The 144,179-nt window shown below is 37.6% G+C and overlaps 7 protein-coding genes and 1 long non-coding RNA gene across 13 annotated transcripts; 4 read left to right on the forward strand and 4 right to left on the reverse strand.

The window, feature by feature from the left end:
* Positions 1–9,920: 9,920 nt before the first annotated feature.
* On the reverse strand, positions 9,921–15,831 carry LOC121369514 (universal stress protein Sll1388-like). The gene is made up of 4 exons (XM_041494622.1): positions 15,699–15,831; positions 14,672–14,749; positions 12,713–12,819; positions 9,921–10,436 (listed from the first exon to the last, which is right to left on the reverse strand). Exons 1-4 carry the CDS (start codon positions 15,781–15,783, stop codon positions 10,239–10,241), a joined length of 468 nt encoding a protein of 155 aa, XP_041350556.1. The 5' UTR covers positions 15,784–15,831; the 3' UTR covers positions 9,921–10,238.
* A 5,492-nt stretch (positions 15,832–21,323) lies between these two features.
* On the reverse strand, positions 21,324–32,827 carry LOC121367641 (universal stress protein Slr1101-like). The gene is made up of 4 exons (XM_041491932.1): positions 32,423–32,827; positions 29,892–29,975; positions 28,803–28,912; positions 21,324–24,668 (listed from the first exon to the last, which is right to left on the reverse strand). The coding sequence occupies exons 1-4, from the start codon at positions 32,496–32,498 to the stop codon at positions 24,477–24,479; spliced, it is 462 nt and encodes a 153-aa protein (XP_041347866.1). The 5' UTR covers positions 32,499–32,827; the 3' UTR covers positions 21,324–24,476.
* Positions 32,828–35,334: 2,507 nt separating this feature from the next.
* LOC121367642 (F-box only protein 7-like) lies at positions 35,335–51,527 on the forward strand. 2 transcript variants are annotated; one of them, XM_041491934.1, is made up of 10 exons: positions 35,335–36,233; positions 40,857–41,484; positions 42,205–42,355; positions 45,531–45,611; positions 45,875–45,964; positions 46,478–46,530; positions 47,274–47,397; positions 48,577–48,614; positions 48,848–49,022; positions 50,440–51,527. In XM_041491934.1, exons 2-10 carry the CDS (start codon positions 41,005–41,007, stop codon positions 50,628–50,630), a joined length of 1,383 nt encoding a protein of 460 aa, XP_041347868.1. In that variant the 5' UTR covers positions 35,335–36,233; positions 40,857–41,004; the 3' UTR covers positions 50,631–51,527. The 2 variants fall into 2 exon arrangements, with proteins under 2 accessions (XP_041347868.1, XP_041347867.1); XM_041491933.1 differs by lacking the exon at positions 35,335–36,233 and adding an exon at positions 38,622–38,817.
* A 903-nt stretch (positions 51,528–52,430) lies between these two features.
* On the reverse strand, positions 52,431–72,031 carry LOC121367643 (NEDD8-activating enzyme E1 catalytic subunit-like). Its single transcript, XM_041491935.1, has 16 exons — positions 71,985–72,031; positions 69,129–69,226; positions 67,332–67,412; positions 66,496–66,578; positions 65,643–65,723; positions 65,142–65,185; positions 64,149–64,213; positions 63,327–63,482; positions 61,376–61,478; positions 60,512–60,625; positions 59,189–59,242; positions 58,843–58,879; positions 58,135–58,216; positions 57,296–57,396; positions 54,956–55,074; positions 52,431–54,059 (listed from the first exon to the last, which is right to left on the reverse strand). Exons 1-16 carry the CDS (start codon positions 71,989–71,991, stop codon positions 53,956–53,958), a joined length of 1,329 nt encoding a protein of 442 aa, XP_041347869.1. The 5' UTR covers positions 71,992–72,031; the 3' UTR covers positions 52,431–53,955.
* Positions 72,032–75,078: 3,047 nt separating this feature from the next.
* On the forward strand, positions 75,079–90,858 carry LOC121367644 (PRA1 family protein 3-like). The gene is made up of 3 exons (XM_041491936.1): positions 75,079–75,291; positions 82,209–82,426; positions 90,217–90,858. Exons 1-3 carry the CDS (start codon positions 75,098–75,100, stop codon positions 90,354–90,356), a joined length of 552 nt encoding a protein of 183 aa, XP_041347870.1. The 5' UTR covers positions 75,079–75,097; the 3' UTR covers positions 90,357–90,858.
* A 4,086-nt stretch (positions 90,859–94,944) lies between these two features.
* On the reverse strand, positions 94,945–138,937 carry LOC121367646 (pre-rRNA-processing protein TSR2 homolog). 5 transcript variants are annotated; one of them, XM_041491937.1, is made up of 12 exons: positions 138,624–138,937; positions 125,205–125,348; positions 120,326–120,600; positions 119,869–119,923; positions 118,857–118,989; positions 110,697–110,867; positions 103,760–103,837; positions 103,196–103,286; positions 102,303–102,394; positions 98,011–98,130; positions 97,048–97,159; positions 94,945–96,347 (listed from the first exon to the last, which is right to left on the reverse strand). In XM_041491937.1, exons 5-12 carry the CDS (start codon positions 118,878–118,880, stop codon positions 96,286–96,288), a joined length of 750 nt encoding a protein of 249 aa, XP_041347871.1. In that variant the 5' UTR covers positions 118,881–118,989; positions 119,869–119,923; positions 120,326–120,600; positions 125,205–125,348; positions 138,624–138,937; the 3' UTR covers positions 94,945–96,285. The 5 variants fall into 5 exon arrangements, with proteins under 5 accessions (XP_041347871.1, XP_041347872.1, XP_041347874.1 ...); XM_041491938.1 differs by having other exon boundaries at positions 119,869–120,600; XM_041491940.1 differs by lacking the exon at positions 103,760–103,837 and having other exon boundaries at positions 138,624–138,933.
* Positions 99,059–100,830, forward strand: LOC121367648. The gene is made up of 3 exons (XR_005957405.1): positions 99,059–99,870; positions 99,911–100,282; positions 100,323–100,830. It is a non-coding gene; the product is annotated as an uncharacterized LOC121367648 (long non-coding RNA).
* LOC121367647 lies at positions 127,961–137,748 on the forward strand. Its single transcript, XM_041491943.1, has 4 exons — positions 127,961–128,725; positions 132,616–132,834; positions 134,183–134,290; positions 136,769–137,748. Exons 1-4 carry the CDS (start codon positions 128,659–128,661, stop codon positions 136,924–136,926), a joined length of 552 nt encoding a protein of 183 aa, XP_041347877.1. The 5' UTR covers positions 127,961–128,658; the 3' UTR covers positions 136,927–137,748.
* Positions 138,938–144,179: the final 5,242 nt, after the last annotated feature.

Below are 144,179 nucleotides of genomic sequence, written 5' to 3' on the forward strand. Positions count from 1 at the left end.
CCAGAGAGGAAAAAACGCCGAGGAAAACCCAGACCTGTAAAATAAATATCAGTGTCATGGGAAAAATAAAATAAATCTGGGGAAATTTCAGATGAGGCAGGCGCCTCTTCTGCCTCATGCTGGCTACGCCATTGATTTAAACATTGACTCGAAATATATATAGACAAGAAATGGTATAATTGAAGGTGTTGACATAAAAAGGACACGGAGAATATAAATGCCTGTGTTTAGAACTGTATTAATAGAGACTATTTAACTATTGATTCTCGTCTTTTAAACATTTTGAATAAATATTTCCCTAATTTACATAATTCTTTTACATTGTTAGTTGTTAGTATTTCTGTCAATTTAAACATAGATGGGTGGATTCTGTAATATTTCTTGATATATAAAACTCTATAGTCGCTAAAAAAGGACAACATAATATAGCATGAAACTCGTCCTCAATTTCACCTAAGTTACACAAGTCACACACTATTTTAGATCTACTTATGTTATGATAGCGACCAACTTCAACAGCTAAGCTATGTGATGATAATCTTATCTTTGTGGTGTATTTTTTGTATAAACTTGGGATACGTTTCATCAGATAATTTGGTAAAATAAGCTCTTTTATTAAATATTTATACAAATATGAACATTTGATAGACGTATCTAGAAGCCCACTAAGATCTTGCTTACACTGGTCCATAATTCTCTGTTTTATTAATGGAAGATAAAAATTACCATTTAATGCTTCTTGATTGCACCAGAGTTCATAAAAACCTAATGAACACAGTATTAGCCTTGTTTATCTTGCCCAGTTGTTAACTATATCACATTTTTATCAAAGTTCCACATATGCAGAGTGCAATATAGAATTTTTTGTATTCAATAGTTTAAACCAGTATTTTATCAGAGTATTTACGCATATATAAAATAGGATATCTACCCAATTCAGTATATAACATAATAGTAGTAGTGGAACTTTTAACATTTAGAATATTTTTACAAAATTCTAAATGTAAATTTTCTATGCTATTTGCCGTGTAAAATCCCCAAATCTCAGAACAATAATACAATATATTTCCTATGTATGTATCAAATAGAGACAAAGAAGACCTATGGTTTAACATTAACTTATTTTTATTTCTCTTCAATTCATATATGACTTTTCGTCCCTGTTATTAAATTGATCGCATGCATAAATTTACCATTATAATTAAAGCCTAATCCGAGGTAAGTAAACTGGCCTACAATCTCGAATAACAAATCATTGTAATACTAATTTTCATACTCATACCGGCACCCACCCTTTCTGAAAACCTCTATGTTCGTGTTTTTAACATTAAGATGCAAACTCCATTTTGTATTATACTGGTATAAAGTATTTAACATTTTCTGCAGACCTTCAGCAGTTTTAGAAAAAAAATCACCATATCATCAGCATATAGTAATAAAAATAGGTTTAGTTCCTTCCGCTCGTAATCCGGGCACGCGTTATCAATGAATGCATTTTCTAGATCATTTACATAAAAAGAATACAAAATGGGTGACAAAATTTCCCCCTGCATTAAACCAATATCATTAATAAAGAAATGAGAACGAACTCCCCCAGAGGTTTATTCTATTAACAAGAAGGAAATGTTTTATTTAATGACTCGCTCATCACATTTTATTTACGGTTATATGACGTCGGGCATATGGTTAAGGACCACACAGATATTGAGGGAGGAAACCCGCTGTCGCCACTTCATGGGCTACTCTTTTTGATTAGCAGCAAGGGATCTTTTATATGCACCATCCCACACAGGATAGCACATACCACGGCCTTTGATATACCAGTCGTGGTGCACTGGTTGGAGCGAGAAATAGCCCAGTGGGTCCACCGACGGGGATCGATCTCAGACCGACCGCGCATCAAACGGACGCTTTACCACTGGGCTACGTCCCGCCCACTCTATGAGTCAAATGCTCTCCTTTTTTTTGTAGCTTTTTTTTTTATAATCAATAAAGCAGTAATAAAGTCTAGCTTTCTCCGCAATGTTTTTTGTGATAATGGAAGATAAACTAAAAATTGCGTCTGAAGTGCCCAAACCACTACAAAATCCAAACTGGGCGTCACTGATTTTGTCAAATCCTTCCGACCAGTCTAATAGTGGGTTTTTTTAAGGATAAAATTAAATAATTTTCCGAGAGCACTAAGCAAACTGATATCCTGGTAATTATTGGAATCGGAGGTATTCAGGGCTCGCGCTGTCGGTAGCCAAATTAGCCATTGGCTAATTTAAAAAAAAAAATGGCAAATAAAATTTGCAAGTGGCTAAAATTTTGGCTAAGCCATTTTCTGTCTTCTGATGTGAACAAACGGTTACATAACCTATCCGACACCTCAAACATAATAATACGACCCAATATTCAACTAGCGTAATAGCGATCTCCGACCGGTAACGAGAAACTGTGTCATGCAGAATACAGCGTAGGCCTTATAATGTTTGCTTATTTTAATAATCACGGTTATTAATTTTAACGGCATGCATTCAACATGTATGACAGCAAAGTCTGGAAGATCTGTAACTTGTTATTTTTACTTTGTAAAATCTTTAAACCAAAGTAATAAAAACAGACCGACAATGCGTGTCAATTTGAATACACATGCCAGTTCAGGGCCAAAAGACATGTAGGCCATCTCAAGGGCCGAGTTCAGTCAGACCGAGCGAAAACAAAACGTTCGTTAAGACTAGTTTGTGCGCTTCAAGTTAAACCAAATGGACACGACGAACACCAATCAAATAGTTCGCGAACGTTATAACGTTCGTTGGCTGAACTGAGGACAGCTCTCAGTGCGAATATACGTCACGCTTCAGAGTCAGCTGACACCCGCGTGTCAAGACATCGTTGCGGACATTAAACAGTACGATTATGTAAAAGTAAATCTTGATGTAAATTTGTAGAAAAACAATAGCTATTCGCATCAGTGAATACCTAACTGCAGTTTTTGTTTATTCCTTTGTCTTTGTTAATTTCGTACCCATGGTCGAAAGCACGCATGCAGATCGCGATCGCGATCGCGGGAAATGAACATGCAGTATTTAAATTATACAAATTGCAGTTAAAGGTACACTGAATAAAATTTGTTTATAATTATCATAGTTTTTGATAATTTTAGATATAAATTTGTAAGACTGTGAGGTGACATTTAATAAGTTAGCTGGATTTTTAAAAGATCGTAAATTTTATTAAAGGATTTTTTATCTTTTTATTTATTTATTATTATTATTTTTTTAATAAATGGAGTATACTGTGAAGTCGGCATTCTTAGCCGAGGTATTTTGTAAGCAGAAATCACAACAAGCATTTAACACGACGCTGAAATCAACAGCAACAACATGGCACAAATTATGAAATTGTTTGGAGTGGGGAATTGATGGGTCACTTAAAAAAAAAAAAGGAAAAGAAAAAAAAAGCTATTCAAACTAACATAAAGATTGCTATTTAAAGAAATGATGAGCTCTATAAAAAAAAGCAAAAAAAAAAAAAAAGAAGCTCTCAAATGTTTATTTGGGAAAACAGGAAGAAAGAAAAAACAACACCATCCATAAACATCCACCCACCCCCATATTTCTGTATGTTTGTTAATTTAATGCCATAGGCCTTAGAAGTGGGGGTGGGTGTATGGGGTACTGGCTTCAAACTCTGAAGATATTGCATAACCCCATCCCAACCCCACCCCCGCTGAAAAATCGAAGTAATATATTAACTGCCCCTACCCTCATTGAGGTTTTGTTATTCCTATTTATTCCAGTTTGTACACAATTAGCTGAACAAAATATATTTTCATATTCATATATAAATACTCTATACAGTACTGCGTAAAACAAATTTGGCTAAAGCATTTTCAATATGGCTAATAAAAATTCCATTTGGCTAATGTTTTGGCTACAGGTATTTTTGATCCAGGGTGACCATGTATGGGGACGGGACGTAGGCCGGTGCTTACAGCGCTCGTCTGATGCGAGGTCAGGCAAGGATCGATATATGTCAGTCAGGGTTCGTACGGAGTCTGGAAAACTTTGACATGGGGTCCAACCTAAACCGTATGACACGTGCTTGAACTTCGTATACCACTACCAAAATGGTGATAAAGCTCGCTTCGATACACGACGGTGAGTACATTTTGTCTTACAGCTGCATGCTGAATGTCTTTCTGATTAAAATAATATTGCGATTCGGATCTAGAATGAATACTCTATCCATCTGTTTACGTAATTCTTTATTTTGTTCAACCCCAAAAAAGCTATTGAAGAAAAACCTCGTTGTTTCGACGGTCAAAACAAACATCATCAAAATATTTGGTGTTATTTTAATGAAACAAAGTTATATTTATATACTTTGAAAGTGTCATGATGAAAGCTTGTACACCCTGGGAGCTAAATTATGCAAATATGTTTTGGAAAGTCATTTTATAATTGTTCATCCAAGACATTTCTTATAGTTTAGGCACATCTTCGTCTGCTCCCCCTGGATATTTATATTTTAATTTGTACCCCTAAAATATCGTGATTATATTTTTCAACTTAAGGTGTGTGTTTTTTTCAGTAATGGGGAGATATAAAAAGAGGCCAGTTAAGTTAAGCCTTTACCATTAACGAAAGAGGAAATTTGTTTCCCGTCTTGACACCTAGAAGATCCAGTTCTGGCAAAAGGCTGTGTAATCGTTGTACCTCAGACTTTACAAATTGCACAAATAATGTTTCCTCAATCCATTTAAGAAAGCATCTTCCATATCAACACCTATAGATGTAAATCCTACATCCAACAAGGAATTGCCAACACCACCACAGCAGAGTTCATCACAGAAGAAAGGAGAAAAAAGCGATTTAGGAACACGTTGTCATTCGCATCTCAGAGCGTAAACGACAGTGATGATAATCATACATTTCAAGTGTTAGATGAACCGTTCCTTGACGCAGACATGTATACTGATGATATAACAGAAACAATGTCACTCTTCAGAAGCAGTGTTCAAAATGGCTTTTTTTCCACAAAATCCAAAACAAAACATTTCCTATGTATTATTTAAAGATACGCTAAAATGGCACTGTCACGGTAATTCATCCTGCATGAGGTATTCTGACGCCAACAAGGACTTGTTTTGGACAGGAACGTTTTTTCGGAGGTCAGTTTATCAGATTCATGAGAGGGTTTTCTCACCGGGATATATCCTGGACCACCTCAAGGAGTTCAACCTGCCTTCATTATGACTTGGAATTAAAGACAAATGTTCATGTGTTCAGATGTTACATGCAGTTAAATTGTACACATAAACTAAGTTTCAACTATTCAAATGCGTTCTTATTTCTAAAAAAAACCCTAAAAAAAACCCCACCCAAGTATTGTTCGAGACCTGTGAATGCTTATATATAATTGGTTTATGATTTGATTACATGTACATTTATATTCAAAGGCAGCCTGAATAGTCCATTTATCCTGAAACTGCTCGTGTTACACCACTGACACTACGTGATACCACTGGCAGCAGTAATGAAATATTTAGGTTATCACACTCCAGACGACAAACATCTCAGAGGCTTTAGATTGGATAAAAACGAATTGTAATGCAGTATTTTTAATGTGACGTCACAATTGTAATTCCTAATTTTTCTCTGTTCAGCTTGAAAAAATTAAAAACAAAATTTAGTAGAATGGCAACAGAAATGTAATGCAAATCCCTTTCTCAATTCGTGAAGGTTGACCATCTTACTGATGTCACTCACGTTAGTTAATTTTCAAAACGTCACCTAAGACTAAAACACATGTCTTAACTAACAAGAGTGAAATAAATACAATAATGAACCGTCACTCGTTGTGGAACTTTCATGTACACAATACAGCTTACGTCATATTGTCATTAAATTTTGTCTAAACACTTCAGAAAACCCCCAGCTGTAGGTCAAGGGTCAGTCAAGGTCACAGTAACCTATTCGAGATACACGACATGCATCCATATACTAGGATTGGTGTTTTAGGTGTCCAGTGGGGGGCTAACAACAAAGTAATACTACATTGCATTATAATGTCGATTTATTAAACAATATATAAAAACTAGATCATTCATTCCAATGAATCTGGAAACGCGGTGTCCTTGGAGACGACTCCTAGTTAACAACACTCGTCCACAGTCAGTGCATTGGTATCCGCCTGGTCTGCCGTGATGGACAACCACATGTCTGCGGACGGCAGACCTTCCAGAGTATAGTTGGCCGCAGTCTTTACAAACTGTTCTGAAAAACAAAATTTGGAACATAGGATTAGGTGTCCTAAATCTGGGGGAGCAGACGAAGATATGTCTAAACTATAAGAAAATTCTTGGATGGATAATTATATGACTTTCCAAAACGTATTTGCTTAATTTAGCTTCCAGGGTATACAAACTTTCATCAAGACACTTTTTAAGTGTATAAATATAACTCGTTTCCTTAAAATAACACCAAAAACTTTCATCATGTTTGTTTTGGCCGTCAAAACAACGAGGGTTTTTTTCACTAGCTTTTTAGTGGTTGAACAAAATCGGGAATGAAGTAAACAAATGGATGGAGTATTCATTCTAGAGTCGTATCGCAATATTATTTTAATCAAAAAGGCATCCAACATGTAGCTGTAAGACAAAATGTACACACCGCCGTGTAGCTAAGCGAGCTTTATCCGCCATTTTGGTAGTGGTATACGAAGTTCAAGCATGTGTCATACGGTTTAGGATGGACCCCTTGTTTGAAAAGTATGGAATTTTGAAAATCCATTTTCCAGACCTGGAAAAAGTATGGAAAAATACCTTTTTTGCGTATTGGTTTGGGGAAAGTATGGAAATTCGTCTCATGTAGAAAATTTCGGTTGCGTAAAACCAGCGGAATCTGACGACGTTTTCCGATCTCGGCACTAACGTGCATTTGGGACTCAGTAGGCTCAATGGCTATTTCTCGTTTCAGCCAGTCCACCACGACTAGTATATCAAAGGCCGTGGTATGTGCTACCATGTCTGTGGGATGGTGTATATTAAATATGTATTGCTATTAATGGAAACGTGTAACGGGTTTCTAAGACAGGTTTGACATTCAACAGCCGATGATTAATAAATCAATGTGCTGTTGTGGTGTCGCCAAGCAAAACAAACCTATTCAATATGTACTTACCTTTATTTGACACCCAGTAGCCGATGTATTTTCCACTCTGGGGTGTCGTTAAACATTAAACGTTCGTTCATTCATTCCATTCAGTCTACTGGTTATTGTGAGCCTTTGTAAATTATACAATGCAAGGGTGGTCCAAGGAGATTTCAAATTAAAGCCCCCCCCCCCCCCCCCCCCCCGTTAGATCAATCTGTTTATAGTTGTCATTGAAGTGCATGTTTCAGGGTGTTAGTCTGTGTCTTTTTCACCTTGGTCCCCTCCCTAAATTATTTACTGGGCCAGCCCTCCCAACTCTTCTTCTCTGATGCTCGTGATATTTTATTGGTATACCCTTAGCCTAACTAAGTGTCCTCTAGCCCTGGCTTGTTTATATTTGAGTATATGGCTAGGTGTACTTGATGTTAAAAACTTTCAGTTATGAAATTTCAGACGACCATGTGTTGTTACATACTGCGTCTGAAATACACCTAGTTTATAAATCTGATACCACATTTAGTTTCGTAATTTTCTACTTCACTCACAATGTCAAACTTGTTTGTTGGGGATTAGTACAAATGCTACAAGGTGAAACCCGACACCCGATTGAAACATAGACAGAGCCTTCGGGTTCGAGTGTTGAGTTAAGTTTTACGACATTTGTAGTAGTCACTGACATGTAGGAAACTGTAGGCCTATTTTAGACATATTTATTCGACGACTCTATGACCTTCGGGAATTTCTCAATTCGGGCAAAAAACAACCTGCCTCCCCCCCCCCCCCCCCCTACACATATGGGAGCCCGTGTGCCTATGGGTTTACTTATTATATGCGTCACACGTTGAACACTGAAGCGTTCAAATATCTTTTGGCAGGCATTTAGAGAATATTTTACGGCAAATCACGAATTGACGTATCGATGACTGAAATTATGTTTTATTAGTTTTTATTAGTAGGATATATCGTTCTTCCACAAAGTAGGATGTATCGTTCTTCCACAAAGTAGGATGTATCGTCCTTCCACAAAGTAGGATCCCCGTCGGTGGGCCCATTTGGCTATTTCTCGTTCTAGTCAGTGCACCACAACTGGTATATCAAAGGCCGTGGTATGTGCTATCCTGTCTGTAGGATGGTGCATATAAAAGATCACTTGCTGCTAATCTAAAAGAGTAGCCCATGAAGTGGCAACAGCGGGTTTCCTCTCTCAATATATGTGTGGTCCTTAACCATATGTCCGACGCCATATATCGTAAATAAAAAATGTGTTGAGTGCGTCATTTCCTGTTTCTACAAAGTAGGATGTATCGTCCTTCCACAAAGTAGAATGCATCGTCCTTCTACATAGTAGGATGCATGGTCCTTCCAAAAAGTAGGATGTATCGTCCTTCCATAAAGTAGGATGTATCATCCTTCCACAAAGTAGGATCCATCGTCCTTCTACATAGTAGGATGCATCGTCATTCGATAAAGTAGGAGGTATCGTCCTTCCACAAAGTAGGATATATCATCCTTCCACAAAAGAGTAAGCATCGTCCTTCTATATAGTAGGATGCATCGTCCTTCTATATAGTAGGATGCATCGTCCTTCCAAAACGTAGGATGTATCGTCCTTCTACAAAGTAGAATGCATTGTCCTTCTACATAGTAGGATGCATCGTCCTTCTATAGAGTAGGATGCATCATCCTTCCACAAAGTAGGATGCATCGTCCTTCTACATAATAGGATGCATCGTCATTTCATAAAGTAGGATGTATCGTCATCAAACAAAGTAGGATGCATCGTCATTCCATAAAGTAGTGTGTATCATCCTTCCATAAAGTAGGGTGTATCATCCTTCCATAAAGTAGGGTGTATCATCCTTCCACAAAGTATTATTGTCCCAAAGTAGGATGTATCGTCCTTACACAAAATAGGATTATCGTCCTTCCACAAAGTAGGATGTATCGTCATCCCACAAAGTATGATGTATCGTCCTTCCACAAAGTAGGATGTATCGTCATCCCACAAAGTATGATGTGTCATCATTACACAAAGTAACATCAATAGATTAATTACCTGACTGAATTATAAGAGCAGTTACGACTTTGTCATATATTCCCTTGGACACTGTTCTGAGATGAACGATTTTTATTATGTCCAGACACCTGCTTATCAATTTAAATTTGTGCACAAGGATGGTCTAAAGATGGATCTCGGTCACTTCTTTTGATTGACAGTTCTATAAACAACATTGGCGAGCGTTTTTCTAATTTAATACCAAACTGTTGTGACCGTTCACACCATCAGCACCAGCAGCGGTCTATACTCTTTCAAATCGAATATTTCTGAATGGCTCGCGTTGATCGATCCATTCCTGAATGGTGGCCATGCCCTTACATCTCAACGACAAAATCATTAAATGGTTCAAAACCATTTATCTGCTCAAAGTAGGGTGCAAAGAATATTTTGCTCCCACGATTCGCCCGCCGTCAGATGCTTCTATAGGACAACTGACACTCTCACCTAAATCCACGCTTGACCAACTCATTGTGTGGTTTAAATATTTCTGAGCAATCTATATTTCAAATTTAAAAAAAAAAGAAGAAAACAAACAACAATTCGGAAATGTAAAATGCTATCCTTTACACTTCTGGCATAACTTTTAAATTTGCATTTGGATGTTTTCAGCCAATTCCTTCCATTCCCTCTTATTAACCTCATATTAACATCTCATTCAACTTGCGACCATAAAATAATGTAGTAGCGTGGGTTTTGAAAATAAAACACAAAAGGTCTGCTCAGGATTCGTATTTCGTTTTATTCAGTGATGTCCCACATTAGTGCTTTTTTTCTTCTTCAGTCACATGAACTTCAGAAGTGATCACTTTTGATAGCTTACTGACATGTAAACAATAAATAAACTGGATTTAGATTCTATAATTGTCAAGGGCCGTAACTAAAGGGCATCTAGGGTAAGTGAGGCAGTTTACAACACTTTCGTTAATTTAGGATATTTTAATACTGATATAGAATTTAAATTCAAAATGTCTGATTAGTCGATGTCCTGTTTTAATTAAATTATTAATACGTATTTGTAAGGTCAGTCGGTGGATGTATCAGGAGCTGTGTCGGGTTATAATCACCGGCACGTGAGAGTGGTGAAGCACGTAGTCACTGACGCTACCCAGGAACGTCCGTCTCACAATTCCCAGACCGCGCGACCCAGTCACAATCAGGTCGGCATCCTCCTCTTCGGCCACTCTCACGATTACCTCCCCTGGATTTCCAGACTCGCTCTTCACCTTTCCCCCAATCTGAACATTTAAAAAATAATAATAATTAAAAAAGTAATATACAAAATATCAGTCGAATATATCGAATACACACATTACCTACTGGTGTACACATAACATAACATAACAAATATTAGCCAGTGACGTGTATAGATATCTCACACAGAATTAAAGTTTTGTTTATTAATCATCGGCTTATGTGGTAATCATTAATCATTTGGTAATTTTGACACAGTCTTAGAGAAGAAACCCGCTACATTTCCCCATTAGTAGCAAGGGATATTTTATATGCACCATCCCACACACAGGGTAGCACATACCACGGCCATTGATATATCAGCCGTGGTGCACTGGCTGGTATGAGAAATAACCTACCGACAGGGATCGATCCTAGATCGACCGCGCATCAAGCGAGCGCTTTACCATTGGGCTACGTCCCGCCCTTTAGCGGGTGCGTCTATACTGGAGGCGCACGTCTGCAAAACGCATGCGGCCAAACGCAATGAAATAATCGTATGTGGTGTAAATGCTCAAAACAGCAACCGCAAACGGACCGCAACGCATGCCGCATCCAGTCTATATGACTAAAATCTGTAACACATTACATTTTAGTGACGTACACATACACGCATGTATCGTACTATTCGGTCTAGTGGTGTTCCAATGATCGATTGTAATTGAAAATTGATCGGGTTGGCTCTTACGATGTGGTGAAAGATTATAAAAATCCATAATCGATTATGTGGGAAAATGTTAACTGTAACTGTGCCTCCAGTTTAGATGATAAAACTGATGGAAATATACAGTGGTTTAGGTTTGTTTTCATGTGTACATAAAGAAAAGTTATATTAAATAGTTAATAAACGTACAATTAGCCATTTCAGGTACACAAGTTAATAGGTACATGATTCTTATAATTGAAAGCCTTCTTATGATCATGGAATTCTAACCGACTGTGTAATCGAAAGCTGATTGGTTGGTGCCAACCGATTATAACCGATGATCGATGATGAAATCCCAACCGATTCCCATCACTAATTCGGTCTAGTATAGTACAACAGTTTTCGGTGGTAAAGTGGTTAAGTCATCGGACATAAGGCTGGTAGGTACAGGGTTCGCATCCCGGTATCAACTCCCACCCAGAGCGAGTTTAACTGCCCAGATTGTTGAGGTGTGTGCCCAGGAAAACGTGCTTGAATCTTAATCGGATATAAGCACGAAAATAAATACACATGAAATGAAATGTATAATACTTGACAGCACACACATCATATCAATAATCTCGTGATATACCAGATGCAGATCGGGGGGGGGGGGGGGGGGGGGGGCCTAGGGGCCCGCCCCCCCCTTAATTTTGCAATAGTTATAATTTTATTATATATTAATTTTCATTTTATTACGATCCTCCTCCAAACCTCCCCCAGAGTTCCCTTGACATTCCACCTCATGTAATCGGGGGTGGGGTGGCCTAGGGGCCCGCCCCCCTTAATTTTGCAATAGTTATAATTTTATTATATATTAATTTTCATTTTATTACGATCCTCCTCCAAACCTCCCCCAAAGTTCCCTTGACATTCCACCTCATGTAATTGCGCCCCCCCCCCCCCCCCCCCCCCCCCCCCCCCACCAATGGATTTTTTGGATCAGCCACTGTATACATACAGCATTTTACACACCTAATAAGGCGTATACTTATCTAGCGGTAGGCCGGTGTGTATTTATCACATGTATAATGACGATAGGTCACTCTCGATCGGACACTGCAAGCAAGCGAGGTATCATGTATCACATGCTGTGATCGAAATACTGCTGTTACGACCTGTTTTTTCCGGTCACCACGGGCCGGGAGATTGTTTTGATTGTCGTTCTGCTAATTATTTTACGTTTATATTCATTAGTCTGAGTCAATTATGTTTAGTTCGGCAGATTTTCATTCAGGCCGGTAAAATGTGCAGCTTCCCGGGTCGAACGTCCGGCAGAATTGTCAATCAATGCTTTGTCAACATGTTACATATGACGATACACACGTGATGTAGGGGAATCCATATATCAGGGCCGTACCCTCCCCCACCCCCGGCACTTGCCCCCTGAGATTCTCACCTCTTTTTGTTTTACTCCAGAAAATAGCATACACATCTCAGGGTTAAATTTGTATAGTGTTTCATTTGTTTATAAAAAGTAGTGCCCCCCCCCCCCCCCCCACCTCCCCAGGATTTCGATCAGGGTACGGCCCTGTGTATCACATAGGGCTAGTTCTAAATGTAAGTATTTATTTATTTATTTATTGTATATCTCACCCCGTACTCTTTGAGCTTCTCTGCAAGATGTTCTAGAAACTCTCTGGTTTTCTTCTGTTCCTCCTCAATCTGTTCCGCTACAAGGGTAATATCCACTTCTACAAAACCTGAAACACGACAAGAGTTTTTGACTACATATTTCAATACGACTCCAACTGAATGGGTTTGAATAGCTCATTGTGAACGTGTAAGACAGTATAGAAATTTCTCTTTCTCTAATGACAATCAACCAACCAAGAAAAAGACTGTCCTGAATTTTCTGTAATTGTATTTATTTATGTATTTATTTACCGGCCTCGGTGGCGCAGTTGGTTAAGCTGGTAGGTACTGGGTTCGGATCCCAGTCGAGGCATGGGATTTTTAGTCCAGATACCGACTCCAAAACCCGAGTGAGTGTTCCGCAAGGCTCAATGGGTAGGTGTAAACCACTTGCATCGACCATTGATCCATAACTGGTTCAACAAAGGCATTGATTTGTGCTATCCTGTCTGTGGGAAGCGCAAATAAAAGATCCCTTGCTGCCTATCGTAAAAGTGTAGCCTATGTGACGACTGCGGGTTTCCTCTTAAAAAAAAAAAAAAAAAACAGTGTCAGATTGACCATATGTTTGACGTCCAATAGCCGATGATACGATTAAAAGTCAATGTGCTCTAGTGGCGTCGTTAAATAAAACAAACTTTACTTTACTTTACTTTACTTATTTATTTCGTACCGCTGTAATATGTATTGTACATTGCTCATGTATCATTTTATGTGATCGAAGTTCAAATACAATTTTGTCCTGGTCTGTTCTGTTTAGATGGTTCGGACTAATAAGAACATTTTAATCTACTAAACATGCATATTAAATAACATTTCGTGTTTAGAGTATTTTGTGTCTGTATATTCGTTGTTTTTCAGTCTTAATGAAATAATTTCGATTTCATCTTGAACTTATTAAATTTGTTTACGACATACTGCATTTTATTCCAACTTTTAATTTTATCTACCATGTAATATTTATATTTTTGCACAATTCTTTAATTAAGTTTTGAATTTTAATATTGATGTTAAACATCAATTCATAAATGTAGTTAACTTTGTTCTATACCAAACAGCCGATGTAGATTTTAATAATTGGGTGTCGTTAAACATTCAGTTATTCGTTGGTTCATTCACTCCCTAACGTCTAGCTCATGTTATTTCCTAATCTATACTGACGTCCAAAACAAACATTACAAGGCTTGAAATTGTATTATAGAAAACCAGCAAACGGTATGGTGGGACATAAAAGCATCATGAAGTTCAACATATTTAAGTTGCAACGCACTTCGTGATATATGCAAAGTGTTTGTAAAGTGGTTTCTAAATTGGTTCTTTTCGATTAGCAACAATATTTTCCAAATTATTCAAATTTTATGTATGTACAGTTTCTTTTGGACGTCAGTATAAAAAAAACATTCGTAAGTTCAAAATTACTGGAAGTTAAAAATCTAGTAGTTTAATTGCTATTACAAATATTAGCACTATCAAAAACACAGCGATGTTCCAAGCAGAAAATGTATTTTATATGTAATTTTATTTGTTAAAAATGTTATATTAGTGGGAAACATCTTACAGTGGAAGCGACCTTGGGACCGTCTCTTTGACCTGTATCCTGGACAGACTTCTCAGAAAGTTTGCGTGTTACAGCGTATGCTTATAATAGTAACAGTAAAGCAAAGAGAAGAAGAAAAAACCAACACACACACACACATACACGCGTGCACACACAAAAACCCACAAACAAACAAAAACACAAAAACAAAAACTAAACTAAACAAAAAACAACACACGACCCTAACAAACAAAAAAACAAAAAGAAAGAAAGACAGAAGAAATAAAACAAACAAACAAACAAAAGAAGAAGGATAATAAACAGAAGAAACAAAACCCTAACAACGTGTATTCCGTATACAAGAAGCGATTAATGTTGATTACGTGCATGGACTGCATGGTATTCCGGACAGTATATTAGAACCACGTGGTCGCCATGACGGTAAATATGCTTCATATACCCTGCAATTAAAATAATAACAAACATAATCTTTCATAAATGTCACCTTTTTGGTTCACATATTTACATTCAGAACAAAAACCTAGGTACATAATATTAAAATAGAATTAGTCAGATGTTATTTAACACATGTATTATTAAAAGTTGACAATTTGTCACGTGTTATTGAAATGCATTTTGGTGTGTATTACTACAACAACAAAATCTTATACTATTGCAATTTGTATATGACACTGTATTAATTATTAAGAGGCGCCTGTAGACTGGCGCGCGAAGTTCGACCTCAATCCATCCCACCCCCTGCACACGCACCAGATATATTTTTTAAAAATGTTGAGTAAATTTACTACATATTATAAAATAAATAAATATAGTGTTTGACTGAAATACATTTTATCATTAATTCTTTTATAAACATAATTTACAGTGATCACAGATATTAATTTACAATATGTAACACAGAAATGAAAGGAATATTTTGTTAACAACACATTAATGAATTTCAAGCTACAATTGGTAGGTCTATTATCTACCTTGTGGGTTTTTTTTTGCTTTAGATAATGAGAGATAAAACACATTGCCGCCATATGGGCTATTACTACCATTAAGCAGCATTTTATATGCACTTTCCCATACACAGAACAGCATAAAACATAGACCATGACTAGTTCATCAAGATAAACCTCGAGCAAACTCCATATATATCTTGATGAACTAAGCCCTTGACATACCAGTCATGGGAACAGGTTAGGGTAGGAAAAACAATAACAAAGTAATCAAGATAAACCTTGATACAATGTCAAGGTTCAATTTGATGAACTACGACAACGTCCAACGGGTTTCTATTGACAGTGGTCGATCCTTGGACCCTCCGCACCTAAGGTTAAGATTTTTAACACTCACCTCAATGTGTCACAGAACAATACTGACTGTTACAGATAGAGCACTTACACTTAAAGGCAAAATTAGCATATTCACTGCCGTCCATGGCGACAACAATCTTTCTTCCATCAGTGGCCATCGCGTTGCCCTCCATCTGCTAGAAAGGTTTACAAGGATAGAGGTGTAGGGTAGGTCAGATATATAATAGTAACCAATGTTTAGTATATACTGATTGGAAAAAAAATAAGGGAACATATTATATTTTAAAGCTAAAGTTAGTTTTCTTAAACGACAGCACTAAAACACATTGATATATTAATCATCGGCTATTGGATGTCAGACAGTTGGTAACTCTGACATAGTCTTAGAGAGCAAACCAGCTACGTTTTTCCATCAGTAGCAGGAGATCTTTTATATTCACCATCTTACAGACAGGAAAACACCTATCACGGCCGAGAAAGGGTCCACTGAGGTGATTCGATCCTTCGACGCAAGAACGAACCTCTGCCGAGCGCTCTACCGACTGACCTAGATCCCGTCGCTACACGACATTTTAGACCAGTTTTAATTCATCAGTAATGAAGGTATGTCTGTGTAGAATACAAAGATATAACGTGGCACTAACATATGGGATTGAATGTCAGTAACATAGTCAGCTTCCAGGTCTGGTGCTTATAAAACTTTTAGAGTCTAGACTCGAGACTCTAATACAGTCCGAGACACTAATGTCATGACAACACCATACAAATTGTATGCGTGTGACGTCATTAGAGATTGAGTGTGGACTCTAAAGGTTTTATTCGCACGGGCCCTGACACTATGATAAGGGTTTCGGTTGCTCAGACACTTATATAGGGAAGGGGGTGGGTGTCGAAACCCCTTCCTGCTCCAAGCGATCTTTTTCTTTCTCAACATATTTTCCGGGGGAGTATGGTTCGACCCCAACACCTAAAATCTTCGGTCGCCATAGTCCAGACCCCCTCCGTACAATGTCCAGCATAAACGCCTTTTGCCGTCATAATTTGTTGTTCCTACATATACTTGTGTGTTCCCTCATTTCTTTCATCAGTATATATATCCACCTACGTGATGCAGCGTAATGTGAAATACGGTATCAGACACGTGGCGCGTGACAAGCCGGGGTAAAGGTTAACGACTTCAACATCGCCGTCCTCGTGGTGTAACTGCCACACGTTCAGCGGATACGAGGGCTCTGGAGGTTACACACCACCATTCACATTGGCGTGCATTTCAATAGACTATATTCTAAGGAATATAGGACAATATCGAGAGTGCTACTTGGCCGATATTTTTAGGTAACCAAATGCCAAACATAAAATCAATATAGGCTGACCATACAATATTTCAGTTTCCCGCTCTTAAGGCAGAACGCTGCCTCTTTTTACTGTTATATAAATGGCAGCGTTCCGTCTGGACAGTCGTTCTTATTTAGTCAAATAACATTTATACTGTTATTTTTTCTTTTGATTAAGAATTATTTCCTAAATCGAACTACAGTGGAACCTCGTTAGTCCGGACGGTATGGTTATTAAAAAAAACGTCCGGATTAACGAACTTCCGGATTACTGAAATGTACATGCTGAGTAACCTCCCTTGATTCACAAACAAAATAAAAACGACACATTTGATTTTTAGAACCAAACATTTCTTCAACCAGTTTTGTTCTGTTGATCCGCCTCGTGGTGTGAATAAGCGCTATTTGCATGTCCGTGAGGCCAGTCTACTATTCAGTACTGTACTGCCAGGTGCTTGTCTTAAAATTAGAAAATGCGATTAAATAAAATGAAATACTGTTTAAGACATGTTGCATTGTTGATACTAAATGTTTGATTACTAGCGACAAGTTTTAAATATTATTAGTCGTGTTTTGTCGTACCAGTTAATGTTGTAAATCTAGGCCACGTGGTTGAGTTCATTTCCACGAAGTGGGTACGTTGTTGAGGAATGCATATATTGTTTCTCGGTTATATACATTCATTATTAGTTAGTTTCTACGCATACAGATTATATTTTAAACATATTAAATGGCGAAATTATAATTCATTTCTGCTATATCTACTGATATAATATAAACGTCAACATGATACATCCCTCCGTCCCTAGCACAGAATTACAACTTCCTCAAAACCGGCGTGAAACTGAATGAGCAATGTTCCACTTGTGAAAGAGTCGCAAGCCAGTGTTTTGATAGCAGTAACATATAAAGACGTTTCCTTTGTCTTTATTTTGGGTGACTGGCAATACTCTTGAGTTGGACACCAAAACAATTATGAACAATATTCAGTAATAAATCATACAGGTACGTTAGGAGAGTAGTTACAAAACGAGGTCATGGGGTACCGTAGGGTATGATCAAGAGTTACCTACTTTTAAAAATAAAATATTCTTCTTTTTTTCATAAAATAAAACAGCCAGTCTGGTCATAGATCAAAGAAATTATATTTTAAAAAACAACAAACACTTGTGAACACTTGTGCTCGATCCGATTAACACTAAAATAAACACAGGTGAATAGTTAAATAAACTGCGGTGTGAAACCCCGTGTAGCCATTTTATCTCTCTCGATTCCTTGAGCGTTAATTGGCGGATTACTTTTATGTTCAATCAGCGGCGACCGGTCAAACGAAGCAATTTGCCTTTACTTCTTACATTTGGTTCAGAATTATGACCGTCCGGTTCCGGAAGCTGAATATCTGGATTAATGAATAACTTTACTGAGTGGTCGTTTCGTTTTGCAAAAAAAAAAAAAACGTTCGTAAGGTGAGGATTCCGGACTATTGGATTCCGGACTAACGAGGTTCCACTGTATATTACGCCAAAACACAGAGTAACTACATGGGGAATTGTGACACCCAATAGCCGATGTATGTTTCGTGCTGGGGTGTCGTTAAACATCTATTCTATCTATCTATCTATCTATCTATCTTGATTTCAAAATAAAAGAGATACTACTGTCGTACCATGATATACTGCCAAACCGGCAATTTCTGTACTATTCTCCACAGAACAGTCATTGTGTGTCGACATCTTCTGGAAAGCTCCTCCAACGATTTACTGGTGTGAGATGCTTGTTTTTCCCTTGGACTTTGTACTTTTTCCTTTTTAACTTGCTTTATCCATACTTGTCGTGTTTTCTAGTAGAAGTATAATAGTTCTGTATTGGCTCGAGGTCAGTACTGGTAATCTCTCCTCGTTTTTCTTTTCTGAATGCAATGTTTTGGGTGGTGGTGGATATGAATATGGAAAATAAAAGCCAAATGTACTTGGAGCAGACCTATCAGGTTCTGTTGGCTGACTAGAACTTATCTGACTCTCTGAGACCTTGTTAAAATCGCTGACTAGCGCCTGGCTCAGCTGGCTCCCTGGGAACTTGTTACTTCCACCTGACTAGCGCCTGGCTCAGCTGGCTCCCTGGGAACTTGTTACTACCACCTGACTAGCGCCTGGCTCAGCTGGCTCCCTGGGAACTTGTTACTACCACCTGACTAGCGCCTGGCTCAGCTGGCTTCCTGGGAACTTGTTACTACCACCTGACTAGCGCCTGGCTCAACTGGCTCCCTGAGACCTTGTGAAACCACCTGACTAGTGCCTGGCTCAGCTGGCTCCCTGGGACCTTGTTACTACCACCTGACTAGCGCCTGTCTCAGCTGGCTCCCTGGGACCTTGTTACTACCACCTGACTAGCGCCTGGCTCAACTGGCTCCCTGGGATCTTGTTACTACCACCTGACTAGCGCCTGGCTCAGCTGGCTCCCTGAGACCTTGTGAAACCACCTGACTAGTGCCTGGCTCAGCTGGCTCCCTGGGACCTTGTTACTACCACCTGACTAGCGCCTGGCTCAGCTGGCTCCCTGGGACCTTGGTTATTGCCACCTGACTAGCGCCTGGCTCAGCTGGCTCCCTGGGAGCTTGGTTATTGCCACCTGACTAGCGCCTGGCTCCCTGGGACCTTGGTTATTGCCACCTGACTAGCGCCTGGCTCAGCTGGCTCCCTGGGACCTTGGTTATTGCCACCTGACTAGCGCCTGGCTCAGCTGGCTCCCTGGGAGCTTGGTTATTGCCACCTGACTAGCGCCTGGCTCAGCTGGCTCCCTGGGACCTTGGTTATTGCCACCTGACTAGTGCCTGGCTCAGCTGGCTCCCTGGGACCATGTTACTACCACCTGACTAGCGCCTAGCTCAGCTGGCTCCCTGGGACCTTGGTTATTGCCACCTGACTAGCGCCTGGCTCAGCTGGCTCCCTGGGACCTTGATACTACCACCTGACTAGCGCCTGGCTCAGCTGGTTCACTATATAGTCCTTCCTACACGGAACGCCTTTTTTCAAACACTTACTTTCCTTCTTACGTCAAACCAAACTGAAATTATTTACAAAAACATTTCTGTAGAAGGATGGCACGGATTATAGGACTTGGGTCAACTGACTGACTTGGACCTGGTTTAACTAAATTACTTGGACCTGGTTTAACTACATTTCTTGGATCAGTTTAACTAAATTACTTGGACCTAGTTTAACTAAATTTACTTGGACCTAGTTTAACTAAATTACTTGGACCTGGTTTAACTAAATTACTTGGACCTAGTTTAACTAAATTAGTTTAACTAAATTACTTGGACCTGGTTTAACTAAATCACTTGGACCTGGTTTAACTAAATTACTTGGACATGAGTTAACTAAATTATTTGGACCTAGTTTAACTAAATTACTTGGACCTGGTTTGTCTAAATTACTTGGACCTAGTTTAACTAAATCACTTGGACCTGGTTTAACTAAATCACTTGGACCCGAGTTAACTAAATTATTTGGACCTAGTTTAACTAAATTACTTGGACCTAGTTTAACTAAATTACTTGGACCCGAGTTAACTAAATTATTTGGACCTAGTTTAACTAAATTACTTGGACCTAGTTTAACTAAATTATTTGGACCTAGTTTAACTAAATTACTTGGACCTGGTTTAACTAAATCAGGCGGACCCTTTACCACTGGGCTACGTTCCACCACCTTAATGTATTGAAATGTCACATGGTATCACTTGCATGTGAACATAAATAAAATGGCACCATCCAGACTTAGCAGGACTACAAGATACTATTCTAAAATATTCCAAACAATATTGTGCAGATGCTAAAAGCTTGGGGCTACAATCTCTATTGGAGGGGGGCAAAAGCAAGATTTTAATTTTTAGTTATATAGAGTAGGATTTTTTTTTTTTTTTTTACATGTTTATCCTCGATGACCCCCGGCTCCTCGGTTCATACGTGCCTGAAAAGTCAAACGCGTACGAGACGGGGGGGGGGGGGGGGGGGGGGGGGGGGAGGGAGATATGTGCTAACCTGCTACCTACCAACAAAATTAGTTGTAATCCAAGTAAAAATACCTAGTGATTAGTTTGCACCCGATTATAGATGTTAATTCAGGCAAAAACTAGCCTACCCTCATACAAAAATTGGAGCCCGTACGCCTATGTGAAACGTTATTACGGAAAATAATAATTTAAAAGCACAAATAAAAACATTTAAAAACATAAATACAATAATACCATTAAAACATTTATTTCAGGAACACGTTTCGTGTGGAATCATTGTTTAGCTAGTAAAAAAACAAAAACAAAAAACAAAAAAAACAAACAAAAACAAAACTAAATTTTCAAATAAGTTATAACGAAGACAATTTATTTGAAGTATGTTTAATTTTTTCATTAATAACAAACTTGTTCAACTATGTTTTAACAACATGTCTAGAAGAATAATCTAGAGACATCACTGGAGCAGTTAATGATGTTTATAAATTATGAACAGAATAGGCGAATGGGATGACATCTTGTCGGAAGATGAGGATCAGAATGAATTAAGGCGCCTAATGTCTGCATTAGTCTAATCACATACATAGTAGTGAGCACTTCACCTACCTCCAGAATGGTTATTCTATGTCTAGCATTAACATTAACATTAACATTAACCCTAACCCTAACCCTAACCCTAACCCTAACCCTAATTGAAACTCAGTATTTATGTTACACTGCAGCCTGGATATTTTATGAACCGGAACGTACGGAGTATAATCGCTTATATTTATGCATTAAATTTTATCCTGCAACCACAGTTTGTATCGAAAGAATATGACGGCCGGATACTATACAACGAAGTGATATCCTGCTAGTAGCAAGATACTACTTGACAATCGACCTATCTGACGCGACTCGGTTGCTTTGACTAGAATAATCAAATCAACTGCATGCTCTTTATATCATCAGTTTCAATCGAAATGAAATTTTTGATTATGGTAAATATCCAGTATAAACATTGTATTTATATTGAGGAATTATGAGTCAAAACTATTTTTGAACGCGACAAATATACCATTACAACAACAAAAAATGAAGTCATATTTTTTTTAATGTCATACTTCAAACATTTGCTTATTTAGCTTGGGCATATCGAATGCTAGGAATAAATAGAAAATACAACACGAGTGACTGTTAGGTACACTTTATCTTACAACAGTTGCAAATTGTTTTAAACGTATCTAACATTTGAAAGCAAGTTGGATACGTACTTGAACGGGTTGTAAGATAATGGATGTATGCATATTGCATTGGCAACCTGGTCATCACATAGGAGCAGCCAGTCGTATGTCTTGAAATTGTTATCGCACGTATATGTGTTTTCAAAAATAACGAATGATGTTCTCACTTGAGGTGAATAAGAAAGTTGATTAACTGACTCTCTTTGTCTGCTTCTTATCGAGTTGCAGGATAAACATAATAGCAGGTTGATGACGTGGTTATCGGCTCTTTTTTCCTGTTTAAGACGAATGGAGAATATAGCTCTGCAAGCCTTTCGGAGTTCCCAGTTCTTACCTTCACAGAGTAAAACCGTAAACCTACGTCATCAACTTGTTATTTTCGTATTGGTTCCTGGGCTACAAGCGTGCCAATTTACTGCCAGACATAAAGTCGGGTACACACATTAATATTGTGAAATATACTATCTATGGGGAAGATCAATGCAATTTATAGACCGGATATAATTCGCAAGCGAATGAAATCCATTGTTAATTAATATTCATTGTGCTACTGAGGGATTCCACCTACAATTTACAATTTCTATCATGTGAATGTGAATGCATAAGTAGAAAGTTTGTTATATATACTATGTGCAGGGCTTCTAGATTATGGTAGTTCCACTCCCATGGCTAGTGATATTCAATGTTGGGCTAGTAAATAACTACTTTTGCCATGCCCGACGGCTTGTGAAATGTTTTAATCAAATGTTGCAGTTAAGTCTATTTTGTAAATATGAGTATCCTGCCCCGACCCAAACCCCCAAATATTAGTGTTTTAAGCTCTATCTCCCTGTTTAAACCACATATCTGATTATTACTATTATATAATATATATTTTTTAACTTAAGTGAATTTATAATCGTGGCTAGTAAATTTTAAAAATAACTGATCCCAAGGCTAATGGATTTTATAAAATTTCACGAAGCCCTGACTATGTGTACCTATAATCTTGCATTTATTTATTTTATAAACATAATGTTAATACTCATGCTCGCCATGTTACTAATGTAACCGAATTATGTGTCAATGCGATTTTACCTTATACAAGATGTATACAAACATTATATCTCTGTATATAATAATGTATACATTATGTGCTCAAGGGCCATTAGGCCTAATGCGAATAAAGTTATCATTAACCATGTTATAATTAAAGTGAATCGACTGCTAGTATTCGGCTGCCTTAATCGACGGTGAGCGTACACATAAGTGAAAACATCATCTCCTTATAACACGTGCTAAAACAAAGCTCTATTACAATTACAAATTAATACAGCAGTAACTTTAAAATTGCTAAAACAAAGTGACTAAAATAACACCAAGGACTTTCAGTCTTTGCATAGGCGTCGGAAGATGTCAGCAACGGAGAGGGGAGTATATATTAATTCGTCGTTCAACTGGTAGAGGGTGGGGTGGGGTGGGGGGGGGATGCACAATCGAGTTGAGCAGACCCCTTTCTATCCACCCTTCCCTTGAACTTCCTACGCTTATGCTTTGCCAATACACCCTAGAATACTGTTATACAGTGGCAAGAAATTTAGAACATGACTGAAATGGTGTTATACTGGCAACTAAAATTAATGCCCAGAACAAACAAATTGAAAGGTTCCTTCAAATCATATGGTGTACGTTGATGAGTTCGCCTGGTGGAATGTACGTAAGTCTCTGCTTATACATAATCATTTTGGTAATCAAGTATATCAAGATGTGGGCAGCTTTTAATTCACATTAAATTAAGACCCACAGCACGGTTAACATTAGTAAAAAAGAGACCAGATTACATTAATGAAAATAGCACTGTTTAAACATTCGTAAAAACAAAAGCTATTTTGGCCTACATTAATATAAAAAAGAGCAATGTTTACATTGATAAAAACAGCACTGTGGGCATTCTTAAAAATAGCACAATTAACAAAAAAGCACTCTTTTCATTCACAAAAAAACAGCACTGTTTACAAGCCTCTATTTTTGATCAAGTAGCCGCAATTAAGCCCCTATTTTTGGTCAAGTGATTTTTTATAAACCGGCCTTGGTGGTGTAGTGGTTAAGCCATCGCACATATGGCGCCCAGAGCGAGTTTAACGACTCAATGGATAGGATATAAGCACGACAATAAGTTGAAATGAATGAATGAATCAAGTGATTAATTTTGCGTTTGTATAATAAGGTGAAGAGTTTTTAACAACGCCACCGAACTACATTCTGTTTTAATGTCCCCCTATGAACAGATCCTAGATCCGTTCGGTGAGCTAGTGTCTGTCACTGCCTGCAGACGATGACAGGAATATGAGCATGGTGAAGGACGTAGTCGCTGATGCTGCCTAGGAAGGTGCGCCGCAACTTGCTGAGCCCGCGCGTACCCGTCACAATCAGGTGAGCACTCTCGTCTTGGGCAGCTTTCACGATTACCTCCCCTGGATGTCCCACGATACTTTTCACCTTGCCAGAAATCTGAAGGAAGGAAATGTTTTATTCAACGACGCACTCAACACAAAAATCTGAAATAATAATAATAATAATAATAAAAAAATTCTCAAATTATCGGAAAGGAACGGTAAAGAATGTTTGTTTTAACGGCTAACATTTAGTGACGACACACGTGGCAATACGAATGCCTCGTACGAGTACAGCCGATTGTGGCAAGACAAATATTACGATTTTATCAGTTGCTACACAATCGTACGAGGAACTCGTATAGTGTGGCGTCGCCTTAAGAAGAAGTGAGGCCGAGCGCTCGCGAACTATAAGCGTGTTTCCTGGGGCTTTCGGAGGTCGAATTAAAAAAACAAATTACACATAGGCTACTTCCCTGGGAGCATAAATCGACAACCCTAATTTCTTCTTTCTTCACCATGGCACATTTTTTTAAAGCTATCTTAGCGCTACGATATCGTAAAACCGTCGTAGGGTATGACATCCGTCGTTGTGACGTCATAGCTTACGACGGTTTTATGATATCGTAGCGCTAAGTTAGCTTCGAAAATCTGTAGCGTACGAGACGGGGGTGCGGAAGGGGGGGGGGGGCTGCTCCACCCCCACCCACCCCACCCCAGTGCTGGAGCAAATCTTCAAATTCGGGCAAAAACGACAGAAATATTCGAACAAAATGTGCTAACTTGAGGCCTTTTTACCATGTATTTCCATCATTTTATCCGCAAAATTACTTGCAATCCAGATAAAAATGCCTTGTGATTCGCTTGCAACTCTATATAGCTGTTTGGCTGTATACTAAAATGAAAACTTGTTATCCAGATTCTGGCATTTTCGTTTAATTCGGACAAAAACAAGTCTGCCCCCCCCCCCCCCCCCCCCTTCGCCCCTATAAAAATGGGAGCCGGTCCGCCGATATCTAGACCCCTTCCCCTCATGGGCTTTAACTATTTGACTGGTATCATCTGTTTTTAAGTTCTAACGTATCACATCCATCTAACGTCAAGCACAAGAAAAAAAAAGATGAAAAAAAAAGAAGAAAAAAAAACCCCCACGTCTAGCGAGCGAACACGATCCCTACCCCTCCAAACCATGGTACGCAATACAAACAAACACAAAAATGTGGCCAGTTAAATAACAGACTGGAAATAGGACACCTATGTACATGTTTGCATAGCTAAATACTACGCGATAGAACAAAGTTCAAAATCATTTACTTCATATATGAATCATACAAAATGGCATACATTTGACAACTTAATAAGTACATCAGATATACAATAAGTAAGGATGATAATGATAATGGTATCTATATATAATGTGTGTGTATAGATAATACTACATGAGTGGACGTTAGCTACCATTTATCTTATAACTAGTTGTTCTAAAACGTATCTAACGAGCGAATACATTGTTAAAAATGAGTTGTAAGATACATGGTAACTAACAGACCTGACAAAATATCATTAATAAGTGGAGTATGGTGGTTACGTAGATGGTTGAATAAAGTACATTTAGGGACAAATCAAATATATATATTTTTAAGTAATACTTTGTTAGGTCATGTAATAGGTCAGTGGTCTGTGACAATATGCCTTTAAAGTGTACGTCACAGAGTGATCGAATCCGATAATGCTTTTTTTTCATTCTAAGGCATGGCATTGATGACCCGGCCTGGTGCTTATAAAACTTTTAGAGTCTAGACTCGAGATTCTAACACAGTCTGAGATGTGTACGTCATGGCAACGTCATACAAATTGTATGCGTGTGACGTCATTAGAGATTGAGTCTGGACTTATAAGCACGGTTTCTAGTCATCAACTAGGAGCAGACAGTCGTATGTCTTTAAAATATTATCACACGTATATGTGCTAACAGTATGTGTTACCAAAAGTAATGCATGATGGTCTCATCAACGGGTGTGTAACAAAGTAATATAATAGGCACTATACATGTACATGTATTGTGTTGTATGTGCATAAACACGTAGTTTTTTTAATCATTATATGGGTTAATTCAAGTTGGTGTTGTGGTAGAGGATCTGGTAACTTCTTTTTTCCATTTCTGGGGATATTCCTATAACGTCAAATCTCTATTTCCAGTCTGTGACAACGCAGACGCAGTTTAGAGACAATGTCTAAAATTAGTATTTTTAATTTCTCTTCAATATATTTAAGTATTGGCAGAATTATGCAGCTGTTTTAAAATGTTCGTGTTATATATCTTTCATCAGGGAGTTTGCTTACATAACGTGAGTTTGATTTTGTATGAGATTTAGCGTTAGTTAATAGACATTGGTCAATGTTGTTGCTGAGATCAGGTCCGGTCAGGCCATAAGGCTTAATGTGCACATTCACAGCAAGCTGTTGTGGCGCACGCATGTCATGGGCGCAGGTGTTCACTTACGCCAGCTCCTTCGTTCATGAAAGAAAAGGGTTTACGGTTGGGTGGGAGAAGGGACCGCCCGCGCTTGGTAAGTGCAAGAGATCACCAGCAGCCCGACCAGGGTCGGTGACGTGCGGGGGAATTTGTGATGCTATTGAATTAAACATGGTAGGGCCAAGTGCATCACCTTGTTTTATCCTACATTGGAGGAGAAGTATCCGTAATGTTATTTTCGAATATAACTGCAGTTTCAGTTTTGTCATCGATTGATTTAACGATATTATATCATTAAATTCTCACCACTCCCTAGTACAAGTATTCTTTTGGATTATTATTATGAAAATCCCTGTTTGTTGGGTTTTTGTATTTTCTTCTTTGTGCTCATTAATTTTGACTGCAGTTTATCATTGAATGAGCCTGCTTTTAGTTGCCTAGCAAAGTCCTTGAATTGTGTTTGGAGTCCAGTAGTTATAATTTTATGTATTTATGTCTATGGCTTTACGACACTATAGACGCTGCAGTTAGCATGATGCCATTTAACGAGCTAACAGCTTGGTTAATGTCAGCGATAGATATCCACAGATTTTTGTATATGATATAAATGCGCACGACAGAGTCAGTTGAATAGCAGGTGTTAGAACAAATATATACATGTATACAAACAGTGGATATACGTGTGCACAGCTTAACAACAGCCAAGAGAACAATATATATATATATATATATATATATATATATATATATATATATATATGCATGGCTAAATATCAAGCAGAAGAAAAAAAAATATATATGTGTGTGCACACATATACCTGTAATTCTCCTTGTTATTTAGCCGTACACAGGCAGTAAACATATGCGCGTGTACAGCTAATAACAAAAAGAACACATACACGAGCACAGTTAAATAACATAACATAATACACACTATTAAATAACAAGCAGAACATAATTATATATGATTGTGCAGAGCTAAATAGTACCCAACAGAAAACCCCCACATATGCTTTAGAAGACGACATCCCGATCCACGCCAGTGCACCGCTAAATATGACCGGACAATGGCATACCAATACGTATGCAGAGCCTCATTCCTAGAAGCGATCTTAGCCCTAACATCTCCTTAAGTGCACACCCGTTTTACTTACTTAGGTGATCTTGTGGAACAGGGCCCTGACTGAATAACAGGCCAACAGCCGTTACCCCCACCCCAATATCACACACCCACAATATATATATATATATATATATATATATATATATATATATATATATTACACCCACACACAGACACATAATTATACATGCCTGTGTGTGTGTGTGTCTGTGTGTGTGCGTGTGTGTGTGTGTGTGTGTGTGTGTCTGTCTTTGTGTGTGTGTCTTTGTGCGTGTGTCTGTGTGTATGTGTCTGTGTGTATGTGTGTGCATGTGTGTGTATGTGTGTCTGTCTTTGTGTGTGTGTGTGTGTCTGTGAGTGTGTGCGTGTCTGTGTGTGTGCGTCTGTGTGTGTCTCTGTATGTACGTGTGTGTGTGTGTGTCTGTGTCTGTGTGTGTCTGTGTGGGTGGGTGTCTGTATGTGTGTGTATGTGTGTGACCTTTGTGTGTGCATCTGTCTCTGTGTGTGTGTGTGTGTGTGTGTGTGTGTGTGTCTGTGTGTGCATGTGAGTATATATGTGTGTGTATGTGTGTGTGTGTACGTGCGTGTATGTGTGTGTGCGTCTGTATGTGTATGTGTGTACGGCTAAAGAAAGGGAAGTAGAAGAGACGTACATCGGCATCAGTCAGCATCTGTTTGAGACTCTCCAGCAGGTCATTCTTTTTCTTCTGCTCTTCCTGCATCTTCCCTGCCACCTGCTCGATGTCCTTCCTCTCGTGGCCAACTGGACAAAGGGTAAAAAAGAGAAGCAAAAACACAATCAGTGCTGTACCTAGAGGTAAAATCTAGGGGAGGGGCAAAAGAAAGAATCAGTGCTACAGTAATATAGGGTCTTGTCGGAGCACAACTATATAAGGGCCACAACACTGTTACAATAATATCCTGTCCTGATGCCCCGGAATTGTCCACCGGCGAAGTCAGAGGTTAAGTCCGGGGTGGGCGTGTCTGAACCTACGTTGGACATGGGCACGTTAAAAAGGTTCCGCATTCCGCATTCCTGTCCTGGACGGAGGAACCGGTTGAGGGCGGTACTTGTGTCCAGGACAGGAGTGCGCTACAACAGCTTGCTCTGAATGTGCACGTTAAACAATTTTCCTACCTTACAATAATAATTTCCAAATTAATTAAAAGGGAGAGGGGGCATCATCTCACATCATCCATACGTGGTGGATTCAGGCCTACTGTTTGTCATTCACGTGGGTTGGGTCAGTCTCCGTGCAGTGAAATCATGTGTTTATTAGCAATTTATTTATTTTAATTTATTTTAATGTATATGTATTAATCAAAACATTGTCAGATTTAGAACACGCACACACGCTCGCGTGCACACTCTTTTTTCGTGTTGGAAACTTTAGTCATAACCCATTTATTTACATTAATGGAAGTCACCTGTCTGCAGTTTCTTTCAGTGATTTTGTTTTTTATATATAAAAGCGGGATTTTGAAAAGCCTTCGAAAGCAGCACAAAACACGCCAGGCTATCGCTAATGAGGGGTCAATGTTCCAAAATTTTCTGGGAGAGGACCTTCATACCCCCGTCACAAACTTCGCACATTCAAAGTTCGCCTCGTTGGGCTCCGCCCTGCACACAAGTTCCGTCTGAATCAAAATCGACTGCCTCCCCCCCCCCCCCCCCAAACAATTTGACCTGCTGGTTACGGGCCCCTGAGTAAAGCGGTAAAGTAAATAAAAGGTCAGTTTACCCGAGTGATGCATTAGGGTTTGATATTCCGGACAGTGTACTACCACCACGAAGTCATCAGGCTTGTGCACGTTTTTCTTGTACCCTGCAACAAAACACATCGTAAGCATTATGACACTTGTAATACAATAGTTCAGTTTACACCCTGAAACATAGCACAACATAAACAGTGTGGATATTTGAGCACGACAATGCCAGGACATTGACTGGAAAGTTTAAAGTTTGTTTTTGTTTAACGACGCCATTAGAGCACATTGATTTATTAACCATCGGCTATTGGATTTCAAACATTTGGTAATTTGACATATAGTCTTACAGAGGAAACCCGCTACCTTTTTAATTAGTAGCAAGGGTTTGTTTTTATGTGCACCATCCCACATACAGGATAGCACATACCACAGACTTTGATATACCAGTTGTGGTGCATTGGTTGGAACGAGAAACAGACCAATGGGCCCATCTACGGGGATCTATCCTAGACCGACCGCGCATCAAGCGAGCGCTTTACCACTGGGCTACGTCTCGTCCTCTGACTAGGGCACGATGATGTGGTGACTAGGACACGATGATGTGGTGACCAGGACACGACGATGTGGTGACGAGGACACGACGATGTGTTGACTAGGGCACGATGATGTGGTGACTAGGACACGACGATGTCCAGACTAATGTTTTCATAATATATTATGCGAAGAGCTAAATAAGATTGTTTTGTTTAACGACACCACTAGAGCACATTGATTTAATAATCATCGGTTACTTGATATATCGAACATTTGATAATTGTCACACAGAATCTTCAGAAGAAACTCGTTACATTGTTCATCAACACTAACAGTCAGGACAGGACACTCGACAGCCTTTGGTTTATCAGTCGTGGAGCACTGGTTGAAACCCATAAGCGTACTAGACGGGGGTCAGTGGGTCAACTGCCCCAAAACCTCAGTGCTGGCGCAAATATTCCCATCATTCTACTCACAATAATAGTTGTAATACAGTATACTGATCCATTTAAAAATGCGTAGTGATTCGTTTGGAACCATATACATGTATATATGGTAATTTAGTATTAACACAAACATGAATAAACGTTCCCCACCCCTACAAAAATGAAGTCCGTACGCCTATTAGTCCACGAGACAGAACCCCCAAGCCCCACATGCGAGCGTTATACCAATTAAGTCAGTTGCATTTGCTATAATACAAGGACAAAGTGAATATCGATGGTGGATCTAGGTTTTTCGACAAGGAATTCCAACCGTGCAAAACATCACGTACAGGCGACTGCGATATTGTATTCCACAAACGGCCGGGCCAGTCACATATACACATATATTCATTGTACAGTGGGGCAAAACCAGATGTCAGTGACGACGTGCCCACGACTGGTACACCAAAGGCCGTGGTATGTGCTACCCTGTCTTTGTGATGGTGTATATAAAAGATACATTGCTACCAATGAATAAAGCAAAGGTAGCGGGTTTCCTCTCTAAGAATATATGTCTAAATAACCAAATGTTTGACATCCAATAGCCGATGATTAATCAATCAATGTGCTCAAGTGGTGTCATTAAACTAAACAAACTTTACCCCATGTCCTCCCTCAGAAGTTCGATCTGCCCCTGAATCGGACTACACATTTCTAAATAAGACTCGCATTAAGAGTGACCAATATCGCTTGTGGTATATATCGGGTAATGTAGTGAACTCGATAACGCACAGGAGAAACCCCCCACTCGAGCGGTTGCTCCGTTACACAACACACTTCTCAGAGTATTGATTTTGTGTGGAGATTTTGTTTAAACTCGAATCTCGCTCTCATTCGAGTCTGGGAGTAAAACTAAGCCAGGCGGGTCGAAACGGCATGCGCAAACACCAGCACGTCACGTTAGCACATTGATTCGTAGAAGAAAAAAAAACAAGGCTTCATATATTAACCTCAAAAGATATGAGAAAATCATTTCCTGTTTTTTACGTGCAGACAGGTGTTCTAAAACACCTTATATAAAAGTAACATAAAAAGCTAAGCACATACAGATGTATTATTTAGGCTCAGTTAAGACACAATATGACAAATATAACATGAATTAAATGAGATTAATGATCAAAACTAACTGGTACTATTGTACTAGTTGCATCATCATTGCTGAAGCTCTATGTTTGAAACGACCCCGTGGGAACGTTTAATAATATGATTATGTTACTGTATATTGGAGATATTTAGCGCTGATTAAATGTATTACATATAATATAATATAATATATAGCAGCACACTAGCCCGACCAACAGCTGCTGCAATGCAGATATGGAGTTCACGTTTGCAGAACGAGGGAAGGTTGCTTGATATGTATCTAAACACTATCAAATATATATCTGTTCTATGATACTAACCGAAGGCGTATATATTAATAATAGCTAAGGATCAAAAAGTCCACAACACACTAACTAGGTCACAAACCCCCGAACAATGTATGTATAAAGAAAACCAAACGTGACCTATTTTCTAATGTGCTTCTGATCGCGGTAACTTACAGTCAAAGGCGTAGTTTGAACAATCACTTCCATCCATCGCAATGACGACGACTCGAATCTCTTTCCCCTCAGCCATGTTCCTGAGATGTTCTGTGTCGGGCAGTTGCACTGGGAGTCGGTGTTCCGCTGACCGATATCGAGCGACGCACGCCTATAATCACGTCCGTATTGAACTGATACACAAAGTAAATAGCGCAGACGATTCACGTCCAATATTTTAACAGTGAAATTTACTGCTCTTCGTTTCAACAAAGCGACGTGAAATTGAGACGCACGCGCGCTTCTCTTACTTAGACAGTTATAGACAGTGAAAAACGAACAGCTAGCGGACTGTGTTAAATAAACGATTGTGTCATACTGTTATACAGTATTGAATTACTTTAAAAGCGGTTTATGCCCGCTCGTTATCCACTAGCATTTAGCTGTCTACCGGTAGAGTGGAGACATGAAATGGAGCTATGAGGAAGCGATTTGTAGGAGAAACACCCGCCTCACGTCATATATGTCTTTCTTCTTTTTAAACTTATTTTTGAGCCTATGTTCAATTAAGGTTTAAGCACGATGTCTTGGGCACATGCCTCAGCTATGTGTGCTATCTGTCCAGGACAGTGGGTTTGTCGCTAGTGATTAATAAGAGGAAGGAAATGTTTTATTTAACGACGCACTCAACACATTTTATTTACGGTTATATGGCGTCAGACATATGGTTAAGGACAATGCAGATATTGAGAGAGGAAACCCGCTGTCGCCACTCCATGGGCTACTCTTTTCGATTAGCAGCAAGGGATCTTTTATATGCACCATCCCACAGACAGGATAGTACATACCTCGGCCTCTGTTACACCAGTTGTGGAGCACTGGCTGGGACGAGAAATAGCCAAATGGGTCCACCGACAGAGATCGATCCTAGACCGACCACGCATCATGCGAACGCTTTATCACTGGGCTACGTCCCGCCCAAATTAATAAGAGAGACGTTGGTGACCCACTGAATACTAAAACTCTAATTGGAAGCTGGTACCAGGGTCGAACCCAGTATACCTAACAACAGTGCGTGTTCAGCGGGGGGGGGGGGGGGGGGGGGGGGTGTTTCAGGGATCAAAACCCTGCTCAAGCAAATTTTCTTTTTATCCAATATTTTTCCGTAGAGAATGACTCGATCCCCCCCCCCCCAATAAACTCCCCTGGCCACAGTCTAGACCCCACCCCCACTAACACCCCCATCCAGCTAAAATTGCTACACACGCGTCTGACCAGCCTTCGGTCCGATGGCTTAACCCAGGCTGGTCAAATGTTTTAGCATTGGCGTCTAAGTAAGGAGTCATATCCTAAGTCATGTGAGCAGAAATGTGTGTGTGTGTGGGGGGGGGGGGGGCTAGACTGTCATGAGCGGGGTTTATAGGGGGTCGAGTCATCCTCTCCCAGAAAATATATTGGGAAAAAAGAAAATTAAAAAGAAGAAAAGAAATCAGAAGAAAAATTAGTTTCAGCGCCTATAGAACCAGAATTTCATTTTATTTTTCATCATTTATCAGGTCGATATAGTATGGAGAGATCAGGCTGAACGGGTGCAGAGTGGGAAAAACGGACGCATCAAAAACCGATTATTTGATTATCAAGCAGTTTTTCCATATGGGGGCTGGACGTTGCCCAGTGGTAAAGCGCTCGCCTGATGTGCGGTAGGTCTAGGATCGATCCTCCTCAGTGAACCCATTGGGCTATTTCGCATTCCAGCCAGTGCACCACGACTGGAATATCAAAGGTCGTGGTATGTGCTATCCTGTCCTGGGGATGGTGCATATAAAAGATCCCTTGCTACTAATGGAACAATGTAGCGGGTTTTTTCTCTCTAAGACTATGTCAAATTACCAATATTTGACATCCAGTAGCCGATGATTAATAAATAAATGTGCTCTAGTGGTGTCGTTAAACAAAACAAACTTGTTTCCATATGAGCGGTGCTGTTTTTCGTATCCGCGCCCGCACCGTGTCAAAAACAACGCATATGCCAAATGGCCTTACTAGAATAGTTTGACAGCATCGCCGATGATAGGTGTTTTTGTTTTGTCTCCCTCACCCACACACCCACACCCCCCCATGTGGAGACATACCAGTCGTGGAGCACTGGTTGGGACGGGAAAAAGCCCAATCAGAAAATGGAACCACTGAAATAATTCGATCCTACGACGAAAGCACGACTGTAGGCGAGCTCTCTACTAAGTGAGTTAGATCTCGCCCAATTCAGGCGCGGATCCAGGGGTTTGTGTAGGGGCGACGGGAATTGTAAGAGGTGTTTGAACAGGTATTTGTTCCTTGACGTCGGTGAAAAAGCGTGGGCGCACGCCCCTCCTCCCTTGGATCCGCGATTGCCATAAGCCTACAGGGAAGGAAAGAAATGTTTTATTTAACGACGCACTCAGCACATTTTATTTACGGTTATATGGCGTCGCACATATGGTTAAGGACCACACAGATATTGAGGTAGAAAACCCGCTGTCGCCACTTCGTGGGCTACTCTTTTCGATTAGCAGCAAGGGATCTTTTATATGCACCATCTCACAGACAGGATAGTACATACCACGGCCTTTGTTACACCAGTTGTGGAGCACTGGCTGGAACGAGAAATAGCCCAGTGGGTCCACCGACGGGGATCGATCCTACCATAAGCTTACAAAGACCATTTCATTACCGACTACCAATATGTTTGTGAAACAGTACCCTATTTTGACCGTATTCCCAGGTTTCATTATTGTTATGAAAACAGACCGGCTGTTGAAGCCTGTACTCATCATATGGCAGTTGTCAAAACAATGCATCATAGGGCCTACTATTTTAGTTACAAAACGCAGTCCAAGAAATACAGAAATTAATTCCACATGGATTATTTTTATACCATATATATATATGTTACATTATTGTGTGAAAAACAAAATCCCCACAAGATGAAAACTACGCTTCATTCATTGGTGTATACTTTATAGTATGGAAAACTGGCAGTGACATGCTAATTGCAAAATAGCCACTGTGTGAACTGTGAAATTTCGAAGCATTTTCAGGCGAGCGAACACTGGTGATTACGTTCTGGACTGGTGTTTGCGTCTAACATTAAATGAATGTGATATGATAAAAAAAAAAACCCCAAAAACGATGGTACCAGTCAAATTGTTCGAGCGAGCTTATCCTCATGAACAGTTCTCATGTTTCACAGTTATGATTCAAGAACTCAGTTAGGAATTAAAAAAAGAAAACAGATTGTGTATACGTTCAGTCGCGATATAACTTTGTCTTGGAATTTTGGAACAACGTGGGTATGGGTTGTTTGACCCTCCACCACTTGATGGATCATATTGGAGAGGGTGGTGGACTAATTAATACCCCGGTCATGATTTGTTTATTTCAAAACGTATATTTCAGGTGCTAAGGTGGGATTTCAGACACCAATGAATTAAGCATCTTGTTGATCGCGAAATAACTGGACGTGAAAACATATTTGGTAGCTCAGCGGACTACCGAGTTTAAACATCTGGTAGCCCGAGCGAGAAATCGGTAGCCCAAAAAACCTACCCCGGGTTACCGTTAATGTCGACCCATGGTCCGACTCGCTATTATTCGAGTTCGAGTAGTCTATGTGGCCACGGAAGGTTTCTTCTCTCACTCTTAAACAAGCCAGTGAACGTGGCATGTGAACATATGTAGGCCCCTATAATGTCTCAGAAATTACTTCTCTCGGAAATAGAAGAATGGCACCTATAGAATTTAAGTTCGTACAGTCGGTTAGGTAATGAAGCAAGTGCATTAATTATCAGCTCAGGTGGGTCCTGTATTTCGTATTTTCTTATTTAGTAGTAACCCAACAAGCACACCTGGTAGATTTTGATTGAAGGGGAGGGAAATTAACTCCGTACTGGTTACGCCTCTGGCAGAAGCAGTAGTTATAATTTTATTATATATTAATTTTCATGTTTTTACGATCCCCCTCAAAACCTCCCCCAAAATTCCATTGGCATTCCACCTCATGTCACTGGGGACCCCCTAAATTGATTTTCTGGATCCGCCACTGACTGGTACTGGAAAAACAATAACTGGTGCTCCTGTACAGGAAGTATGCTACTTTCTCAAACTGACACGTTCTTGAATTATTCGATATTAGGGCTTCCAAGAGTTTAAAATATTGGATTCGAGTACTCAAAGGTCAAACTCGACCCGGACCCGAGTACCCGAAACTTACACTAAAAGATGATGAGATTAAGGAATAAAGTAACATAGTATTATGAATCTCAATTCCAGCGCTGAAAATGGATGCCAACTCATGCCATTGCATTGCATTTACAAACCTGTTTTACATTCAGCATTGTAATGGACGGACGGCCAGTTTAAAAAGAGAAACTAGCGCATGATCATATAATTATTGTGTAACTTATATCGTTGATTATCTACTGCTATATTGTCCTACGTTGTCCATTGTATTATAGCTGATGATTGTATTCGACCTTGTACGGATACTCGAGTCCTGTGAACAGACTCAAGTCTTGCTAAACTCGACCCGTGGCCAAGTACTCGAGTACTCATTGAGACCCTACTCGATCTGTTTACAAAATTAGATAACGCAGCGACACTTATAAAACAAATATGAAAAGGAAAAAAGATTAATGTTTATGACACTTAACGTGAATTATTGGTGACGTAATGCATTAAAAGGTAATAATAATATTAATTGTTTTATATTATATATCGCGTGGCCCAAAACAAACAATAACCCTGCTGAATACGAAATTATTTAAAACGTAGGCCCTATAGGGAGGTAACTTTAAGGCCCCGTATACATAGACTGTTCCCTTGTGGTGTGTTCCCTTGTTCCGTGTTCGCGTGTGACCTTGTGACGCGCCACATAGACATTGAACCTTTGTTTTATTTAGTGACCGTTCCCATAGGTTGAACCCAGAGAACCTTGTGCACGGCACGTGTGACCTACTGACCGGGAACACATGGAATGAAAATGCTCATCCTTTTTCATACGCCACAAGAGCGTACAAGACATGTTGGTGTTGATATCATGTGAAGGTGTTCTCAATATGAGTGAAGCTGAATTTATTGAGGAGGTGAGAGGACATGAGCTGCTGTGGGACCATACAAATAAGGATTACCATGACAAACACCAGGAGTTCGGTTCATCCTTTAGTTGTAAACAAAATCATTTTTGCATTAAAAGCTTTTGTGATTTCCTTGATTTCCATTCTGTTCAAAGTTTGTTTCATAAGATAATAACGTGGTAATAAGTAGAATAAATCAGCAGTGCACACACCACAGGGAACATGCTATGATGACGGAGGATACAAGGCCAGGTCACGAGGTCACAACGCCACAAGGTCACAAGTTCACATTGGGGACAGTCTATGGATACGGGGCCTAATATTTCCAGGACAGTAGGACAGTGTGTTCAAGGCTCTACCAGCATGGCCAGTTCTCTGGCACAAGCAGCTGTACTATATTATAAAGATATGGATATTTGCCACCTTCAGTAAACATTTTAGGATCATAAGTGAAATATTGTTAAAATATAGCAACATATTCAAAATTGTAAGAAAACAAAGCGACGCTAGAGGCAGTAAGTGCAATGAGGGTAAAATATCAAAGTTACAGTCCCCAGTTTTGGGGGGGGGGGGGGGCACCCGATATAATGTAGGCTGGGAGTACTTTTAAATTCTCAATAAAGTCAATGTTTAACTAGGACATGTATAATCAGCTAGATATTTAATTATATATTGCTTATGTTCAACATATCTTTGTGACACTTGTCGTTCATAAAACACTGTGCTGTGGTGTCGTTATTTCGTTTTGTTTTGGTTTTAGCTTCAGGTTGATGTGTTCAAGTATGCTGTCCAGGTCACACACACACACACACACACACACACACACACACACACACACACACACACACATACACACACACACACACACACACACATACATACACACACACACACTTCAAATAGCTGCAGCTAAATGGGTTATCTGTCCAGAACAGAGGTTAATGATTTGGGAGATATACGTGGATCCATTTAGACTCACTCTAATTTGGAGCCTGTGCCACTGTGGCTGTACCGGACTGGGAGTTTGGTACACAGTACGTCGCTATCGAGTTTTATGTTGGATCTTAGTATTAAATGGTGGAAAATATGGTACAGAAAAATTTGGCTTTTTGTTCCTTTCGTGGAAGAGCTCTAATAACTTCCGTGTGTTTTGATATTGAAATTATGTAGTGTATTGATCAAGATGAAAATCAAAATTCGACATCAGAATATAACGATAGTTCTGAATTTTGATGATGCAAACTCTTCAGGTTTGACTTTCGGAGACCTTCGCAATAAGATCCGCACAGAAACACCGATTTGTCGGTACGAGTATATATTCGATGAAAATGTAAATTAAAAATGAAACAGAATCGATAGACCTGTTCGAGTGATTACATCGGAAGTCGATGTGATCACGGGCAACTGCCATCATTTATGTGGAGGTTATGCCTCCCCTACCACTAGTTGATATACAACTCCCCCCCCCCCCGCTGACGGCTTCCAATGTCTATCATTGTATCTGGGAATATTTTGTTTGACAGACAGGTACCGAAAAAATTATTGTATGTTTTATGCACTGACTGAGGTTTTCACTCCGAACAACATGTTACAGGGCTCGACCTATAGGATTTGTTACCTACAGCAGTTTTAATATGGGGTTTTTTCCAAAGGCAAAATGCTTAGCAATGGCAATTTTGAGTCCGGTTACAGAAATTTTAAACTAGTAACTTTAACAACAAATTAAAAAACAATCTCTTCAACTGGCAGCAATAATATTTATCCATCGGCAAAAACTGTTTGGTCAATCCCCTGACCAGCAGCAATTCATATCGCAACTATGGAAATTGCTGTCAGTGCTGTTGTTAAGTTTGAGCCCTGTCTTACCAAGCATACAGATATAGCTATACAATACTTAGTACTCGCTGGCCAAAAAGTAAAAGATTCCAATCAAAGTACAAATTATATTATTTCAATAAAGATTTCAATAGTTTAAATTCATTAAAAAAGAAAAAGTATTCCCCTAATGTGGGATAATGTTGTTATTTCTATCTCTTTTACTGATAGGTGATAAATCATAAATGTAGTTTCATTTTGACAAAGACTGTAACTATTTATTATTTAGCACCTATGATTGATAATGATAAACATTTCCACTTCCATTATTTTTATATGCAATGATATCCTTAAAAAAATGAAACATTTCTAAATGTAATCTTTTATTTATAATTATGATTGCAGAATAAACAAATGACACTATCACAGTATGTTAAAAATTATTAGTTGTAACCAATTAAATCTGCAACTGAGGACAAAATATCAGACAACAGTCAGTGGACACAAAAGAAGTAATGAAAGTTCTGATCATATGACACATTTGGTGCAGCTGGAGATTGTCGACACAATAAAATAAATGTTTTCATTGCTCCAATAAAATATAACTTTTATTATGTTTATAATAGAGGCTGTTAAAACTACAGGTTAAATTATGTAATGCTAAGCATTTGAAACCTGGAATAGCTGGCAAGTTTTTACACATTGATATATGGTTTGATTGGCCTGGAGAACCATGTAACAAGAGGTTTGCTTTCTTTGGTGTCAGTTTACACAGATCAAATTCGATCTATTCACAGTATGAAAAAAAGAAGAAGTGCATTTCAGGGTCTGTCCCGTGTCAGGCCCCTGGCCATCCAGAGACAGGAACCGGGACAGACATGCTCGAAACCTTCATGGTATATGAGCATGGCAAAATTATCCGCTCCCCATTTCAGGGTTTGAAATAGCAGCCTGTGAAAAGCAGTCTCCATTTTTTAGACCTACATGTAGTGGGTAAAATAGAAATTCACCTGCTAAAACCAAAACAAAAAATTGCAGGTCAATTTTCAAAAGACAGATGCACAAAATTAAAAAGGGTTGTGGAACATGAAAAGGAAGTAGTGAAACATGAAATATAGTCTTTTAGTACATATCATAGAGTCTCTATTACATTTTTCTCTTTTTTTACAAGTTTTATCAACATAAAACTCGTAAGAAAACAAAAATCAGCCAAGTGGTTTGATCTACGCTTATTCCACAGCTGATTTGGACATGGTGATTGTATAGACTGCGAGTGGCAAATGAAGTCTGATTATACGGAAAACATGCACATTAAAGGCAAAATTATTTGATTGACATTACTGAAGCATAGTAAGGGGTGTGCAATGTCCCTCTGTTTAAATGGACCAGTGATGTAGTGGTGTTTTTTCTTTAGAATCATATGAGACATCTTTTGATTTAATGATCAACTCTGCTGCTATTTTAAAGTATGTTGTTTAAATTTGTTGTGTTCATTTCTTCATTTTCAAACATTTTAATTTGATTTTCAGAGATTTCAAGTTGAGTTTGAACAAAAATGATATTATTTCGGCAGATGACAGCACATGTTTATCAGACTTGGGAATTGTGGCCGGTGATTTACTCTTTGTAATCACACCACAGCAAGATGCTGTCACTCCAACAGGAAATGATGTCAGTATGGTTAGTGTTCAAGGCTCTACCAGCATGGCCAGTTCTCGGGCACAAGCAGCTGAACCAGTTGGAAATACTTCTAGAAACACCACAGATGATGCTATGATTGAAGGTACTTCTAGAAACTCCGCAGTTACTGCTGCATGTATGATAGAAGGTACTTCCAGAGATACAGCAGGTGGTGTGATGGCTGAAGATACTTCTAGGGACACCACAGATGACATGATGGCTGAAGGTACTTCTGAAGAAACAGCAAATTATTTTATGGGTGAACGTCCTGTTGAAGATGACAGTGGTGTGGCAGTGTTTGATGCAGTGGTGAACAAGTGCTTGAGTGAGCCACTTCTGTGCAGTGAGTCGACACGGAATGCTGTACCAGCAGCACTTGACCACCTGTTTGCAAATTCGGGATGTAGAAGCAAGGGCGATGCTTTATGGATTGTTATACATGCAATGATGCTTGAATCTGGCTATCAGCTGGTGCAGGTAATTCGTTCAAAGTTATCTTATATAATAATGTTTTGACGCACAGGATACTGTACATATTAATAACACAATACTGTATTGATTACTGGACACTGTATTGGATACAGTATATTGACTGTATAGGAGCTGTATTGACCATAGGATACTATACTAGCTGAATAGGATTATGTATTGACTGTAATTTATATTGCATTGACTCAAACTACAGGATACTATACTGTACAAAATCTTTGACTATAGGCTATTGTACTGATGCAGTTCTGTACTGTACAGTTTACTGTTTGAACTATTGTCAGTATTGACTGTAGTACAGCATGCTGAATTTACCACATGATACTGTATAGACCATGGGCATTCGAGTCCTGGTCTGTGGTTATAGGTGTATGATTAGTACCAGTCGATGGAACACCTGTGGTATAGACTATACATACATGTAATATAGCATTAACTGATACCCTCTCAATTGATTATTGACCGCAGGATACTACTGTATTAGTTACAGAGTACTGTATCAGAACTTTATACAAAATACCATATTGACTGCAGATAATCATACAAGAGGGTGCACAACCTGTTTTCTCTTTAAAGTTTTGTACTTAAATTAAATTCAATTGCATAGTTTAACCAAAAATATATTCTTGAATATTTTAATTATCCTTGAAACCAGTTGTGGTTGCCTACATTTCAGTGAGTGTTGTGTTTTATCTTGACCATTATTAGGATGTGAGGTGTGATCCATTGGACTACCTTGCATTACCAAAAGATTGGCAGACTCGTGGATTCTACCGGTTCCCGTACACACACTCTCACACTGAACATCTTGTCTGTTCTGTCACTGGGGTACCCATGGGAAGTTCGCTGGTCATTCACGGTAAGTTCTAACTGCATGTTTTGTGTTTTCCCCAGAAATTGGGCATGGCATGGTAGACTAAACACTTTTGTGGTATTTTAACTATTTTCAGGGCACATTTTTTTCTTTTTTAAAGACAAAAAAATAATTGAAAATGAAAATGAATGTAATTAATGTGCTTGCTTTGATAAATGAATGGGAAAATATATAACAAACATATTTTATTAATTAATAATACATTTTCTCAGTGTTTTATAAAGGTAATTTTAGAATGGCGTGATCATGACCAGTAGGGTGTGGGGGTTTGAATATCAGGGGTGGATTATGGGGGGTTTCCCAGTTGCACGGAAACCCCCCTCCAGCTAAAAAACCCAAATCCTACAAGGTAGATCTAAATTGATGTCCACATGTGTGTACCCTCTTGTCTCCTCATTCATGCACAACAATTGAAAAAGAGCCTGCCTACCTACCCCTAACCCCCAATGTTTTGGAAACATGATTGTTTCAAATTATAAACATTTACATATTGTTTCGGAAACCCCCCTTACCTAAAGCATGATCGGCTCCTGAATATGAACCTAGTGGACCCTTTGTCCTACACCACCTTGCCTGGAGAATGAATGCAGCACAACATGGTGGAAATGATGAACATTTTATTTCATAATGGTTTATGTCTATTAGTTGACAAGTAAAAAACCTTTTTTTAAATTCAGTTACAAGTTTCGAATTTGATGTAAGTTTCACATCATAATTTTATGCATAGGCCCGATGATGGGGCACCAGAATACTAATACTTAAGAAAAGCATGAAATACAATTTTTATCATATTCTAGAAATGTAGGGTAGCATGGTTTCAACTATGTCTTCAGCAAACCTGGTTGCTCTGAATTTTATTTCTTTATTTAAAACAAAAAATGTCATCCTGTCATCATCCCCTAAATCCTCGTGATCATCATCAAACAAAAATTAGTAACACAGAGTTGAATTAGTAGAAGTGTTATTACTCAATTTACTGACCGCCATATTGGAAACTGTTCCCATGTATTTTTATCTCCGGAAAGCATTCTCATATTTCCATCTGTGCGAAAGCATTTTTGAATACACGCCTATATGACTAGCTTAATATTGCACTGTAAAAAAAAGTCTAGCCGGTACCGGCTCCAACCCAGAGCGAGTTCTTAAGGGCTCAGTGGGTAGGTGAAAGGCCACTACACCCTCTTCTCTCTCACTAACCACTAACAAACTAACAACTAACCCACTGTCCTGGACAGACAACCCAGATAGCTGAGGTGTGTGCCCAGGACCGCGTGCTTGAACCTTAATTGGATATAAGCACGAAAATAAGTTGAATTAAAATGAAAATATATCTAGTGGGCTGTTATTTTTAACTTATAGGCCTACAGCGTAGATATCTGTAAGACTATTGATTTTATTATGCATCACACGATTACAGTCCACACCATGTTAGACTATATTACAGTGTCTGCACAATTTCCGTTGTGGCACAGTGCACAGCTGGTAACTGGGAAATGTATGAATATATACTGTAATCCTGATACAAATTTGGAAATGATTTGTTCACTTCGTTTCAGCTTTTAAAAAAGATTATTTTGTAAAATAGTTAATATATTTTAACTAGTAACTGTAGATGATTTGTAAAAGTATTGTCAAGGCTTCAAATTAATTTTATTGAATGGGAAGCAGTCTTTGCTTCTCAACTTTTATTTGGAACAGTAGGCATGAATTAGTCTCACAATTAGACTCTTACTAAAGCATGTAATGATGTAGCATAACATATTTTTATCAGCAGTGCAGAAGATTTGAGACAAACGTAGATACATATTCTCTCCTAAAAAAGAGAAATTCCAAACATATTTGGAATACAATGTACTTTAAAAATTAAGAGAAAAAGCAAATTTAAAGTTTTTTGAAAAAATGATATCTAATTAGTATTAAAAAGCAAATTGTGCATTTTGAGAACCATATACTGCCTGCCCCCATTACATTTTGAGCCTTGATTTTAATTGGTAACTGTAGTCTGTAGATGATTTTTTACTTTTAATAAATTTTAATTTTTAATTTTAAGTATATTTTAAGTGGTAACTATAGATGATTTTTAACCATATTTAGATTGATAACTAATATATACTGGAAGAATTATTATGTAAAATTGGATATTTTAGCAAAGGATCTTTTATATGCACCGTCCCACAGACAGGATAGCACATACCATGGCTAGAACAAGAAAGGAATATTTGTTGAAAGGAATATTTGTTGAATGACACCTCAATACATTTTTATACGCTTGTCTATGATGGGTCGTATTATGGTATGACGTCCATACATACGTCCGTCTGTTAACCTTTTCTTGTCTAGACCATATCTTGCATACAGATGCATACAGGACCATCAAACCTCACATGTAGGAACAACTTGGGATGGCGGTGTATCACATACTATTACTAGGTCACTGTGAACTACGTTTCACGGTCTACTGAACTTAACAGTAAATCCTTGTCCGGACCATATCTTGTATACAGATGCATACAGGACCATCAAACCTCACATGTAGGAGCAACTTGGGATGTTGGTGTGTCACATACAATTACTAGGTCACTGTGATACAAACAAATCAAATAATTTATCTATATTCTGAACATCATAGGAAAATCTTGTTTAGCCTTTGAAGAAGTCCAGGACCATTTACATATGCTAATTTCTTGGCAGTTCTGTATTGTTAACATTACATACATAAACTGTTTCTCTGCTAGAACAATAACTTCATTAATCAGACAGCACCTTCTCAGTAGTTGGTCCAAAACAAACTGTTCATCCATCCCATTCCAAATATTTCACATAATTAGAATTGAATCATACCTGTAACATATTCATTAATATCTATGGTTTTCCATCAAACTCCTGACGGGTGTATCATGTACCACACTGGCACTTTTGTTAAACTATGTGTAACCATTTGTTGTCTAATATCCAGTTATTTTGACATTAAATGTTCTTCAGTAGAGAAAGTGAGGATGCTTGCCACATGGGTTACAATAGCCAGATGATTTTGTTAAAATATTTCATGTGATAACTATTACTATACCTTGATTTTTAACAATATTTTAATTTGTAACTGTAGATGGATATGTGATTATAATTGCACAAAATACTTGAACATGTATTTTATTTAATGTAGGACTGGTTGAGGGATCATCCAAGTTCCACACACAGCAACTTCAAGTGAAGACGTCAGAGTTTGTTACAGATGATCTCACTGGTAAATATGTTAAGCCATTCATTCATTTATTCATTCATTCATTCATTTGTTCGTTCAATTATTTATTCATTCAACTATCCATCCATCCTTTCACCCAATTTTTTATTCATTCGTTCATTCATTCATTCATAAATTCATTTATTCATTCATAATTGTGGTTCAGAAATGCCATAATAAAATAAATAGCACACACAAATGTTAAATAAATATTGTTACCGGTGCATTATAAACTGTCAACATTCAGTTTTCTGCTTCTGTTGCAGGTGCCTTACAGTGTTACAAGAACTTGGATAAACTGTCAAGATATGTCAAGGACCGTATTTGTCTCCCTTTAGTAAATGCTGTACGGGCAGGTAGGGCTAGTGTTTTTCAGTTAGTTATTGTCACAAATCTGATTTAATATGACATATACACATGTATGTTTAAACAGTTTAAAACATATTTAAGTATTATATTTTCATTGGTTAAAAGTTATGTAAAAAACCAACAAATAAACTCCTTCCCTTGTAAGTAAACTGTACCCCAGTACAATATTAATAATAGACACTAAGTTGAGTAGTACTAATACAGTAGCAAATGTATGCATCAGTTGGTCTTCTCCAGTGGAATAACAGTGTCTACACAACAAATAAATACATAAATTACTAATGAATTGGCATAATATGGGACATAACTGTTAAACATCCAAAATAAAACTTGCCTGCATGTTTGAATAATCTGTGTTCACCACCAAACTCACTGTACGTTAAGAATGAAAGACCGTGATTACAATTAAGGATGTGGAGATGAGATAGAAGTGTTCAGTACACTTCGCAAATTCCCATGTTTTGTTCAGGTTGTAATGTCATTGTGTTATTTTTATACAGAATTGGGTTTACCAGATTCTGAGGGTTTGCTGGCGTTGACACATGAACTCCAGGTGCGTTTTATTATTATTTAGTCATTTGACAGTATGTTTAACATTGAAAATTAGCAGTTTATCCAATCACCTAAATCGAACTGTATATTGTTATTTGATTATGACTTAATTTTTCAATCATTTAATCATTTATCATGTCATAACAATCGATCAATATCTAACTAGTGTAATATTGACATGACGTGAGTGTGACATAGATCACTCTTGACCCAATTCGTAAAAAAATGAAGTGTAGTAGGTCTCGACTTCTGCGTTGAGGCTTGTTTGCAATTGGTTTGTAATAAATAAAATACCAAACTAGTTTGCCTGTCAGACCATTTTTATGAAACTTGTCAAGAGTGTTGATATCCAACTCGCTTTCGCTCATCAAATACCAAAACTGTTCACTCATTTCATAAAAATGGTATGACAGGCAAGCTCATTTAGTATTCTATATGTAGCATATATGCATGTCGAAATAACCATATGTTAGACACCAAATTATCCAAATTTGAAATGTGCTGAGATGTCATTAAACAAATATACTTTTTCTTCCTTCTTTTTATTATCAGTGATGATTTTTTCAGCGTTTTATATTTCAGCTTCTTTCGTTTAAAATATTTTGTTTTAATTTTTAACAAAGAAGACTGAAGTGATGAAAACCAAACTTTTATTTCACTATGGAAATGTTACCAGCTTTTGAAGGATCATTTCAGGTTTTATGTTTAAATGTGTGTCACATCCTAGTATTACTTACTTCACAGTTGAAGATATTCACTTATCTGGATGCCTGGAGTGCCCTGAAGGTGGACCAGACATGCAAACAGTGCCATTTTGTAGTACGTGACCCGTATATCTGGAGGAGACTTTTCCTTCAAGACTTTGGGCGTAAGTATGACAGATCTCGAAATTAAGAGTTTCTTACCTATGGCAACTTAAAAATGTTTTTGCGATAGCCACTTTCAGCAAAAACTTAAACTGGTAACTTTTTCAACAAGTGAATGTTACTTAAAAAGCAAAAATTATCTTGACGGCAATAATTTTCATCCATGGCAAGAAACTGCCATTGGTAAAGTTCCTGATCTGCGGCGATTCATATCACAGCTACAGAATTGACTTTGTTAAGTTCGAACCTTGTATGACATTCCATGCTTTGGAAAACTTTTAACAATAACCAATGTACATTGTTGTATATCAAGCCTTTCAAAACAGATCAGCTGTTTTGTTTATGCATCGCTCATGCAGGTCTAATTTTGCACTAACCATTTATCATTCATACATTAAATTAAAGACATTTATATGGCTCCGATAGGTTATGCAAAAAGGAAAAGGGGTGCCTGTAACCTATAAATTAAAGACATTTATATGGCTCCGATAGGTTATGCAAAAAGGAAAAGGGGTGCCTGTAACCTATACATTAAAGACATTTATATGGCTCCGATAGGTTATGCAAAAAGGAAAAGGGGTGCCTGTAACCTATACATTAAAGACATTTATATGGCTCCGATAGGTTATGCAAAAAGGAAAAGGGGTGCCTGTAACCTATACATTAAAGACATTTATATGGCTCCGATAGGTTATGCAAAAAGGAAAAGGGGTGCCTGTAACCTATACATTAAAGACATTTATATGGCTCCGATAGGTTATGCAAAAAGGAAAAGGGGTGCCTGTAACCTATACATTATTTAGGGTTGGGACATAGCCCAGTGGTAAGGCGCTTGCTCGATGTGCGGTCAGTGTAGGACTGGGATATTTCTCATTTCAGCCAGAGCACCAAAAAGAGTAACCCATGAAGTGGCAACAGCGGGTTTCTTCTCAATGTCTGTGTGATCCGTAACCATATGTCTGACACCATATAACCATAAATAAAATGTGTTGAGTGCATCGTTAAATAAAACATTCCTTCCTTCCTATAAATTATTTATGCTAACAATGAATTCTCAGAGGCCTATACAAAATACTGAATCTTTTTTTGTAAATTCTCTTTTCGGTAGTTTAGCATAGTTAAAATACCTACTGTTACAAAGGAAATATGACACTGCTTTAATCTCTATTGTTTTATTTCAGGAGCTGACAACCTAAGCTTATCCAGTCCTTGGTATAATGTAAGTTAAAAGATGAATATTACCGATATAAAATCTTATGTAACACATCAAAGTAACTATTGTATAAAAGGGCCATACCTTCCCTGAAATAACAATGTAGGGGAGGGGATAGTATTAAGAAATCAGGGCACAGTAATATCCAGCTAGATAAAATGAGCACTCTTTTTATTTTACAATGGGGTGGGGGTGTTTCTTCATAATGTGAATTGAAATTGTGGTTTTGTTATTTTCAGTTGTACAAAGCAGAGTACAGAAAGAAAATGGAGAAGAAAAAAGCTCTGGCTCAGATGATGTTTGTGACTCCAAATCTTCTGTGGGGACCACATCGGCATCCACCGCCAGAGTTCCCTCCCTTATATCCACATGGGATCATAGGAGGCGACTATGACCTTCACCCCGAGTTTTATGGTAACTAAGTAAAGTTTGTTTTGTTTAACAACACCAATGGAGCACATTGATTAATTAATCATTGGCTGTTGGATGTCAAACATTTAGTAATTCTGACTCGTAGTCATCAGAGGAAACCCGCTACATTTTTCCTAATGAAGCAAGGGACTTTTATATGCACTTTTCCACAGACAAGAAAGCACATACCACGGCCTTTGTCCAGTTGCACGCATGCACCTCAAGCGAGCACTTAACCGACTAAGCTAAATCCAGCCCCTAATTAAGAGTATGATCTTCTGTCTGTGTGTATAGTGTAAAACTAAATTTATTTGTCTTTATTTAAATGGTTATTACTAGGAACACATCTTTGGATTTTTAATAAAAATATGTTTAATAGGCCTGAACTATTTTGGGAGTATATTCAAATTAAATGTTTTTTAGAATTGTTTGTTTGATGAAAATGCTATAATGTAGGTTGACTTTCCTATGATCAGATACACATAAATAGGTTTTATATGACAAGTCACACACCCTCGGATATAGGAATAAATAAAGTGTTTTAAGGAACTATCCGAAGTTTGCTGCCATTGTTAAGAACAGTACAGTTTGTTTTGTTTACCAACACCACTAGAGCACATAGATTTATTAGTCATTGGCTATTGGATGTAAAATTTTGGTTATTTTTAGAGAAAACCCTCTGCATTTTTCCATTTGTAGCAAGGGATCTATTATATGCACCATTCCACAGACAAGATAGTACATACCACGGCCTTTGGCATATCAGTCATGGTACACTGGCTGAAACAAGAAATAGCCCGATGGGGATCGATCCCAGACAAGCGCTTTACCACTCGGCTACGCCCAGACATTTCTGACTAACAGAGCATGTTAACAAATAAACTTCTATATTAAATAAAAAATGAAAATATGGAAAACCAAATTTCTACGCGTGATAGTTTTATACATAATCATATTAATGGAAAGCGGGTCTTTTTAGATTCGTTTTTTTTGTGCGTGTGTTTTTATTCAAACTATCCTGTATTAGCCTTTCATGTTTTTGTAGTCTAATTTGTTCTTCCTTATTTTTGGTAAACATTTCATTTTATTAATAATAATGTTTGCATTAGTAATAAGGATGTTTTTTGGTTGTCTCTCCTTTACAAAGTTAAAAGGAAAGATATGGGTTTTACTTTTCCAGCAGCAGCAATGATGGCAACTTGTGTGTTAAAGTTTAACGTAACAAGTTTCATTGTTGACCATTAGTTTTAGGTAACGATCAGTTTCTCTCAAACCTTAAGTTCTAGGTCAGTGAAATGTGGTTTTCAGTTACACCTACATGTATGGATGTTCCTCAGGTGAGACATTTAATTCCATACAATTCTTCTTTATATTTGTTGTTGTTTTACCTGTTGCTATGACAATTAATTTTCCTCTGCAGGGATTCCAAACCCGTTTCTGATCCATCCTGGCCAGGCAGGACCTGCAATTCCCCGCCCACGCTTCGACCCATTTGGTCCAAGTCCTGACCACCAAGACTTTCCTGGAACTGGGAGGGCGGGCAGACTGCGAGGCACTGGTTTTGGAAGCATCGGTGGTTTCGGACACCATGCTGGACCACGGTTCTTTTAGCAAGGACTGGCTGAATTTATTCACATTGTGGGGTCAAGACTTGGTGGACCACAGTTCTTGTTAATTAGTAAGGTTGAATTTACACACAATGACACTGGCATTAGAAGAAATGGTGGCTACTAATGCATGTCTGCCAGGATTCTTGTTACACAGTCAGATGAAAATTTATTCGCACTGGCCTGGAAGACTAAGTATATACTGACATCCAAAAAACCCTTTACATACATAAATTTGAGTAAGTTGAAAAATATTGTTGCTAATCAAAAAGAACGCATTTAGAAACCTTACAAACATTTCACATGTATCATGAAGTGCATTGGAACGTTTTTGTGTTGAACTTCATGATACTTTCATATCCCACTGTATCGGTTGTTGGTTTTTTGTAATATAGTTTCCAGCCTTGTAAAGTTTCTTTTCAAAGTCAGTATAGCTACAGAAGGTGGTGGACTGCTATTCTTCTAACAAAGACTGGCTGATTTGACTCATACTCTGGACTACAACATACTGATATAACTGAAAAAAACAGAACTTAACAAAAGATTATTTTACATGCATGCAAGTACTGAATGCATACTAAATAGTTCATGTGCTGGTGAGTGAACAGGTCTTTGTTGTAAATTATTTAATGTACCTTGTACATGGTTACTTGCACATGAATAAAGGTGGGAATACCTTTAAATTTGTACATTTCGCCCTTGATAGTTACAGTAAGGAATGTACTCAGTGTTATTAGAAGTCTAGCTACAGATAAGTTGGCTAAATAAATTATTTTTCTTGATTTAGATTTGTATGTTTTTAGTTACTTGTATGTAGTTGGGTAACAGGTCAACTATGTGTTTTGTATGCCTGTTAACCAATCCAGTGCCAAGTAATGTTTGATTAAATGCAACAAAGCAAGTCAAGAGAATCATGTTTTCCCTCTGTTTTGTTTAATGACACCACTAGAGAACATGTATGTCAAACATTTGGTAATTTTAGAAATGCTGTCTTCGATGAAACCCTTTATACTTTGCCATTAGCAGCATGGGATCCCCACAGACAAGACAGCACATGTCATGGCCTTTAATATACTAGTCTTCGGGCACTGTTTGGGACGGGAAAAAACCCAATCAGAGAATGGATTCAATGAGGTGGTTCAATCCTATGATGAAGAACCTCAGGTCTGCCCATCTGATGTATGACTACAGTCAACATTTAGTTCAAGTCATGTTATTTTCTAACTGTGAGGCCTACATAATGGGCTTATATTACTCATATTTACAGAATAGGCTTATATTACTCAGATTTACAGAATAGGCTTATATTACTCAGATTTACAGAATGGGCTTATATTACTCAGATTTACAGAATAGGCTTATATTACTCATATTTACAGAATGGGCTTATATTACTCTGGTTTACATAATAGGTTTATATTACTCTGGTTTACATAATAGGTTTATATTACTCTGGTTTACATAATAGGTTTATATTATTCAGGTTTATATATAAAAAAAAACCTTCAGAATCCTTGAACTGTGAGGAAGAGAATAAATGTAGGAGGGAAGGTTAAATTGTTTTTCTACAGACAGCTGAACTTCTGACCCTATGCTTACAAAACCTTTAAGACTCTACTCAATCTCACATGCATACAGTTTGTATGGCGTTGCCATGACCTTAAAGTCTCAGACTATGTAAAAGTCTTGAGTCTAGACTCTTAGTTTTATAAGCATGGGGTTGGCCTTAAATCAAGGTTCAAATGTTAGCTTTCATAATGCATTTGGTTCTGTAAAACACACAAACAAACACAAACAAACTGTATTGATGGGATTTCTACTTTATCTGAAATGTCAAACATTTTAACTTCCTTCTACCACATACAAGTGTTTCACCTCTGACCAACAATGTTAAAAGTTCACATATAAATATTTGATCATCTATCACAATCTCACAGGAAATATTCCATTGGCACAATTCCATGTTCATGTCTTATGTCGGGAGTTTGAACAAGATAAAATTATTTTTGCACAAGTCCGTCTCTGGAACATTCAATACATTGTTACCACAATCTGATGTATTCATGCATAGGCGTACAGGCTTCCATTTTTTTAGGGGGGTAAGCTGGCTTTTGCCCAAAATTATGTGAAAATGCCCAAATCTGGATAACATTTACTCATATTAGCATTATAACAAGCAACTATTATAGGGCTGTAAATTAATCATCATGCATTTTTACATTGATTAGAACTAATTTTGATTGTAGAATGATAGAAATACATAATAAAAAGGTTTCAAGTTGGCACATTTTGCCTGAATGTCTGTATCATTTGTGCCCGAATTTGAGGTTTTGCTCCAGCACTAGAGAGGCAATTGCTCCGCCCCCGTCTCATACGCTTATGTATTCATGTTGTATCAGACTGATTTTGAACAGCAAATATTCTTTTAGCACAATTTCACATTAATGTAGATTCACAGGGGTCAAATTTTCATTTTAGGTGGGCTCAACTTCAGTTCAGTTTAATAACAGAAATTTAGGGCACCAAGGCAAGTTGGAGGGGCATCAATGCAAACTTTTCCTTCAAAAGAGGGGTAAGAAGGCAGCTTACTTTCTACCAAGTTTTCTCAGAAAAACATAATTTCACCCTTAGCTAATACCTAGGCCTCTAGCCTAAATAGTTTGTTGGATATGGATGACTTATATAATATTACCAAGGATAATTTTACTATTTCTTACATATACAATGTGGGGTGTGCAATCAAGGTAGGGCACCACAACATATTTCTTGCTGTCGACGTCTGATATTCGAGGAACAATGTCAAGTAAAGATGGCAACACAGGGCACAGGGCATTTTTGCCATGATGGTAAAATTCAATCCCTGGCATCAGTGGTAATAGAAAATACAGTTATTGCAATAGGATATATTCTTGTAGAGAAACAGTAAATACATTTTTAGCACTATTTCACATTCAAGCAGCGTGAATCACAACAGAAAATACACTTATAGCAATCTAACATATTCATGTACCATCTGTCGGTTGCAACAGAAAATGCATTCTGCAGCCGTGTGTGCAGGAATTATAGCTGGGGGTGGGGAGGTCTAGACTATGATGACCATAGTTTACTGGGGGGGGAGGGAGAGAGAAAAGGTCACATCATGCTCCTCCAGAAAATATATTTAAAAAAAAAAAAATAGCTCGAGCAGGGAGGGGTTTTGACCCTCAAAACCCTCCCCCTGCACATGCACCTGCACTGTTGACATGCTCGCGTTCCTGTAGGATCAGTGAGGGCACAAAGTGCACTGTTACTGAGAGTCAACACATCACAGAGTTCATGTGTGGCCGGTTTCAGCTGGCCTCCATGCTGGTCCCGATCTGTAGTCGGAAGGTGATGGAGTTGGGCGACGTCGGGTCCGCCACGTAGATCTCCTGTCCATTCAACAGACCAAGTTCTGAAATAAACAAACAAGCTGATATGTTCATTTGTAAAACCACCTACATCCTCTAGGGTGAAAATACCAAATTCGACAATCCCAAGTTCTGAAAGAAACAACCACAAGTGTCTTTTCTATCCCAATCTATTTGATTTACACCCATTCTTTAGCAAAAATATACACCTGGAAATTAATTAGGCATCACCTAGTTTAGACTGTGTGGCTTATACTTCGCAACTAATTGTGAACATTTCGTGGATATAAAACACAGAAATTAATGTGTGTGCAGAGGATACTGAAAAAGATTGACACCAAATAACACTGTTGTTCGATGTAAATATATTTAATGTATTCTAGGGAGAAAGAAATGTTTTGTAATTAAGTATGGAACTGAAATGACACTGATGTGCTTCTCATAAGTAAAGTATTCATGCCATCTCGGTAAATACCAAGTAGATACAGAATTTGTAAAAACTCTCAAAATCTGGTCAGCACAGGTGGTATATATCTTCCAATCATTGTGATTTGGAACCAAGACTACTCAAAATAACACATATCTTCCAAGAAAACTTAAATTAAACAACAGAAGTTGGGTGTCCTTACAAAGTTTGAAGAAAACTCAAATCACAAAAACATACTGTTTGTAGAAAACAGAAATGATAAAACACTGAATACCTCTGAAAAAAACTCAAATTACAACATTGGAAACCTCTGAAAGGTTTGTAGAAACCCCACAAATGATAAAACATTGGATACTTATGAAAGGCTTGTAAGAAAACTCAAATTACAAAATACTGGATACCTCTGAAAGGTTTGTAGACGACTAAAATTAAAATTACATTGGATATCTCTGAAATGTTTGTAGACAACTCAAATTACAACACAGATGTTTGTAAGGAACATAGTTTGGCTACCTTTAAGAGATTTCTTCAGGTTGTGTTTGGTCTTCTCCTCGATCGACTTGACGGTGTGGATGTACAGAGTCTTGTTGTTACCATTCACGCTGGTCGTCACGCCGGGAGACTTCATTTGACTAAAAATATACATTTTGTAAGACTAAGTTACCTCTAATGTTGTACGACAGGCAAACCCAGTGGCAGTGAGTATTGTAATGATAAAAACCAGGATCTAAAGATATTCAAATGTACAATGTAATAAGTCATTCCAATTCAAGCCCATGATGCGACAAGATGTCTCTGACTGTACTCTCGCGTTACCCCAAGGGGGGCTTGCTTGCAAGCTACGGAAGATTGTTGGAGTACCGGGTCACATACACCGAGTCACGGGCCTCCGTGACTTTGGTGTACGGCGACCCAGTCCCTTTGAAGAGGAAGAGGAAATGTGTGCCAGGAGCGGCATGGGGGGAACCAAACCTGGTGGTGAAAACCTGTCGGCACAACCGCCAGTGGCGGTTCCTTCCATTCCCAAAGATCGACAACAAGTCTCTGCACAATATGATCGGAGCGGTCTGCAACCCCGACTACTCGACTGTAGTTCGGACTCTACGTCAGCGTCAACATCTGCTGCCGATCCTCAGCGAGTCTCCAACATCACCGACAAAATAGCCAACCTTACCTAGGACAGGTAACCTCCTTTTTTGGGCTTAGTTGGACTTTAAATTTTTTGGCCATGGTTCAAACTTTTATGTTTATTTTTTTGTAAACAGTCCAACATACTTTACTTTGGCACCCGTTCAATTGCTCAAATCACCGTTAAACATTTTAGGCCGAGCAGTCAAAATTATTTTTGGAGTTAATTTCTTTAGTCCAGACATGACTAGGATGCAGCAGGTTATTCTATTTAGGACTTGGGTCTTACACCGACCACTAAATTTAATATTCCAAATTCCGCCCACCTCAAACTCACCCACACTCCTGGACTTAGTCATTGGCAAAAATCAGAGATTAAGCCAGTGACAGGCGTGCGTGAAGCTTTCGTGGCATATACGCATGTTAAACACTTACCCGACCCGACACGATGTAATAAATTATTATAATTTTTAAAAATATAATAAACTTTTTTGTTCGATTTGCAGTTGCCCCCTGAAAGCCCTCCACCCCTCTTTATCTCATATGCTTAAGTTTGATTTTAAACCATCTAATCCAGAGGTTTTTAATATTTCCAAGTGCATGCAGAATGTTTCGTAAACACTCATTGTGTAGCATGTTTGTAAACACTATGTGTAGGTTTTTAAACACTGGGAAATAAATATTATGTGATGTTTGTAAACATGTATGTCTGAAGACTCATGATGTGGTGTGTTTGTAAACATGTATGTCTGAAGACTCATGATGTGGTGTGTTTGTAAACATGTATGTCTGAAGACTCATGATGTGGTGTGTTTGTAAACGTATATGTCAATACGGTGAACACCTCAAAACTGCACCCTCTGTAAACAGGAATTCCCTCAAATTGGGACATTTTTCAAGGTCCCTTTTTTAAATATCAGTATATAACAAAATACCTCTTAAAACGTTTTGAGGTACTCACTAGGTGGTGGGTGTGTACTTGCTATGTGGTGTGTTAGTACTCACTAGGTGGTGAAAGTGTACTCACTAGGTGGTGGGTGTGTACTCACTAGGTGGTGGGTCGGTACTCATTATGTGGAGTGTTAGTACTCGCTGTGTGGTGTGTTAGTACTCACTGTGTGGTGTTTGTATTCACTATGTGGTGTGTTAGTACTCGCTGTGTGGTGTGTTTGTACTAGCTATGTGGTGTGTTAGTACTCACTATGTGGCGTGTTTGTACTCACTATGTGGAGTGTTAGTACTCGCTGTGTGGTGTGTTAGTACTCACTGTGTGGTGTGTTTGTACTCATTGTGTGGTGTGTTAGTACTCACTGTGTGGTGTTTGTATTCACTATGTGGCGTGTTTGTACTCACTATGTGGTGTGTTAGTACTCGCTGTGTGGTGTGTTTGTACTCACTATGTGGCGTGTTTGTACTCACTATGTGGTGTGTTAGTACTTGCTGTGTGGTGTGTTTGTACTCACTATGTGGTGTGTTAGTACTCGCTGTATGGTGTGTTTGTACTCACTATGTGGCGTGTTTGTACTCAGTATGTGGTGTGTTAGTACTCACTATGTGGCGTGTTTGTACTCACTATGTGGCGTGTTTGTACTCACTATGTGGTGTGTTTGTACTCACTATGTGGTGTGTTTGTACTCACTATGTGGTGTGTTAGTACTCGCTGTGTGGTGTTTGTACTCACTATGTGGTGTGTTAGTACTCGTTGTGTGGTGTGTTAGTACTCACTATGTGGTGTGTTCCACCAGGTAGGTAATTATATCCTGTAGTTTGTCATTCTCCATAAACGTCAGAGTCTGAGGAGCCTGACTGCAGCCCAGACAGTCATCCTGCAAACAAGAACACATTTAGGTCAAACAGGCATTCTTTAATTAGGAGCATTTTTATCTGTCGGGCATAAAAGACAAAAGAACACATAATATATGTATGTCAAGACATCTTTACAAACAAGAAAACAGTGGTAGTTATGTCAGTCTGGCATAACATACACAAGAAAACAACAAGATCGGATCAAACGTGGATTGTTTTCTCATTTTGTGATATTTAACCTGACCTCTACCATACATAAGAAAACAAGATTTATATTAATTAATCCACAAAAGAGCGAAATGTATCATCAGTCAGTCATTACATAAACAGCAAGATTCATGAGTGTTATTCAAATTTAGATTCCTTGAGCTTAACATTAAATGGAAGGAAGGAAATGTTTTATTTAACGATATACTCAACACATTTTATTTATGGCATCGGACATATTGTTAAGGACCATACACATATTGAGAGAGGAAACCCACTGTCGCCACTTCATGAGCTACTCTTTCCGATTAGTAGCAAGGGATCTTTTATATGAACCATCCCACAGACAGAATAGTACACACCATGGCCTTTTTTTATACCAGTTGTGGAGAACTGACTGGAACGAGAAATAGCCCAATGGGCCCACCAATTGGGATGAATCTAATCATGTATCAGGCGAGTGCTGTACCACTGAGCTACGTCCCGTCCCACACATTAAATGGTGTCTTATATTCACATATGAGTGAATAATTTAAGAAGTAAATTCTCACCCTTCTCTGTGCTTCAAACGTATAAGTGTAGACACCTTCAGTGTCGTTAAAGTTCATGTAATTGTTCAGTGGTTGACAGCAGCTGCAAGGCATAATAATTGATGTTATTTAAGATATATGGTGTTACTTAATACAAAAATTGTAATGTATGTCAGCACACAATATTTAATGTTATTTAACACACACATTGTTATGTAATATTGTAAAACATAATATCTGATGTTATATAAATCACAAATTGTAATGCAACACTTATGTAATACAATGTCTATACATTTTAGCATCCCCTACCGAGATATTTTATAACTTTAAGACCACCCCCCTTTAAATTATGTAACATTCTTGTCAACTTCCCTCCCCCAATCTTTCATGGTCAACATGTCATAATTTAGTTTTCCATTTGTGATTCTGATTTGTTTCTTTTGTATTAAAAACAAAAATACTACTTAAGTCTTGAAATATATCCCCTTCCAACTTCCACACTTTGTAATCTCACGATGGCACCTCCCACAGAAAATGACATAATTGTTACATGACCCCATTCACATCGTTAATTTAATAAACTGACCATACTGGTATTATTTGTGATCACTTTCAGGAAGTCCAGCCTACTAACCCTAAAAAGTGATTGCTATCATAATAAACATACTTTTAGTTTTGTTATTTTGATTATGAAATAAATGTGTTGTTATTTTATGTTTTAATTACCTGGTTGCCAGCTTAAACACCTCAGTGGCACAAGCAGCTGTAAGAAAATTAAAATCTAGTCAAAGCATGACAAGTAATTTATTCGTCAACTAACAATTTATTTATTCCTTAAACTATGACTACCATCTATAGTTATTTTAAATACTTAAAACACAAAACGGTAAATTTTGCATCAAAAATGAGAAATAAAATTATTCTAATTGTTTAACAAAGAATGAGAGACAAAATACTTTAGAATATTCGACAGTCTCTCTAGTTATCTTGTTTGTTGATAGTAAGAAACCTGAGTAATAAAATACACGTGATTGTCAATCTTGGAGAGAGATTGTAAAATGTTTCCTCTTACCTGCAATAACAGCATTTGTGGATGCAACAGCAGGAATGATGCGCTTAACCACACCTTCAACACAACAAAATAAAACAAATAGTAAACACAGTTAACTATAATTATACACTTGAAATTAAACAAATAGTAAACACAGTTAACTATAGTTATACACTTGAAATTAAACAAATAGTAAACAGTTAACTATAGTTATACACTTAATAAAATAAACATATAGTAAATACAGTTAAGAATAATTATAACAGTACATTGTATTGCAAACTTAACTATCATATTTTCCTATTTGTTATGCACCAGTTTATAATGCTTTATAAATGCATCCTTCCCTCCCCCCAAATTGAAACATTTGTCCCCCCTTAAAAAAAGCACATTCTAGTCTATGTGTAATGATTTATTGTTACATGATAGTACTTTTTATGATTCAATAATAACTCTAGTGTAATGATACTACTTTGAATGAGTCAATATGTAACTCCAATACTATGATAGTACATGTATCTTGTGTGAGTCGATAATTTATCAGTGCTGTAACAGCACCTTGTGTAATTCGATAATTACTACTAGTACTGTTATCATACCTTGATAATTAACTCCTTGATAATGATATGAATAGATCTTGTGTGTGTGATAATTCCTACCAGTAATTAACAACAGTGCTATAACAGTACCTTGTGTGAGTAAATAACTACTACTAGTACTATTATAGTACCTTGATAATTAACTCCTTGATAATGATATGATAGTATCTTGTGTGTGTGATAATTCCTACCAGTAATTAACAACAGTGCTATAACAGTACATTGTGTGAGTCGATAATTACTACTAGTACTATTATAGTACCTTGATAATTAACTCCTTGATAATGATATGATAGTACCTTGTGTGTGTGATAATTCCTACCAGTAATTAACAACAGTGCTATAACAGTACATTGTGTGAGTCGATAATTACTACTAGTACTATTATAGTACCTTGATAATTAACTCCTTGATAATGATATGATAGTACCTTGTGTGTGTGATAATTACTACCAGTAATTAACAACAGTGCTATAACAGTACCTTGTGTGAGTCGATAATTACTACTAGTACTATTATAGTACCTTGATAATTAACTCCTTGATAATGATATGATAGTATCTTGTGTGTGTGATAATTCCTACCAGTAATTAACAACAGTGCTATAACAGTACCTTGTGTGAGTCGATAATTACTACTAGTACTATTATAGTACCTTGATAATTAACTCCTTGATAATGATATGATAGTACCTTGTGTGTGTGATAATTACTACCAGTAATTAACAACAGTGCTATAACAGTACCTTGTGTGAGTCGATAATTAACTCCAGTAATCTTATATTTATTCGCTCTGATTTGTGACTTCTCTAGGATCCAGGATATATGTTTGGGGTCATCTCCATCTATTGGTGTACCAGCTAAAATAAAACACATAATAAATGAGCTTTTTCTATCAGCTGAAAGTACAACAGAATAAATTGAGGAAATTCAGGTCCCATAAAAATGATCTACTTTAATAAAAAATGATTTACAATTGAATGTATGACTTGGTTACAACAAACAGATGAACAAACATAGTTTTCCTACTTGCTAAATTATCTTTTATATTTCTAGAAGTAGGACATCCATTTTCATTGCTCTACCACATGTACACTTTTATGTGAACATAAGCTATTCATAGATTTTTGCAAGCATACACTGTCAAGTGAGTATGTTTTCAAATATGACTTTAAAAAAGGAGAGATGCATACTGTAAATCATGAAATTAATGCATTTTTTAATCATTAAATCCACCACCAATAATAATGTTGTTTTGTTTCATTGGGGAACCTTTGTGATGTACATGTGTGTGCATGCGTGAGTGTATTGTGTGTGTGCATGCGTGAGTGTATTGTGTGTGTGCATGTGTGAGTGTGTATGTGTGAGTGTGTATGTGTGTGTGTTATTTGTTTATTTTTTTGGTGGTGGTGGTTAAACACTGTATCTGTTAAAAAGCAAGCAATGTTTAGGTCAAAAGAAACTAACCAAGTTGGTAAATAATATTATATGAAAAACATTGAAATGAAGTACATTCTAAAAAAAATTAAAATATGTATAGTTATCCCTATCCCAATCTAATAATAATATTATGATGCATCACGGTAAGATTATGAGTTATCATAACTTACCACCAAATGGATCTTCTTTCGGCCACTGCAGTATCCTAACATACTCAATGCAGTGTTCTGGAAGTCGAGGTGTGTGGGCTATGGTGCACAATGGAAAATTTACCTAAATAAAGACAACACTCACATATATGTATATATATTTATATTAGTCAGAAAACATTCAGAGTTATTAACATTTTGCTGAGCTTACAAACCATATGTTGGGGGGTCAGTTTTAGAGTATGCTTCTAAAACAAACCAAAATGACAAATTTTGTTTACTACATACTTTTAGTGTGTGGCGGGGTAATGTTGACAGTTGTACAAAAAAGTAAGTATTACATTAAGTCCACATCTGGAGTCACACAAACAAATAACTTTCACAGAAAAGTGTCACATTTATATAATATTCTATAAACAAACATTAAGCAAGGTCAGCTCTTTTTTTGTTGTTCTTGTTAGTATTTTTGCAGTACTTGTAACTATTAACTCATATAATACAAAATAGTTACCTGCAGTAATTTCTTGTTACCAGCAGTAATTTCTATAATCAAATCATCTCAACTCAGATCAAGGTTATGACTGGGTAATAACTAACTTGAGGTGGGTACAGATCGAGGTTATGACTGGGTAATAACTAACTTGAGGTGGGTACAGATCGAGGTTATGACTGGGTAATAACTAACTTGAGGTGGGTACAGATCGAGGTTATGACTGGGTAATAACTAACTTGAGGTGGGTACAGATTGAGATTATGACTGGGTAATAACTAACTTCAGGTGGGTACAGATCAAGGTTATGACTTGGTAACTAACTTCAGGTGGGTACAGATCGAGGTTATGACTGGGTAACTAACTTGAGGTGGGTATAGATCGAGGTTATGACTGGGTAACTAACTTGAGGTGGGTATAGATCGAGGTTGTGACTGGGTATCTAACTTGAGGTGGGTATAGATCGAGGTTATGATTTGTTAACTAACTTGAGGTGGGTGTAGATCGAGGTTATGACTGGGTAACTAACAAGGTGGGTGTAGATCGAGGTTATGACTTGGTAACTAACTTGAGGTGGGTATAGATCGAGGTTATGACTTGGTAACTAACTTGAGGTGGGTATAGATCGAGGTTATGACTGGGTAACTAACTTGAGGTGGGTATAGATCGAGGTTATGACTGGGTAACTAACTTGAGGTGGGTATAGATCGAGGTTATGACTGGGTAACTAACTTGAGGTGGGTATAGATTGAGGTTATGACTGGGTAACTAACTTGAGGTGGGTATAGATCAAGGTTATGACTGGGTAACTAACTTGAGGTGGGTACAGATTGAGGTTATGACTGGGTAACTAACTTGAGGTGGGTACAGATCAAGGTTATGTCTGGGTAATAACTAACTTCAGGTGGGTACAGATTGAGATAATGACTTGGTAACTAACTTGAGGTGGGTATAGATCAAGGTTATGACTGGGTAACTAACTTGAGGTGGGTACAGATCAAGGTTATGTCTGGGTAATAACTAACTTCAGGTGGGTACAGATTGAGATAATGACTTGGTAACTAACTTGAGGTGGGTATAGATCAAGGTTATGACTGGGTAACTAACTTGAGGTGGGTACAGATCAAGGTTATGTCTGGGTAATAACTAACTTCAGGTGGGTACAGATTGAGGTAATGACTTGATAACTAACTTGAGGTGGGTATAGATCAAGGTTATGACTGGGTAACTAACTTGAGGTGGGTACAGATCAAGGTTATGACTTGGTAACTAACTTGAGGTGGGTACAGATTGAGATAATGACTTGGTAACTAACTTGAGGTGGGTATAGATCAAGGTTATGACTGGGTAACTAACTTGAGGTGGGTACAGATCATGGTTATGTCTGGGTAATAACTAACTTGAGGTGGGTACAGATCGAGGTTATGGCTTGGTAACTAACTTGAGGTGGGTACAGATCAAGGTTATGACTTGGTAACTAACTTGAGGTGGGTACAGATCGAGAGTGCACTCAACACAAGCTGTCATCCCTGGCAGGATAACTCGAGCATTTCCCTTGAATCCTTCCGTTCCTCCATCCACCATCGGAATGATGCTGCTCTGATCCAGCTCTCCATCTTTGTAATTCAGCATACTTATCTACAAGACAAATACTCAAGTCATGTATCATTATAATTCAGCACTGGTGTAATTCAGCATACTTATCTACAAGACAAATACTCAAGTCATGTATCATTATAATTCAGCACCGAGGTTGGGGTTTTGGTTATCAACCATGCTGATAGTATGCATAAATCTCCAGTGGTTATCAAATACACTGAGATTTATAAAAAATACAATGGCCATTTCACTGAATATTTTTTTTTATAGAAATGTCATATCATTTATTAAGCATGCAGGCAAATGGTAATAACTGTACATGAAAGAAAAGTTTAAAAGTTTGTTTTGTTTAACACCACCACAAGAGCACATTGATTTGTTAACTATTTGGTATTTTTTGACATATAGTCTTAAGAGAGGAAAGCCTGTAAAAAATTCCATAAGTAGGAAGAGATCTTTTATATGCACCATCCCACAGACAGGATAGCACATACCATGGCCTTTGATATACCAGACATGGTAAACTGGATGCAATGGTAAATAGCCCAATGGGCCACCAACAGGGATCGACCCTAGACCGATCGTGCACTTTACCACTGGGCTACATCCCGCCCATACATAAAAGGGAATGTTTTTCAAATCTGAAATTTGTTTTTAATAAAATGTGTTTGAAACACTTGACTCATCAAACTTGACACATCTTACCAGCATTCCATTTATCCATCTTCTCGCTACAATTGAGTCTAAGCCACACACCAGTATATGAAATTCTGAAAAACAATCAGATGTATTAAATAATTATATTAATATTATTATATATAGTTATGAATGTAAAACAAAAAGGGTAATGTCTTCATTGTCTCACACACTCTCTCTCACTCACTCACACTCACACTCACACTCACACACTCACACACACACACACACACACACACACACACTCACTCACTCACTCACTCACTCACTCACTCACTCACTCACTCACTCACTCACTCACTCACTCACTCTCTCTCTCTCTCTCTCTCTCTCTCTCTCTCTCTCTCTCTCTCTCTCTCTCTCCACCCGTATTGATAATCATGAAAATTTCAAAGAATAAACATATAAAGTGAAGAATGAAGAACTATTGTGTGTAGGAAATAAATATTTAATCTCGTTCTCTGTAAACTCCAGAATATCTTGAGGTCAAGAAATTGTCTTATGACGTAATTTTTACAAACAATTATTATGTTATCTTGAATCAATGATATCTCAAATTTCTTGGTTTAGTCCCTTCAACATTGAGACAATGACAACTGACCGTACATTAAGTTATGTTTTAAGAATAATTCAGATGGATAGGAAATAAATAGACGTAATTATATTAATTTAAATCTTAAGAATTTAAGTGGAAAATTGTAAACAATATTAAAAATAAACACAACCACTCCATTCCTTGTACTCCTGTAGTCTCCTCCATTCCTGTCAACACATAAAACCACTGTAACTAATCATATGTAGATATGGCCTGGACTCCGATATTGTAAAACCATTGTAAGCTATGACATTAGTATGGTGTGTGCAGGAGTCATTTTATGTTATGAGGATCTCTTCAATTCACAAAATGTAACAGGGAAATAAACAGATAGTGGTAGAGCAAGATTTACAAGACTAAATATGGGGGGGGGGGGGGGGGGGGTGTGTATAACCATGCCAACTCACGTCTATAGAATGATTCATCATAGTCTTGAATCTTAGCAAAATGTCTGCCCAGCATTAAGGAATATAATTGTAAACTCCACATTATTTACCAAAACCAGAAAATATAAAAGCTGTGAGAATAAAGCAAGTTAAAAAAAGCAACCTCACCCAGTTTGGCCTAACCTTTTCTAGACTAATTTATTTTCTAGTATTCTGTTGATGATAGCCCAAGTAAAATACTTTTTCAATTGTTAGATTTTATAAAAGACACAAACATACATGCTTTATTACTACACAAATCACTGCAAAATATCTGGTCAAAATTGCTAGTTTTGTGGGTGTTTTTTGCAGGAATTGCAATTGGTGATCTCTATCAAGGGCAATAATGATGTAAACAAATCAACCTTAATTAGACATAACCGGGCAAATAATATATAATGAATGAATGAATGAATTTTTAACAACACCCCAGCACTAAATTACAACAAATGAAAGAGGTCCTGATTATATCTTGAAGGATACGCTACAACGTTACATCCTGGTACTCTTGTGTTGACAAAATCTGCCGCAACCTGTGCCTTGGTCTTACCAACATCTTTTGATCTGGAATGAACAGATCAATGGATCAAGACAGACATACAACACAAACTTATTGAACAATCAGTTAATTCCAAAACAGCATGAAAGGAAATGTATACTCAACAACAAAAGTTTAGCAAACAATAGATTTGCCATGGTTGAATAAACTTTAAAGAAAACCAGGTCCTCCTGTTGTGTTAAGGCAAAGGTTGATGAGTTTATGTTGTTTGTAAATGGTCAACATTTCAGATATTAATACTAATGAATAAAAATAGGTTAATTTATAAATGTTATGCCATTTCTTTTAACATTAGCTAAATTTTCTTTGTTGAGTATATATTTAATGACATCTTATTCTTAGCACATTGGAGGAAACGTCTATTGTTTTGTGTTTTTCGGAATACTTCCTGCAACAGCTGATTGGTCAGGTTACGAGGTCAGGTTAATGCTGAAAAGAAATCTGAACTATGGCTATTTAGTATCTGCATTTAGCTATTTCGATACTTGGTCTAGAGACACAAACACCCACCCACAAACAGAGACAGGGACAGATAGCACACTGCCGTCACATAAGCTTCTATCGAAAAGCAGCAGGGGATCCTTTAAATGCAGGACAGCCTTTGGTGTACCAGTTATGTGGTACTGGTTATGACAGGCAAAAAAGCACATCAACCTGCTTTATTTGTCTATAACTACTTGTATCTAAATATAGCATGTCATGTGGTCTATTTACAAATGACATTGTCACCTGTGTTTGAAAAAAAAGGGAGAAATATTTGACTGTGTCTCAATTTACCTGAAAAGGAACTGTCTGTTCAGATTGGAGACGTCAATGGTATCCATGTCAACGATGTCAATATTTCGGAAACCAATCAGAGCCTGTATTTTAAACATGTTATAATCAACAGTTATCAACAACTAGAAAAACCAGCCAGAGCCTGCAAAAACCCCTCTAAAAACAGTTACTGATTGTTTTGTCCACCTGTTGTTTGCTAACCCATTTTTTATTAATGCATTAATCTTGGATCATCAGTTACAAGGTAATAACCAGGGGCCTAATTCACAAAGGTCTCCTAGCCTCTGCTAGACAACAAAGTATCCTCTTTGCAAGTCTTTTAGCATTGCACTGTGAGATGGCAAAGTTACGAGAGTTTAGTGAATTAGGTCTCAGGTTACACAACATGAAATGGATTACGGGAACGTCTTGCATGTGATAGCCCATTTCATAGGTATGTTAATCAAGTGTTCTGTTTTCAGAGGACTGTGCCAAATTAAAGTTGGTGTTGTACGACAGGCAACAACTAGAAATGTGGCTTTATCATAACCTTTTCCGCGCTGAATTAGTTGTGGTGATTAGTATTATATTTGTAGCCATAGTGATTACAGAAAGATATGAATCAGCTGTCACGGTGGTTAATGATAGATGTGTATCATAATAATAATTAGTCACAGATATGCATTGGGTTCCATGGTGATTACTGATAGATACATATATGCATTAGTTATCGTCATATTGATTAATGGTAGATATGTATCATAATGGTGATATGTACAATGGTTGCCATTGTGATGATTTATAGGTATGCATTGGTTGCCATAGTGATTAGCGATATATTATTGTGGTCAACTTGCCAAGTCCTTAAGCAGCTCACAACCCAGTCCTCCAGCACCGATGACTAAAATCTTGCACACATCCTGAAGAAACATCAATGTCTGGAGAAAAAAAATTCTAAATGATTATGGTACTTATTTATCAAAAAAATGTTTGTTTTTTTAAATTACTTGTGTAAATTATAACATCTGGAGGATAATTTGTATTTCAAAATTAGGATGTAAAAATATGAAGTCCAGCACAGGACTATATAAAGTTAAAATTTATTTTGTTCAATGACATCATCAGAGCATACTGATTTATTAGATTTCACTGGCTATTAGATGTTCAACATTTGGTTATTTGACAAGTACATGACACACACACAGACAATCTACAACATCTTCCATTAGGATGTTAAAGGATCATTTATATACTTTCTCTCGCAGACAGGAAATAAGAATAGTGCCCAGGTGGTAGCCCACGTGCAGGTTACCATAAATTATGTGTATGGCAATCTACAGGTTCAGTGCTCAGTAATCATGCGGCTGCCTCAATCGTCTAGTACCTTCTTGCCCTAAACAATGACCATCCACGCCATCATACCCCAGGCCTGCGAGAGCAATAGTTTCATTCATGCATCACTCGCATAAGTATAGTTTCGCGTGACCAATTTTTCATTCCCGCATTGAATTTATGACACCATTTACATGGTCATGTCGGATTAAGTAAAAACAAAAAGGGTTACCTAAAAAAAAAAATTATCAGAGGCCTGTAGCCTTAAATTAAACAAGCCATTTTCAGTAATTAATTCTAACATGACCTTTGTAAAACACCCAGTAAATGCACAGCTATGCATTCTGATTTTACAACACATTCAAGAAGCATTCAGTTACCATTATTATTCCTTCACAATCACACCGAGTCACTGACACTTTTTTACTCATTCATATCATTATTCTTGCTGTACTAATATTTGCGAGAATAATTCGTATTAAAGCAGCATACAGTTAATAAAAATTTACATGGTGGTGTTTTTGTTTAAACATTTTTATGGAGAATGAAGTACTGTTCTTGAATCATGATAACCTTCTGGTAATCTGAATGACAATTCTTGATGTATTTAGATGCCTGCATCACATATACCAGTCATGGGGCATTGTTTGGGACGGGAAAAAAACAAACAATAAGAGATTGGGTCCACTGAGGTGGATTGATCATATGATGCAAACACCTCAGTCAAGGGCTCCACCGACTAAGCTAAATCCCACCCCTCAGGATATATTTAGAGAATACTCTACGAGGCAATACCGTTTATCTTGCACGAGTATCTTGGTGAGGGAAGGACATCATTTCACGAGTGCAAGATAAACGGTACTGAGTATTCTATTTATTACCCATTTTCAATATTTATGATTTTATTGAAGATTTTCTAAAAATACTGTTGTTGAAAATAAGTTTGCAAGTTGAGAACAAGAAGCAGTGTTGCATCATAGCTGTGACGTACGTATTACTGATGACATAAATTAGATGTTGACATGACTTTCACCATGGAAAGTATTCTTACACACCATTAACCGCCTATAGTGAAGCACTGTGTGTGATGTCCAAAATGTATCTAGGGGAAGATTATTTTTTTCCTTCCCTAGGGAAAGATCACTTTTCTTTTTCCACTTCTCTCTGCCCATATTGGTAATAAATATACTCAAGACCTGGTTCAAAATCAGGATATAGAGTTTACCTCTGTACATGGTTCACAATCAGGATATACAAAGTCTACATCAAGTCCTGGTTAAAAATCTGGGTTTGCAACTAAAAAGTCTAGATGTGTACTCTACCTCAGGACTTGGTTCAAAATCCGGATGAGCAAATGGTCCACCTCGCTCAAGCAACTTCTTGATGTGATTCCATCTTCCAGGCCAGTCGGAATCCATATCTGTTGCAAGTTAAGAGATAAAGTTGTTAAATATAATAATTATTATTTTACATCAAAATGTACTGTGAGACTCCTCAAAACCAGACCGTCTGTAAACTAGAATTCCCTCAAACACAGATGTTTTTCACAGTCCCTTTTTAACTATCAATACAGGTAATAACCTCTCTAAATCAGATATCTGTTAAAACCACTTTTTATTTCATCCAGTGATGTCCAGTTTAGGGGATTTCACTATGCCACATCTGAGAAAATTAATTATCTGTGAATTCAGTAACTTGTGTGGTATGATCAGAAAGCTATTTATGTCTAGTTTCCAAACTGTTTAGTTCTTAGATACACCTAGCCATTCTTAAGTTACACCCATATGATTTGACATTTCTATAGGAGATTATTCAGTGAAATACACGTTGCATTATTAATGCCTCTCAGTATATTTCAGGACATTTAAGTTTCAAAATTTTCAGGGAGCGTATACTCTTGGGTTACTTTAGAAATTCCAGTGTTTTGCGCTCTCGATATTAGCCTGACACACAGACTCAGTCAGAGACTGCTTAGATCCTGTTACAAATTTTCCTGCACGGGTGTCTACTCAATGTTCTTTAACATTCAGTCAATTAAATGTTAACTGCATGTACATTTAATATATCAATTTAATTGGGAAACAAATGCGAAAATTTGCAGATGCCCCCCACCCCCCTGTCTCATATGCTTATGAGTTATAGTTTTCTAACATGCACAACCTATCCGAAGTCTGTGAATGGCCTCGTGGTCCTGGCCAAGCTTTGAAATGGTGGACGACGCTTGTTGCAGACCATGGAATTACAAAAATTCCAAGTGTACAAAAGGGATAACGTGGCAGTTTGTGTTCGGAAATTTCTGCGGACAACTGAATTGTACATTTTAGTCGTCCGGACAAATTTTTACTCCTCTGGGGCAAGCAGACAATTACTTTTGGCCAGCCCTGTGCATGCATGATTATCTCATCCGTTATTTAGCTTGTGACTCTGTTGTATTTAATTCAATAATGCTGTAAAATGCATCTGAAAGGTCCTATTTTTTTTTACAAACCATCCCAAACTCTCCCCTCATCGCATGAAATACAACTGTGTCCAGTGTATTGGCACACTTGATATTTTAATCAAGTATGCTTAGGAAGTTATCAAGTCATCAAATCCGAAATCGTTTTGGATACAAGGGGGTCACTATATTTATGCACCATTTTAAAATGTTTTACTACAGACATAAAACAACTTGTAGTGTATTTCAGATTATGCACTGCTTCATTTGTGAGGGACACATTTTATTAAGTATTTCACAGTGTTCACATAGAAAATGATCCTTGAATGGTTAGGTGTGCCGATACACCGGACAGCACTGTATAACCGTGTCCGGTGTATCAGCGCACTTGATATTTTGCTGAAGTATGCTTAGGAAGTTGTCATGTTGTCGGTATTTTTAACGAATTAAAGTTCAATTTCTTTTTCAATGGTTAATCAAGTATCAACATATTTATTGTTAAGGATGCAATTAATTTTTTTTTAGAATTATCAATAATTATATCATAATTTCAAAATAAATCATTCAACTGTTTTCGTCTATATAAATGCGAAGTAGGTCAGCCTTACTGATATTAAGAATGTTAAAACCAGTCTGAAAACACCTTTCCCGCATTTTTTAAATTATAGTAAACAGTATAAATGTAAAAAAAATTGTTCGGTTATTTTTATTTAAACTGAAAAGGAAAACACAGACAAATGCAAACAAAACGAAAATTTTACACCTTAATTGACAGTCATTCCAGTTCACAATTGTCACATTGTTGTAAAAAATAAAAGCGAAATAAGATCCATGTGTGTGCACAATCTACCCGAGAAAAATAAAATCCATGTAGGCATCTTAGCCATGCATGACAATGAACATGTATGCATCTGCAGTACTGTGCCACTCAAGAAAACATTTCCGAAACTGATCATGAGATGGGTCATGTGTGCTTGTTAATTTTCATAGTAATATTTTTAACAAGACAAAATAAAAAAGTACTAAAATAAGTTTGGGACAATAGTGTAGCGTTTATGGGCTAAAAATTAGGTCATGGGCGGTCTATAAATAGCGGGGTCAACGATCCACATCTACTGCGCCAAATCACTGGACATGCAAATGGTTTTGGATACAAGGGGGTGCCTATATTTATGCACCATTTTAAAATGTTTATTTACTACAGACATAAAACAATTTGTAGTGTATTTCAGATTATGCACTGCTTCATTGGTGAGAGACACATTTTATTAAGTATTTCACAGTGTTCACATAGAAAATGGTCCTTGAATGCTTAGGTGCGCCGATACACCGGACATCATTGTACTATTTTCAGAGACAAAGTCAGAAATGACCGTCATATTTTTTTCTTTGCAGGACATATTTTCTTCGGCCTACAATTAAAATAAAAGTAATAATAATAATAATAATAACAATAATAATAATAATAATAATAAATAATAATAATAATGCCATATTTTGCTTCCTATTTCGAGCCCTATAATTATTAAACTGATCATCAGCTGCTCATTGAAATTCAAGAATGTCAAAACCTCCAAGCTTGACCGTCAGACCGGTGTTATATTTTGATCGTTTCAATATCTCCCAAGCAATACTGTGTTACTTTGCGATGTTGTGATGATAGAAATTGCCATCACTTTTATGATTTATCACATTAATATAAATGTGATTAAGAATTAAAACAAAGTGATAAATGTTTTACCGTTCATGGATCAGAATAAAGACTACTTTCGTTTGCTAGTTTTTCAGGATGTGATACGCATGTATGAAACGACTTTTAAGCATATGACAGTGTGTACGGTGGATTTGAAGTACCAACCGTTTATGCTCCAAGCTAGTTCGCCCTCGGTTATTTGCCTCAGTTTGTACTACATACATTATAGTTCGCTAATGGGAACCAATTGCGCTCACGCGCGCGCGCGTGTGCGTGTGTGTTTGTGTTATTTGACGTATTTTTCTCACATTTAATTAAAATATATGAATGCATAAAATAAATAAAAGTTATGCACTGCTCTTACTAAATATAGCTGATATTAACATAAAAAAAAAAAAATAGATATCTACAAATCTTGTAAATATTTCTTAAATATGTTATACATTTAATAAATATTTACGCATACCAGTAATATCAATTAAATGAACTACTATTCTTCCTCATCTAATGAAAGACATCCAATGGATTCCAGCCCACGGTAGGATCTCAGGAAATGGGTATGGGTAACTATATTTACGTGCCCCTATCCACGAGGGTTCAGGCACGCCCACCCCGGATTCGGCCTCTGACATCGCCAGTTGTCGATTCCGGGGCGGGAGGGGGGTGGGGGGGGATGGGTAATTATAAAAATGCATGGGGTAATTTTTAACTATGTGGTATGACCACTTACAACCTTAAATATTTATATCATTTATACTTAGGGGTCTAGCATATTTATATATTATCATTATCATATTTATATTGGCACCGTAAATAAAAGCCTTATATCTTTCTATTATTTTACTATATAATTAGTAGGTGCACTTACTTAAAATTTCGATCGGGCAGATCTAAACAGTTATATAATATAATTAATTAATTACTAATAATATTTATATATATATATATATTTTATTTTATTAGTTAGGCCCTGGAGGATGAAGGATTCGTAAAGCGGGGAGCACCGCGCCACCGGCAGTCAGGCGATCCAACAGGCGGGAGGCCCACTATGGTAAGTCCGGATTTCCATGGGGGGGCGTTCCGGGGGGGGAGGCCTCCTACCAGGCTTCCCTATCGGCCAAAACCGCCAACGCCCTACCGCACCCAAATATGCACCCTACCACGGCGTCCCCCCCCCCATCCCGCCCCCCCCCCAGGTTATCCATGTAACACAGGTGGACCAGTATTTAGGATGGTATGAATGATGTGAAGATGATAGATGATAAGCCCGCAAGCCGCCGTCTGGAGTGGTGGTGAAACGTATAATTCTTTGGTGTTAGTTGACTGGTGGACCGATTCAGTTATATGGTGAGGTGTCCTCGCCGCTCTCCCCAAGCATTCGTGAGCACTACACCCAGTCGGGTGCGTCACCTAAACGGATGACAAAGTCATTGTTATATAATCCTCGGTGTCACCCAGGGGACCACTAATCTCAGGAAATGAAGAAGCATGGAAATGGGAACCCTTTTAAAGTGCCCATATCCCAAAAAATAGGTTGAGACACGCCCATTCCGGATTTGACCTCTGATATCGCCAGTGGGCAATTCCAGGACGGGAGGGGATAAGGAAGCAGACAGGCTAGCCAAGCTAGGAGATAATTGTACACAAATGCAATAATTAGCTTCTCCGAAAAGAAAACTGATCAGGTCAGCCAATAAGGGCTAGGACTGTCAGGGCTGATTATTACCTTCTCAGCCGAGTGGATCCAATAACTCTGTTAAGACTCCGCCACAACAGCTAAACACCGGTTCGGTGGCGCAGTGGTTAAGCCATATCGGACTGGTAGGTACAAGGTTTGCAATCCGGTACCAGCTCAAACTCAGAGCGAGTTCGATCTTAGGGGCTCAGTGGGTAGATGTAAGGCCACTACATCCTCTTCTCTCTCACTAACCACTAATCAACAACTAACCCACTGTCTTGGACAGATAGCTGAACCTTAATTGGATATAAGCACGAAAATAAGTTGAAATGAATAGCTAGACTACCAGTAAATGCTCACTTGTTCAAAAAGTTCAAACTAGATGCCATGGACTCGAAAACCAAACCTACAGCAATCTGAGAGAAGCTACGGGGAACCAATTAAGTGCGCGTGCGTGCGTGTGTTAGTTATTTTAACGCATTTCTCTTTCACATTTAGCTAAAATATAATATGAATTTATACAATAAATAAAATGTATGTACTTCACTTACTAAATATACATGTACACACACACACACACACACACACACACACACACACACACACACACACACACACACACACACACACACACATTATTAAGTTAACTACTATTTATTAAGTATCTCCCACAAATAATGTCACATTTCTAAGCTATAAGTAGTAGGTCGTTTAACGATACGCATTAAATCCAGGTTCGAGCATTTTCCTCCAACATATTTAAATAAACAGTCCAAACAATATCAGTTTGGAACATCAACCTCAACTATTTGTCAGTTTGCCTACATTTTCGAAAATATGTATTTTTAAAATTTTATATAGTATTTAAATAATAAATTATCGCACAATATTTTTTGTATTTCTAACCCTAATATGTTTTGTTTATTAGTTACTTATAATGACCGACTTCAAGCCCAAATTTGAATTAATTTTTTTTTCAAAAGTGTAGCTTTGACTCACCTTTCCTGCACCTTTCAGGATGTAATATATTTATTAGTATATTTATTATTCAGGTCTGTCCAGTATTGCACATTTCAACCATAACCTGACAAATTGTGCCATTATACCACACAGTGTTATTTCAACACTGATATGGTGTGGGGCGGGATTAAAATATGTATGACTGTACAGATATGGGACCAAATGTTTCTTGAACGTGTTCTAGACCATGGTCCGTTCAGTACATACGTATTGTCACGAGCGCTTTATTCAATTACGATTCTTCCCAGGTACCTAGTCAATGTGTGCCCAGGAATTTTGTCCGTGATAGTGTACTTTAACATTAAATAGATATTGACACGAAAATAAACTTTAAAAAACAAAAAACAAAAACAAAACAACTAGATTTGATTGCAAGAGAGCGTTTTGTTGCATCAATGCACAGTGTTGACTGAACGCAAGATTTTTCGCTAAGCGGAGTATTCCACGTGAACACAGTTGTGCAATGGATAACATGGGCGATAGTTCGGTGCAGTTGGCACCTCTTCGATCTATTGGAGATTTCTTGTTGGAATCTGCACGATTTCAGATTCCAAATATAAAAGATGCAGAAAAATGGACGAATAGAGTTCTTAATAATTTGCTTTATTATCAAACTAATTATTTTTTGACGGCATTAATTATTTTTTTAATTATCGGGTAAGCTTGCGTTTCGGAATTTCATTGCATGATTGATCAAATTGATGTCTCATTCGTGGTTCGGGGCGGGACGTAGCTCAGTGGTAAAGCGCTCGCTTGATGCGCGGCGTGTTTACGATCAACTCGTCGGTGAGCCCATTCTCGGAACCGAACATACGGGTACTTCGGCCCTATCCGCCATTGTTTATCACGTGATGCGGTGAAGCTTCTCCTTAGTTACGTATTCTCGGAACCGGCGTGACGTCACACGGCCTAGTTACCGATCATCCGGGTCTTTGGGGATGAAGCAATGCCTTAGTGATTACTGTTTTATATAGAATAAAGTTATATTAACTTTTTGCATGCCTTGTATATTGTCATTTATTTTCTGTAGCTAACACATAGTTGCAGCATGTCTATCGAAGAGGTCATTGCCTCGTGCAATGACGCCTTCGACATTACTTATAAACTATGAGAAATAATGACTAATTGCACAAAAATGTAGAAAAACAGACATGGACCCCCTGGCTTGTAGCTTTGGGGGCCAGGTCCGCAAACCAGGTTAATTTCTTGTAAATAATTATTAAAGCAATACACACTAATTATAGTAAAAGATACAAAAAACACAAGCACGCACTAAATAAACTGTATTTATTATAATACAAGCACAAATATATTTATGTACATCCTTATTTTAACACTCAGTGAGAACCAGGTTGATTGTAAATAGGTAGGAATTTGAAAAATAAATGGGGTACCTGGCATGTCCAGTGCTGCCTGAAACTGAAAAAAAAGCAAAGAAAAAAAAAGCATGTCTTATGATTATTATAGCAGCTTGGGTTGTCATATAAGAGAAACGAACAAAGGGAATATGAATTAGTACAGTCTATCTTTATTACCAACATATTTCAGTATAGCTTATATTGTCGAGTAACCCGAGTACTCTGACTGTAAGAGAGCTAGACGGACATTTGGACATAAATACGCTCTCATTATCACATGATCGCCCACTCAGCCATTCCGTCTTCCAGGGGCCATCTCAAAACGACAAGTGCCCAACAATCACAAAAAAAAGAGTTTGTTTTGTGTAACGACACCACTAGAGCACATGGTATGTGCTATCCTATCTGTGGGATAGTGCATAGGCCTATAAAGATCACTTGCTACTAATGATAAAATGTAGAGGGTTTCCTCTCTAACACTATGATGAAGTTACCAAATATTTGACATCCAATAGCCGATGATTAATGAATCAATGTGCTCTAGTGATGTTGTTACACAAAAAAACTTTTTGTGTGATTGTCAGGCACTTGTCGTTTTGAGACGGCCCCTGGAAGACGGAATGGCTGAGTGGGCGATCATGTGACGCAACGTCACGATATAGGTCGGCGAACTGAGAATTCTGCTGCCAGGAGTTTGCCGAAGCTTAGCTGAATGTGGGTGCTGTCGGGTTTCTTTCTGTAGTGTGTGTATTAGTAATTAATATCCGAATTTTTTTTAATCAAGTAACTCGAAAATGGTCGATGTAAATGTATTTGATGTCAAACATAGGATTGTTGTGATATTAGAGCGGAAATCTTTGACAACTTTTTGGTTGTTGGCAATTGCCAAAAAAATACATAACTTGGTCTCTGACTGTAATGAGAGCGTATTTATGTCCAAATGTCCGTCTAGCTCTTATACAGTCAGAGTACTCAGGCTAGCTGTCGAGGGGACCTGACTAGAGGCAGGTTGAGCAGAACAATTTTTGTTGATGCCATTTTCAGGTAATATTAATTCTAAATTTTAACAACTTTGAAATGATAAGATAATTATTAATATTATAATAATTATGAGGTGGGCTACAAAATATATAATTTGTATGTATAATAATAAAATTTATATGCATGATTCAAGATAATTATTTTTAAGATTTAACATAATTATTTTATTTCAAAATAGAATGTAATAATTAAACAATTGCAAAGTTGTTACTTTACAACTTTAAATTACAGTATTATTATTGTCATTCTTATTATATAGATGTATTGGCAACAGTGAAAATGTTCCACTGAATACATTCTTTTATTCTTTAAAAAAAAACCCAGTTTCTTGAAATAATGAAATGATTTTGTTTTTACAGATTGTGAAATTATCTCATGATGTTGACCTTCCTTTCCGGTTGAATGCAGGCGAAAAGAAAATAGTAATAATAAAATATAGCCAACCTCAGACCTTGTCATCTAAGAGGAGTTATATCTCTCTCTAGCTACCCATCACTCCCCTGAGATTAGTTCAAGGAGAATAATATATAGCTCCCTTTGGCATGTAAATATTAATATTTTAAGTTGCCCTCCATAATCTAAGTTAAGGTAGCAATTAATAACTCCCATATTATTTTCATGTCACGGTCTACAACCTACTAAAACATAGTGTTACCTCATCGAATAAACATATAACTGTTTTAATAATAGGGTTTAACATGGTATATTTATTAATAAAACAAAAACTTACCTGAGTAAATAATGGTTAACACACAAACAGATATATATATATATATATATATATATACAGAGCCCTCAAAAGTACCCGGTCTCCGGCGGCAAATCGCCGCCTGAAACAGCTTTTGCCGCCGCCTACTTTTCGTTGATGGTAAAAAAAAAAGTGCTTTCTCTTCTTTAATAAAGTCTCCTACAAAAGGGATCCAAACAAGGTGCCAAAATAGGCCCCCAGACCCCCCGCTTTGCCCCCTGCTATCATCACTGTTGTAGCCTGCTACTTCTTAAACTATTGAGGGCGCTGTATATATATATATATATTAGAGTTGTTTTATACCTAGTCAGTGGATATTGCAGATTTTGTCTTGGGCTGTATTGGAATTGTTATTGCAATTAAAATTTAAGTAATATGTACAAAACTAATTTTTAATAAGATACAGGTGGAGAAAGATGAGTCAATTATCATGACTGTTCGTAAACTGATCTGTATCAATATGCCTTCTGCTAGACTACACATATTTAACCTAAGTTTCTTTTAACCAGGGTTAAATTACCTCTTGTATAAATGCACTTATGTAGTATATTCAAGGAAAATGTATGAATGAGATGGTTAAATGCCATATTATTCTCCATGTGAAACTGTTTTTAGAAAGGAAAACAAATATCAAATATGGCGATGACCATTCATTTTATTGCAGATAATTGCTAAAGCAGATTGTGTGCACACATACACACACATGCTCATATAATCCGAAGAACTGCAGAATACCATAAAACGACATGTAGATGCAAAAAGGTAAGTCCTTTAACAGAAGCAAAATCTACAAATGTGCAAATTACATCGATTCATAACAGAGTAAATAAAAAAAAACCCAGAAATATATATACATGTATGTATGTGTGTGTGTATATATATATATATATATATATATATATCTTATACACATGTATGTGTATGTATGTATGTATCCGAGATACAAGTTGTTTAATACATTATACATTTGGGCTATTACACGTCCGCAGGTACAATATCTGGAGTGGGGTAGGGGGCAAAATCTTGAGTATTAGGGACAATCTTGGTAGGGGAGAAGCCATATTTATATATAAAGTAGTAGAAAACCTATATAAGAACTTTTATAATAAATTATTATTACTGTGTGTGTGTGTGTGTGTGTAATTTAACTGCATATACTTTTATTTTAAAAATAAAAATAAATAAATAGATGTAGTAGGTGAAGATGGCAAAATAAATACAAGTATAGAGAATGTCTTGATTGAACTCTAAAATTAGATTAAATGAAAAATGAAGACCACACAAATTTGATGATAAAAAGAGTATACTCTTTATTCAAGAACTGGATGCATCCGGTTTTTATTTTATTTTTATGGAAGTAGATGGAATTGTATATTTTATTTACAGTATAATGTGGAAATGTTATCAATGCACATGCTTTAACCAGTTTGGTTGCTATTAATGTCGGTTATTGTTGACAAGAAACAACATAAAACTCAACGTAGTTGCATTCTGTGTGGGAAGTCATGGCGTTACATCAGGTTTGTCATGTTTTAGTGCCTCTACCCAGAAGCGGCGTCTGGTCTCTTCTTTTCGAAATTTGAAAAAAGATATCAAACCATATGTAACCAAGGAGAAGCGTCACCGCATCACGTGATAAACCATGGCGGATAGGGCCGAAGTACCCGTATGTTCGGTTCCGAGAATGGTTTGATAGTGAATTTAGTCAATTACAGTTTATCATTTACAACAGTTAACGGCCAAGATGCCTAAAACATGTTGTGCAGTTGGCAGCATAAACCATAACTTGATATTAAAAAAAATATAGTTTTACAAATTTCGAAAAGAAGAGACCAGTCTGAGACAGTAATGTCATGACAACGCCATACAAATTGTATGTGTGTGACGTCATTTGAGATTGAGTCTGGACTCTAAAAGTTTTATAAGCACGGGCCCAGATGTCGCTTCTAGGTAGAGGCACTAAAACGTGACAAACATGATGCAACGCCATGGCTTCCCACACAGAATGCAACTACGTTGAGTTTAATGTTGCTGCTTGTCAACAATAACCGACCTTAATAGCAACCAAAATGGTTAAAGCATGTGCATTGATAACATTTCCACATTATACTGTAAATAAAATACACAATTCCATCTACTTTCATGAAAAAACAAAACAACCCCGGATGCATCCAGTTCTTGAATAATGAGTATACTCTTTTTATCATCAAATTTGCGTGGTCTTCATTTTTCATTTAATCTAATTTTAGAGTTCAATCAAGACATTCTCTATACTTGTATTTATTTTGCCATCTTCGGCTACTATTTATTTTTATTTTATTTTTAAAATAAAAGTATATGCAGTTAAATTACACACACACACATATAATAATAATTATTATAAAAGTTCTTTTTTAAACTTTATTTATTTGTGTGCAAATGTGTGTAGCAGGCCTGCAGTACGAAAATATAGGTTTTCTACTACTTTATATATAAATATGGCTTCTCCCCATACTACTCAAGATTTTGCCCCCTACCCCACTTCAGATATTGTACTTGAGGACGTGTAATAGCCCAAATGTATAATGTATTAAACAATAAAGGTATACTTGTATCTCAGATACATATATACATACGCATACATGTGTATAGTATATATATATATATATATATATATATATATATATATATATATTTACACACACATGTATATATGTTTCTGGGTTTTTTTTTAAATTTACTCTGTTATGAATCAATGTAATTTGGTGGTTGTGGCACATTTGTAGATTTTGCTTCTGTTCAAGTTAAAGGACTTACCTTTTTGCATCTACATGTCGTTTTATGGTATTCTGCAGTTCTTTGGATTATGTGTGTGTGTGTGTGTGTGTGTGTGTGCACACAATCTGCTTCAGCAATTATCTGCAATAAAATGAATGGTCATCGCCATATTTGATATTTGTTCTGCCCAACCTGCCTCTAGTCAGGTCCCCTCGACAATATAAGCTATACGGAAACATGTCCGTAATAAATATAGACTGTACTAATTCATATTCCCGTTGTTCGTTTCTCTTATATGACAACCCAAGCTGCTATAATAATCATAAGACATGCTGCAACTATGTGTTAGCTACAGAAAATAAATGACAATATGCAAGGCATGCAAAAAGTTAATATGATAACTTTATTCTATGTAAAACAGTAATCACTAAGGCTTTGCTTCACCCCCAAAGACCCAGATGATCGGTAACTAGGCCGTGTGACGTCACGCCGGTTCCAAGAATTGGAATGTTTCTCATTCCAGCCAGTGCACCACGATTGTCGTACCCGGTTTCAAAGGCCGTGGTATGTGCTATCCTGCTTATGGGTAGTTCATCAAGATTAACCTTGAATGCAAGTGCAAGCACAAGCCTTCTTACTGGCTTGTGCTTGCACTTGCATTCAAGGTTAATCTTGATGAACTAGTTTATGGGATGGTGCATATAAAAGATCCCTTGCTACTAAATTTTAATGCAAAAATATGTAGCGGGTTTCCTCTCTAAATGACCAAATGTTTGACATCCAATAGCAGATTAAGTCAGTACTTTTCAGTACTTGTCCAGGGGGAGTTGCTTCTCTTTATTTAGCAAATTTAAAATGGCAGGGAATGTTTTGTAGGTTGTCGTTGGAAGATTTATTTTGTTAACAATGACACAAGTACTTCATTTGGGATTTAGTGAGTACAGTAGTTTACATGGTGCCACAAGTTTTGAATACCAGCTATATATGGGGTAATGTAACCAGTTTCGGACATAGAAAGAACCACACTTTTTATGTCCATTTGGACTACAAATGAATACATGTGCTTTAGTGGTGTTGTTAAAATACTTTTTTCATTCATGGTTCAGTTGCTGCATCAACACATTAAAGTGAATTCTCTTTAAATTCTTTGTACAGTATTCACTGAATAATTAAGGCCCGTAGAAATGATATCTGAAATAGGGATAGGGGCACCATCTGTAGAGCCTGGGTGGACACAAGCCAGATTTTTTATATTTTATCTCTCTAATAAACCTAGGCTAATTTTGAGACTTCTCAATTTCTAGTATTTGCTCCCAGTGAAATTTGGGAATCAAAAATTGCTTCACACACTCCACGAAATGAATTTTGAGTCTTATATCAATACAGTTGACCATACATGTTTACATTGATGGCAAACACAGCAGCCCTCGAAATTCATGATGACAATCAGTAGGGCCATCACAAAAGGTGTTGAATAATTTATTTGCAATGGCAATTTTTCATTATGGGTGTTTACGCTCTTTATTATTTACGATATTAAATTGCCATTACAAAATGATCTGAATTTCGAGGAGTGAAACTGAAGTTATGTTTGTATTTTGCATTAGAAAACAACAGCATAAATTATCTGATGGCAGTGTTGCAACTTTAACACTGATGTTTAATTTCAGTATTATCCATCCAGTGAAAATGGTGTTTGGCTTCACTGCTCTGGCTGTTGCATTTGGAGGGTACGTGTATGGCACTAACAACCAGTGGAAGGCGCGACAGTTCAAACGAGAACACCCAATGGTCAGCATGGTGATCATCCTGGCGGCCGGCTATCTCCTTGTGTACATGCTGGGAGCAGTCATTGTGTTCATGTTCGGCATCGCTTTTCCACTTCTTTGTAAGTATTCATTTACAATTTACACAATGTAATTTCATCTATCCAGTGATGTCATTAAAAATAAAAATAGCAGTTGAAAATCAAATTATAGGCGGCCATTAATCAACAAAAAATCGACAAGCATTGTTTATTGGAAGTTCGATACCCGGCGACAATTGATTTGATAGCCGGCGAAAAATGACATCCCTGCTATCAATGCGTGAATAATATTTTTGTGAATATGTTGGTGTATTAGTAATTCTTCTCAATGAAAAACGTTTCTCATAGATTACAGTTTGTGTAGTAGAGACTCGAATCGTATTGTCAGTGATGTGGGAAGATGTCACATTGCTTTTTAAGGTGCGCGGGTGCGATCTGACGAGTGTGAAAAACAGTGCATGTTACACAAACGGCGCACGTAAAATAAATGGGTATATTTATTTCCACTGTTTACAAAGATCAACAGTTTTCATAGCTCATTTAGCCGATAGGAAGGTCCTTTTGTAGACGTACCAGTCAAAATCCAATTGGAGCTACGCTGCCTATTTTATTTATTTTGGAGAGTGATTTTTCACTTGCCTTAGCATATTGAGGGGTGCGATTTTCCACTCGCCTACAATTTTCAAAAACCAAGGACTGTCAAAGTGAAATAAAGTTCACATATCTGTTTAAACATGTAGCCTATTTTGCAGGAAATTATCAGCACATACATATTTCCACCGAAATAAAGAAAATATTAATGTTCAAAACTTATTGATTTCATTTAATTGTAAGCTCTTGTTTACTAACCCTAATTTCCAATCTTAGCTGCATACCAAAACACGTGTCTCCTCGTTGTCACTCCAGTCTTGCACTGCCGATGAATTTTCCGCCTTTCTCTTGCTTGCTTTGCACGTGCTACCACTTCCAAAAACCACATCACATATTACATTGTCACATTATTCCCCCCTAAGAATTAAGTCATCTACGACTACTAATACTAATACTGTATATCACTAAATATAACAAGAGTGCAAATGTAATACATTGCAATATATACATGTAACATGTATAACCTAATTCGACTATATGTGCACAATGTTCACTTTTTAAAATAAATAGAATTTTACAATGATACGATTTTATAGTAAACCTATGTATAATTATTGAATACTACATATCGTATTAAAAGGCTGTGTTATTAATGTAACATTGCTAATATATACATCTTATTTACACTTTATATACAAGTATTTACAAATTCTTCAAGATGTTTTGGTTTGGTTGTTAATTGACCAGATCGTGTTTGTCTTGGAACCCATGTATCAGCAGATCCATCTACTAGAGCATCTCCCAGTTCTATATCATTTTGACCATTTTCACCTTCATCCCTAGCCCTACCTAATGCAATATCTGGAAGTTCATCATCATGATGATTATCTACAAATCCATTTTGATCAACATCAGGTTGGGGATGAACTATTTCCTCATCAATATCCTCATCTACTCCTTGATCGACATCAGGTTGTTGAGCCAAATCCTCAAAATTTTTATGCACTGGTAACGAAACTGAAAGATGTGTCTTGGGATGCGAACATCTTTCTTTGATACAGTCCGACTCCTGGTATCTGTATCATCATCAGGTGAGTGATCTGGTATGTCCACAGTTCTGTCATTTGTCGGAAAATGACATTTAATAGTGTCATAATGTCTAACTATCTTTTTTCGTTTACCATCTTTTCGCAAACGAAATACAACTCAGTTATTTTTTTAATAACCGTGTATGGTCCCTGCCAAAACTTGTGGAACTTCTTGCTTCTTCCTTTTTTAGAGCACGGACAATAAATCATGACCTGATCTCCCACATTGATTTGATGTGTTGTGCACCTGTTGTCATAATATCTTTTCTGTCTAAGTTGTTCCGTTTTTGTATGCTCCCGGGTCTTTTCAAAACAAACTCCATCGACCGTTGAAATGTCGCTGGTGCATTTGTTAGTCAAACGGCATTACCTTGAACTGGTAAAGACCATTACCACTACTGAATGCATTTTTCTCTCTATCATGTGGATCTACTCCAACCTGCCAATACCCACTAGCCAAATCAAGTGTGCTAAACCATACAGAACCTGCTAGACTGTCAATACATTCATCGATTCTTGGCAAAGGATGCGCATCTTTATGTGTCACATTATTAAGACGACGAAAATCCACACAGAATCGATGTGTACCATCTTTTTTCCGAACCAGACAAATAGGTGAACACCAAGGACTATGACTAGCCTCGATGATATCATTGTTTAACATTTCCAATGTTTGCCTGTCGACTTCTTCCTTTAAATTGGCAGGAATTCGCCTTGGCGATTGTTTAATAGGCAACGAATTACCTGTGTCAGTTTTATGATCAACGGCCAAGATCATCGGGACCTGATGATATGACATCATGAAAATCATTTAGCATTGAAAAAACTTGATTCCTTTGTCCAAAAGTTAATTCTGTACTGTCTAAATTGAAATCTACTTTGATGGTACTCGAGGGTTTACCCACCTTAGTAGACTGTACATTTGACTTGACTGCACCCACAATTCCATAAACACCAATACATGCTATTTGTTCAGACTGGTTTATAGCTGCATAAAATGTTCTCAATGGAGTGTGTTCAAAAATTGTAACAGGAACATCAGTCACATTCATTACTTGCACCAATGTACAAGCATTTACAACCTTTGAAATTGATCTTGCAATCAATAAGTTTTGATGTTCAGAACGTTTATCCGGTTCCAACACACCTTCAAAATCATCAGGCACTACATCACTTTTACGACTAGGAATCAACTTAGCTTTAATCAACATTTCTCGTCTTGGTTCAATAATAGTAGTTTCTTTAATCACAGCCGAACATATTGTTGGAAAAACCCTCCATTTAGGTAAGAGAGGAATAATGATATTCCCTGTCCTTATCTCTCCTTTTTCTGAATCGATTACTAAACCATTGGATTGAATAAAATTCCATCCTAACAACACTGGATTTGATACATTCTTAGCTACAACAAATGTGTGTTCAAAGTTATTAGCTCCTAATCTAAAATGTATATCCTGTGACCCGATCAATTCAACAGGTTGATTATTAACCGAAGTCGCTCTGACACCCAAATTTTGATACAATTTTCTGTTTTTCAAAATGTGATGTTGCTGACGAAATTGTTCACTGATTAGACAGATACCTGAACCACTATCAATTAAAGCTTTAGTGTCAAATCCTTCTATTGAAATTTCACAATATGACGACCTACATATTGGAGTAGAACTGTGAGATGCCCCTGACAAATCTGCTGACGCCATGGGCCTGACATCAGCCTCATTTAGTTTAAAGATTCATTTTCATAACTAAATGTGTTTTCACTTCTTCCTCGCCAATTACAAGGATTGGCTCTACCCCTTGTGAAACCTCTACCTGGCCTCAGATTACAGTTATCTTCCCATTTGGTTGTCCAAAATTCGGAAATTTGACTGCGCAAGTAGTCTGCTGTTTGACTGATTATTTCATGGCAGACATCTATGAAGTGGCAACTGTTTGACTGAAGTGACAGGGGATAGCATGCAGTGTTCGAGATTAACGGTATCCCCATATCCTGGGGATACCAGACTTTAATTTTGGATACCAGACTTCAAGAACCCAGTATCCCACAGGGATACCATATAATATTAAATTTTCAGGTGGGATACCAGATTTTTAAATGTTAGTATCCAACTGGGATACTGCCCAAATTTTTTAATCTTGAACACCTCTCTGTGCCCATCTAGCTCCTCTCATACATCCCCTTCCCCGATACATAGGGAAATGTTAGTTTTGAGGACAATCCTTCATAAAGTGACCCATAACTCCACAACAAAAACAGGATCCAGAAAAACTGTCTGGTTTGCGTTGAACTGACAAAGCAGCTATTTGATCTTTTAAGCTATCTAACTGCTCCTTCATTTCATTCAACTGAGGCATAGATGTTACATTTTCCATGGGTTCAACAGGTGTGGAATTTACAAAATTGACTGCAGCCTGTTTACGACATTCTAGTTTACAGGCTTTTTCTATTGCTTCAGTAACATTTTTAGGATCTTTATTGCGGACCTTAGCACCAATGTCCCCAATTCCAGATAGAAATCTGTGCAATATCACATCTTTCATGGCATCTACATTATACTTGGGATATGCCCTCCTAACTAAACGTGTTAGTTCTTCTGCATACACTACCACATTTTCATCTGGTTTCCTACTTCTGGTTGTCATTTCAGCTCGGAAAGCCTCAATGTATGTCTCGGAGCTAAATGCAGCAGTAAAATCTGCTTTAATTGCATCATAGTCATCTTTCTGATTTGGGTCTAACTCATGATAGACGTGAAAGCTGGCCCACCCAAGACAGTTGGAAAACGTTTTAATTTGTCTTCCTCTTTAGGTGCGTGCACAGCACACCAAGCATCAAATCTATCTGTCCAATTTAGAAAATCATCACCCTGATTGCCTTCAAACGAAGGAGGTGTAGATTGGATAAAAACAACTTTTTGTCTTTCAGCCATATTATTACCTTTAGAAATCTAACCAATCTTAACTGAATTGGAGCCAAGTAGTCACACACCGCCCACTTCCAATTCACTTACCAACCAGAAATGATGATAAAATTTGATAACTAACTATTTATGACTTGTCTTTTGTCTTTTCCAATACTCTTGCTCTTCCGTCTCAGAATCGGATAGAAGTCCCTCCGTTTATCTATCAGTAACAGTGAATTCAGCTTCAGCTCTAAATGCTGCAACTACCTTATCAGGGTTCGAACTTAACGGTCGCCCGATCGCCCCATGCGACTGAAAACGATGACGGGCGACTGAAAACCCACAGTAAGGTTGCCCGCCTGGCAACCAATTTTTTTTTTTTTTTTTTTAAATCAATAATTAATAAATAAATAAAAGTACAGCTATGTAGCCTACTTTGCACCATGAAAAAGTGTAGGTCTGCTTTTACATATAAACATATGCCCAATATAAGAATAGGTGTAAGGTAAGTTAAGTGGCATGTAAAATTGGGCACAAATTCATGTTGACAAGATTCAGCCCTGGTTATGTGTACATGTCATACGTGTAGATCGTATCCACTGAACATTATATATATATATTTTTTTTAATTATTATTATTTCATTGAGATGGGGTGGGGTGGGGGGAGGAAGGGGTTGTGTTGGTTATACCAGTGCTCAACGTTTGGTGAACGCAAGCATCTTTGTTTGTTGGAAATTATATAATCGGGAATTATATAATCCTATTATATAATTTAATATGAAACGCTAAGCGATTTCGCAAACCTAACACGTGCATAGCTCATGTCCTAACACGTGCGTAGCTCGTGTTCTAACTACTAACACATGCATAGTTCGTGACCCATCATGTGCATAGTTCGTGTTTACCACTCGTGGCTCATCACTGACAGTGACAGTGGGGAGTCACAGTGGCATGTCTGTTATTTATTTAAAGAGTGGGCTAGTTGAGTGCAGGAAAATACTCAAAATAAATGTTTTCTCTTATAATCTGTTGCAATATTGTTGTTTTTTTAGAAAATGTTATTTGGGCAAGTGAAAATAGATCCAGGCAAGTGAAAGTGCTGTCACCACTTGCCTGGATGGCAACTCAAAAAAAAAGTTAAGCGCAGACACTGCCTTATCAAACCAAACATGTTTGACTTCTGAATTTCCATGCAGTCCATCATATAACTTTCCATACATATGTCGAAAACTATGTCTGGGTGGTGCATTTTTGTTTCTTTGTTTTAAGCATGGCTTGACAATTGTTTCTGCCCAATCAACATTATAACAACCCCTTAAGTGATTTTTCTGATGAGTATAATTCTCAAATCGAATGGCAGAATTGATTTGATATATTTTTTCATTCAATAACTTCTGCTTGGACTCTCTTTCGTCATTAGAAAACTTTGAAAATTGTAATTTTGTATTTGATTCAAAAGTTTTCTGTAAATGTGCAGTGGGAATCGACACAAAGCCACATAAATTATCAGGGAAAAGTAGTTTTATCTTGTCTTTAAACAGTTTCAGTTTGTCAATAATTTCATCTGCAGAAATGTCTGAAATGTCAAGTTCTGTTCCTCCTGGGTGAACACATTTATACAACAGATCATTTATACCCGCAGCTAATTTTACAAACACTAAATCGTTCTTAAAATCCTGTTGTTTCAAGTAATCGAGTGCAATCGATGTCAAACATTCAATGGTCGCCCCACGAACACACACAAAATCTATTTTTATATCCTTAGGAATTTCATATTTGGTAGCATCATTAAAATTATTTCCTCTAGAGTCAGAAAACAATACACATCGTATGTCTTTTCGGTGTAAATTCATACGGTGTCAGTGTCATACACCGATATAGCCTACCATCGATAACATCGAAAACCACACACACTCGCTAATATGTTAGACATGGTTAAAATATGTAAATATGCATACACCAATTTATGATATAATATATATGTTTTCACCGCTGCCACCAATGTAAGCTCTCGTTTACTAACGCTAATTTCCAATCTTCGTCTGCATACCACAACACGTGTCTCCTCGTTGTCACTCCAGTCTTGCACTGCTGATGAATTTTCTGCCTTTCCCTTGCTTGCTTTGCACGTGCTACCACTTTCCAAACACCACATCACATTGTTACATAATATTTAATAAAACAGTTATTAACCACTGTGTTTACAATGTAAGCTCTCGTTTACCAACGCTAATTTCCAATCTTCGTCTGCATACCACAACACGTGTCTCCTCGTTGTCACTCCAGTCTTGCACTGCTGATGAATTTTCTGCCTTTCCCTTGCTTGCTTTGCACGTGCTACCACTTTCCAAACACCACATCACATTGTTACATAATATTTAATAAAACAGTTATTAACCACTGTGTTTACTTGATATAGACACCTTCTTTGCATGCTTGTAATTACACAGCTCACTACGTGTTAAGTAGATCTATGTAGCCTTTGTCCAACTTGCTCCTACTTTCAAACAGCAGTGAAGCACACGCCAGATGTGCAGTCAGTCTAGGATCAAAATCTGTCAATCAGCCATTTAGTCTTTCTCATTGCACCCAGTGCTCCACAACTGCTGTAACGGCTGCATTAAAAAGATCACTTGCTGCTAACAGGAAAGAGTAACCCATCGTGGGATCCTTAACCATATTATTCTGATGCCACATAACCATAATTATAATATGTTCAGTACATTATTAAATACAAATTTTCTTAAACATATATGTGAGGAATAGGGTCTCCACGGGCCGAGTCTTAACAAAGACTCGAGTCTGTTAACAGGACTTGACTACCCATGCAAGGAAGAACACTGATTTAATTTTAAAAAAATTATGTCATTTTGCCATATGATTGCCTCCGGTTACATAATGATATAGGCTATGAGACATGGATGGAAAACAAAAGCTGAATGCGTGGAATGCAATACAATGACATAATGTAGCATCCATGTTCAGTGCTGAAATTAAGATTCATAATGCTGTAACAGATAATCACACTACTACAATGCTATTTTATTTTATTCCTTAGTCTGATTATCATCTAGTGTAAGTGTCAGGTACTGGGGTCCGCGTTAAGTTTTACCATCAAGTACTAGAGTCCAATATTTTGGACTTTTGGAGGCCTTAGTGATGAACAACCTGTGTTTATTTGCCAGCAAACATGAAACTATAAAAAAACCCACAATGTGTACAATACCATTCTATGTGCTAATTAAATTTTAAATTTTAAATTTATAACCAAATTATCTTTTTTTTCAGTGATCTTGATTCATGCATCACTGCGTATGCGAAGTATAAAGAACAAAATAACGAACAAGATGGAGTTTGTTGGGCTGAAACGAACACCTATGGGCATCATTCTCGAGAGTCTGGGCCAGGAACAGGAAGCAGGCTCGTAGAAGGAGGAACAATATATTTATTTTGATTTTTCAGACCCGATTGATATTTCATGCTTGGTAACAATGGTATTCAGTTACCAGTTAGCTTGGTCACTCTCTCCATGGACTGAGTTCTGCTTGTGCTTAACCGTTACTGTGAAGGTTGAATGGCATCTTCAAACATTTCCTTTACAGAATGCTGGTGGAGGTCTGCAAACATTTCTTTATCTTGACCAAATTGAATGTTGTATATAAATTCTGAGTGACCATTATGATCCTAACAAACAGTGAATGTGGAGGAACCCTACAAGAACATAATCTTGCACTCCACTGCATCTGTATAGACGTGTATATTTTATGGACAAAAGACATTAGAACTTTCTAAATGGTTATACAACAGGGTTCGAACTTATGAATTTGTCTTCCACAGTAATTTAAAAGCAAAATTGCCATGGGTAAAATGGCCCAACAACGGCAATTTAAAAAAATATTTTTGCAGCAAATAAACACAAGTGAAAGGTTATTTTGCTGTATGTAGACATATTTTAAATGTACTGTTATATAATGATAGATAATGTATACCAGGCATAAAAATTTTGCCATAATTGAGGAGCTTTACTGACAGCACTTTTGTGCCCTTGGTGATGCTCCTGACATACAGCAATTTATATCTCAATGACAGAAATTGCCATCAGTGATGCTCCTGACATATAGTCATTGATATCTCAATGACAGCAATTGCAGTTGGTGCCGTTGTTAAGTTCTAGCCCTGTACAGCTTGTGTTGATCACTGTTGGTTGTGAAATGCATGCTCAGCAGAAACCGAGACTGTCATACGACTGAAGCTCCCACTGGTATAGCTCTCTGGGTCACTGAGACATACAAGCCACCTCACCAGATCAAGGAACGGATCATGAGATAAAACCGTATACTGATAATCTATTTAGTTCCGTAAAAATATATACTAAATACATTAATCTGTTTGCTTCTGTAAAAACGCATACTAAATTCATTGATCTACTGTGAAACCTCTCAAAACCAGACCCTCTAGAAATGGGAATTCCCTCAAAACCAAACATTTTTCATGGTCCTTTTTACACCTATGCAGAAGAGAACCTCTTTAAACCTGATACCTCTTAAAACTTGACATTTTTACTTGATTCTCATCACAGCCAGTGCACCACGACTGGTATATCAACGGCTGTGGTATGTGCTATCCTGTCTGTGGGATGGTGCATATAAAAGATCCCTTGCTGCTAATCGGAAAGAGTAGCACATGAAGTGGCGACAGCAGGTTTCCTCTCTCAATGTCTGTGGTCCTTAACCATATGTCCGAAGCCATATAACCGTAAATAAAATGTGTTGAGTGCGTCTTTAAATAAAAACTTTTCCTTTCCTTTCCTTTTTACTTGATTGCGAGGGTTTCAGTGTATTTACTAATATAAAATGTGACAGTCTGTACTATAGGGATGCAGTGCAACTGCATACTTATTAGTGTCTGGCCTTGAGAAATAAATGGTAGAGAGAAATTTTAATAATGAAGTGTTTCGTTTCGAGCTATTGACATTAGTTATGACATACTGAATATGTACACTACAACAAGGTGGAAATCATTTGTGATATGCAAGATTTTTAATGTGATGGGTCTGGCAAAGATACATTTCATTGTGCATTCCTTCACACCTATGAATGACTTCTTCAAACCGGCATCGGTGGTGTTGTGGTTAAGCCATTGGACATAAGACTGGTAGGTACAGGGTTTGCAGCCCGGTACCGGCTCCCACCCAAAGCTCAATGGGTAGGTGTATGGCCACTACACCCTCTTCTCTCTCACTAATCGGTAACAACTAACAACTAACCTACTGCACTGGACAGACAGCCCAGATAGTTGAGGTGTGTGCCCAGGACAGTGTGCTTAAACCGTAATTGGATATAAGCATGAACTACAGTGTTCGAGATTAATTGTATCCCGATATCCTGGGGATACCAGAAATTAATTTTGGATACCAGACTCCAATATCCCACCAGGATACCACAAGGATACCACATAATGCTGTTGGATTTCTTTAATCCTGCATTTTTATTTTTCACTGAACCAATAAAAGTAGTAATTTACTGGTGAAGTTAAGTAACAGTGTCGTCCAAGTTTGTTACGATGTTATTTATGAATTTCATTTAAGTGGGATACTAAATTCTCAGGTAGGATACCAGATTTTGAAATGTTAGTATCCAACTGCCCAAAATTTTTAATCTCGAACACTGAACTAGAAGTTCAAATGAAATGAAATGACTTTTTCAAATAGTGTTACGTCTTGTTTTGTACCATTTTCAAGGCTCACACTGGAAACAAGTTTGTTTTGGCCAATTTTATGAACTTTGAAAATTATACAAAAGTGGCCAATAAAGAAACTTGTTAGCCAAATACTTACGTTATAGCAGTTTTGTATAAAAGCAAGCATTTTGACAGTACTGTTAAAACAATACATGTCCACTACTGGGCCCAGACAAGTGTTCATATATAGGTCTCCTAAGTTCAAGGGCATCAACTCTCAAAAATGGGTAAATCGACATGCAAATCAAACTTGATCTGTAACTACATGACAAGGCTATACATAAAATTTCAGCTCTATATATTGAGGCATTGCAGGGGAGAAAAAAGTATGTGCAACTGAGATGAAACCTAGTCTCCTTCGGTTGGACAGGCAGGGGACTAATTAGTGGTTGCTGTGCACAGAGCGATCCCTGCATGATTACCTTCAAGTACATTTGTTCTGCGTTCAGTGACAGTGAAGACGTCATTGGATTAGATCCAGGTGTGGTCATTCGGTTTAACGAGAACAATTCAAAACCAGTCTAGTGTACCTTTCTCCCAACTTGGTTTGGCTGAACATACCTTTCTCCCAACTTGGTTTGGCTGAACATGCCTTTCTCCCAACTTGGTTTGGCTGAACATGCCTTTGTCCCAACTTGGTTTGGCTGAACATGCCTTTCTCCCAACTTGGTTTGGCTGAACATGCCTTTCTCCCAACTTGGTTTGGCTGAACATACCTTTGATTCACAAAGCATTTATTGGTTTAACATTTAAAGGCGCAGACCCTAGTTTTAACCAGTAAAAATGGACGCCAAGGTTAGTTAATTTACAAACCTGTAACTCATTTGGATAAAGTTAGAATAGAGTGAAAGAAGAGTCTGTGACGTTAAAATGGGAAATATCCTTAAAAATAGAATAGAACTCGAATCAATAAACCGTTTTTAAAAATATGAAAAATGATATTTTTGTTATTAGAAACACCAGGATGACCAGAAACACTTCGGTTCTACGGAAATGGATAATCTAAAGGATAAAATATAAGTAATATTTGATTTCAGTGACCATAAATGGCTCTAATAGTGAAAAATATGCTGTAGTGTTTAAAAACTAGGGACTGTCCCTTTAAGCTAAATGATTACAAGAACATGATACATCATTTAATGTAGTTATTTAAAACATAGCTGTTATTTCACAAAGTGACAACCAAATACGATAGATTTGCATACAAGTTTATTTGTCTCTCTCACACAACAAAGTACCATATGTGTTCATATTGATTCATATGCACGATACAAACTTACTAAAGCTGTGTTCATATGTGCTATATACAAATTATATGCATGGCTGTTTGTATTTGTTTTAATATGGATTATATAAACTTTTTATTCATGCGCATAAATGATATAAAATATTTAGCCATGATTGTGTCAAGTCTAACCTTCACAATGATTACCTGTGTGCATTAAAATATGTAAATATTACCATGTTTATTTTTTGTATAAATATACAGTCATTATGCTTAAACATAATTTTTTCTACAAGGTGTATTATCTAGCATAAATCTTTAGTTGGAGTGGGATGTAGCCCAGTGGTAAAGTGACTGATCAGTCGGTCTAGGATTGATCCCCATCGGTGGATTTAGTGGCTACTTCTTATACCAGCCAGTGCACCATAACTGGCCGTGGTATGTGCTATCCTGTCTGTGAAATGGTGCATATGAAAGATCCCTTACTACTTGTCAGAATTAACAAATATTTGACATCCAATAGCTGATAATTAACAAAACAATGGGCTCTAATGGTGGTGTTAAACAAAATAAATTTTATCGTCTATAGTTGGTCATTTCAACCTTGGTGGAGTATACCTCTGATTATATATGCTGGAAGTGCATACGGTTGCAGGATCAACTACACTTTTAATTGGTGTTTTTTCTGTATCAATTAGTGACCCATTGGTACATTAAAAGTTATTATATGCAGTGTCCTGCCATGGAGAGAGATATATACAATTCTTACAGTTTTATAAGTAGGAGCAGGTTTTCTCACTTTCTATCAATTAAATTTTGAAATAGCCACGACTAATAACAGCTGTTCTTAAAAACAAAAGTGTTGAGATGTCTTACAAACAATTTTGTCTTGTTTCGACTTGATTTTCATGCTTCTATCCAATTAAGATTCCAGCATGATGGAAGGAAGAAGGAAATATTTTATTTAACAATGCACTCAACACATTTTTTCATATACAGTTATGTGGCGTCAGACATATGGTTAAAGAAAGAAATGTTTTATTTAACGATGCACTCAACACATTTTATATGGCGTCAGACGTATGGTTAAGGACCATACAAGTATTGAGAGGAAACCCGCTGTCACCACTTCATGGGCTATTCTTTTCGATTAGCAGCAAGGGATCTTTTATATGTCTTTTTAATGCCATGCTGTGGTGGTGGAAACCTTTTCATTTTAATTCACTTACAGAAAACTTTGCATTTTACCATCTGTCCCGGGTCAAGTCCCTGGCTATCCAGAGATAGGACCCGGGATAGACATGCTCGAAACATACGAGTACGTTAAAATTATCTGCTCTGCTCCGCATTTTACCAACAGGCTTCATGGAATCTCTGACGTAATGTCTCTAGTTGAGCCGCTATAATTCTTTCTCTGCGTAGGAGCAGGTATTTACACTTGAGTCTGCTTTGAAGTGGGTACCAGGATGCGAGCCCACAACCTTCCAGGCTCTACCACAATCCCACAGCGACAGGATGCTAGTTCACCAGTTTGGATAGACACATGTTGAGGTGGTACTGGTCTGCAGGTTGGAAACTGCTTACTGGGAGAGTCAAAGTTTCTACAGAGTTCTCTCCCCTGTCTCAACTTCGTCCACTTGCACAAACTTGGGAGCGCGTATATTATAACGTGCACTGTCAAATATATATGGACTAAAAGCAACCGATTGGTAGTATTATAGCATTCTTCAAATCTCTGACATGGGACTTGACACCCTATTGCCATGTATATTAAATATAATGTGCCACACAGTGACAGGTTAATACATTAAATATTAATTTTATTACAAAATATTTGGAACTGATTTTGTGGACGAGAAGTTACAAGCCACATTGATGATTGTTCTCTGATTTAACAAACTGTGCTTTCTTTTTATTTATTAGTACTTTGCTTTTCACACCTTTGAACTTGGTTTATTGTTCACATATTGGTAGTAAATAAATTACAGAAATTTCAAAACGGACCATGAAGTACTAAATGTTCCATTTGTTCTGACCACACATTCCCAACCATGTTCTGACCATACATTCCTAACCATGTTCTTCCACATCCATAAGCAGGACTTAATGCTTGATGTTCTAGGCAGGGATACACCAACATACACTAACAAAAGTTAGGGCATGAATGGCAGTCTTCTCCCAGGAAACCCAATCTACCAAAATACTGCATCCTAATAAATATTTTTTTTAAATAAAATAATAAAAAACCCAAGTAAAATGAAATAAAAAATAAAAACTGGGTTTTGGGGGCACTTTTGAGTTTGAGGGGAAGCGAGTGTGATGCACACAGTGGATCCACACCTTAATAGTTCTGACCACACATTGCCAACAATGTTCTTCCATTTCCATCAGTGCTATCTTTTCTTGCTGCGTTTAACCACTTCCCAGCCTTCTTCTACTTCCATATCACTATCATCTGCAAACCAGAAAATCATATGTTACTATGAACAGACAGTACATTCAAGAGCAGAGAAACTGGTCCAACTGCGGACTGACATAAAGTAAGTATATTCTCACACTAGAACAAGTCATCACAGTGTTGTTACTTATCAGTTTTTAACAAAGATTAAATTACTGTGTACAGTGAAACCCCTCTTAAACCAGACACCCTAGGGACCACGTAAAATGTCCCGTTTTAAGAGGTATCCGGTTTAGAGAGGTTAAGTTCTTTTCTGATTTAAAAAAAAGGACCGTGAAAAATGTCCGGTTTTGAGGGAATTCCAGTTTACAGAGGATCCGGTTCTGCGAGGTTTCACTGTATATACATTTATATAAATAAATATAATTTGTTCATGTATACTCTAACATCTAGGATATTAAAAATTACTTTTCTTACACACCATTGGTTAGGTTTTTTCATAACACATACTGTTAACATGTGTGATAACAATTTAAAGACAAACAGTTCGCTACTCATACCATCCCATGATAAAAAAAGCACAATCAAAATTGATTTCTCTGCAAAATACAAGTTACCTGAAATTGATTTCTTTGTGATGCATATGTGCTAGGGCCGTAAATAAGATTGAGTTTGATTAATGTTTCCAAATTATAAAATTCTGTATGTTACTTTTAAATGTGCACCCTTCTACATAAATTACTAATCAAGCACTCACTTGATGAAGCATTATTCGGCAAAGAAGTCTTCTCTGAATCGCCATCTGTCACACTTGTCACTGCTGTTGCTGATTCACCAACCAACGAGCAACTTGAGTCCAAACTATCATCCTGAAAAATATTTCTCTTAGAAGAGCTGCAACTGTTCAAAAAAGGACACTTTCAGGCATGTTAAAATTTTGGTGACTAAAAGCCTGGTGACTTACTGTATGTAGAAGTCTGTGTGCAGGGTCTTACGACTGCATTGGAAGTCTGTTAACTAATTACAAAGTTTGGTTATTGTATAGAAAGTCTTATTATTGAATAGGAAGTCTAATGACTATTGTACATTCTGGTCAATGTGAAGAGACTAATTGTGTACAAAGTTTGGTCAATGTGAAGAGTCTGTAATTGTGTACAAAGTGTGGTCAATGTGAAGAGTGTGTAATTGTGTACAAAGTTTGGTCAATGTGAAGAGACTGTAATTGTGTACAAAGTTTGGTCAATGTGAAGAGACTGTAATTGTGTACAAAGTTTGGTCAGTGTGAAGAGTCTGTAATTGTGTACAAAGTTTGGTCAATGCGCGAAGAGACTGCTAAGTATAGGATAATGTCTGAGTAACTCTCCATTACTGAAAAATAATGGAGACAAGGCCCGCTAAGGCCGAGTCCCATTATTTTTTTAGGAATGGAGAGTTATGAGGATATTCCCCTACTTAAAATACACCACTAAATAATAATTTTGTGTGAATATATGTTAGTATGGAGTTTAACACCAATGATTTTGGTGGATTAATTAAGTAGGGTTTCATCTCTCCATTACTGAAAAATAATGGAGCATTGAGACAATACTGTGACTTCAAAAGTGTATTTTAACAGTAAATAAAGTCTGTAACTGTGTATAAAGTCTGGTTATGGTTTAGATAGTCTGAGGAATTCATGTAGAAATGTTGGATGACTCTGTAATATCCTGACAGAGCATACCTCTTGACTTTCCTTGCACTCATCAATGGCTGGTTTTGGCTCTTTACTAATGCGCTGCCTCACGTCCGAGTCTCTGCCTTGCTGACACAATGCGTAATATGTGCAGATCTTGGACGCCACCTGCAATCATCAACAATAATCAGTGGTTGTGTGAAGAGAAACCCACACAGCTTGGTCAATATAATACATTAAAAATACATGTAGTCATAATAGCAATAACAGCTGTTGATGCATGGTATGGTGGTCTATTAGAGTGCGCTGTGCGGTCCAATACCTCCGACTTCAGCACTCAAAGTTTCTGTTAGGGTTACTTCACCCTTAGTCCACATCAGTTTAGCCACTACCCATTGACCAGTCCAGCTTGGGTGTCCCTAACAGAAGCCAAAGCTCCTGCTGGCATAGCTCTCTGGGTCAATGAGACATACAAGCCCCCTCACCACTCAAGGAATGGACTATGAAGGGGAAAAAACAACAAAAAAAACCCAAACATTATTATACCAAATGTTTCAGTCGTTCACTTTTGAAAATATCACGCAACTTATGAGCTCCAGGAGAGTTATTAGTAGAAAAAAAGCCATGCTTGACCGCTAGTGAATTTTTTTTGTCAAATGTTATTTAGTAAAATTGTATTAACTTAAAGTAAAGTAGGGCTTGTGAATTTTTAATCGTAGCTAGTAAATTTGTAAAATCACTGATCCCATGGCTAGTGGTTTTTATAACAATTGTAGAAGCCCTGATAGGATGTACACTGACAAAAGAAGTTTTGAACATAAATGATCCCAACTTACAATAACAATTTGTTTTGTTTAACAACACCATTAGAGCACATTGATTTATTAATAATCAGCTATTGGATGTCAAACATTTGGTAATTTTGACATATAGTCTTAGAAAGGAAACCTGTTACATTTTTCTATTAGTAGCAAGAGATCTTTTATATGCACCATCCCACACACAGGATAACACATACAACATCCATTGATATATACCAGTCGTGGTCCACTGGCTAGAATGAGAAATAGCCCAATGGGCTCACGGATGGGGACCGCGCATGAAACAAGCGCTGTACCACTGGGCTACGTCCCACCCTCCAGTGGAAGGTGTACTGTTGCCGTATTTTAGGTGTCCCACCCTCCAGTGGAAGGTGTGCTGTTGCAGTGGAAGGTGTGCAGTTGCCGTATTTTAGGTGTCCCACCCTCCAGTGGAAGGTGTGCTGTTGCAGTATTTTAGGTGTCCCATCCTCCAGTGGAAGGTGTGCTGTTGCAGTGGAAGGTGTGCTGTTGCCGTATTTTAGGTGTCCCACCCTCCAGTGGAAGGTGTGCTGTTGCCGTATTTTAGGTGTCCCGCTCTGCAGTGGAAGGTGTGCTGTTGCCGTATTTTAGGTGTCCCACCCTCCAGTGGAAGGTGTGCTGTTGCAGTATTTTAGGTGTCCCACCCTCCAGTGGAAGGTGTGCTGTTGCAGTGGAAGGTGTGCTGTTGCCGTATTTTAGGTGTCCCGCCCTCCTGTGGAAGGTGTGCTGTTGCCGTATTTTAGGTGTCCCACCCTCCAGTGGAAGGTGTGCTGTTGCCGTATTTTAGGTGTCCCACCCTCCAGTGGAATGTGTGCTGTTGCAGTGGAAGGTGTGCTGTTGCCGTATTTTAGGTGTCCCACCCTCCAGTGGAAGGTGTGCTGTTGCCGTATTTTAGGTGTCCCACCCTCCAGTGGAAGGTGTGCTGTTGCCGTATTTTAGGTGTCCCGCCCTCCAGTGGAAGGTGTGCTGTTGCAGTATTTTAGGTGTCCCACCCTCCAGTGGAAGGTGTGCTGTTGCAGTGGAAGGTGTGCTGTTGCCGTATTTTAGGTGTCCCACCCTCCAGTGGAAGGTGTGCTGTTGCAGTGGAAGGTGTGCTGTTGCAGTGGAAGGTGTGCTGTTGCCGTATTTTAGGTGTCCCACCCTCCAGTGGAAGGTGTGCTGTTGCCGTATTTTAGGTGTCCCACCCTCCAGTGGAAGGTGCGCTATTGCTGTATTTTAGGTGTCCCGCCCTCCAGTGGAAGGTGTGCTGTTGCAGTATTTTAGGTGTCCCACCCTCCAGTGGAAGGTGTGCTGTTGCCGTATTTTAGGTGTCCCACCCTCCAGTGGAAGGTGTGCTGTTGCCGTATTTTAGGTGTCCCGCCCTCCAGTGGAAGGTGTGCTGTTGCAGTATTTTAGGTGTCCCACCCTCCAGTGGAAGGTGTGCTGTTGCAGTGGAAGGTGTGCTGTTGCCGTATTTTAGGTGTCCCACCCTCCAGTGGAAGGTGTGCTGTTGCAGTGGAAGGTGTGCTGTTGCAGTGGAAGGTGTGCTGTTGCCGTATTTTAGGTGTCCCACCCTCCAGTGGAAGGTGTGCTGTTGCCGTATTTTAGGTGTCCCACCCTCCAGTGGAAGGTGCGCTATTGCTGTATTTTAGGTGTCCCGCCCTCCAGTGGAAGGTGTGCTGTTGCAGTATTTTAGGTGTCCCACCCTCCAGTGGAAGGTGTGCTGTTGCCGTATTTTAGGTGTCCCACCCTCCAGTGGAAGGTGTGCTGTTGCAGTGGAAGGTGTGCTGTTGACGTATTTTAGGTGTCCCACCCTCCAGTGGAAGGTGTGCTGTTGCCGTATTTTAGGTGTCCCGCCCTCCAGTGGAAGGTGTGCTGTTGCAGTATTTTAGGTTCAGAGATGAAATTAAGCTGTTGAATCGTGCACCTCAAATGTGAGGGGCGGGACGTAGCTCAGTGGTATAGCACTCACTTGCTGTGTGGTCAGTCTGGGATTGATCCCCATCGGTGGGCCCACTGGGCTATTATATCTCGTTCCAGCCAGTGCACCATGACTGGTATATCAAAGGCCATGGTATGTGCTATCAGTGTTCTCGCTGGGTGAAAATTAAAGGAGGGCGGCCGCCCGGCACCACACCCTTCAAAAAAAAAAACCAAAAAAACGAAAAGCAATAAAAAAAAAAAAAAAAAGTGGGGGGGGGGGGGGGGGGGGGGGGAGTAGTTTGGTTACCATATTGTGTGTATTGGTAGACTTTGTGAAAAGACAGAATCCTTATTTTGCCTACAAAAAAGTGCAAAAAGGTTTATAAATAAGAAATACAAGGAGACTCGTCTTTTAATTGAACCGAAGATGATATCGGTCTGACATTCACGGACAGTTCTGGTTTTGCTGGAGCGATCAAAGTTTTAATATTATTATTTTTAATAAAGATTTCAAGATATACGAAAAACAATAAAGATGTTTGTAAAGTGATCTCCTAATGTCGGATACATTTTTGTTATTTCCATCTTCATCGAATGAATCGATCGCTGTGATAAAATATTATCGCCAGCTGATAAAAAGTTTAGTTTTTGTAAAGGCGGTGTATATATTATTTGGCACTCAAGATAAATGATTTTAATGATAAACACTACCACTTCCGTTGTTTTTATAAGCGTATATCCCCCCAAAATGAAAAGTTTACAATATTTTATAAAGAACTACTGAATAAACAGAATGACAGAAAGTAAAAATCATCAGTTACAACCAATAATATCTGCAACTGAAGACAAAATATCAAACGATAGTTAGTGGAAACAAAAGACAGAATAACCATTCTGATCACGTGACAAATTTAGCGCCAAATAAGAGGGGTTTTTTTTCAATCGGAGATTGCCGAATCCGTAAAAAATAAAACGTTTTCATTGCTCACATAAAATATAACTTCTATTGTGTCTATCAAACATACAAATGGATACAGATATTGGACAAAATAGAGGCTGTTAAAAAATACTGTTAAATTACGTTACGGTAACTGTCGTAAATGTCTCGTCAATTGCTTTTTCGTACACAACGCGGCTTGTTTCCTTTGATGTCCAGTGTGCAGACTGATCATTGTTTTTTGTGTCAAAAAAGTGTGCATTTGGAAATAGCGGAGATAGGTGCTGGAAAATAAAGAGGGGCGCTCAAAAATAAAGGTGGGCGGGGAACGTGAAAGGAAGGCGGCAAAATGGAATAGTGGGGCGGGGCGCCCCGCTTAAATGGAGCAGCAAGAACACTGGTGCTATCCTGTTTGTGGGATGATGCATATAAAAGATCCCTTGCTGTGAATTGAAAAGAGTAACCCATGAAGTGGTGACAGCGGGTTTCCTCTCAATATCTGTGTGGTCCTTAATCATATGTCCGATGCCATATAACTGTAAATAAAATGTGTCGACTGCAAATGTCATCTATTAATAGCTGTTCATCATACCACTACTATTGACTAATTGATTAACTGACCGTCATCAATTGAACCAAGTGTACAAAAGAACTGACAGTACCTCTTGCAAGCTGCCATCATCAATAAGCAAGTCAAACTCATTGTTCAGAACTTGCTCCAGAAAATCTTCTACTTCGTAAGACTCAATATTTTCTATATTAAAAAAAAGAGAGAGAAAAAAAAGATGCCTGTTAATAATATATGTTTGAACAGTATGTATTTATTGAATGATTATTTTTTATTTAAAGGAAGTAATGAATAAATATTTGATTAACATTAAAAAATTATTTCGAGATTAAACATTTTTAAGCAGTATCCCAGTTCAACACTAACATTTCAAAATCTGGTATCCCACCTGAGAATTTAGTATCCCACTGTATCTTAACTTCACCAGTACAGGATTAAAAGAAAGAAAAAACATTATATGGTATCCCAGCAGGATACTGGGTTATTGAAGTCTGGTATCTAAAATTAAATTCTGGTATCCCTGGGATATCAGGATACCGTTAATCTCGAACACTGCCTAGTACACGTCCTGTATATTTAAAATACACATGTAATTAGTTTTTCATATTCTGTAAAAGTAATTTATTTTAAGATGTCATAAAAACAAAATCCATCGGTCTTCCACTCGCTATTCTGAGCTATATATCTTGTTGATGAACACTGGTGGAGAAATAGAATTTTGATCATTCATTTTAAATTAATCCTAAATATAAAATGGCCAACATCTTTGATGACATCTTTCTAACACCTGTCCAAAAATACAAGACTGGTACCATGGCAACTGCATAATTAATTGATCAAGATGGTCATATACATTTTCCTGTAACAGTGTAACATCATAGTGCTAGTTTTACATTTATTTGTGTATATGTATGTTTGTAATATATATACATCATACATGTACACTTTAATTGTCTAAAAACCAGGTCAGTAAATAAACATGTTTACCATTCTCCGTAAACCAGGTCTCGGTGGCAAAAACAAGCCAGTCTGCCTTAGCTCGACTATCACTGCCTCCAAACCCTTGGTTGACAGCAAGCTATGTAAAATAAAGACACATATTGATTTGATTAAAATTAATTTTGGTTTCATATATTTGTTGCAGTTGTATTTAATATATAAGAAGCAAGTTAGTACAGCCATGTCCGGTGTATTAGTGCACTTGGTATTTTGTTGAAGTATGCTAAGGAAGTTGTCATGGTGTTAGTGGGGTTTTTAGCGAATTAAACTTCAATTCCTTTTTCAATGGTCAATCCCCTGATGGAAATCAAGTATTAAAATTATTAGAATTCTTAATAATTATATGATTTAAAAAAATCAATCATGTGTTTTCGTTTATATAAACACGAAGTAGTTCCGCCTTATTGATATTAAGAATGTCAAAACCAGTCTAAAAATACCTTTTTCAAATTATAGTAAATGGTATAACTCTTTTTTGGGGGGCTATTTTTGTTTAAACTAAAAAGGAAAATACAGAAAAATTCAAACAAAATGAAAGGTTTAACACCTTACTTGACAGTCAGTCCAGTTGACAATTGTCACATTGTTACAAAAAATAAAAGCGAACTGAGATCCACAAGTATGCACAACCTACGAGATAAAAAAAGAATTAATGTAGGGATCTTAGCCATGCATGACAATGAACATGCATAGCACAGTAATGACAAACTGTGCAGGGCTCCGGCGATTTCGCCACCGGTCGATCTCGCCCGGGTGATCTCGCCGCCACGGGCGAGATAGCCGTAAATTCCATATACTGCTGGGCGAAATGCTAATAAGCATTTCACATATAAGCAGACGGGAATGTCACTGTTTATTACAATAAATTGGTTATTATAATAATATTTAATTAATGTTTTGGGTTTGATACTGTTCTTTATTCTCAAGCTTTTGTTTTTTCTGTCATTGCTTTTGTTCAGTTTACTCCATATCAGCAAGGTTGGGCGAGATCGCCAACGTTTTGTGTACCATTTCATTGTACACTTACTTATTGTTTGAGAACATATTAATGTAACAAATTAATAAAATTCAAACTGAAACTCCATCTGTCTGTTTTCTGTCTTCCATACTGTTTACAACAAAGTTGGCCCGACTGACAGTACTTTAAGCTTATTATTATTCAGTGCATGTTTTGGGTTTGATATTGGTTTCTCAAAAAGTTGGGCGTGGTTGCCGACATGTTTGTGTGTTCCATTTTATAGTACACTTATATATAAATTTGAGAACATGTTAATGTTACAAATTAATAAAATGTCAAACTGAAAGCTTGTGTATGTTTTCTTTTTTCGATATGTTCTTTACATCTACGGTTTTATAGAACTGATCACATTAAATTACCAGTAACAGAAAACTAACGAGATAAGATACAAGGACAGACATAAAGATATATTGCTTATTAGCATTTCACGATTTCAGTTTCATTACAGGGAAATTGTTTCTGTATTTTAATAGTTAATACTGTAATACAGATGATTATAATTCATTATAACAGTTTATGTCTATATGTTGATTAGAGTTCACTATTATTAGTGTTAATCGTCTTTAAAACGGTATGCACAGTGGTCACTGCGAGAAAACTATACTCACAAGAAACACCGACATCGTTTGTTGTTCCAATTAATACAGCATTGTAGATTTAAACAGATTATCTTGCTAATTGATTACCAATCATACTGTTGTTACAACCAGTTAAATGTGTTAATACATTGTTGGATACCGAGTGTATGTAATTATCTTAAGTGAACTAGGAAAACAAGATTTATTGTTAATTACTCCGACTGTTCCTAGTACGGCCGCCATTAAGCACCTATACACGCCAATACAAAAGCATAGCGAATAAATTAAGCTACTTTAGACAATTGCAACATTTTAATGATGTTATAATATTAGGTACATTTAGAATTTTAATGATTTTATAAAATATATCAGTAATATAAAATTCATATAAGTAACACTGAGTATAATAATTATAATTATTATTGTTTAATATCAATTCTATATCACTGAAACAATTTTTATGTCATTCTTTTAACTTTATTTTTGTTTATCATTTCCGATTGAAACATCCACTGGCTATTATTCCCCCAAATGTGTCTTTATTATTAATAGACATATCACATAGGCCTACATCATAGTTCCCTACGTCAAGCTTAATTGTTTAGAACATTTATTAAGCAGAAATAGCGACAGTCCCTTCAATTTACATACACTATGTACATACACCCCAAAGTAGCCTAAGTCCGGACAAAACTACGGCGATTTCGCCCAGCTTCAACCAGCAGGGGCCTTACGGCGATATACAGCGATTTCGCCCAGCTTCGATCGGCAGAATACAAACACTAGCTAACACTTTAACAGGCAAAGACAGAAAAAAGGACACATCACATTTGATTTGAACATTGTTCGTATCATTTCATGCAGTAAATGATAGTAATATAAACATTTTAAATAATAAAATTCCTCTTTAGTTAGATATATATAGTAGGCCTACGGCGATTTCGCCCAGCAGTATATGGAATTTACCGGTGGCGAGATCGCCCTACTTCACTGTGCCACTCAATGATTCCGAAACAGGTTATGAGACATATCATGTGTCAGGCCTCGAAATTCGGTGTTAAAAGGGCAGGCTATAATAGCCTATAAAAAATCTAGGAAATGAAGGGCACAAAGGCTACGTTCATACATTTTCAAAGGGCACCAAGGCAGTCTTTTTTAGGAAGTCAATTTAACCAGAAAAAAACTTTATCTGTAATTCTTTTAAATTGGTCATTCATCAATAAATCAAAGTATTGTAGTGGTGTCATTAAACAAAACAGTATTTTAATTTTTTTGTGGGGTCCTTAAAGACAACTTTGGTGGAGAGAGATTATGACGTATCTGGTCTCCTTGAACAAACACTGCTGCTGTTCCATCTCATTATAGCAGGTAATGGATTTTCAGCATTTATGGATTATTTTTAATATATATATTATGTTTTGTGTGACTGTGCGTGTGTGTGTGTGTGTTAAATGGAGGATGAGGGTGTGTGCGTGTGTAGGGGGGGGGGGGGGGGGGGCAGCAGCGATGGTTTTTATATACCCCACCCCACTTTTTGGCACCTTCTTACGCCGTGCCCTGGACCCAATCACTGGCGTTGTTAGAGACTGGACCCAGACTAGACATGTCTGGACGTTGAATGGATATGAGCATAACTAATTTGTTTGAAATTGGAATCATTAATGCGTGCTCTTATTAGGTACCATGGTAATTGGTGACATACGAGATCGCATGACAGTACGGTAACGTGTGTGGCGATTAAACGGCTTTTATTACAAACTGCTAAATACTGTAGGCCTATAGAGGCAAATATATCGTATTATCGTAACTCCAGTCATCTCATACATTGTAGGTTTATTTTCCAAAAACAACAACGTGCAATCTCAACAAAACAATCAAGGAATTTCTCAATACCACATGCACTACAAGTCATCGCGTTTTTTTCGCATGCAAAGGTGAAGGTCATTTGAAGAAGACATGGTACAATTTTCGTTGTTGGCTACTGCTTAGGCCTAGTACCCAGAATTAGTTAATATACACGGGTGTAGCCTGCAGGAAGATACTAAAAAGTGGGATGGGTGGGCACACAGACACACGTATAAAATTAATATATAAACCATCGATCCTGCTACAAAGTACCCCCTTCCCCGCTTCCTACGCAAGTGATGTATAGGCCTATCAACTTCTGAGCATGGGTAATAATTAAATAAACGGAATATTCAAGAATAACCACAAACATTAAACAGTTCACATTTATTTCAGTGTTTCAGTTAATTGGGAATAAATTAATTTGGGTGATTTTAACATGGGTCCGCTCAATAGGCTAATAAACATTAAAACTATAAGTCCGTCCCACAGGGAACGCCTTTTTTATTACTATGAAATTTACTACAAGTTATTCATTTCTAAGCCGACTGATTTGTAAATTGCACACAAAATTAGTATTGGTTTGTTATTTCCAATACACTTTTACTTTTCTTGTTACATCAAACAAAACTGAAATTAATAGCAAAACACTTTTTTTTATAGAATGATGGGACAGACTTTTTTTTATAATTTCAAAATTTGTCATGAAGAATATCGATAACAACAGCCCAAGTTCAGCCAGCAAACGTTTGTCTAACGTTCGTGAACTATTTGATTGGTTCTCAACGTGGCCATTTGGTTTATTGTGAAGCGCATAAACCAGTCTAGCAGACGTTTTTCCGCTTGGTCTGGTTGAACGCAGCTGACATTTAAATAGCTAATAATAATAATAATAATAAAATTTTCCTGAAATAATGAAAAAGTTTTGGCAATTTTTGTCCCTCTTCCTTCCGTTGTTTCTCGGATTCTTTTAGTCTTCTTTTTTTTGTAAGCATGGTTTAGCCTATTTTGAATTTTTATTTTGCCCCGGGATTCTTTTTTGGCTATTTACGGGGTTTTTTCGTAAATGTACGACGTTAAAACTTTCGGCAATTTACGGTGGGGTTTTTCCCGTAACGCTGTACGTTTCAACCGCAATTTATCATTTGTTACGTTCGATGTGCAATTATAATACATGACCAAGAAACTGTATACAAACACTATCGAGGAACATCGAATGCGTGCAAGTTTAATGTTTTAAAATAAAAGTTAGGGCTATACAAGTTTTAAAAAAACAAACATACACAAAAGAGGCACCATGGAAGGTAATTAAAAGGACACGGTTATTCATAGCCGTAAAGTAACTGGTATTTTTGAGGCATCACGGCAAAGTCACAAGGCAGTACGGCAAATGCCGTGGAGCCGTCGTGAATTTCGAAGCCTGGTGTGTGATCATTCACAATTTCACAGTAATATTTTTAAAAAGACAAAACAAAAAAGTGCTATTAAAATAATCCTGGGACAACAGTGTAGCTTTTATGGGCTACACAGTGAGGTCATGGGTGATCTATAAACAGCAGGGTAACCGAGCCAAATCTACACCACCGAATCACTGGACATGGAAATCGTTTTGGATACAGAGGGTGCTTACATTTATGCACAATTTTAAAATGTTTAATTAGTACATACATAAAACAATTTGTAGTATATTTCAGATTATAAAATGCACTACTTTACTGGTGAAAAACATTTTATTAAATAGTTCAGTGTTCACAGAGAAAATGGTCTTTAAATGCTTAGGTGCTCTGATACACTGGACACCAGTGGTCCACTGTATGCAGGATGTAGTTCAGTGGTAAAATTCACCTGTAGTGCAATGGGCGACAGTATCGGTCAACAGAAACGATTCTGATGGTTTCAATATTAAAAAGTATAGTTTGTGGGTAGGGGGTGGGAGGAACAGGTGAAACTGTTGCCAGTTTCAATTGATGGCACATGCCACACGTATCAGACTTCATAAACTTTGTGGGAAGGAATGTTTTATTTAAAGGAAGGAAGGAAATGTTTTGTTTAATGACGCACTCCACACATTTTATTTACGGTTATATGGTGTCAGACATATGGTTAAGGACCACACAGTTCACCTTCGCCACTTCATGGGCTACTCTTTTCGATTAGTAGCAAGGGATCTTTTATATGCACCATCCCACAGACAGAATAGTACATACCATGGCCTTTGTTACACCAGTTGTGGAGCACTGGCTGGGACAAGAAATAGATCAGTGGGTCCACCAGCGGGGATTGATCCTAGACTGACCGTGCATCAAGCGAACGCTTTACCACTGGGCTATGTCCCGCTCCGTTTTTGTTTTTTTAAATGATGCACTCTAAACAATAATATAATTACGATTATATCATGAATCTGCCATATGGCACACAGATTTTCGATAATGAGCCAACTCCTTGAATCTTTCTGATTAGCAGCAAAGGATGACTTTGGCATGAGTTCCCACCTTTCAATAGTTAGGGTTAGGGTCAGGGTTAGTTTTAGAGCCTTTGATATTGAGGGATACGGATCAAACTTTTCCCGGATCTTTATCATAAAGTTCGGGTACCAGATGTTTCGCCCCCCCAGCCAGTTCGCCCCCAAATAGGATGTCAGTTCACCCACACGTGCATAACCAGTTCGCCCCTACAAAGGTACCAGTTCGCCCCCAGTCAGTTCGGGTCATGTTCCTGGCCTGAAAAGTCATGAAATTTTTATATTGGTCATGGAACGGCCTGAGTGTAATAAAGTTCTGTTCTGATATATCCATACGTGTTTGTTCTGTGTTGAATACGAATGCCAGGCTAGGCAGGTCAAGTCAGAGGGTTTTACGTGCACATTCAGAACAAGCTGTTATAGTGCACGCCTGTCACGGGCACAAGAGCCGGCCTTGGCCAGCTCCTCCATCCATGACAGGCCAGGCTAGGCTGGTCGTACGCACTTTTATGGCCATTATCACGTGTTAACCTGTTAACTGTAATCAGTCATAGTGTTTTTAGAAGATGATCATCTTTTTTGATGTTCATGGTTACTAATTAGTGGCCAAAAGAACCCCCGCAATAATCCCTCAGTTAGAATAATGCTCACCAGAAAAGGCCATATCGAATTGCTGTTCAAAGCCCTCTTAGGTGTTAGCCGAATATGCATAATCAGCATCAAGGTTATGTAGCTGATTAACCATTGTTTTATTTCTTTCTTCTTAAAACAGATCATACCTGGCAGGAATGGATGTTTTAATAAATGTTGATGATGTGGTTTGTGAATTTGTGAAAAAATGTCGGTGTCTACGCTTATTCAGCACCCTACGTTTAATTACATCTGAAAAAAATATAACCCTGTATTACAATTCTCATGATTCATGATCAGTCCAAATTGTGGAAGGACAACAACCCCTCCCCTCTAAGAAAAGAAACACACACAACACACACACACTTTAACATCCTCTAAAGAAACCGTACAATAATTGTTTAAAAGTAACAACTAATTGGGGGCGAACTGACAAATATTTGGGGGCGAACAGGCAAACAGTTGGGGGCGAATTGTCTTGGGGGCGAACTGGTACATGGGGCGAACAGGTCAAACTGGGGCGAACAGGTCAAACTGGGGGCGAACTGACCGGTATCGAACTGGCCTGGGGGGAGGGGGGGGGGCGAAACGTCATGGATTCATAAAGTTCATGAATCATGCCAGACGGGATGCCCGGATGGTACATACCACGGCTGTTGTAATAATTGTTACACCAGTTGTGGAGCAGTGGCTGTGTCAAGAATTCGACCAATTCCCCACCGACGGGGATCGATCCTATACCGATCGCATATCAGGCGAGCGCTTTACCATTGCTCTGGGCTATGTCCCGCTGCACTCAAGATTCAGACAGAATAGAAACTATTAGAATACACCACAACAAATGAACTGACCACCACTCTTCATGGGCACAACACTATCTTACATAGTATACGAATTCTGTATAATCACTCATAAACTCCGATACCGCCATTAATCTTGATCAAATATGTGCATCACCTGTAAAGCAGTCCAGCTGTCAAAAACGCTCTTTATCGATAACCCAAACAACGTGCTGCTAATGGCAGTCGCCATTGACGTTGATAGGTTGGCTTGGAATTCTTCCGAATGTTTTAGAAGCATCCCAGAAACAGATATGAGTAATTCCCTCCATTCGACTAGAGCATCGTCCTATAAAATTTGCATGACGTTTTTTAAAAATTATTATCATTATTATTATTAGTAGTAGTAGTAGTAAGTAGTAGTAGTCCTTTGCGGGGTGGGTGGTGGGGGTGGGAGGGTTGTGTGCATGAAATACCTCCCCCCCCCCCCAATTACTCTGCATAGTAATTTATATGTGAGAGGATAAAATAATGAGGTAACCCAGCAATAACTGAAAAACAACAAATGACGTTGAAAGTGTTAGCCTCTGGCCCAATTAAAAAAACAAAAACAAAAAAAACAAGCTAGAAAACTGGTGAGTGTGCATATAAACTTGCACTACCTGTATAACCAAAACTCACAGACCTGCACACGACCCCTCAAATTTTTTATATTATGGTCCTCTATGCAAGAACATTATTAAGTAAATATTATATTTAATGAGGTCACCAGATAAAAATAAAATATGTTTGAATGAATTTAATGGGTGGATTGACAGTATATTTTTTTTACATGTGGGAAGAAATAGAAGGGAGATAGCAAATACCGGTCTTAATGTTGTTTTAGAGTTCTGCTGTCAATTAAAAACAAAATAAACAAAGAAAAAGACGACACAGTTTAAGACATGTATACCTTCTAGAAACTTCCCATATTATTCGACCTTGCAGGTGCCTATCTAAAGGCTTTATGGGGTGCATACTCCCCCAAAAACTGATGCAGGATTTCCCCAGGAATACGTGCAGCTGTAAAACTAGAATGGCAGGCAAAGTCATAATGGCTCGCATAAACCAATCATCAGGACTGTCAACTGTTGATATTACAGACAAAAGGAAGAAACAAAAGCTTTAATAGACTTCAGTAAATTGTATGATCTCGGCATTTGTGAAAATCTGTTAACGATGTCGTGTTATCAGAAAAATCGGAAAGTGATGTGAAAAAATGTTAGATGGCCTTGCCATATAGTGTTAGAATAATGAACTGTCCATAAATAAGAAGAAATCAAAGACAGTTCATTTAACAAATCCAAATATATCAACGGCTAAAACCTAATGAAACAGAACACATACTTAATTAGGGTGGTATTACCTATATGGATTTTAGCATTATGACCAAACAGGTTGTCGCCTCAGCTTCACGAAATTTAGCTATTGCCATTGTTAATATTGGTTTCCAGTGGCAATACCTAAATTTCGTGAAGCTGAGGCGACAACCTGTTAGGTATTGCCATTGTTAATATTGGTTTCCAGGTTATAAAAAACAACAACCCCTGTCACGGGGATTCTATAATTCCCGTAACTGAATAAAACACGATTATCAAAATATCTCTCCTAACTGTATATCTATTAGATCTCTCTGTAACAGGCTGTTAAACCCTAGTATGGCTCGTCTCTAGGTATGATCAGAGATACGATCTTATATAAAGTATATATATTTATAGCACGTTAGTTCTCTAGAAAACACAACAAAAACACAATACACTTTGGAATCTGTATTAATCTACGCTGACAAATGTACAGCCGTAGTAGTAAATTAATAACAGCAATAATAACAACCCAGAACTGATCACTTAATTAGTTAATCTCTAGGTGTCTAGTTACACAATATGCAAATCACTTCACCGTTACACCACACCCACACGTGTGATAATTGAGAAACGCTTACAGGAGAAGTTAATTAATAAAGGAATTACAACACCATTCCTAACTGGTTAATTTTTAATTAACCCTTACTACTCGTTCAGTAACGTGTGATAATTTAGGAACGCTTCTTGGGGAACTTAATTAATAAAGGAATTACAGCTCTATTCCTAACGGGTTAATTTTTAATTAACCCTAACTACTCATTCAGTAACCTTGTGACACAGCATTAATACTTATCACAATAAAGACAATAACCTACAGTGTACCTAGGTCCGCTAGGATGACTGGCTAAGCTTTATATTACCAAATACTCATATAATGTTAGAACAAGAAGTCTACGATTTACTTCGTCAGATGACCGAAGACACTGTCTAAAGAATATTGGTATAATACAGTATTAAAATATTTAAAGTCACATCAATCACATCAAGGTTATACACAGAGCAGAAATGATATTTACCAAAGTCCAAACGGACTAACGTTCCCAGGAAGCTTCCTAATTCGTTCCTGTTCGATATCTCTAAAAACTAGCTATTTATTATAAATCAGAATTGGCCTGGGGGTACAAGGCGGTACCTCCCCCTATCATCATCTACTAGAGTCGGTATATTTCTCTCTGATCGTCAGACTTACTGACGCCTTGGTCGCCCAAAATCACGGTTGTAAAACCGCACTCGCAGAGGTATTACGTAACTACTCGCCACATGGCCTCCACAGCGGGACTAAGTGCATATTGGAATGTCCGATCGCGCGAAGTATTACGTAACAAGTTGCCCACCTGGGCTACGGGCAATAAACTGCACACGGCCCTCTAACACAATTAAAATCGCCACAGGCGAAACAAATTAAGAGCATGTTCCGTGACACACCCCCACCTCAAAAAGGATATTTCCTCTCCTCTAGGAATAGGGAAATATACTACACTAAAACAAAAAGGTGCGTTAACCGACGCATACGGGCATTTATAACACATGTAATAATAAGGTGACTACCAGTAATCACACTGAGTCTCTGAGTCCCTGGTATACAAATAAAATATATATAAACAAAACAGAAATAAAGAATGTCACCACATTATCATAACGTTCAACTTCAGGACAGGGCATCAGCGATTACATTGGATGTGCCCTTGATATGTTCAATGGTAATTGGGTATTCTTGCAGAGGAAGACTCCACCTCAAAACTCTCTGGTTGGAGGCTTTCATTAGGATGGTTCAGTCCGTCTTCGTCTTCTTGGAACAGCACAGCTCCAGCACCCACGTCACTGGCATCCACAGCTAGCTTGAACGGCATTCGGTAGTCTGGTGCTGCCATCACGGGAGACAAGTAGCGCATCTGCAGTTGAATGACTTCTCGCCTTCACCTGACCAATGGAACTTCGTTTCCTTCCTTTTCAGCGTCGCACGTTTTCCCGGTTTTCTCCGATAGGCATGATGTCGAATCGGTGTAGCGTTGGGTTCCAAGCGCACATCTTGGCTTAAGGTATTGGTAACCGTTGGAAGGTTCTGACAAATGGAAACATTGTCTTGTTTCAACGTAGTCAGCTTTGCTCGCTGGGGGTTCAAGTCTGCTAGAATCTGGCTGTTGGCCAACTTGACCTCTGCAGTCTTGACGTCATCACAGGAAATTGAGTGTCTCTCAATTTGGACCGGTCTTTCTGGAACTATCGGCAGTCTGTCAAAATAACCTTTTAGCAAATTGATGTGACAATACCTACTTTTCCTAACCCTATCAGGAGTGTTTATCACATACCCTGTCTCATTAACCCGTTTGTGCACAACATAGGGCCCGAAATACCTGTTCTGCACAGAACCCCGTTTAATGGGAAGGTACAGCAGCACCTTATCCCCTGGTTTAAATTCCCGACTCCTAGTCTTCCTATCAAACTCTGATTTTATTTTGCTCTGAGCATGGCTCAGTTGCGTCCTAGCTAGTTCGGTCGCCGGCAACCTCCCATCTCTAACTCTCTTATTTATTAATACTCCCTTGTCCACAGTTAACAAGGTAGTGCGAGCTGCCAACAAATTTGGATCAGCCCCCTGCTCTAGGATTAACTCTTGTCTATTACAAGGTAAGTCCCCTCTATCAAACACAACTGGTTCAATTCCCCTCTGCGGGAGATCAACAGGTTCCACCACATTTAATTTGTCAGTTGACTTATCTACCATTTTACTGATAACCTCATCCACTCCAATTTCTTGGCTCACACACGTATCAGACAAATCACAAATATCCTCTAGATCCCGTGATAACCTACTGGCCATAGCCCTAGTCTTTACACACGCGGGATATTTAATCTCATCAACCTCACACTCTTCTATTGGTAACGTGCTGTCTTTAATTAACAGTTGGTCACATTTCGGCTGACAACACTGACTAGTCAAATCATTTCCCAACAAAACTCCTATGTTTTCAACAGGCAAGTCCTTCACAACACCCATAACGACTGGTCCCGTCACAAACTTCGAACACAAGAAAACCTTATGTAACCGGACAACCATTTTTTCTCCAGTAACCGAGGTGAAAACCAAACTACGTCCTATGTCTGAATTTTCAATACCAGCTAAACACTTTTGCGTTATCAGACTCTGACTACACCCGGTATCTCTATAGATTGATATTGCCTTAGGACACAACTCTTGTTTCACATCACAAACCATACCAGTGGACACATACGGGTTTACTTTCTCTGCCATGGGACTAACCATTAACTCTCTCGCTAACGGAGCTGACCTCACTAAACCGACCACTTGCGCATTATCGCGTTTCCTTTTAAAACAGTCCCCGATAAGATGGTTATCCTTTTTACAGTAACTGCAATGTGGACGAAAGGTTCGTGCATTGGCTGATAATGCAGGTCTATCCTTACTTTGCCCACCAGGTGCATTCCTGGCCTGACTAGCTGACCAACTAGATGACTCTCCCCGATAGTTACTTTCCCGTTAAAAACCTGGCTGAAATTTCTTCTTATCACCCTGTTGTAAAGAGCTACCCGGTACTGCCTGAGCTTTGTGTATTAACACGTAATCATCTGCCACTATGCCTGCCTCCTCTATCTTTTTGACATCACGATCCTCTAAATGAATACGTAAGCTAACTGGTAATCCATTTTTAATGTCCTGTAAGATCAACAACTCCCGTAACTCGGTATATGACTCTACCTGATGTGACACCACCCATTTATCAACATCCCTGCCTTCTTAGCCACAAACTCACTATAAGACTGACCCTGCGTTTTTCTCAACTCGCTATACCGTAAACGATAATCCTCAGGACGTAATTCATACGCCCTCAACACTGCCGTCTTAAGTAGGTCGTACTGACTTGCTCGCTCATCACTCATTGAATTATAAGCTATACTAGCCTTCCCCTTAAACTTAGACACGGCTAACAATGTCCACTTAGACTGCGGCCAATTTAGCTGCTTAGCGGCCCGTTCAAAAGTTGAAAGAACATGTCTACCTCCTGATCGTCAATACAGGCACTGATCTATAAGCCTCCGACATGTTAAAACCATTTCCTGCCTCACGTCTAACTTCTTCAGTATTCAACTTTAACTCATGTTCCACTTTTAATTTTTCTAACTGGAATTCTCTATTCCTTTCTTCTCTCTCTCTATCCCTCTCTCTCTCTCTCTCTCCCTTTCTCTCTCCCTCTCTCTATCTTCCCTATCTCTCTCTCTATCTTCTCTATCCCTCTCTCTGTCTTCTCTACCTTCTTTCTCTCTCTCTCTCTATCTAATGCACGTTCCTCTCTTTCGTACTCAAGCTTTTTAAAAGCTAATTGTTGTTCCACACTTAACTCATTTATCTCTATCTCTGGAACAATCTCACTGTCTTCCATAACAGGACTATCACCAAAAACTTAATCAATTTCTCGCTCACCCGCGATTTCAACTAACTCGGCCTTACGTGCTCGCTTAATCTCCACTACACTGAGCGTAGGCCTATCCAGCAAATTCTTATCCATGTTTAGATATGACGCACTTATTATTAATTAATTTTCTAGTGAACAACGTGCTACTTCTGGTAAATTTGTAAAAATAATTTATAAAGCCCCCATTTACAAACAATACTTTTTTAAATATGCATGTCCCGTTTCAGATCCCGGACGAGCGCCCCAATTTTCTACTCCTGTCACGGGGATTCTATAATTCCCGTAACTGAATAAAACACGATTATCAAAATATCTCTCCTAACTGTATATCTATTAGATCTCTCTGTAACAGGCTGTTAAACCCTAGTATGGCTCGTCTCTAGGTATGATCAGAGATACGATCTTATATAAAGTATATATATTTATAGCACGTTAGTTCTCTAGAAAACACAACAAAAACACAATACACTTTGGAATCTGTATTAATCTACGCTGACAAATGTACAGCCGTAGTAGTAAATTAATAACAGCAATAATAACAACCCAGAACTGATCACTTAATTAGTTAATCTCTAGGTGTCTAGTTACACAATATGCAAATCACTTCACCGTTACACCACACCCACACGTGTGATAATTGAGAAACGCTTACAGGAAGAAGTTAATTAATAAAGGAATTAAAACACCATTCCTAACTGGTTAATTTTTAATTAACCCTTACTACTCGTTCAGTAACGTGTGATAATTTAGGAACGCTTCTTGGGGAACTTAATTAATAAAGGAATTACAGCTCTATTCCTAACGGGTTAATTTTTAATTAACCCTAACTACTCATTCAGTAACCTTGTGACACAGCATTAATACTTATCACAATAAAGACAATAACCTACAGTGTACCTAGGTCCGCTAGGATGACTGGCTAAGCTTTATATTACCAAATACTCATATAATGTTAGAACAAGAAGTCTACGATTTACTTCGTCAGATGACCGAAGACACTGTCTAAAGAATATTGGTATAATACAGTATTAAAATATTTAAAGTCACATCAATCACATCAAGGTTATACACAGAGCAGAAATGATATTTACCAAAGTCCAAACGGACTAACGTTCCCAGGAAGCTTCCTAATTCGTTCCTGTTCGATATCTCTAAAAACTAGCTATTTATTATAAATCAGAATTGGCCTGGGGGTACAAGGCGGTACCTCCCCCTATCATCATCTACTAGAGTCGGTATATTTCTCTCTGATCGTCAGACTTACTGACGCCTTGGTTGCCCAAAATCACGGTTGTAAAACCGCACTCGCAGAGGTATTACGTAACTACTCGCCACATGGCCTCCACAGCGGGACTAAGTGCATATTGGAATGTCCGATCACGCGAAGTATTACGTAACAAGTTGCCCACCTGGGCTACGGGCAATAAACTGCACACGGCCCTCTAACACAATTAAAATCGCCACAGGCGAAACAAATTAAGAGCATGTTCCGTGACAACCCCAAAAATCAACACATTTTTAAACTGGTTAATTGTCAGTATAAAATAGTATATTTATATTATAAAAACAAGAAAAGCCAAATTGAACAAAGATACCATTAAAAATATTATATACGAAAAGTTGAATGCTGAAACATTTTGATTTTATAAAAGTTGTAACTATAAATAATTTGATGAGTATTGGTCACCTTGGTTCAGTGTTTTAGAAACAAGTAACAATTAACAGGAACATATTGTGATAATAGCAGAGAAATGTAATGTTACGTATGACAGACATATATAACTCGGGACTTGTCTAAAACCTGTTCTTTTTCTACATCAATCTTCTGTATATGTGTGCGTGTGCGTGCGTGTGCGTGTGCGTGTGTGTGTAAGAGAGAATGTGTGTGTATGTGTACATGAGAGAATTATGTCTTATACATGTGTGTAAGGTAATGATTCAGGGCCCCATCCCTCTCATTGCCAAATTGTTTTTGCTGGGACAATTTACAAAAAAAAAGAAGAAGATAATAATAATATTGGTTTCCAGACATTTAATAAAGTATATGATTCATTTGTATGGCCAGTTGAAGACTATTTTGGATTTTAAATGAATATTCATATACGGTTTGTAAATGTCATGCAAACGCGACTGTTATTGGAGATATGGGTTGAACACCAATGATTGTAGGCAAGAAATAACGGTCGCAAGACACTGGTGCAAAACACTGACACTGGAACATAATAGACCCAAATTGATACTTTTTGAATAAAACAACACTTCAAGCTTTAATTTACGATGTGGAAACTGGAACATTAAATTTCACAGACATTTTAATGTTCAAGGTTTCAATTTAGACACATGGACCGAGGAGAAATCTAACATTTCTAATCAAAATATGGAGTAAAGTGATTTAGGACAGAGGTGTCGAGTTTCTTCTTTTAGCGATTGTGCTAGAGCTATCACACACAAACACGCTTGTGGGAAGGCAAGCAGACGTAAAATTATACAGACAACACGCACTTTCCCATAGACAGAAAAGCACATCCCACAGGATATGTCAGTCGTGAGAAACTTGATGCAAGGGGAAACACAGTCTAGTTCATTGATGGATCCTTCCCTAAGCTATATCCCGTCCCACTGGCAGAGAGACAGACTGAAACAGCAAAGAAAAATAATATTCTTTAAGTCATATTCTTTCTTCTTCTCTATTAGATTCCAAAACTTCACAAGAATTCATACAAAGAGAGATACATCGTAGGTCCACCAATTTAAATTTCTTGTTTCAAAGACTGGCTAATATCCTGACCACTATCAAGGATTGCCAAAATGTATTTGAGACAAATGATATTAATCACATGTTAATTCTCAAGAATTCCAAAGATTTACTTTCAAATCAATTACTCTGAATCCAGGTCAAAGTTCACTAATATTAAAACATTTGATTTTTCCACATTATACATGTAGCAGTCGGTATTTTGTGCGTGAAGCTAGGTTCAACAAAGTTCACAACACCAGCTACGGGTTAGGGCATCATCTTTTATTCATGTAAATATAGACACAATACACACCCTGCAAGGATTAAAAACACAAACGTTAACAATATGGTAAAAACAATACAAATATATCCCTACTGAGGTAAAACAAACATTCAGGCATATATTAATGAAATACATTGCAAATCATAGAAAACCGTCATTAAGCATTAATTATCATTCTGATGATTATGAATCATCATCCTCTTTATCCTAAATACTGTCATCACGATCATTAATCATGTTAACATACATGTATGTATATATATAATAATCAATTCGTGACCACCAATTATAATCATTGATTATAGAAAAGGGAAGATAATTTATAGTAAATAGGGTTATTTAAATGATTGTAATTATAATTATTATTTGACGTAATAAAGAGATATACTTAGCTTTATCATTAATGAGTTTATGAAAGAAAGGATATAAATTACAAGAGTATATTTAAAATTACAAATATATAAGTATTAGACTTAACCTGTAGCTTAACATACCATATGAATTACACGTAGGCATTGTGTTGATATATTCCATAACAACTGGGGAAACCTGCATAAAAATAAATTCATAATATCAATTGTTTAGTATATGGTTTCCATATATCTATTATACATTCAGAAATAAAACATTTAAACTAATTCATTCCAAAACCAATGTTTTGGTGTAGTTCGTCATAAAAACAATTGATTAAACGTAGCTAAATTATTAAATCAGATCAGCTAACAACTAAAACAGAAACTTCACTTAAATCATAAAATATATAGTTTTGACAGCAGAAAATAAAGATGGCTGACATTCATTATGTCACGCCCTGTAATCCATAATAATTAAAAGGCAGATTTATTATTAAATATTATATGTTAAATTATTCATTAATCATTACCAGGAATAGAAAATTAGGCATTTACTATTATTATTTAAGTTTATCTTCTATAACAAATTAATACTAACCTTTAAATTAAACTTCTACTATTTCTCTCTTATCTGAACTTGTTTCTCCAAATGCTAAATAATTCTGTCCTGTCTGGTCAGTCCAAAGAAAGCATGCAGATACAGGTGAGTGTTAATTATCCAATGGGAGAGAAAGAGACAAGGGTCAAAGTTTAAAGATAGCTTGGGTGTTTGTATTGTAGCTATGGCTACCAAAAGAGCTCACACTGACTGCACTGATGTGGTCACGCGTGGTTGACCAGCATACACGAACACATCACAGGTACAGGGCAATACTAGAAAAAGGTGATAAAATTTTAATTATAGTGATATGTTGTTCAACCTGTAGTTGTTACAGCCTGAAAATAAACATTAATGAAATACATACTAAATACCATACTTAAAGGTACATACTCCTCTAAGAACCTGAAATTAAACATTAGTTACATAAAACCTATATGCTTAAAATACACGTGTACTACATACACAACAATCCAACACGACAAACTTAAGAAGAAAATCCATTCCTTAATCAAAATGGGGCATATGTTACAAAGAACGGTGAATAAAGATATTTATACATAACTATCTTCCACGGATCTGGACAATTCTTAAAGACCGAGAGTGAATCCAGACTAAAGTATACACACACACACACACACACACACAGAGCGAAGGAGGATGGAGGAGAAGAGAGAGAGAGAGAGAGCGGTGAGAGAGAGAGAGAGATGAGAGAGGGAGAGAGAGAGAGAGACGAGAGAAGAGAGAGAGAGAGAGAGAGAGAGAGAGAGAGAGAGAGAGAGAGAGAGAGAGAGAGAGAGAGAGAGATTTGAAATGCTGGACTTCCTCAGTGACAACATATAAGTCAAATTTGTGGATAGGACATAGGAATTTCCATGGACACCAACTGTGCTCCACTACTTGCCAATGTCTTTCTTTATGCACATAAATTTAATCAGAATTGGTTAAATCAAAACAAAGGAATCTGACTAAAACGTTTTATTTTTCTTTCGCTATATCATTCAATAATAGCAGGTTAACGTATTACCTTCTGTTGGTTTACACACAAGAGTTAGTAAATGAGATAAATATCTGAAGATAAAATCGTTTTCATACCTCGATCTACACATATAGAGATTCAAACGACACTGGTCTCCATATTAAGCTGTATTGTGAAAGGGATGACTTCAACTTTCCAAAAGTCAATTTTTCCTTTATGTCAAGCAATATACCTTCTGCTCCAGCTTTTGGTGTCTACATATCACAAGTTGTAAGATATCTTATTATAGCATGTTCATTGTATGCCGATTTGAAAGCACGTCATATGATTCTGACACAGCAGTTGCTCCATCAGGGTTATGATGTCCCTGGACTCAAGAGGGCATTCAAAACGTTTTATGGTAGATATTTGGAGGTGATGCTCTTTCCAAATAATTATTTTTTAACTTATGCATACATTTTCATTTCTGGTGAAACTATTGATAATTTTTCATCGATTTAAATGAAGTGACGGATTTGACAGCTGTGGTGGCAGTAATTGTAACCGGATGTTTTAAATTGCATATCACATACACTACAATTTTAAAACAGTTTACATATATTTTATTCTTTCTAACTCTAATAGTGCAAAGCTCTTTCGTATTTTTTTCTCTGTTGTTTTCCTGTGTCTTTGGTATTGTCAGCTTGGGTTGTGTTCACCCTCAACTCAGTGTTCAGGCCAGGTAATCGTTCAGTAGTTAGCTCGTCTATTGTTTCTTTTGTTACCTGGTGTTCTCTGGAGTCAGAGACTTTTAAACATTCAAGCAATACAGGTGGTTTTCAGCATTGCAAGTTTTATAGTTGATCAAGTTCTGCACGGCACAGCTATTAACATCACAGGGTAAATACAAACATATATTTTAAGATATAACCATGTGTTTTAAGTAGTAAATTAGATTAGTGTATGCATATTTTATGATAAGCCTTAAATTAGAACTTAGCATGTGTAAGCAGTTGATTAAACTTATTTTATAGCGAACGAGTTAAAGTAGTGTTTAATAATGTTTATAACTATATAGGGATATTTGTCTTCTAAGACGAATATTTGATTAGGTTTGATAATACAAATAAGTAAATAACTAAATCAGTTATTAATCTACTTTATTATTAAGTGTATATATGAATATATTCTATGTGTATAGTTTATGTGCTCCTATTTATAAGTGGTATTTTGTTGACAGGTTATCAATGATGTAGCACAACCAGCATCATTATTGAAACGACCTGACCCACAGTCGGTAGGTTAAATATTTACTTATGTGTATAATGTTTATGATTATGTGCGCTATGGAATACGCAGAAGTGTTTATTTGTATAGTTAGTTTATAACGTGCTTTGCACATGCTTATAGCAATGTGATAATTAAATTAACCTTTGAATTATAATTATATTTGATTTGAGTCTGAATTGAAATGTATGTGTGTTAAATGTACATTAGTAATATAATATTGAAGTAAATTGTACTTAACCTGGAAAATGTAACTGATTTTATGTTCTTTTGTTATTCCAGGGTCGTTATAGAGATATATATTTGTGTTGATGTATGTTTTACATGTACATCGGGATCTTCACATCCCTCCAGGTGATCCCCGAATAAAGACCTTAAACCCCAGCTGAAGTCTTCTGTGCTATATATAGAACCTTCGGTAAAATAATCATGACGGGTGCCACCATGAATCTCTCGTCTATAGGAGGATAGACACGCCAGAGGAGATACTTTACTGGAAATGTGATCCATCTTGCACACAGAGGACGGCCACTTCCAGAAAAGTTTACTAAATAAAAAATAGTACCGGACACAGATCATTAGAATAAGTACAAATCAAGAAATTGTTAGTTGTCCGAAGTTTCAATTTAGAGGTCAAAGTCCCATCTGAATAGAAACTGTCCCCTGAGCATTAAATTAGTGGCGAGCTTCAGTTTTGCGGCGTACTGGAGTACAATTTATTTACATGAGCTAGTGAAACATGATTCATTGTTGTATAATATATGCAGATAGATACAGACAAAATTTAAAACATTGTGTGTTGTCTGTCTGTCCATTTGTACTTGTTCTATCTCACTAGGCCGCATATGATGGATTCTTATAATCAGTTATACTAAACAAGAGCGTGGATACTGAAAACACCAAGCGTTCTAAGTTTATCCATCTGTTTCTCGTTTCCAGTTATAACGTAACAATAAGAAAACATAGCGTCGATATTAAAAGGACTGTGTTCAATGTTTATCCATCTGTTTACCATAATCAGTTATAACGTAACAGTAAGCACACTTCGCATGAAGATTGGAAGTGCATCTATCGGATAATCGTCATTATAGAGTGCACAAAAGATACACTTAGCTTGGCAATTGAAAACGGTGAATGCTATCACTTCACTCATCTGTTTCATTATTATGTATTAAAGTGTAAAACTAAGTACATTTATTTTTCGATTCACCCATCTGTTGCATCATCGTGTTGTATACAACAGCTATCACATGAGTAATTCCAACATTTGTATGTGAATCGTTTAATTATCAATATAATACTTTAATGATCACTTTAATATTTCTATTCGAAATCAACCATGCAGATGGAAGTACAAACCAAAATGAAAAGATTTCAAACCTATATAACTAGAATGGTTATCTCCTCGTTAGCTTGCTATTAATACAGATAGCTGCCGGCATGATGATGTTCGTGGCCATTTTCTGTCTTCTGCTTCCATTTGTATCTACCGCGGGTAAGTTTCTTCTTTATACGTATTATTTACAAACATGGCAATGGCACTAATCAAACACGTTCTGGGTTGATAGGCACCGAAGTGGTACTTGTAATGGTTTATGTAATGTTTTATCGAGGTTTAGCTTGATGGACTACCAATAAATATATCTACATTAACTTGGTATGCAGTAGCTTACACCCACCCTCACCCCTCTTTCTCTCTCTACCTCCCCCTCTCCCTCCCCCCTCTCTCTCTATCCCTCCCCCTCTCTCTCTCCCATGTCAAAATAACTATAATTTATATTAGACATCAAACAGCCTTTATGTGATTTTAGTGTCGATTGCTCCCTATAATTTTAGTGGTTATAGAAATGTTCCTCAGACCTTACCACACTTAATTGTTTTATGATTGCAATAAAGTGTAAGAGATGTATGGAAAACATTAGAGAAATTGATATTTTGAACAAAAAAGTCAGAAATTGACTGACGTTACTAAATAAAGTTGAATACACTGATACTGTTTTTTGATACGTATCATGATATCCAACCCATATTGCGATGGCTTCTTGTTTTCGATTGGTTCTGTTAAACCTCTCTGTCCATACTTGTAAAAGAGGAAGGGACTAACGTCACTAAATAAACACTAATAATTATGTTACATTACGTATAATAATAATAATCTGAATGCTTTGAGATTAGTTTGAGTGTTGACTGCCGGTTGCTTGTTGTTAATTTGGCAGGACGTAGCCCAGTGGTAAAGCGCTCGATTGATGCGCAGTCGGTTTGGGATCGATCACCGTCGGTGGACTCATTGGGCTATTTCTCGTTCCAGCCAGTGCACCACGACTGGTATATCAAAGGCCGTGGTATGTGCTATCGTGTTTGTGGGATGGTGAATATAAAAGATCCCTTGTTTCTAATTGAAAAGAGTAGCCTATGAAGTGGCGACAGCGGGTTTCCTCTCTCAATACCTGTGTGGTCCTTAACCATATATCCGACGCCATATAACCGTAAATAAAATGTGTTGAGTGCGTCGTTAAATAAAACAGTTCCTTCTTTTTAATTTCGAGCCTTGGCGTTAATTATTTTTATTATCATGGCTAGTATTATTTATTATTGTATACATGTGCCAGTTTTCTATTGTTTAGAGCCACTTACCCGTGTTGCAGCCCTCGATACTGTCCACTTAGGCTATGGAAATACAGAAAACCCCTTACGCGATATTAATATTCTCACAATACCCGTATCTATTATTAACAGAGCCACTTTCACTTGTTATTGTCCAGATCCTGTCAACGTGGCCTATGGAAGAAAAAAAACACATAATAATAATTTTAAAAAAAAACCCCACCCACCACACATCGCGATGTTAATATTGTTATAATACCCATACTTATTATTACGAGAACCACGTACCCGTCTTTCAGCTTCCGGAACTGTCAACTTGGCGTATGGAAAGCCAGCTTACCAGTCATCAAACACTTCCGAGCTGGCCGACCCCCACCACGCTGTCGATGGTAACGCCGACGGCACCTTTACCAAAGGCTCCTGTTCACGCACAGACGACGGGGACAAACACCCGTGGTGGATGGTGGACTTGAGGCAGACGATATTAGTCCTTACAGTTAAGGTTTACAACCGACTTGACTGCTGCAGTATGTATTGCGATTTTCGAGTTTTTATCAGAATAAATAAACGTGAGGCCTATTATTTAGGAATAGAGTTCACTCAATGTCTTGGTACATCTGATTAGCTTGATGTAATACAAAATTTTAATGACTCAGTGATATGTATAGACAATTTGAGTAATTTACAGAAAGCCAACTTTCTTTTTCTTTATTATTATAAAAAAATTTTATTATATTTTATTTTATTATATTTTATTTTACCAAATATAGCACTATTTACGTTATGTCATTGTACCAAGTTTCAGAACTATCCGATCAAAACTCTACGAGAAGACAGATTTTAATTTCCATTATTAAATTTCTAAATCTTTAGATGTCAGACTCTGAAAATGTTCAATGCTAAATTTTTAGTTTTAAAATATCTAAATTTCAAATTTTCTAAAATATCTCTTTATTAATCTCTATGTGTTACGTAACACTATTGTTATCATTGTAGATTTCTTCGCAAGAATACACAGCTATTACATTGTAATTTGACCTCTTTTTCTTTTTTGCGTTCAAGTCAAGGGATTCGAACTCACAGATGACTTAACTTGTACAATGTAAACAAGTACAACGCTTCAGCCCACGAAGCCTCTGTTATTTAAGACTTTAAACCTAATACTAGACGAAACAGCGAATATTTGATCGAATACTGAATCGGAAATAATAAATTACACGTTTAGTAGGCCTATCATGGTTAGATCTGAAAGGATCCTGTCGTTTTGAATTATTACATTTGCAAACATTTCTTGTTATTTTAACCAGTTTGTTCCGTCAAAACATATAAAATATTAGTAAATTCAGCAGTCACATTAATTTAGTGTGGGGTCTTTTTTAATGAATAATGGATTAATTTGGAAAATGCACTGGAAAGTGTGGATTCGTAAACATTAATCAACTCGAACCTATGGGGCTCGTAAATTATATTTCACGAATCCATACTTCATCATAGATTCTCCATTATTTAGATTGTGAAGACTGCTATTGTAAATCATTATACTAACTGTTCTCCAACAGGCGAGGCACTCGATAGAGATTCATGGAATCAACCACTATTTTACCAAATACCCATTCGACTTTGAGTTGTGCAGAGATACGGTCTTGTCGTTCAGATTTCAGAACTATCCAATCACAATTCTAGGATAAGACAGACTTTTTAAATTACATTTTCCATGTTTTTTTTTGGGTTTTTTTAAATTTTAAAGATTCACAAATTCAAAATATCTCTATTTATTTGTGAATGCTGTCCCTGAGAACTAGCATACTGAGTTTCAGAACAATCAAGAAGATAGACTTTCAAAGGAGTACACCTATCTGTGATATTTGTATTTTTGCACTGTTCTTTACACTGTGTTTTTATTTGACTATTGAATTTTCATATTGATGTGGTTCATCATTTAATGTTTTGCATTTACCATAGTTTGACACCCAATAGCTGATGTATTTTTCGTGCTGGGGTGTCGTTAAACATTCATTCATTCATTCAAAGGAGTAGGTATGATAGGGAAGATATTTGTCCCCCGACAAGATGTCAACATTCCATATATAGTTTTGTTCGACAGTCAACAATATGCTAGTTTTTAATTGTTGTCTTTTGTCTTTTGTGTTTTGTTGTGTTTTGCATATGAAGTGAATATGTGAAGATAAAATATCATTTCCTTATTTTTAGAAAACAAGAAAAAAAATCAGGGATTACGAGTCATAATTACAAAGTGCTTGACATTAAATAGCCGATGATTAATTAATCAAGGCGCTCTAGTGGTGTGGTTAAACAAAACAAACGTTTCGACATTTTTCACGTGAAAGACTTCACGACTTCGTTGTGGAAGTTTTACGATCCCTTGACGACACTTCACCTGGCGTGTGCGGTCAGCAAACATCAGCAGTACAGAAAACCGCCAACTTTCATTGTCGACTTAAAGGGCGGTACGTCCGGATCAGAAAGAGAAAGCTCGCGAATGATCGTGACGTCCTTACACTGTATGAGGTAGAAGTGAGAGGAGGGGAAACAGGTACATTAAATTAAGGGTTTAGTGGAAGTGGAAGTAGGGGAAACAGGTACACTAAATTAAGGGTTTAGTAGAAGTGAAAGGAGGGGAAACAGGTACACTAAATTAAGGATTTAGTAGAAGTGAAAGGAGGGGGAACAGGTACACTAAAGTAAGGGTTTAGTAGAAGTGAAAGGAGGGGAAACAGGTACACTAAATTAAGGATTTAGTAGAAGTGAAAGGAGGGGAAACAGGTACACTAAATTAAGGATTTAGTAGAAGTGAAAGGAGGGGAAACAGGTACACTAAATTAAGGGTTTAGTAGAAGGGTTTAGTGGAAGTGAAAGGAGGGGAAACAGGTACACTAAATTAAGGATTTAGTAGAAGTGAGTGGAGGGGAAACAGGAACACTAAATTAAGGGTTCAGTAGAAGTGAGAGGAGGGAAAACGGGTACACTAAATTAAGGGTTTAGTAGAAGTGAGTGGAGGGGAAACAGGTACACTAAATTAAGGATTTAGTAGAAGTGAGGGGAGGGGAAACAGGAACACTAAATTAAGGGTTCAGTAGAAGTGAGAGGAGGGAAAACGGGTACACTAAATTAAGGGTTCAGTAGAAGTGAGGGGAGGGGAAACGGGTACACTAAATTAAGGGTTTAGTAGAAGTGAGGGGAGGGGAAACGGGTACACTAAATTAAGGGTTTAGTAGGAGAGGAGAAGAAACAGGTGCACTAAATTAAGGCATAAAGGGACGGAGTCCTACACTATTAATTCTAACCACTTTCTCGTGTTGCAGATCCAGAGACTCACAACTGGGCCCTGGGAAAGCCAGCCAGCCAGTCATCGGACTACCGGAAAGTGGCGGACGCTGCCCACGTCGTCGATGGCGACTACAATGGCGAGTACTCCGACGGCCACTGTTCACATACAGCATTCGGGGACAAACACCCATGGTGGATGGTGGACTTAGAAGACACTCTACTGGTTAAAGAAGTCACAGTATTCAACCGTCAGGATTGTTGTCGTATGTACCTTAAGAGACATGTTCTAACTGAGACATCTTAGGCAGTTGGGACATTTTGGGCTTCTACAGACACGCTAGTGGTTGGAGGAGTCACATTATTCAACCATCTTGATTGTTGTAGTATGTACCGTAGTAGTCACACTATTAGTTAGAGGAGTCACAGTATTCAACCATCTTGATTGTTGTAGTATGTACCTTAGTAGTCACACTATTGGTTAGAGGAGTTACAGTATTCAACCGTCTTGATTGTTGTAGTATGTACCTTAGTAGTCACACTATTGGTTGGAGGAGTCACATTATTCAACCATCTTGATTGTTGTAGTATGTACCGTAGTAGTCACACTATTAGTTAGAGGAGTCACAGTATTCAACCATCTTGATTGTTGTAGTATGTACCTTAGTAGTCACACTATTGGTTAGAGGAGTCACAGTATTCAACCGTCTTGATTGTTGTAGTATGTACCTTAGTAGTCACACTATTGGTTAGAGGAGTCACAGTATTCAATCTTGATTGTTGTAGTATGTACCTTAGTAGTCACGCTATTGGTTAGAGGAGTCACAGTATTCAACCGTCTTGATTGTTGTAGTATGTACCTTAGTAGTCACACTATTGGTTAGAGGAGACACAGTATTCAACCGTCTTGATTGTTGTAGTATGTACCGTAGTAGTCACACTATTAGTTAGAGGAGTCACAGTATTCAACCATCTTGATTGTTGTAGTATGTACCTTAGTAGTCACACTATTGGTTAGAGGAGTGACAGTATTCAACCGTCTTGATTGTTGTAGTATGTACCTTAGTAGTCACACTATTGGTTGGAGGAGTCACATTATTCAACCATCTTGATTGTTGTAGTATGTACCGTAGTAGTCACACTATTAGTTAGAGGAGTCACAGTATTCAACCATCTTGATTGTTGTAGTATGTACCTTAGTAGTCACACTATTGGTTAGAGGAGTCACAGTATTCAACCGTCTTGATTGTTGTAGTATGTACCTTAGTAGTCACACTATTGGTTAGAGGAGTCACAGTATTCAATCTTGATTGTTGTAGTATGTACCTAGTAGTACGCTATTGGTTAGAGGAGTCACACCGTCTTGATTGTTGTAGTATGTACCTTAGGATTGGTTCACAGTATTCAACCGTCTTGATTGTTGTAGTATGTACCTTAGTAGTCACACTATTGGTTAGAGGAGTCACAGTATTCAACCGTCTTGATTGTTGTAGTATGTACCTTAGTAGTCACGCTATTGGTTAGAGGAGACACAGTATTCAACCGTCTTGATTGTTGTAGTATGTACCTTAGTAGTCACGCTATTGGTTAGAGGAGACACAGTATTCAACCGTCTTGATTGTTGTAGTATGTACCTTAGGAGTCACGCTACTGGTTAGAGGAGTCACAGTATTCAACCGTCTTGATTGTTGTAGTATGTACCTTAGGAGTCACGCTATTGGTTAGAGGAGTCACAGTATTCAATCTTGATTGTTGTAGTATGTACCTTAGTAGTCACACTATTGGTTAGAGGAGTCACAGTATTCAACCATCTTGATTGTTGTAGTATGTACCTTAGTAGTCACACTATTGGTTAGAGGAGTCACAGTATTCAACCATCTTGATTGTTGTAGTATGTACCTTAGTAGTCACGCTATTGGTTAGAGGAGTCACATATTCAACCATCTTGATTGTTGTAGTATGCACCTTAGTAGTCACGCTATTGGTTAGAGGAGTCACAGTATTCAATCTTGATTGTTGTAGTATGTACCATAGTAGTCACACTATTGGTTAGAGGAGTCACAGTATTCAGCCATCTTGATTGTTGTAGTATGTACCTTAGGAGTCACACTATTGGTTAGAGGAGTCAGTATTCAACCATCTTGATTGTTGTAGTGTGTACCTTAGGAGTCACGCTATTGGTTAGAGGAGTCACAGTATTCAATCTTGATTGTTGTAGTATGTACCTTAGTAGTCACACGATTGGTTAGAGGAGTCACAGTATTCAACCGTCTTGATTGTTGTAGTATGTACCTTAGTAGTCACACTATTGGTTAGAGGAGTCACAGTATTAACCATCTTGATTGTTGTAGTATGTACCTTAGTAGTCACACTATTGGTTAGAGGAGTCACAGTATTCAACCATCTTGATTGTTGTAGTATGTACCTTAGTAGTCACGCTATTGGTTAGAGGAGTCACATATTCAACCATCTTGATTGTTGTAGTATGCACCTTAGTAGTCACGCTATTGGTTAGAGGAGTCACAGTATTCAATCTTGATTGTTGTAGTATGTACCTTAGTAGTCACACTATTGGTTAGAGGAGTCACAGTATTCAGCCATCTTGATTGTTGTAGTATGTACCTTAGGAGTCACACTATTGGTTAGAGGAGTCACAGTATTCAACCATCTTGATTGTTGTAGTATGTACCTAGTCCAAAATAACTAGGATAGCAGGGGTGTTTTTTTAATAATTAAACAAAATAACTACCAGGATACAGTTATACGGTCTGTGTCCAGGCAGACTGAGCGGGAAAATGTTCACCTGATTAGTTCTTGCGCTTCACGTTAAACTAAACTGAAAACCAGTCAAATAGTTCGCGAACATTAGCGTCGCTGGCCGTCTCTAAACGCAGGGGTAGAGTCTTCTTCATCTAGGATTTTTTTTTTTTTTTTAAAGAACACCTTAAACTAAAAAAGTGTACATTTTTCTATTTTCTGAAAGTCCAGTGATAATCACGTATGTGCATATCGTATTATCGGATACTATAACTATCTTACTATGTTGGTAATATAACAACGTAGGATGCTGTCACACGATTATACTCGAGTGGTTACAGAACAGTTATCCCAGTAGTAAGGTTAATCTATGGTTTATGATAGGCCGAATTTATGAAACCTTGTTTTTTTTTTTTACTTTCTTCTTTCTTTATTGTCTTCCTTAAATATGAATGCTTAAGCTTTAGAAAGTTGTTACACGCGTATAAGACAACAGGGTTTGTAATATGTTAAGGATATATTTCTTACAAAACCATAAAGGATGCCTCAGTGAACGCAAAAGGACACACAAAGCCTCAGATCAACAACGCCAAACTCTACTGCAACTATTCGGACATGTTTTCATGTGACCGGCCTCGGTGGCGTCGTGGTTAGGCCATCAATCTACAGGCTGGTAGGTACTGGGTTCGGATCCCAGTCGAGGCATGGGATTTTTAATCCAGATACCGACTCCAAACCCCGAGTGAGTGCTCCGCAAGGCTCAGTGGGTAGATGTAAACCACTTGCACCGACCAGTGATCCATAACTGGTTCAACAAAGGCCATGGTTTGTGCTATCCTGCCTGTGGGAAGCGGAAGCGCAAATAAAAGATCCCTTGCTGCTAATCGAAAAGAGTAGCCCATGTAGTGGCGACAGCGGGTTTCCTCTTAAAATATGTGTGGTCCTTAACCATATGTTTGACGCCATATAACCGTAAATAAAATGTGTTGAGTGGTGCGTCGTTAAATAAAACATTTCTTTCTTTTCTTTGTTTTCATGTGTATTGAAAATGAGAGCTCGGGGTAAGGTCTTCACGAGTACTCGGGAACGGCCCGAGTCTAGCAAGTCCGTTGATAGGACTCGAGTACCCGTGCAAGAAAGAGCACTCTCATTTAATGACGTGTTTAAAGGTCTTTTTTCCATATGCTTGCCGCAGTTACGTTATACGGCTATGAGACATGGAGGAAAAACAAAAGTCGAATTTGTGAAATACAATAGTTTATTATACAATGGCTTGATTTGGCATGATTTGGCATCATTATCATCTAGTGTAAGAGTCGGGTACTTGGGTCCCGGTCGAGTTTGACCGTCGAGTACTCGAGTCCAATATTTTGGACTCATGTGGAGGTTTTTGTTTCAGGTGAACGACTCCACGACTTCTACGTTGAAGTTTTAAAGGACCCTAAGGAGACTTCGCCTGCCTTGTGTTATCACCAAGTATCAGCAGTAGAGGAGTCAGCCTCCTTTGTTTGTCCAAAACCATTGGAGGGGCGGTACGTCCGGATCAGGAAAGATAACCTCTTGCAAAAAAATGACGTCCTTACGCTGTGTGAAGTAGAGGTGAAGGCAAGGAAACCAGGTACGCGAAGCAGACGTGTAAACGGTTAAAGTGTGTGTTGTTTAGCGCCTCCAGTAAAGCACACTGACTAAACATCGGCTAGTTGATGTCAAACATTTAATTTGATAATTCGGACACGTTGCCTTCAGAGGAACTCCATTACATCCAAATAATTTCAGGTACTACTATTTTATAAAATGTTATTGTAACAAAATCCAGTAAGGGCAACCGACAAATTAACACGTGACGTGACCGTCTGAATTTGAATTACATCTTCATATGACTTCTGTGCAAAGTTTTAAAATATACTTACCTTGATTTATGTATTGCATTATACTTTTCCCACACTGCTCCTTACACTGTGGTTTTACATAAGTATATATAAATAATATCTTCATATACTTACCATTTGTGACACCCAATAGCCGATGTGTATTTGTATGCTGGGGTGTCATTCATTCTATATCAGCAAATAGCTAGCTGCTGTTCTCATGAATACACAAAGGATAGTTTGCATATGTTTACATTATTCGCCAAGGATTCTCGAGGCAACCATTGTTTACTCCCGAGTGGCAGCACATTACCATGTTCATATCCACGAGTTAATTATGCAAATCTGAACGACAAAACCGTAATACATATATGATTCGAGCAGCATCTCTGCACAATACAAAGTCGAATAGACAGTTTGCAAAATAGTTGTTGATTCCTTGAATTTCTGTCTAATGATTCGTCTATAAGAGGACAGCCAGCAAACATTATATCCCCCCCCCCACCCCCAGACACCCCCCCCCCCCAAAAAAAAAAAAAAAAAAAAAACCGCCAAACAAAACACACCATATGTGGAATCGATGAATTTGTAGTTGGCCTATTTGTCAAAAAATTGTGTTTTAAAATAGCAAAATATGGCACTTGTAACTCTGATAATGCATATTTTAACCCTGTTAAGTAACCAATTGATTACGAAATTATGGCTGCATCACGTAAGACCCGAAACTCTCAGAATAATTCTAAAAGTTCCAATAAAGCTCATAATAATGCATTAACGCTTTACCTTTATTGATTTATTTCTTATGGTTGTATTATTTTAATGTGTATTTTTCCTTCCAATAAAGCTCATAATAATGCATTAACGCTTTACCTTCATTGATTTATTTCTTATGGTTGTATTATTTTAATGTGTGTTTTTCCTTCCAATAAAGCTCATAATAATGCATTAACGCTTCACCTTCATTGATTTATTTCTTATGGTTGTATTATTTTAATGTGTGTTTTTCCTTCCAATAAAGCTCATAATAATGCATTAACGCTTTACCTTTACTGATTTATTTCTTATGGTTGTATTATTTTAATGTGTGTTTTTCCGCAGTCTGCCAAAAAGAATACGACAAAATAGTAGAAACTCAGCTGGCGAAGTGGTGCAGTAGTTATTTCGTGAGGTCTTTATGCCGGTTAACATGTGCAATTTGCCGTCAAGGTATGTTTACAAATACATGTATTAATATCAGAATCATTAAACAATATCCCATTCCAGCAAAGCATTTAAGTGTTTTTGTTTTAATTTTGGGTTGAAAAGGCGCGGGGGGGGGGGGGGGGGGGGGGGGGGGAGTGGGGGGGGGGGGCTTGTCAATAATTTCGGTTTGGCTTGACGTAAATAAAATAAAAAACTCTTTTAAAAATAAAACAAATGTGCACATGCATTGTATCGTCAAGATATTGATAAAATGTAAAACATATTTTTAAAAACCACAAAAAAAAAAAAAAACCCCAGTCAGTCGGACATCTCCATTGCGTGAGTGAAGAAATTGCGACTGCCATTATTACAGTATACGCAAATCTCTAATCTACTGTGTGTTTTGTGTAACTGAGGTGAAATTAAGAACGAGTTTCAAGCTATATTTTACTCTTTTGACAATGATTATAGACTTTCATAAATATGTATTAAGAAATATAGAATCCATCCGACTGTTTTTAAATTGATATGAACTTTATTATCTATATTCTAATAATGTAAATGAATTATGTAAGTTACGAAACATTTATTCAAAATGTTTAAACGAAAAGAATCTACAATTGCATAGTTTGTGGCAGTGTCAATTTCGAATTTTTTGACAACCTGTCAAATACAGTGTCTATGATACACACTTTTCTAAATCTGATTCTACAGACTTTTAGTTTGACCATTTCTGATTCACTTCTGACATTAAACTTGTTGGTGCCTAGTACAAACACCACAAGACGAAACCCGACGCCTCTTAATTACAGATTCACCATGTTATAGATAGGGGCGTCGGGTTGTAGGCCTTACTAAACACTGACATGAATAAGTCGAAAATGATTAAAAACTAAAGGTCTGCGGCGTCAGAGTTAGAACACTGTATGCATTGTTTGGACACAGTATGGTGACAATTTGGTCGCCGGGAATTGACAGACTTCAGTATTGAAATTTAATATTCTTTCCAATAAACAAAAAAAGGTTGGGATAGAGGACACTGGGGCATGTGTCAAAGAACTCGTTTTTGTGTCGGATGGAATATGAGACTTTGCCCTTGTCTTCTTTTTGAGCCATTCTCATTTGGAAGTAAAGTAATATTATATAGTTTTGTAGGAGGCAGGAGGAGCTGCAATAATATCATGGAAAATAAATTCCTGACTTGGTGAATTTTAAAAGCTTTGGTGTCGTACATTGATAGACATCAAAGATGCCTGCTTAACAGAATCGGTGCAACGTTCTATCAAACAAAAGTATATGAGGGAATTTGATTAACTAATGGGTTTTTCATAACCAAGAAACATGTTTGAAATCTAGATCAACTAACTTACTTCTCTGATTAACCCTTTTTCTTCTATAATCACTTTAGTTTTAATATCGGATGGAATAAAATTCATCAATGTAATTTTAATGAACACGTTATTCCACACCTAGATGTATATTTTAAAGTGATTTTTTCATCATCATACCTCATTAAGAAATGACAGTCTTAACTCTGGAAGGGTCATTCCTGACTTTACAGACATTTAAACATGCCCCCGGCTAATAAGGCTTTTTATGAATAAAATTGGATATTAATTACATTTTCATGCTTAGAATATTAATGTTTGTACACAATGTGTTTCTGGTATTCCTAATGTTTATAGTAGCTTAAACTAGATTTAAAAAAATAATAATAATACATGTACAAAATTATTGAAGCCAAAATCTAGTTTGAGTTGCTGATTAGAATTTTTGGGTCTGGTGTTGACTAGTTTTGAAATATGCCCACTGGAGCTAATGGAGTTTATGATATGTGTGTATTTACAGGAAGCCCGAACTGTGGTAATAAATACGATCGGCTTTGTAAATACTGGAGCTAATGGGGTTTATGATATGTGTGTATTTACAGGAAGCCCGAACTGTGGTAATAAATACGATCGGCTTTGTAAATACTGGAGCTAATGGGGTTTATGATATGTGTGTATTTACAGGAAGTCCGAACTGTGGTAATAAATACGATCGGCTTTGTAAATACTGGAGCTAATGGGGTTTATGATATGTGTGTATTTACAGGAAGCCCGAACTGTGGTAATAAATACGATCGGCTTTGTAAATACTGGAGCTAATGGGGTTTATGATATGTGTGTATTTACAGGAAGCCCGAACTGTGGTAATAAATACGATCGGCTTTGTAAATACTGGAGCTAATGGGGTTTATGATATGTGTGTATTTACAGGAAGTCCGAACTGTGGTAATAAATACGATCGGCTTTGTAAATACTGGAACTAATGGAGTTTATGATATGCGTATTTACAGGAAGCCCGAACTGTGGTAATAAACAGGATCGGCTTTGTAAATACTGGAGCTAATGGGGTTTATGATATATATGTATTTACAGGAAGCCCGAACTGTGGTAATAAACACGATCGGCTTTGTAAATACTGGAACTAATGGGATTTATGATATGTGTGTATTTACAGGAAGCCCGAACTGTGGTGATAAACACGATCGGCTTTGTAGATACTGGCCACGTCGATCAAGGCACGACGCACAGCAAGTCTTTTGTGCCGATGCAACTAAACGACAGACCTGCTCAACAATATGTACCATTGATTTTAGAGAAGAAACCAGGTATTAGAGGAGCATTGCAATTACTGCCTTATGGGGACATGGGATCAGAAGGGCACCGCGACAATTTCGAGGACAAATCAGGACAAATACGGGAAATAAAGAACTTTTTATGGAGCATGAACGAAAAACGAAAAATAATATATAATATATTATATTAAGATATAAGGATCTATTTTATGAAAAGTTTTGTTCATTTGTTGTTTTTACACACACACACACACACACACACACACACACACACACACACACATTTCTCAAATATGCCTTAAAGGCCATAAATAGATAATTATAAGAATTAGTTACAGAGCTAAATTTGGTGTTTAAATGTTTGGAACAATAAACCTTATGTTAATAAATAATGTATGTGGCAACAATGTAGTTAATGTTTACCAACAATGGCGAAATGTGCAGAAAAACATCAAAACTTAATTTTCATTTGACAGTTGGTGTACAAAAGTGCCTAATATTTCTAAACCTCAATTATATCTTGTATATCTATATCGGAAATTGTCTTGATATTAGTACATTTAGTATTAACAGTATTACAGCACAGACGAAGAGCTGACGATCGCTATAAAATGAATAACTTACAGTTAAAATGTCTGGCGGTGAAGAGTTAGTAGTGACATACTGAATTTTATGAGGATATCGGCGGCAGAAAGAAAAACAAAACAGCATGCAATTAAATAAAATAAAAAAACACAACAAAAAACCCACAAAACAACCCCAATACCATTCACAACATGTAGCTAGGTTACAGTAGACCTGGCTCACGGTGTCCTAATTGTAAGGCTAATTGATGATCCTGCAATAAAGAATGTCCATTCGATGTACAAGACTTGTTTTATAATCAGTGCTGAATGACAAATGACACGATGGCATATAGCTGGTATGCCATCCAGCCCTAGTATGTTTTTTATATATAAAACAAGGTTACAGTGTGCTTAGTGTTAAAATAAAACTGTCCGTTTCGAAATTTCTTACCACTATATGTTTGTTACTAGTAATTATGCAATTTTTTATATGGTTACAACTGGCAGTAGTAGATGTAGGATTTTTCTAGGGAGTAGGTGCAACACTTAAAAAGGGAACCTACTACAGTATACAAAATACCTCTAACATGAATTATCTATATAGTTCCACACAAATACCAAGATGGCCACTGTATACATGTTCTCCACTAACAAGCAATAAATGCATTTATCGGCTAATCACTGGATTTTTCGGGACACTTCGAATGCTTCCCTAATCACGCCTACTTTTTTCGCCAACATCTTTGCTATGTGCCTATCGCCCCATAAAACGACAGTCTTGGTGTCTCCTCCCAATGTGAGTGCTCACCCCACCCCCGTATAAAATCCTGGCTACGCAAATACCCACAACCTGTGTAGCGGTTAAACCACTGTACTTAAGATTAATAGGTACTGGGTTCGCATCCTGGTACCGGCTCCCACCGTGACCCAGAGCGAGTTTAACGATGCAATGGGTTGATATATTATGTAAGGCCACTACATCGACTTCTCTCTCACTAACCGCTAACAATTAACCGCTAACCCACTGTTCTGGATGTGTACCTAGGAAAAAAACCGTAAGTGACTATAAGCACGAACATAACTACAAACAAATAAACAATGCCTATGTATCCAACACCCTACTTCATCGGTCCTGATAAACAAATAATTATACAAACAATCAAACACTTACCTCTATTGGTATATGCACTCAACATTGGCAGAAAATAAATGGCTAAGTACTGAATAGCACAAGAGTTAGATGACGTTATTAGGTAGTAATAGTAGTAGACGTTTAAAATAAATATGCTTATAAATGTAGTTTTTAAAATATTCAAAAGAATGTACGTAGTATCGCTTCGACATCAATAAGCATATTAAAACGTCATAGCATTGTTGACGTCATAAAAGGAATGTTGGCGTTTTTATGGTGACGTCTTTGGAAATTTTCGTAACTTAATGGACAATGGCGAAATGCCATTGAAACGCGCAGTTCCAGCTCTCCACCCCCTGGATCCACGCCTGACCAAAAAAACAACAACAACAAAAACAAAAACAAACCACCCAAAGAAGAAGAATGAATGAATGAATGAATGAATGTTTAACGACACCCCAGCACGAAAAATACATCGGCTATTGGGTGTCAAACTATGGTAATGCAAACAAATATAAGAATTCAAGATTGAAATAAAAATAGTGTAAAGAACTGTGCAAAAATACAAATATCACAGATAAATACTGACTTTACTCAAAATTTCTATTTTGTGCTGTATTGGCCATTCTCAAAGAGAATGTTACACCCCTGCACCACGGTGAGGTTACAGCACGTGCAGGGGCCAAAGAAGAAGAAGAAGAAGAAGAAGAAGAACTAGGCACAGTAATAATCAATTGTTCGTCACCGGCAGGACTGATGATGCAAAACATATAAAATACATAGAAATATTCATGCATAAAAATAACAGCCAGTTACTTGTCAAATCCAAAATGTAGCATCACGTCTTAACCTGTGGGTCATCCTTATTGGATGTTTCAATAATATAAATTTGAAGAACAAAGAGTAAATACAATTATTGGGATGCATTTTTGTCTTGTATAACCTTTACACTTCAAAAGAAAAATGAATATTTTGGTCATCATGAAACTTTAAGACTTCCGCTTCTAATGAATGTATCTTAAAGCTGCAATTTCTGGGATTATATGCATCATTTAATCACTTAGAATACGCCATGCTTTTCGTCTACACCGGCGGGAGTCTGTCATCCGTTATGAAATACACAAAGGGGAAAAAGTGGATGTACTATAATTTTAAAAATAATTTCTTATTTAGGTGTTTGCTCAATTTGTATAATAATGTACAGCATCTCTTTTAGTGCAATATGTGTAGCTACTGTGCCTAGATGAATAACACATTTAGGGGTGACAACATTACACACACACACAGAGAGAGAGAGAGAGAGAGAGAGAGAGAGAGAGAGAGAGAGAGAGAGAGAGAGAGAGAGAGAGAGAGAGAGAGAGAGAGAGAGAGAGAGACAGACAGAGAGACAGAGAGAGAGAGAGCATACATAGAATAAAAATGGACAGAATAGTAATATATATATATATATATATATATATATTTCGCGTCGCTCTTGTTGATTTTTTAAACAAATAGCAACGAGTTCTAGAAATGGGGCCTTTCGGTCAATGACAAGAAATTAATAAAATGATAATTGCAGAGATGAATGGGGGAATGTATAAAGACGCTACCATGTATTCAAGTAAATTAGCTCCATTGTAGATTAACAGATAAGCTCAACATGTCGATCATTATCTTGCAAACATTTAATACACACACGCACGCATACATACACACACACAGACAGACAGACATACAGACATACATACATACATACATATATATATATATATATATTTGTACCACATTTTGGTATCGGTTCATTTGATCTTTCCCGTTGTGTATCCTAGAGTCGATCCCGTCGGCGGACCTGTTGGGCTATTTCTCGTTCCAGCCAGTGCACCGCGACTGGTAAATCAAAGGCCGTGATATGTGCTATCCTGTCTGTTGGATGGTGCATATAAAACATCCTTACTACCAATGAACGTATCATTTTCAGTCCTATTTAGTTTGAGACAGCTAATTTTGAATTAGTTTTCCTTCACATCAATGTATCGCCCAATAATTGTTTTTCAGTTCATACTCCACATTTACCCACTATCTGTTGTGCAAGTATTTCAACAAACTGGGTCTCTCACCACTTGCAGTTTGGTCCTTTCTCCCAGTTATGATATCGATAGAGGACATACACTGTATCCATTTCTGAAAAGTCCATGGAATATAATTAGTGTTTTTGCCAGAAAGAAATGTTTGGGTATGGCGCTATGGAATGGAATGCAACCACAGTCAACAGGGGGTATTGGTAGCCTCCCCCAGAAAGAAAATTGGCTTACGTTTAGGGTTAGGATTAAGAAACTCGTACAGTAATAATTAATTTTGTCAAAAAGTTTGCCCTGCTTTGATTGGCTGATAGTGTACAGCCTTCTCTCTTGGAATCGCCATTGCTGCAGAAGAAAATGTACGGTCTCCTATACAAGAAAACTGTTGACTTTGTTTAAACAAGTACGTTTTATTTATTACAAAGGAACCGTGTACTTTTGAGAAGATATAGATTAATTTTATCCATTGAGATCGTGTGTTAGGGAGCGCACTAGTTAGTTCTGCACTTGAAAAATTTGAAATGGCAGAACCATTCCGAGTACTTCGCGTCATGTCCTGGTTCTTGGGCACAGCTTGGTGAGGCATCTCGGGAAATATGCAGCAGAATCGCCCGAGAGCAAGAACTTCGGTCTTCTGAGGGATCGGGTTACGTTTCACGGCGTTTCGGGCGGAACAGTTCCCTTGATCGGCTCCCAGCTGGGTGTAGTGCGAACATTGAAACCACAGGTTACTACAGATTGGGGGTAATGATTTAAGCAAACTCACTGTTCATGGGCGGATCCAGGAAATATTTTTTAGGGGGGGACCAAAAAAGAAGGGCACATTGACTCGTCAAAAGGGCACCTTACTACAAGTTTTGATATTTACAATTAATATGAATTCCTACAGTTCTACGTCATAATATACTAGCAATAATGAAGTAAATTGGCGTCACTCGCGTTAGAACCTCAACGGGGCCCCATTGAGACTCAATAACACAGACACATATCTGCAAGCTTGCGCATGTACACGAAAATCTTGATTTCATGTATCTACAATATAATTATTGTTTACTTAAAAAAAAAAAAATTCTACAAACAAAAAGGGCACTTGGACATTTTGAGGGCACTTGAACAATTTTTTTGGGGGGACGCGTCCCCCTGGTCCCCCCCTTGGATCCGCCCATGCTGTTACGCCCCAAATGGTAGTACAAGGCATTTGTGAGTTGGTAACAAATCTGGTGAGTTGGTAACAAAAATGATGTTAACGTAGAGGTTTACAATGACAGAGTAATGACAGCAAACAAAGAATTATCAAAACAGCCAAATTTTAAATTCTGGCCACATGCTCGCATGGGTAACGTCTTTTATTTGTATAAACCAGATGGTGTTCATTTTAAAAATCAAAAACCTTACTATCGATCTGTAAAAGGGGCAGTGCTCTTTGGCCTAAAACACTTATCATGATATGTTTGCAACTCAATAAACATTGTTATGATTGTATTATAGAGACATCCAGTTATTAAGTATGTAGAGGAGCTGTAAGAATATACATATTTATCTATTTACAGAATAAGGATAACAATAATGACGATAATAAATAATTAAATAGCTAAAATATTTTTTAAATAATAATAAATAAAACTAAAATAATAATAATAATTATTAAATTTAAAAAAAAAAGAAGAAAGAATAATATAAATAATTAAAAAAAAAAAAATATATATATATATAATAAAAAAATAAAAATAAAAAAAATAAAAAAAATAAAGGAGTTAAAAAAAATAAAAAATAATAATAATAATAAGAAGAAAAAAGATAATAATAAATAATGATCAATTTTTGTGCTGGTTCCCTCTCTTGGATTTTTATTACAGATATAATGCCGCCAAAGCGAACAGCAGCTTTGGCAACCAGAGCTGTCCAAAGTAAAGCAGCTAAAAGAGCCAAAGCTCCCAGGACGACTTTGTCGGAAGAGACGCCCAGCGGCTCAACACAGGAATCTGTCCCAGTCACGCTAGCTATGTCGTCGCAGGAACTGAAGACACTCATTCAAGAAGCCTTTAGCCAAGGAGTTTCAGCAGCCAAACAACAGCTGCAGGGAGCAGTGCCAGTAGCATCAGAAGCTGCCGCCATAGAAGTATTGGAGCCAGGCCCAGCACCCACACAGGAAGCTGCACAAGCAGAACAGTCAGACAATATTATTAGTACGTGTGTGGTTCCAGCGTTGTCGCTGACATTACCTTCCGGGTTAGGGGAGCAGTCCCAACCTTCAGACTTCAGGTCAACGACAGTACCACTGGTAGACCAAGTATGTGAAAAGGTCAAACAAAACATTTGGGCTGACCAGTATGTCGATATGGCCACAATTTCGGACACAGGATAAATTTGAGTTCTATCACATGTCAGTTGCTGAAGGTGGGGACGGCTCCCCATCCATCCAATGGGTACCAAATAAACGGGTAAAACATTTAACAATTGAGCAGTGGACAACCAACTTTCACATTTTTATGGCAGTATACTGCCAGAGAAACCCTGGGGAGGTTGAAAATATGCTGAAATACTTGACAACAGTTAGAAAGCTGGCCTTGAGAAATGGGGACTGGTGTTCGTATGATCAGTCATTTAGGCGGTTAAAAGCAAACAATGCATCCTTGAAGTGGCATCAAGTAGAATGGGAATTGTGGTCGGATTCACTAAGTGCAGTCAGTAAGCCCTCACTCGAATCCCGCCCCAAGTGTTATTGCTAGAAAATCATGCAAGGTCGTTTTTATGCAGGGTGCAGGTTTTCTCATGCTTGTCACAAATGTGGGGAGTCACACATTCCATCTCTGTGCCAACAGGCAAATACTCGATTGGTACATTCTCCAAATGTCCCAACATTGCATAATTTTCGATTTCGACCACAAGTTGGTCGATTTCCCTTCCCATCAGTCAGACCAGGACATTTCAATGCCAGCCCAAGGGGTTTCTCTGGCAGATCAAGTCGTTACTCCAGTTAAGCCTGATAAATTGTTGTCACTGCTGCAAGGATACGATGTAGATAAAATAACATATTTAGTCAATGGCTTTAAATATGGGTTTCATATTTCAGTAAATAACTTGAATCCAAGTCAATCCTGCAGCAATCTGAAATCAGCAATGGAGATGCCGTTAATTGTCGAATCGAAAATAAAAGATGAACTATCAAATAATCGTATTGCGGGCCCCTTCGTAAAGCCACCATTTACAAATCTACACCTTAGCCCATTAGGTATAATTGCAAAAAAGACCCCGGGCAAATATCGTATGATTCACCACTTGAGCTACCCAAAGGGTAATTCAGTGAATGATGGCATTTCAGAAGAGTTTTCTAAAGTAACCTACTCCAACATACAATATGCCATCTCATTGATCAAAAAGGTAGGAATCGGCAGTTACTTAGCAAAAGCAGACGTTGAATCTGCATTTCGGATCGTACCTATTCATCCTTCACACCATTATCTGTTGGGTTTTCGTTGGAAGGACAAATATTACTACGATAGGAGTCTCCCCATGGGTCTTTCAGAAAGCTGCA

This window comes from Gigantopelta aegis, chromosome 3, assembly GCF_016097555.1.
Source record: "Gigantopelta aegis isolate Gae_Host chromosome 3, Gae_host_genome, whole genome shotgun sequence".
NCBI lineage: Eukaryota > Metazoa > Mollusca > Gastropoda > Neomphalida > Peltospiridae > Gigantopelta > Gigantopelta aegis.

What these genes read in the sequence shown, in the direction of transcription:
- LOC121367641 (XM_041491932.1), bottom strand. Translation starts at nt 32,498, where the DNA reads ATGGCTGAGGGGAAAGAGATTCGAGTCGTCGTCATTGCGATGGATGGA. An exon ending in AACCCTAATGCATCACTCGG is followed by an intron (nt 28,913 to 29,891) that starts GTAAACTGACCT and finishes CCCTTTGTCCAG; the next exon opens with TTGGCCACGAGAGGAAGGAC. An exon ending in AGATGCTGACTGATGCCGAT is followed by an intron (nt 24,669 to 28,802) that starts GTACGTCTCTTC and finishes TCCTTCCTTCAG; the next exon opens with ATTTCTGGCAAGGTGAAAAG.
- LOC121369514 (XM_041494622.1), bottom strand. Translation starts at nt 15,783, where the DNA reads ATGGAGGGCAACGCGATGGCCACTGATGGAAGAAAGATTGTTGTCGCC. An exon ending in TGCTAATTTTGCCTTTAAGT is followed by an intron (nt 14,750 to 15,698) that starts GTAAGTGCTCTA and finishes TTTTAATTGCAG; the next exon opens with GGTATATGAAGCATATTTAC. An exon ending in ATACCATGCAGTCCATGCAC is followed by an intron (nt 12,820 to 14,671) that starts GTAATCAACATT and finishes GTCGTGTTTCAG; the next exon opens with GTTTTGTAGAAGTGGATATT.
- LOC121367644 (XM_041491936.1), top strand. Translation starts at nt 75,098, where the DNA reads ATGGATAACATGGGCGATAGTTCGGTGCAGTTGGCACCTCTTCGATCT. An exon ending in ATTATTTTTTTAATTATCGG is followed by an intron (nt 75,292 to 82,208) that starts GTAAGCTTGCGT and finishes GTTTAATTTCAG; the next exon opens with TATTATCCATCCAGTGAAAA. An exon ending in CATCGCTTTTCCACTTCTTT is followed by an intron (nt 82,427 to 90,216) that starts GTAAGTATTCAT and finishes CTTTTTTTTCAG; the next exon opens with TGATCTTGATTCATGCATCA.
- LOC121367647 (XM_041491943.1), top strand. Translation starts at nt 128,659, where the DNA reads ATGGTGGACTTAGAAGACACTCTACTGGTTAAAGAAGTCACAGTATTC. An exon ending in CAACCGTCAGGATTGTTGTC is followed by an intron (nt 128,726 to 132,615) that starts GTATGTACCTTA and finishes TTTTTGTTTCAG; the next exon opens with GTGAACGACTCCACGACTTC. An exon ending in ATGTGCAATTTGCCGTCAAG is followed by an intron (nt 134,291 to 136,768) that starts GTATGTTTACAA and finishes GTGTATTTACAG; the next exon opens with GAAGCCCGAACTGTGGTGAT.
- LOC121367643 (XM_041491935.1), bottom strand. An exon ending in GAAAGAAGATCCATTTGGTG is followed by an intron (nt 60,626 to 61,375) that starts GTAAGTTATGAT and finishes GTTTTATTTTAG; the next exon opens with CTGGTACACCAATAGATGGA. An exon ending in CTGGTGGAACACACCACATA is followed by an intron (nt 55,075 to 57,295) that starts GTGAGTACTAAC and finishes GTATATTTTTAG; the next exon opens with TCAAATGAAGTCTCCCGGCG.
- LOC121367646 (XM_041491937.1), bottom strand. Translation starts at nt 118,880, where the DNA reads ATGTGCTTTTCTGTCTATGGGAAA. An exon ending in GACCTGGTTTACGGAGAATG is followed by an intron (nt 102,395 to 103,195) that starts GTAAACATGTTT and finishes TTTTTAATATAG; the next exon opens with AAAATATTGAGTCTTACGAA. An exon ending in ATGATGGCAGCTTGCAAGAG is followed by an intron (nt 98,131 to 102,302) that starts GTACTGTCAGTT and finishes TGATGATTGCAG; the next exon opens with GTGGCGTCCAAGATCTGCAC.
- LOC121367642 (XM_041491933.1), top strand. Translation starts at nt 38,696, where the DNA reads ATGAAAATCAAAATTCGACATCAGAATATAACGATAGTTCTGAATTTT. An exon ending in ACAGAAACACCGATTTGTCG is followed by an intron (nt 38,818 to 40,856) that starts GTACGAGTATAT and finishes TTTGATTTTCAG; the next exon opens with AGATTTCAAGTTGAGTTTGA. An exon ending in TATCCAGTCCTTGGTATAAT is followed by an intron (nt 48,615 to 48,847) that starts GTAAGTTAAAAG and finishes TGTTATTTTCAG; the next exon opens with TTGTACAAAGCAGAGTACAG.